This window comes from Rhamphochromis sp. 'chilingali' (assembly GCF_963969265.1).
Source record: "Rhamphochromis sp. 'chilingali' genome assembly, chromosome: 9".
Lineage (NCBI taxonomy): Eukaryota > Metazoa > Chordata > Actinopteri > Cichliformes > Cichlidae > Rhamphochromis > Rhamphochromis sp. 'chilingali'.
In genome coordinates, this window is record NC_137936.1 from 7961172 (window position 1) to 8105350 (window position 144179).

General features: G+C 42.8%; 3 protein-coding genes across 5 annotated transcripts; 2 read left to right on the forward strand and 1 right to left on the reverse strand.

Annotated features, from left to right (window-relative positions):
- Positions 1–320: 320 nt before the first annotated feature.
- On the reverse strand, positions 321–18855 carry gxylt2 (glucoside xylosyltransferase 2). The gene is made up of 7 exons (XM_080890688.1): positions 18219–18855; positions 10009–10207; positions 8901–9032; positions 6413–6664; positions 5961–6084; positions 4968–5140; positions 321–3305 (listed from the first exon to the last, which is right to left on the reverse strand). The coding sequence occupies exons 1-7, from the start codon at positions 18503–18505 to the stop codon at positions 3129–3131; spliced, it is 1344 nt and encodes a 447-aa protein (XP_080746814.1). The 5' UTR covers positions 18506–18855; the 3' UTR covers positions 321–3128.
- Positions 18856–20575: 1720 nt separating this feature from the next.
- On the forward strand, positions 20576–69849 carry shq1 (SHQ1, H/ACA ribonucleoprotein assembly factor). 3 transcript variants are annotated; one of them, XM_080890815.1, is made up of 13 exons: positions 20576–20646; positions 21539–21705; positions 21840–21904; positions 26394–26522; positions 26639–26799; positions 26874–26986; positions 27075–27172; positions 33510–33667; positions 33763–33849; positions 34168–34221; positions 48996–49119; positions 58645–58765; positions 68655–69849. In XM_080890815.1, the coding sequence occupies exons 2-13, from the start codon at positions 21563–21565 to the stop codon at positions 69292–69294; spliced, it is 1893 nt and encodes a 630-aa protein (XP_080746941.1). In that variant the 5' UTR covers positions 20576–20646; positions 21539–21562; the 3' UTR covers positions 69295–69849. The 3 variants fall into 3 exon arrangements, with proteins under 3 accessions (XP_080746941.1, XP_080746943.1, XP_080746942.1); XM_080890816.1 differs by having other exon boundaries at positions 20584–20646; positions 21544–21705; XM_080890817.1 differs by lacking the exon at positions 33763–33849.
- A 28794-nt stretch (positions 69850–98643) lies between these two features.
- rybpb (RING1 and YY1 binding protein b) lies at positions 98644–117484 on the forward strand. Its single transcript, XM_080891769.1, has 5 exons — positions 98644–98800; positions 99412–99537; positions 113373–113678; positions 113767–113865; positions 114198–117484. The coding sequence occupies exons 1-5, from the start codon at positions 98775–98777 to the stop codon at positions 114445–114447; spliced, it is 807 nt and encodes a 268-aa protein (XP_080747895.1). The 5' UTR covers positions 98644–98774; the 3' UTR covers positions 114448–117484.
- Positions 117485–144179: the final 26695 nt, after the last annotated feature.

The following is a 144179-nucleotide window of genomic DNA, read 5'->3' on the forward strand; positions in this document are numbered from 1 at the left end:
ATATTCTGGGAGGTCTTGGATGATTACTGATTCATAAGTCACTGGAAGGTTTGAAACAATACTCTGACTGAGAAAAAGTCCATAATTTAAGAAATCCTTGATAATATTGTTTATTGTCTCATATATTCTTCCTACATCCAATTGGTCTATGCACACAATGGCCTCTGTAAATAATTTTCAACATATTGCTTACCATTATATGATTTATTCAAGAATACCAGTTACCATTTACAAAGTATGGGAGGTAAAGAAATATATCCTCATGTAAAAACAAAATAATCTTTATTTCTTTACATATTTGTTAAGGGCCCAGACATGGCATCTCAACTCTTAAGAGAAACTGCCTTTTAAAAAAGAAAAGAAAAAAGATATTTCATCGTGTAGACGCTTGTTTACATATTCAATATAGCCTTCAAGTGTGAAAAAAGGCACATGATAAGCAACAAATCACAATCTACTTTTTTCAGGTTTCTGGAGCCCTGATAAGTGGGTTAAAAGGTCTCCGGGCCTTGAGTTTGACAGACACGATAGAGAGTTAGGTGAGTGTTAGCTTCACTTTCAAATCGCTAAGATTGGGCTGTATTATCATATTTGGATCAAAATATACTGACATCTGATACTTACTGATCTTGTTGAAACAAATCTTCAGTAACCATCGTCTGTACTCTCTCTGTCACCATTTAAAGAATATAATTCATCCCCGTTTATTGTTTCAAACATATTAAAACACAATTGATTATTATGCAGTCATGGTGAAAACAAACAAACACACACAAAAAAGCAACAACAAACATTTGTATTAGGACATAATTAAAACTATCTGGTCTTTAATAGGTCTTAAAATGAGATGAACAACAACACATGACATATTATTATACCGTGTTATTAACAAAAATAAGGCCAAAATGTAGACGCACTGTATAAAAACTAAGGACACCCTTACTGCTTTCTAGTGGCCAGGTGCTGCTAATGAAATGCATTTGATCATTGATCATCAGCAACCTATATATAAGTTTTGGCAGTTTGCTGGTCTGAGATCAGCAATGTTCTTATAGTAGCAATTGGTGCTCTCCATCAGTCTTGGAAGGGGCCATTTACAAATAATTGTAAGAAAGATTATTTACCAGTGGAAAACATTCATTACAAATACCAGTCTTCCACTGAGTGCACATCCCAAATTCACCCCAAAACAGAATGTGCAATGCTTGGAGGAAGTTAAAAAAACCCAAGCTGTATCTCTACAGGCCTCAGTTAGCATGTTAAATACTAAAGCTCATTGCAGTACAATTAGAAAAAAACACTTGTTTAGTTTTTTTTTTCTAATTTTTCTGCAATGAGTTTGTTTGGAATGATTGGCAGGAGAAAGTCTCCTCTCCATAATAAAAACCCCAAAGAAAAACAAGGCAGCACAGCTGATGTTTGGAAGATTGTATCTGAACAAACTATAAGACTTCTGGAACACTGTCTCTTAGACAGATGAGACCAAAGTGGAGGTTTTTGACCACAAGGTACAGCAAACACCAAACAAAGCACCTAATACCAGCTCTCAAGCATGGTGTTGGAGGGGTGATGATTTGGGGTTGTTTTGAAGTCCCAGTCATTGAGCAGACTGTTAACTCCTCTGCATACCAAAGTATTACAGAGTCAAGACCATCTCCAACAACTGAAGCTTAGCCTAAACTGGATCCTGGAACAGGATCAGAGAATGGCTGAAAGAGAAAATAATCAAGGTGTTTTAAATGCCAAGTCAAAGTTCAGACCTGAAACGTACTGAAATTAACAGAAGTGTGCAAACCTCTGAACTGAAGCAACACTGTAATGAAAACTGGGCCATAAGTCCTCCACAACGATGTCGGAGTCGCACAGGAAGTTATTACTGCTACTCAATTTTTTCCACACACGGCTTCTGCCTTTTGGCTTCATTTTTGTTAAATAAACAACACAGAGTGATATGTCACATGTTCCTGTCCTTACTTTAAGACCTGCTCAGAATTAGATACTTTTTTTTCCTTTTATGATGTTGTGATGTGTAAAAACCTCAGAACTGACAGATGCGGTACGTTCTTTTCACCAAGACTATATGAGCATAAATGAGGCTAAGGTAAACTCAGGACATTGCATTGTTTTATTAAGAAACACACGCTGAGTGTACAGCTATTCAGTTTCCAGGTTGAATGATTTGATACATTTGGCGCTTTATACCCCTTTAAAAGCAACTTTAAAATATACAGCCCATGCGTTCATCATTGATCACATGGTACGTACACCACACATCAGATTACAGGCTCGGAGACTCTCAAACACACAAATCTACAGCACTTATTTTCTTCTGCCAGGAAAGAAAACGTCAGACATGAATATTCATACGGTACATGATCTGCTGTGGTTTGACACCTTTTTTTTTTTTCTTCCTTTTTTTCCAAAATCTAGCACTTTTGGTTTTGATTTCAGTCGAGTCGTGTTGTATCTAATGGAGACATATGTGCAACAACAACAACCTTCCAGTCCTAATGTCAAAGTGCATTGTGACATTCAGTATTCAACACAAAAGTCTACATTTCTTCTGCTGTGCTGTGTGTAATACTGTCAGCGGCATTTGGCAACTGCAAAACAGACCACAAACTCATTTACACAGATTCACACTTCAAGTTATTTGCTGATAAAACATTCACAATTTTAGAGGAGTGGTTTATAAATCTACTACTTCAAGGTAGTAACGCTGTCCAAAGTTGACTCTGTGTAGCACATACACATCTCCCTAATGGTTAGGAGGAGAACTTCAAATGCTTGAGAAGAAAAGTAAAAAAAGACAAGACACCTTTGTACAAATCTTGACAAAAACACGGCTTAAATTTGTCTTACACACTTGAGATGAGCTGATACTTTCTAGTTTTCCAACATTCTTATACGTTACATCACTTGTGATGTCAAAATAAAGACGGTTATAAGGCAAACTTATTCGGCGACGTCACTGACCAGCACTGTATGCATAGGGTGATTACTAATTACCAGAGGCTCATAATGTTCATGAGACCCTTATTCCAGAAAGTGTCATGCGCTGAACACTGCAAATGCAGAGCCACCAGTTTCATCTGAGAATCCACAGGGACACCCACTTTCTCCATCAGTTATTTATGTGGCCTGACGTGGCGGACCACTTTGTCCTCAAACACCTTCCTCATTGTCTTTTCGATCTGCTTGAGGAAGACTTGGGGAATCCGACCACAGAGCGTGTTGACCGTCTCCAGGAACTTGGTCTGGATGGGGTAGAAGAGCGACTGGAACATGTTGTCCTCAAAGGGAAACTGCAGAGACGGAGACATCGGCCCATGTCAGTTCCAAACCCAAAGTTTTGTGCGTTTGCGCAGGTTTTTTTTGTTTGATCTAGAACATATCATAGGCTAAATGATATTTACACATTCGGTTGGCAGGGGTGGGGCGGGCCTCGGTATTAATCATAAATTACGACCCTGCTCGTCTTTAAGAGGCTTATCTCAGCAGAGCGGGGGGGAACCGACTCTGCTGCCGGAGAAAACAAATTCTAATTTTAAACTGACCCAGATTGTTTCATGAGTGCAAGGGGAGAGAATTTGAAATCACAAAATAAATAGTCATAGCTGTTCTTTTTTTCTGAGCTAAACAATGCTGCTACAGAAACAGGTCTACACACACTTATATGTAGAATTGCTCCTTTAGCAGCTTGTTGGGACACATTTTCATTTGCATGACTTCCATTCTGTATTTTAGCAGCTTTATCAGAGCTAAGCAAGTATTCCTCCGATCATGACGCCAAGCTATGCTACAGCTTTCAGGCCTTATTGCAGCACAATGGAAATTTGTACTGAGCAAGTGCATCTACCTGAATGTGTGTTTTGCTCCAATGAATTTGAGGTATTTTCCAACAACTACCCACATGAGCCTGTGGTGGAAGTGCTATGACCTGTCATTGCTTCAGATCAGATTCAGCAACATTATGTGCCCCAAAAATGAGGTCAGCTGATTGCCTGCACATATTGACGGATCATGTGGTTAGCACCGTTGCCTCACAGCAAGAAGGTCCTGAGTTCAATTCCACCATCAGGCCGGGGTGGAGTTTGCATGGGTTCTTTCCTGGTACTCTGGCTTCCTCCCACAGTCCAAAGACATGTAGTTAGTGGGGATAGGTTAATTGGAAAGTGTAAATTGCCCAAAGGTGTAAATGTGAGTGCGAATGGTTGTCTGTGTCTATGTGTTAGCCCTGCGATTCACTATGTCCAGTTACTACTGGACATAGTGTTCCAACAGAGGGCACTGTGCATCACTGCCATACTGAGTCAGTAAAGCTTGATTTATATGTGTGAAATCAACATCCTAACTAATGTAGGAACTGGAAACTCCTTTTAATCCCCACACCACAACCTTCCATGCTATTCAAACCATTGTGGTATGCTGCAACCTGATGTGTAGCTACATTTCTCAGGAGGTGCACGTCAGGTTCCTTCAAAACACCAACATGTCCCAGTCCTACAAGACTGCTAAAAAATTTTTTATTAGTTATCAGTTATTTATTAGTTATTAATCATCTCTGGCTCTCTTCCACAGTGTGTCTTTATTCCATTCCTCCCCTCACCCCAACCGGGCGCGGCAGATGGCCGCTCCTTCCTTAGCCAAATTCTGCTGGAGGTGTCTTCCTGTTAAAAGGGAGTTTTTTCTTCCCACTGTTGCTAAAGCTCTTGCTCACAGGGGGTCATTGTTGTTGTTGTTGATTGTTGTTTTTTATTTTTCTGGTTTTCTTTGTATTATTGTAGGGTGTTTACTGTATAATATAAAGCACCTTGAGGCAACTGCTGTTGCGATTTGGCACTATGTAAATAAAACTGAACTGATAACGTTACGTAAGAGGTTGTGGCGTAGGGATAAATGTAATTTAAGATTTCCCTCAGAAGCATAAGTCACACATAACTTTCAGATCCTCCTGGGATACTCACATCATGGATTGCATCATAGACTACTTTAAACGCTGGCTGCTTGTCATCATGATATACGCCACGGTTGCCATGGAGGATGGACACGCCTTCCTCTTCAGCCCCTTTGCAGTTACTACCGTACATACAGTGGTCAGGTCTGTAGTTCCACTGGCATGGAAAGATGAATAGACGCTCTGGAGGGGGGAAACGATGAAATGGTTTATTTCTTAATCAGGTAATTGCATCAATGTGTTTCTTGAAGGGAAAACTAAATATGCATCCAGACATACCAGAAGATTATAGAATAAACAGAGTTGGGAAAATAGATCGTTTTAATGTCAGCACAAAGAACAAAAAACCTGCTTCTGCTGTAATAGAGGAGCTGATCATTGAATTGCATGATAAAAATCAATAGAAAAAGAAACACAAATATTGATTAACTTATTTGTTCTGAACCCTCAATAGTGGTGCATTAGCTTAAAGAACATGAGGTCCTTGATTGGTATGTACGCTACTACCAGGAGAAAAAGTTTCCTCACCAAGAAAAACACAGATCAGAAAAACGCTGATGGACCAACATGAATATATGAATATACTCAGACAGCAGAGAACACAAAGCGCTTAATATACAAAAACAAGACACTCCATTTGGCTCTGAGCAAATGCGAATGATGCCAGCTCTGCTGACGGCTCTGAGCATTTGATGCCTACATCTGGCGGCTGCAGCTGGATCTCAGTCTGCTTTCGCCTGCAGCCACAGCCTTGGTGTTTACACAGCCAGATTCATGAAGCAGACTTTAGCAAAAGTGAAAATAAGATGCAATTTTTGGAAACATGTTGATGGTGAGAAGCTGTTGTTTGGGCTGTCTGCAGACTGGTATTTCAAAGTGCACTCATATGCATGGATAAGCAGTTTGGATTAGGCCTTAAACATAACGTAACATAGTGCAATTAATGCATTTCTTATGTATACAGACAAACACACACACACACACTTGAAAAAGGAGCTTGTACCTGGGTTGTAGTGGAAGATGATATTGAGGAGGTCCTGATCTCCCCAGGTGATATGGTTCTTGTATTTCTGGTAGAGTGGATGAAGAAGATCCTCCCAAGACAGGCCAGTAGGGATCATACTGTTCTGAAATACAAGGATTAATAAAAAGAACAGCTTAAGAGGAGCATTAAAAAAAATAAATAAAAAAATCATCAAAGGCGGAGCACATTTACATTCCCGCTTCCATGTGCAATCTGCTGCCAGTATTAGAGCTGTTAAATTGAGTTCTGAGGGCAGAAGTCTGTGATGCTGTCATGGTAATCTGGAAAGCTTTAATCACAGCCCACTCATAGCACTCTGCCTGTCACTTGAGCTCAAGGAAACAGCCCTTCAGAATGCAAATAGGAAATTGCAGCCCACTTTAGCTTTCTACCGATCAGAGTGTGGGGAAATAGTACTGTTTTGACCTTACTTTGAACAGCGTGCTGCGGATCCGTGTGAGATTCATCAGCATGACACCAGAGTTGACGCCCGTGACTCCGTAGAAAGGGTGGCGGGCAAACCGGCTGTACCAGCCAATCTTGGGTACCTCGTGCTCTGGGGCCATCGCTGCCAGCTGCGTCCTGTTGAAGGACTTCAGTAGATTCCAGATATCATCCATAGGGCGCAGAAACAGCACATCAGTGTCCACATAGAGTAAAGAGTCCACGTCCTTCAAGATGACCTGGAAGTACAATTTTAGACGTAAATACAATATTTATGCCAGCGGTCCCCAACCTTTTTTGCACCAACGGACCAGTTTATGTTCGACAATATTTTCACGGACCGGCCTTTAAGGTGTCGCGGATAAATACAACAAAATAAAACCGAAAAAAAGATTTATTCATAACACACGGGAAAAGACCCAGGGAAACCGAGTTAACGATAAAAACGACGGAAAATTACAATAAAAACTGATAAAAACCCTGAAAACCATAAATGTCACACCTGAGCCTCAACTCTCGCGGCCCAGTACCAAACGACTCATGGACCAGTGCCAGTCCATGGCCCAGGGGTTGAGGACCGCTGGTTTATGCCACACATTATCAATATGTACTAAAAAAGAATACAGGGAAAATTAACCCCCAAATTCAATTAAATTTTATTTATATAGTACCAAATGCTAACAGCAGTTGCCTCAAAGCACTTTATATTTTAAGTTACAGACCCTACAATAATACAGTTTGTTCGTTTGTCCAGTTGGGCTGGAGGAAAATTACTGTTAGAGCGGTTGCAAAAAGACTTCGGGTCCTTACAGGTACTCCGGTGCAGTGGTTTGTATCATGTATATCTAATAGTCTCCAATTTGTTTATGTAAATGGAGAGTCCTCTTCAAACACTGAAGTTAACTATGGAGTACCACAGGGTTCTGTGCTAGGACCACTTCTGTTTACATTATACAGGCTTCTCTTAGGCAGTATCATCAGACGGCACAGCACATATAAATGAATGTCAGTATTAATGAACCCCAACTATCCCAACCAACACGTGAAGATAGCTATTTCCTTCAAAACATACTGTAGTATCTGCTCTGTAGCAGCAAAACAGACTACTGCTTTATTTTTTCCTGGCTCAGCTGACAGGAAGATGCAGAGGAAGAACGCTAAAGAACAAAGTGGAGGATGCAGTGCACAAGTTTTAGTTCTTCAAGAGGAAATCTGGGTTTCATTACACTGCTACAGGAATGTTGCGAAGTCAAGCAACGTTACTTGGAAAAACAATTAAACCAGCACCAATCCAATCTGTACAAACTAGAGTTTACATGGAAGGATAAATGAAACAAAACACAGAACCTGTAAATATTTTTTTTCCTTTAAATACCTCATCCATTTGGATACTGGTAAAGATATGTAGCTGCTTTGACTGACACGTGCTTAAAGAAGATGCTGTAGTTGTGGTTAGACTTGAACCAGAGCTCTCCACAATGTTTTTTATGTTGCTGCCTTTTGAACCTTTTTGCACGGCGACCCTGAGCGGTCAAACGGACTGCAACTTAAGAAAATGTCCATAAAGAGAAAGATGCTAAAAAACTTCATCTTTTTCTCCCCAACAACATCAGTGAGTCCCCTGCTTATTCTAAGCATGTCACAGTGCCATCCTTCGTATGCCAAAATTGCTTCAATTGTGAGGTTTTTATATTGAACTTCCACTGTGCTTTTGAGTCCTTTTTTGCAGCCTTTTCTATTTGTTTTAATGCATTTGACCTCTCAGGGCCACTGTACATTTGAGCAGAATTAATTGACAAATAGTACAGTTTGCTGTGTGTTCCAGCAAACCCTACTAGAGGATTATACAGTGTTGGTGGGTGAAGTCCAGATATGGCAAGTTACGCCTTAACCCCCCCCAAACCTCCCAAAATACAGGAGACATGATGCGGTTATGTCCATACAGTCTGACTCTAGTAATGAGGGAGTTCTACAGCATTAACTGTAACATATATGGAAATATGTGATAACACTGAATCAAGAGGCATGTTCTATTTAATTCAGATTATTGACGAGGCAATAGAAAGGTGCTCAGTAGGTGTTCCTAATAAAGTGAATAGTGAATGTCTATTGATTGCCTTGCAGCAAGACAAAAAAAAAACACCTATTGATCTGCCACATGTTCATTACATGGTAAGAACGCTGACTGTTACTGCAATGAACCGTGTCAGAAAAAGGAAATCAATAGGCGGCATGAGCCTCACTTGATGGAATTACTGGATTTGTTCTCTGGGGAATTCTTATTTGTTACATAATTGCTGCTGAGAAGGTATGAAATCATCAATAAACAAGCCAGTATCTAGCTGTAATCATCCAGTGAAGAGGGTAATAAGATTGTTTAAGTAGAAAAGAGATGGATTAACATTTTTTCTTAACACCGGCTAATGACATTAAGCATGGTGGGGATATTAGGTGAGATAAGTGTGGCAGGCTTACGGGGAGGAAGAGTCTCTGAGCAGCGCAGGGCTTGAAGAGCTTCTTCCACTCGTCAGCGTTTCCCACCGAGAAGGAGATGGAGTAGATTCTGTACTGGAACTTGGCTGCGACAGAGCGAGGCCACTGGTTCAGCTGAAAGTAAAGCAACATGCGGTGTGTTACGCCAAAAAAAGCGTCTAACTGACTTTGAGTAAGGCAGGCTGCGTGAGAAAGAGTCAGGATAAACAACAATTAGACTGAAAGCTAATCTCCCTTTTGCTTTTTTCACAGACTTGTGCAGGTGGCCATTTCAAACAATGAAGTCACGTCTCCGGCTGCTGATTGGGTCTTTTTGGTACGCGTGCAGCAACCAGCTGCTATTTTATTAAAACGCAATAATCTAAACAAGGGAAGGCACCATCTTAAAGCATGGCGAGGTTTGCTGAAGCTCGCGTTATCTGACCAGTTAGGCGTTAAATCTCTCCATAATCACCAGTTCAACAGTTTGGCCCTGGGAAGAGCGAGAGAGACAGAGAGAGCGCCACAAGCAGGAGGAGCATAAGAGATCAAGGGAGGTGAGACTAACCTTTCCTGTGGCTCCTTTCTGGCATATGTGTCACATTATTACAGGCCTCAGCTACCACGACTCCCCCCTCATGGGAATTTTCAACACATGGCAGTGATTCACCGCATACAGGAACGCTGGCTCACGGGGCTTTTAGGATTAAGATTTAAAGCTGTTTAAAGGTACTTCTGCTGATATTTGTGGCCCATCAATTGAAGCAATGTTAAAAGGCTGTTAGTTACAGTATCAGTGGAACTAATCAAAGTCACGCCAACGCACCTCCGTAAAGGTGACTTTGAGGCGGGGGGAGGCGGAATAACGCAGCGTGTCTCGGTGATATATTACGCCCCGGCCTTGAGATAAAAGGGTACAAGAGTGAGTCTAAGAGAGGCTCCGAGTTACAACTGCTGTGATCTCGGTGTCATCTATTACAAAGAAAGGAGGAGTGTTTAACATGTGCTGTGGTAGCTCAAAAATCAGAGTAAGATCCTGAACAGCAAAGCAGACAGCAAGGTGCATTGAAAATACAGGTTTTTGGCTCAAAACACATTACAGGGTTCTTACCCTTTCTTTAAACTGCAGGGCCAAGGGGTCCTCAGCAAAAATGTGAAACTTGATCTTCTTTAAGCTGAACAGGAGGGCTGACTTTACCATGGTGAGGGTCTCGTTCAGACGGTTCCCACAAGCCACCACGGCCAAATGCATGACGTCCTCCGCCTTGGTGCGCCTGGTTACAGGTCGGGCTACATTACTCCGTGGTTTACTAGAAAAGAGTAAATGTAGAAGATGAAGCACTGGCAGTCTTGTATAAAAGAAAAACAATAACACCTCAGTATAATGAAATTACTATATCGAGATCAAAAGCTGGCAGTAATTGCAACAAAAGATGTGCCGGATGTCGAGTTTTTCCTCCACCTAGCTGTCCGTTTTAGATTTCAATGGGCCAAGGCCACACGTTTGGGCGGGGTGGGGGTGTATGTGCTGACAATCACAAACCTTGTTCCCCTCACTCATCGCCAGCAAATTGGCCTGCAAGCTGCAGAGCCTGTGAAGAGCAATTTGTGCTCAACAGATGGACCACAGCACAGTGGAACCAAAACATACACAGAAAAATGAAATTACTGAAACGGACGCCATAATTTCAGACTTCCACAAGAGCTCCAACCCATATGGTCTTTGGAAAGCTGACACCTATATTTATATTTCTTGTAAGCCAACATAAACTGATGGCTTTTGGTTATAACTACACATATATCCCCATGAACACCATTTATGAAAATACCCCAAAATAATATTATACTTAAGCATGACACTTTTTACTTTTTACTTGGTGGGGAAGCCCATAAGTGAATAAACAGATAATAATTATTAAGATAATTCTACGTTTTTTTAACCTTATAAACCCTACGTAATTGTACTGCTAGAACATAGTTCATCACCAAGACAATTTGATGCTAGGTTTTTGTTCAGCAAGATAATATTCACATTTATGCCTTAAAGCAAACGTTGTTGTGATTTGGTGCTGTATAAATTAAAGTAAAAATGTTAAATTTTCAATGAAATATGCAAATGCCAGAAATAAAATGCTAACCTCGAGCTTTAGCGTCACCTCCACTTAGCTCCAGTGTTTAGCATGAAGGCTGCTTCAGCAGTTTGATTTAGCCACACTGGGCATTTAAAAATGTCCTTTATGTTATAGAAAAAAGCATTTTTTTAAATGTCTAAATATTCAGGGCACAATAGGGTCTGTTAACAACAGAGTGGTTTTCTAATATTTCACAAAGAAGATTTGCAAAACCCGACTTTAAAACAAATTTAAAAAAAACAACAACAACAAAACACTGCATATGTAAAATATCAATCCAATTTGAGATTTTTAGATTCATTCTGTCATTTATTTAGTCAGCGAAAGGTTTTTACTAAAGATATTACCGTTTATTTTCTACCAGACTCAATGGCTACCAAGCTAGCTGCACACAAACCACACCAAAAAAAAAAAAAAACTTGAGAGACCCACAGTCAAGTGAAAAACAGCGTTTTCAAAAGATGTACTGTGTAGTCCTGTTATAAAGAAAACTAAGTATACCCTCACTGCTTACATAGGAGTTGTTTACATTTGATTAGCAGGTGCTGCTAATCAAATACATAGCGCGGTGAGCGCCTCTATAAAAGCACAAGTTTTGACAGTTTGCTGGGAGCAAACATTCAGATGTGTGTTAAAACAATGGCACAACCTTTCCAGGAGTCCACACTTCAGCAAATTCATCCCAGGCTCAGAGAAAATACAAAAAACCCCAACAAAAAAACCCCAAATTCAGACACTAAAGGCCTTGGTTAACATGTTAGCACATTTATCAAAAGACTGAACAAATCAAGGCAAATGTGAGGCCAACTATCTGACAGCTAAAGCTTGACTGAAATTGGGTCATGCAGTAGGCCGGTGACCCCAAGCACAGCAGCAAATCTACAACTGGCTGAAAAAGAAAAGAATCAAAGTGTTGCAATGTCCCAGTTAAAGTCCAGAGCTCAACCTGACAGACCTAGACTTTAAGAGAGCTGTGCATGAATTAATACCCACAAACTGAACTGAATCAATAATCAAAGCTTTAAAAAAGAAGCTAAGCAATAACATCACACCATATAACGTTTAAGCAAGGTTAGGTTCAGGTGAATGATGCAAGCGTATTGAGTAAAAGGTTGTGATTCCACTTTCCCTTCATTACAGCGTGTTTTGTTTCTATTCCTGCTGTTATCTTTTTAAAGTCGGTGCAAATCGTCTGGGTGATACTGGGAATAATTATATCTGTTAAAAAACAAATGCATTCAGCCTTAAGCTCTTTTTGCCACTTGTATGGATGTCAGTATTAATAGTACCGGCTTCTTACTTCAACAACAAAAACATCATTTGGGATTTATATGGATGACAACAGGAGGAAGTGAAGAATTTAAAAAAAAAAACAAGCAGCCATCCTCCTATTGAAATGAAAGGTCAACTATTTTTCTCAGTCATGTTACATGTGCGCCTCAGTATATCATTTAACAAACACCTTCACACACGACTACCTCTGCGACTGGACTTTGCTCTTCCATGTTCAAAGGGAAGGGGGTTCTTTATCGGGTTTAAGCGCTCTCTCTGCAGAGCAGCGCGGCCTAGCCTGCTCTATGATAGGGAAACATTTATGTAATGGGGCAGCCTAAAGTTAAGGTCAACATCATCTATTTTTCTTCTGTGTAAGCACTACATGGGGCCGCTTGTGATAACAATACCTTCAACATGAATGTTGACCTAGCCAAAGAGGAAAAAGTCTGGCACGAATAAAAGAACAAAGAACCTTTTGTTTCAACATATAGCTTTTTTTGCTTGTTTTTTTCTTTGAGGAGGAGAGCTGGGGAAGGCAAAATGGAGAAGACAGTTGTAGAAGACATGCATTTCCTCTGCGTCTGAAACAAGCGGGAGCCTAGCATAAAATGGATAGGAAGGGAGAAGAGTGAAACTCGACAGGTGGGTTGCGGGGCAGTCCTCAAGCGTGACACTTCGTTTTCTGCATGGGTGCGGGACAATGATGAACTGCAGATTAGGATGAACGAGAAGGTGCTGAGAAATCTGTCCGCCACGCTTCAGGGGCTGATGTTCTGTCAAGGTTGTTGAACACACAACCCATTTCCCCACAGAAAAATGCAATCCCTATCCCCTGCAAGGATGCAATCGCGTTGCACTTAGTCATGCAAAATAAATAAAGGCTTTTTTGCATAAACCTGAATGACAAGACAAAAAAAACCCCACATAAAAAATACGTTAATAATGTGTTTGCCACATTAAGCATGGGCTGCTCACATAATGGTTTGTGTCATGGCACCGCTCCTCACATCTGGAAGCAGTCAAAAAGCACAGACGAGGTACAAAAGGACTTGAATTCCTTATCAGCTGCATAGCAGGCACAAGAGGAACCCTTCGCCTACAAAAGCACCACCACCGACCCTTTCAAAGCACGCAAGGAGAGGAAAAAGGCAGCGCCTCTAGAGATAAAAGAAAAATGTACAAGCGATGTCCCAGAGAACACCTTGAAGACATTTAATTAATCCGAATGTAACTCTGTTTGGTGGACTTCTGACCGATGTGTTCGCATTGGTTTGAAGAAGCCCGTCTCAAGTGGTTAAACAGAATTCAGCTGATTAAAGTTGAGACTATACGACAGAGAGTGCCAGAGCTACTTCTCGGGGCTGATCCGCTGGATTCTTTGCTTGAATGTTATTCAGCTGGGGCACAAGAGAAAACAGAAGAAAACCTCAGATCGCATGTGACCACTCATGAACAATCACTGACGCAGCTGCCACAAGAATCTGGTTTTATGTGTTCATTTCAGCTGCCCTCTCAGAACATTTGCATTCATCAGCATGCTGAGCCGAACGTGCTAAAATAAACATGCAACGTGTCAGCGCAGTTCTTAAACGACCAAAACGCGCTGACTCAGGCCGGAGATATTCACTTTCACAAACTCTAAAACCCAGTAAGAGATTCATCAGAGAGGCCGATGCAAAGAAACCTGAACAGAGAGCGGCACGCACGCACTGCTGCCATCATCATATCCTCTTTTCTGTGTCCACCACAAACCTTGACCAAGTTCTCTAAAGTTAAATTGCAAATGCAAATCAAAGTATTATACAGCAGTAGGATGCACTGGTACTAAATATGGACATTTCTAATAGATTAAAAAAAAAGTGGGGACATTGGGACTGTGATGTGATTCCCACACATAGACGGTTAAAAAGAAGGAAACGGCTTCTGGGTCTGAAAACTGAAGCCACCTCACAAATGTCTAATAACCAAAATGGCAAGATGGTTGCAAAAGGTGGTTGAAAAAGGACTTGGGGTCCTCGGATTGATGTCTGTAAACAGTAAGTTGCTTATTTCATGCCATACTGAATCTTCTTCTTCATATTTTATGAACCACGTGTTTGATATAGCTAAGATTTTATGCCAAATGCACTCCATGACACAACCCTCTCCATTTATCTCTGCTTTGGACTGGTACTAAAAGTACACTGCCATTCTGCCTAATCATGTTTTATATACGCACCTACATGCAGGTCAAATGCGTAGAACACCAAAGGCGGAAGAGAGCAGAACTTGTAGGCGTTTGTGTGCATGGAGGCAAGTTTTAATGCAAGCCTGCACCTTCAGACTCAAGATACGAAGGATCATACCAATGGTTTATCATCTGAAAATCAAAATGCAAAGGACAGAAACAACATGGCTGGCATCTGGATAAAACGTCACGCTCTTCCTCCTCACCTCAAGCCTCATCTCCTGAACTGAAGTCGGGGCTCTAACACACGAAAACGACAGTTATTGTCAGCAGATTGGACATGTGACCGTTCCATCTCCGAGCAGCTGACGTTAAGTCGGCTAAATAACAAAAAGCTTGATTACAACTGTTTGATTACATTCTCATACTGTGTGAGTTCTTGAAGTTTCCAAGTCCAGCAATGTTAGACCCACTAACGCCAGCTAACAGCAGCTAACACTGACAAAAACACCAGCGCTTACTGACAGAAAACGTTGAGGATATCCTCAACATCAGTATATCTGTCAGTGCACAGAAGCGAGCTTCGCTGACTCCTCGACTCCTTTTACCTCCTCCAGACTAAAAGGGCTCACTAAAGAGTAATGGTGATCCTACTGTAGCTACGACTACGCTCTGTAATCTATGGACGTCTAATGGTGAGATTTTCCACACTGCACTAAACGTTGGAAATACACATCTTGTCCCTGGCCTATAGCTTCAGGAGATGAGGTGGTAGTGATAGATATGTCATGGGTATGCTGCTGCTTCCTTCAGCAGAGTGATACGGCTGATGGATGTTAGTGGAGAGTTTAGCAAATGAGTGTTTGGTGAGATCTTTACAGCAGGTATCTCCATCTCATATCAGAACATCCCAGATCTTTAAGCATATATGAAATGTTTATTTAACTTTTACCAGTAAGAGAAACCAGTGGTATATAAGAACCAAAAAAGCACCACGCAAACACCTCTTTTACAGTGATAACAACCATCAAACACCAGCATGGTAAGTTCCTATGCCATGACTGCCTGTGTATCATACACCCCTGCAGCTCAAAGACACTTTGGAAATGAAGTGAAAGTGGGAACTACCACAAAAATCCATTTTTCTAACTTTGGCATGTGTAAATGCGATTAACAGCGTAGTCAGTCATGAAAATAAATGCAAATGCGGGGTTGACGTTAAAAGATAAAGGACTTTCTGTGAAAGCTGGAATGTGCACACGAAAACTTCCAAAAATGAGTTGAATACACCAATCACCACCTCCCTGAGCCCAAAGTGACATCTTCAAATAGCTTTATTGAGTTGTGTAAAGGTATAAAAGATTTTTTTCCCTATAATGTCAAGCTGCCAGAAACGAATACAAAGCAAACATCTGGCATCAGAGTCCTACTCATCCCAGTAGATCAAAGTTTTTGCAGCTTGGCTGATCAATGAATCAGCTTAGTGCTCAGTAAATGCTTCTATTATTAATCATTTATTATCTTTATTTTTGTTGTTGCTGTCAAGTTCAAAGCTATGACTTTCAAACCCAGCTCTTTACAGATGAGGGATTTTACCCAGCCCCACGCTATCTTTCTGCCTCAGAATGACTCATTTACTGGCAATTTAAAAGTGAGTTAGCCAAACTAAAAGAGAAGCAAAACTCCCTCCGATGAGGCTCACACAAGCACCCTCTCCAGCCACGTCGGCTGCACAGGCAAGCAGGGAGATTTCAAAAACCACTCCGAGCTGAGTGAGTGCTCAGTCATGCAAGATGACATTTTTATAGCTATGCATAATGCCACCGCGAGGCAGTGACTTCTTTACTGGGAAGAAGGCTGCTTAGCTATATCTGAAGTGACAGGGCAGGGGATTTGTTTCGACACAGAGTATCAACACCAGTCTCACCCTGCAGATTCACGCTTTAACGCAGTGCAACAAAGCATCTGGAACACACGCTGACGGTAATGAAGACGTCAGAGTGACGGAACGGGAAAGTTACAGGTAAGGATCGTAAGTCACAGAGCCTGGACCTAAACCCTAATTCTGTTTTTAATTAAGCTGAGGGTGGGGAGCACATTAACCAATCACGCTCTGTTTAAAAAATCGTAAAAAAAAAAAAGGAAAAACACTTCACATTTTGGGTGTGTGGACCTCGCAAGCGTTGGGCGTTTGAAGTGATAAAGACAACAACGCATTATAGCCTCCAGTACGTGTGGGTTGGGGCGACATAGAGGACGTTCTTCGCTATTTTTGGCCACAGGAAACGGTGTGATGTGTCAAGAGGAAATTATATGATTAAGAAAAAAAAAAGGCATGTTTGTCTAATAAGAAAGCTGCACAGGAAATCTGTTCAGCGGTTCAGACTCGCAAACAAAGGGAGAGATACAAGTTATGAAGCATGGATTGAACAGACAGTTGTAATAAAAGAGAGTGTTAACTTAACTCTCCGTTTGTGTCGTTATGATTCACTATCAGAGCTTTACAGTCTGCAAAGTGTGTCTGCAGACCTGAAAACGACTCCCAATTGTTCCCAGTCCTCTGGTCTGATACTCTCAGCTTGAGCAATGAGACAAAACAAAGTTGTTTTTTTAGAGGTTCTGGCAAAGATGCTCAGTGCTCTTCCCCTAATCGCAGCAGTCAGTCTTGAGCATTTTCCAACCTGTTCGTGTTTGTTTAATGGCCACCGGTGACCCCTTCCACCCCATCTTCCTTATCAGCGTGCAGCACACATGGAGGAGCGTGGTTTCTGCAAAGACGCAAAGGTCCTTTCACGGCGTAACGCCTTGATGGCGTTTATCTGCCGAACAGTGTCCCCAACCTTGAGTACGGCTATGGAGTGGAATACATATTACAGCAGCCTGCCAGCGTGGGTAATCTCCACGGCCACATAGTGGCCATTATGGCACAGCTGGCATGCAAGACAGGAGGAAATGCAAGGCTGAAATTAGAAAGCTGGAAGACAAAATGCCCTCAATCTTAAACACAAATAGCAGCTGCCGATATCTGAGATACTGCCACGGTGCTGATTTATTCAGGTCATCTGTCTTTGTGGCAGCTTCTTTGTAACGAACAAAAATAAAAATCACACCCGATAAGCTTTTCTGTAAATAGTTCTAGCAGACTACTTTCCATAATGTCTGACTCATGTTCAAGTGAAACCAAATGGGAGCCCGAGCTGCTCCGTACACAGTAGCAGCCTTTATGAAGTGCACTTTGTGTCTTTCAAGGTGACCTTTTACCCCCTTTAACACCAACAGAGGACTGAGACCATGCCCTGCTTTCACACATAATAAGGCACAAATGATCGAGATGTTGAGCTCACGTGACAATTCATCACCCTGTTGTGCTTTGTGTTTGATCTCCTCTTTGCAAATACTGACAACACTTCCACCTAACCACATCAGTCAAGCTCTCTGGCCATATTTCAGCCACATACTTGAGAAACTCATGTTTGCAACAGCGAAAAGCAGCCCAGCAGATGCATGATGGGGTGTCCCTTAAAAGATCTGGCTTTTGTGAAGCCTGCGTCCTTGAGCACAACGTAGGCAGTTTGATAGATGAGGATAAGGCTCACTCAAAGCACGATTATAACCCGACACCCTCACTTTGAAACTTCCCAGAGGCTAGGAAAGATGGGGATGAGAAAGCGGAGACGTTCATTTAGGGAGAGCCTTGAGGAAATCGGCTCTTAAACGGAAACACCCCCCACCCCCCTCACTCCTCACCTCTTTGCATTCACGCTGGCCCCTCTACTAATTGGTCTCCCCTGTTTTCGTCCCTTAAGAGGCTCTTCCGGACGCACGCCGACTCCTGCGGGCGATTTCCTCCGAAACTTTGCAACAACGTTGTGCTCGAGCTGGGAGGGCGACTGGGAAGAGCTGCTGTCCTCCTCCGGCTCCTCTCCAACTTCTTTCAACAGCGGATCATCCGCGGCGTTGCCCCCCAAAAAGTACAAAAGTAAGAAAACTCCAAAACACACGGCGATCACAACTACTTTGCAGTGGATCCGCATGGTGAGAGCAACTTGTTGCGGTTGGAAGAGGCGGTCGGGACTGCGCTCATGTCTGCGGCGGAGGGAGGGCAGCGCGAGCTGACATTTTCTTACCGCTCCCCGCTCGCATTTTTCCGCAGATGATGATGGAGAGCGGAGTGCTGCTTCTCATCGTCCATAGAGGATTATACGGCGGAGGCGTGGCTTCCCCAGCCTTGCCGTAATGATTGAAGTAATAGCGCCACACGATAGTTCGACCAGACCGAAAGTATCTGAAATGTTTGTCTGTTTTATTACGCCACAGCTTACCTTCCTAAGGCAATGCTAATGCTTATGCTTAAATCTTAATGAATGCAATAGATTAACGATGGTGTCAGACTAGCTGCTGATTTGGCCATGGGAATGTGGAGAAGACGAAGGAGATTGTTGTGGACTTCAGGAGAATGCACACCCAACATGCTCCTCTGACCATTGACTGTGGAGAGAGTGAGCAGCACCAAGTTCTTGGGTGTGCACATCACAGAGGATCTCTCCTGGACGTACAACACCACAGCACTGGCCAAGAAATCACAGCAGCGTCTCTTCTTTCTCCGCAAACTAAGAAGAGCAGGAGCTCCAGCCCCCATCATGTACACTTTCTACAGAGGCACCATCGAGAGCATCCTGTCGAGCTGCATCACTGTGTGGTTTGGAGCCTGCAATGCGTCCTGCCATAGATCCCTCCAACGCATAGTGAGAGCTGCAGAGAGGATCATTGGTGTCTCTCTCCCCTCCCTCCAGGACATTTACAGCACCCGTCTCACTAAAAAAGCCCTTTGCATAGCGGCTGATCCCACGCACCCAATGCAAAGCTTCTTCAAGCTGCTGCCGTCAGGGAGGAGACTGCGGAGTCTCCAGGCCAGGACCAGCAGACTGAAGGACAGCTTCATCCATCAGGCTGTCAGGAAGCTAAACTCCCTCCCGATTCTGCCCCCCTCTCCCCTCTTCTCCACCACGGTCTCACTGAACTCTGTCACACACACACACACACACTCACTCTCTGACGCACTCACTGGCCTGCTCCAGTCACTTTGTGGAGCATTGGACTGCTTAAGCATTGGACCTCATAAGACTCTGTTGTTACACTATCTCTTACCGTACACTACTAAATCCCCATTTGCACTATTTGCCTATTTTGCACCACTATGCCTTCTTACTTGAATATTGTATATTGTATATTGCATAGCTTTTTTTTGTTATACGTAAAATTGTATTGTATTTATTTAAATTTTTACTTTTTAATTATTTTATTTGCATTTTTCTAATCACTAGGGTTTGAGAGTAACGCAATTTCTATTCTGTGTATGTCCTGTACATGTGGCAGAATTGACAAATAAAGTTGACTTGACTTGACTTGAGTAATTTCATTCAGGGGATGCGAATTTTCAGCGAATTTAACTCGCTGTGCTACACTAGAACTGAGGGTTAAATATTCAATTTAAAGATTCGTGCTGCTCTCTTTCTTGTGTATGATCGGCAGAATCCTTGTCTTTGTGTTCGTTATTTATGTATTTATTTTACATAGACATTTAATGTAAAACCATTAATGAAAGTTAAATCAGCTCTGACTTTGGGTTTCACAGATCCTGTATTTAAAACCACGCTTAGCTAAAAGTGCTTCAGATGACTGGGGATAGAAGAGGACAAACAAAAATGATCTGCTAGAATACTTACAAGTTTGCATTGACAAGGGAGTGTTTCTCTTTGTGTCACACCACCTACAGTGGAGGCTTTCATCATGTCCAAAATTAAGGGAATGAAAAATAGATAAACATGTGCGTCACTTAATAATAATGTAACTGCTTATTATTATTATTTATTTTAATATTTGAAATAATAATATTAATTAAAGTATCAAGAGTGGCTAAATGTCCTCATTGTCCCCAATTTCAGCATATATCTACTAATATATAAGTTATAAGTTATAAATGATTTTAAATAAATTGATTATTATGTCATCTTCTGATAAAACCTTAGATTTTTCATTTCAACTGTTGACAGTAATGATTTTTTAAAATCAGCACTTTTTAACTGCCGTTTTCAACTCTGTATTACGGTAAAAGATGGACGCCACATCAAAGAGCTGCCAGCACTGCTTTTTGGGATAAGTCACAGTATTTGGGGTGAGTGTGGCTGCGTGTTAACTTTTTTTCAACATGCGTTGTATCAGCGATTTACTTGAACGTATTCGCAAGTCAATTTTCAATAAATACAGCAGATTAAAAGTCGTGTTGTAGCGGCTAGTACTGCTGCGTGCTACAGCAGCCCCAGACATGTGTTAGCTTGCTATACAGGCTAGTAGCATGCTAACCACGAGCGGAACTTCGTTTAAAAATTTGTTTGGCATAAAGATTATCAACACCGCACTCGCCTCTTTGACTACCACTTAATGTCGCGTAATTGTTATGGTGTGAGGTTAAATTCGGGCAGTTAGAAAGCTAATAAACAACAAGTTTTTGAATAAAAAAATGTTTATTGTTTATACACTATATGTACATACCCAATTCATAATTTCGCTCTTAGACTGCGGTAATGTCACGTTAATGAATTGCTTACAGATGATTAAGAAATGAATTTCAGCTGTCACACCGGCGACAAGTTTTTCATTCCAGCTTCAAGAACATGATAAGGCAAAATGTAGAGATCTCACGTGTTTGCCAAAAAGCAGTACCAGTTTAAATGTCCAGATTTCTTTAACGTAGTTTGGTGTGATACTGCGTCTAGGCGACCGAAAACATGAAGGAGGACTTAAAAGCTAGCATTAAGCCACCATAAAGACCCCTTTTGTAAGTTACTAAAGATACAAGAAGCTGCCCGTTATGTTTGACGTGACCTGTGTTGACAGTTTTCACCGTCAGTGGGACGTACGTGGTCTGGTCACGTGGTCAGCAACATTTAATAGAGTTATCCACCAGGTGGCATGCTATAATCAGCTGCCCCGTGTTAACACGGTCGGGCATGCATTCCTATACAGTGAAATTGACGCTTATGTCATTTCTGTAATTTATGCTGCAGAGCAGTATTACATCATCATTCAAGATGATAACGCCTGCGTTTGACCTGAGCCAAGAGCCTGACCACCTGATCCTCAGCATCCGTGTGCCCTACACCAGAACGTCAGACTTTGACCTTTACATTGATGGAACAGATTTAAAGTTTTTTGCAAAGCCCTACTTTCTGAGGTGAGTTAAGCAATGTACAGTTAATTGTTTCAAATGGCACCACCTACACCGCGCCTAAATTAATATTCAGAGTGTTTGTTTGTTTTTTTAATCGCAATGTTGAACTTAAAAGGGACGCAATATTTGATTTTCAGGCTAACTCTTCCTGGAAGAATTATAGAGGATGGAAGGGAAAAGGCAAAGTTCGACATAGATAAAGGTAGGTCGCACGGCATTAACAGTATGAGGCAAATCAAAAGCTTGCTTGGGTGTTTTAGCTGCTTTAATTGGGTACCAGAGGACCACCTCCCCCTTTGTAAAGTTCCTGCTTGTGAATGTCTCTCACTCTGCAATGAATAAAATATCAGCACTCGATGAGGCAAGAGGGGGAAAAAGCAACTGTTGTCTTTTCCATTGTTTAAAAAAAAAAGCTTCTTGTTAAAAAAAAAACATGCAACATTTCTTTTCAGTATCAAACATCTAACCTGCTGATATTAACCACTGAATTATACCATAATTTCCAATAATCCAGAAACTGAATAGGAGCTGCGAGGAGGATTCGTAGACTGAATGACGATTCAGACACAAGACCTCTGGTATGAAACACAGTGTCCCTGTGTGGAGGGATACACAGAGTGTTTCAAGTACTTGGGAGAACCTGTCACTGTCCCGTTGCACATATTCACTTGTTATATGGCCCTGTTTTTCTTTTTGTAGGAGCCTGGCTGTGTGTTTGGGTGCTTTGTCAGGCTGCAGATTTTATTTGTGACCAATTAACTGCTTTCCAAGTTTAGCTGGGATAATGTTAGCTCATAACCAGCTGTTGTTGTTTAGCTGGCTTGTTGTCAGCTGTCTGGAGACAGGAGGGTCGCACGTCTAATCTGCTGACAATAAAAAAACAAAAAAAAAACTGCAGTAATATTGGGAATACATAAGCACGGTTTTATGTGTTTCAGCCCGACTTCCGTTCAGGACATGAGGCTTGAGGTGAGGAGGAAGAGGCTGTGGTAGAGATGAATGAGAGAGACATGATGAGAAAGAGATGATGAAAATATGCACAGATAGATGTTAAATGGTCATGTATAGCTTGAAATGGATACTTTTCATTTAAAGATCACAAATAACTTCTGAGTCATACTATGATTGTGGCCGGTGTATAGCTACATACATAAAATGCGATTAAATGGAACGGCGGTGTCCATCCTGCCCACTGTATGCGAGATGTTGGGGCAGCACGTTAGCTTTATGGATTCTTTCTAAGTTTATTAAAAGGCATCAGTTTGCTGGAAGATGTAATAATGCACGAATCAATGTATAAAAAAACCAAGAAAAACTTACTGAACCTTTAAGATATTCACCATGGGGAATGAAATATCAAAGCAAAAATGTGGCAGCAGCATGCTATGAAATGTCTGTTTGAGGTGTCTATGTGAACACAACTTACAAGTGGTACTTTTGGTAAATGCTAAGGTTGTAGACTGTATTATGTATGTACATAGTTTACTACAGCCATGCTTTCTTTGCATTTACTGGCCTTACAGAGCCTTAGACCCTAATCAAGACTTGTGGAAATCTGAAATAAATTGAGGTGCACACATCCTGGTTGTCTGTGTGAGTTTTGCAAAGGGGTCAGACAAAAGTACAGACAGCATGACAGCAGTCTGCATGTTTCTGACAAAGAGGGATTGTAGCCGTAGAATATTTGTAGACACAAGCTATCTGTCTGCCATGGTCACAGAATACATTCAGAACGTCGTGTACAAAAGATAACTTTTAGAAAATGTGTGATGTATCTGAAAGATAACATGGAGACAGAATAAGGCAGTATGGAGCTTTTCATTCAGCAAGGTCAGCTTGACACAGAAGTAGTGGTCTTACGATTTTTTTATTGGAGACATAGTTGGTAACACGACGTCTGTAGTTAATTCAGGATGTGATTTCTTTGTTTCTGCTTCAGAATGTGAGCGCACTTAAGGGGTTTTGACACATTGTTTGACCCTTCTGTCATGTATTTGCTTTACCCCTTTAGTGTGATTGTTTTTTAAGGATAACTCAGAAATTTGAGCAGAAGAAGAGGCTGGATTCAACATATAATCACAGACACAGTTCTAATTTAACATGGAAAACGTGGGAGTGATTGTCTTAATGTTCCCAGGAAAATGTTGTTTTGATTTTATTGCTTGAGCAGTGGTGTTTCATGCATTAGAGCTCAGAAAGCCTCATTTAAACACGTTATGAATATGCAATTTTTCCTGTCAGCTGAGATCTAGATCACTTTTAGAACATGTGATTCTGTGACAATGTGGCACTTCCTGTAGATTTTAAACCGAACCTCTGTGTTCAGCACACGTTACCTTGTTAATCTTTTTAGGTGGAAAAAATGAGATTCACAGTATAAATGTTCTTGCTTTAAACCTGCTGGCTCTTCCTCCCACAGCCCAAAGACATGCATGCTAGTTTAGTCGGTGAGTCTAAAGTGGCTGTAGGTGTGGCCATGAGTCCGCCTCGCTGTGTTAGCCTTGTGATGACTGAGCAGACAGACCTCACATCTTGTGCTGTGACAGCTGGGATAGGCTCTGACCTTCTCCTCTCTGCATCTCCTTTTAATGACTCCAGATTGGGTGAAGAAGGGTGTTAAGTGGATATCAAAAATAACATTTTTTTCATACTTTAGAAAACCAATTTTGTTTATGTTTGATTGTATTTGGACTTCATGGCATATTGTGACAAAATTATTGCTGTGTTTGCTTCACATGATGTTGGTGATGATGTTGCACTGTCACAGTTCCAGTAGCAGTCACCGATTGTACCTCGGGGGCATCTCCCCTTTATGCTTCAGTCATTCGATAAATGGTAAATTAGCCTTAGCTGGTCATGTTATTTTATCCCATTTAAATGGATGCTGGAGCCATGTTTAATGTCATAATGATTACAGAGTGCAGGAAGCTCTGTTGCACTGACTGTGACAGCTCATGTGGGATTTTCTTTAACTCTTTAATGAGCAAATCATAATGCTTATGAGTGTGACGTTGACTACTTCCCATCGCTGTGGTCTGTCTTTGACGTTCCCTTGCCCATAATCAGTCATAATGAAGCCGTCTTTACGCAGACATCTGCCTTATGGACTCTGACACCTCGTTGCCTGTCTGTCAGCATGGCCCCAGTTAACATGCAGCGTCCAAATAAGCCTGTAACATCTGCTAATAAAGCTCCGCTAATGAGTGTCCTTGTTTAGACTTATAATGCGCAATCATTAAGATCCCTCTTCCGGGCTCTCCATTCTGCAAGGCCTGCAACTCGAGCAATTAGTCATCTCCCATTGTAAAGCACTTCAAAGCCCTAACGCTTGGGTGTATTGAAAGTTTATGAGGTCTTTAGGCAACCATCAGATTATCTCTGCGTCGTTGCCAAGCCGTTCAAATCATCAATCATGTGTTGCCTATTTAGTTTTAATAGCGGTTCTGTGAAGCAGCTCCTGGAGTATGAGGCACGGTGCGGACAGATGGCCTGGTTGATCAGCAATGGTTTGTTGTAGAAACATGCATGGAATCATTGACTTCAGTAATCCATGAGTTGAGTTGGATTTGATGCTGTATGGTATCAGGTATTTGTCATGTTGTTATGTAGGACTTAAGATCTTCTCTGATATTTATTGTGGTGTCTCTTTTAAAATGTCTGTGATCTAAATTCTCATCTAAAAGTTACCCCAGCGCAGTGTGAAGTCTAAAAGCAGCTTTGTTTGGCTCATCAGCAGTCGCACACACTCAGTCTAAAATGTTATGAAATGCAGGAAAGCAAGTAAATACTCATTTGAGGAATGCTAATTATCTAGCTTTGCGGGTCAGCTAATCATAGCTACAATTTTAATCATTCCTTATTATGATTTATTTTTTTCCCCAAAGGAAACTGCAGGTTTTGAAAAATCTTAAAAAAACATTGAATTAAGGTACAGAACAGTCTCTCTCAGCCTGGGTAGGGAGTAGTGTCGGTTGGAAAACAGTTTTTGTGTCTGGCTGGAGGCTGTTTAGATGTTGTGTACTTCTTGTGATCTAAAGTATGGAGACATTGGACTGTGTGGGCAGTGGCTGCCTTTCCACTGCAGGGTGGGAAAAACAGTCTGCTTGCTGCGACTGTGGAGCCCTACTCAGTGAGTATTTCAGGCATGCTAACAAGTACATACCCCACAGTAGGTGCTTTTTCCTACAGCGGCGGTTCAAGCAGCTGAAACAAGCTACGTATTTCCTACCCCTTTCACACACTCTGCCAGATGCTGGGGGGGGGGGTCTCTGCTCGCCAGGAGGGTCGTGAGGTCAATGTATGTGCAGGTGCATCTTTGCGTTTTGGGTATTGGGTGGTTCTTGGGTACCTGGAGCCCTTGGACCCTGATCTCTGTTCACACCAGGGAGGGAGGCCCCTAATGGAGTCGGCTGCACATTGCCTCTGGGACTAACACCTCTTGGCGCCCTTTTAGGTCCTCCCTCCTTCTCCTGGTGGGATGGGTGCACAGATATCGCAGAGATGTGTGGTCTTAGGTCTCCAGTCCTCTTGCATCATGGATGGTGCAGTCCTCTCAGATCTATTTCTGTCTGCCTCTGGCTCCTGGGGGGTGTTATTGCTGCTTCCCGCCTTCATTTTCAAGTACATTTCATGACAAAGACACACACAATACATTAAACATGTGATCTCTTACACGTGCTATGTTGCTATAGGTCTTTTCACTCTTTGGGTCCCTAAGGAGACACCGGGAGAGCACTTCGAAGGTCTTCAGATGCTAACAAGTCTCCTCGCCCCAAAGGGCTCCCGTTCAGCCAAACCATTGGTGGAAGAAGTGAGTACTGGTAAGTCATTTATTCATTTGCTTACCTCGCTTGTCCAGACAGTGTTCAGTTTGTGCACACGGGTGGAAAAGATGGCATACAATCTACAATGTGGTGGCTTTTTATCATTTCTAAAGAGTGCAGTGAAAGGGTGGGAGATAATGAAGACGAAGATGAAGAAGACTTTGATTGGCAAGTTGAGCAGGAGATTTACACGGAGAAGTCTGAGGAAGAGCTGAGAGCCCTGCAGAAATACGGCTTTGGCAATCAGAGGTGTGGAGTATTTGCCCGACTGCAGGTAAGATCCATGGATAGATGAAGGTGCGTTACAGATTTGGACTTTAACTCACCCGTGCTGTAAATGTTCTTCAGAAAGAGCTCAGTGACGTGATCGACATCAAGAACCCAGAAGGAACATCAGCAGCAGAGAGGAGGCAGGCTCGGCTGGAGGCAGAAGCATCAGCCTTCTCTACTGACCATTACCTGTAAGTTTAACAAGGCTAAAAACCTCTCAGGTAAAGCATCTTTAATCCTCTTCTGTTTTTACTCAGTTATAGCTGCGTGTAATTGCAGGGCTGATTGGTTTGAGGATGGTGAGATAAAGGGGCTGCTGAAGTTTAGGCCATGGTGGACAAAGCTGAGCCCTTCTTCAGAGCAAGAGGGTGAATCTGGTGAGTTTATGTCATCATCTAAATCTGTTTAATTACTGTTGTTGAGATAAGTCTCTGCTTTGGCTGTTTCTAAAAAGGAGACATAAATTAATAAGATAAACGTGCTGTAATAAGAAGCATTGGGTGACAAAGTACTCATGTCAGCAAGTAAATCTCCTGCCTTTGAATCAAACTAAAGTAAAGGAACACGTGCATTACTCACTAAATGCACTTAAAAGTATTAAAGAAAGATGACTTGCTCTTGAGAACATGGCATGATACTGTTATGGAAAATGTTAAAATGTTCTTACTGATACATAACGATGTGTCAGCAGCGTTTCAGGATTGTAGCTGGATGACACACAGTGTTTTTTGTCTACTGTAGAGAAAGTCCTGCCACACAGATTTGTTTACATTTGTCTTTTTAATGTTAGATTTATTGTAAAATATGACAAAACCAGAGTTTTTAGTTGGATCAGGATCAATAATCCCACTAACAAATCCTGCAGATCTGTTGTGATTGGCCCACATTGGACATTTTTCTGTGATTGGTCCAAAGTCACAAATTTCATTTTTACATGGTGTGAAAGGAAACGAAGTTGGAAAATAAACCAGTAAAAGTCCCAGTTTTGTCACTGTACGGAAGTTTAACTATATATTTAATACTTGAGATATCTTAAGGCAAGGAACAGAGGTGGAGTTTTAACAGTTTCTATCACTCAGCCATACGATGCTGATGGGGTATTGTCATCACCCTGCAGAGCGGGCGGACGCATAAGTTTGTGAATGCGATAACTCAAGAACGAGGAACATAGGAGTTTGAAACTGATACCATAGGTATGTTGACTAAAGGTCACAGACTGGTTTGAATCTCAGTGTGAGACCCCTGCTCTAGGAGATGTAGTAGAGTGGAAAGGTAAAAAAACATTAAACTGAAATACTCTGCATAGTAAAATCTGAGTACTTTAAAACTAAACCTGCATGTGCATTTTAAATAAGTACTGAAAGTATCATGTTAATGTTTTCAGTTACTTTCCATCACTGATCTAGAAACACTCAGACCTGATACCCAATGTTTTGTAGTAGTTTAGTGTGCTGTAATGTGTTTGCAAGGTAATCATGAGCAACTCGCATCTGCATTTTTACATATGCAGTGCATGCTTTACCGCCCTCAGTCTGCATCCTTTATGTCCAATTACTTAAAACAATGTCACACACATTCTGTGACCTGAATGCGGATCATTCATCAAGCTATTGGAACAGCAGCAAAGTAATTACTGAATGCTACCAGGAGGTGGCATGACATTTCAAAAATAAAGAGAGCAATCGTGCATTGTTTATTATATAAGTTTAACCTCTCACTGATCATTTTCCCATTCGCTGTATTTTAAATCGTCTCCCCAGTACTTCTGCGGATTGAATCAGGGCGAAAAAGAGTGTTACTGCTGAGCTTGTCAGACACTGACAGTATATGAAATCCTAAAGGACGCACAAGTCTCTGCAGCGGGCCCTTCTAACAGAAGGACAGACCTCAGCTTGTGCTCCCTGCTAAAAGTGCCGCGGGGCACTTGAACAGGAAAGACACTTGTCATTATGAAGGATTGAACTTGGACTTTCCCTAATCTCTCCATCTGTCTGCTGCCTGCTGACTAATTTAAACTATCATTTTTTTTCTCCTTTCTAAACATTTCCCGTCTGCTTACATTAATAGTCTATGAATTTGGTTTGAGAAGAGTTGCTTGTTGTCCGGAGGGGTCCCGGTTTCCTCTCTTTGTTCAGCCACTTCCACGGGAGTGATAGCTTGTGAACCCTAGCACTCTGAGAGACCGTGTAATTGTGCCATCCAGCCTCACTAACAGTCTGCTAATTCCAGACCTTTCACTGCGGCTCACAGCTACAGCCTGTGTGCAGTGAATGGATGTTGTACGCTTAAGGGAGGATTTAGATTAAACAGATAGCAGCGTTGCTGGAGGGAGTGCTGCCGGCCGTGCTTTTACCAGCGCTGACGAGCAGCCATCAGTCAGCGCGGCAAAAGCCATTAGCCTCATCTTGGAGTTTAGCCTCTGACGAACATTACGGTTCACTGTAGCTCCGCCGGCTCCCTCTCCTCATTCTGCATTCTAAGACAGAGTGGCTCAGTCGGGAGCCTGGGCGTAGATAAATGGGCCAAATTAAACTTAATGGCTTGATTGACAGCTCGAATAGCATTAGCCTCAGCCGAGTGTGAAGAATGGCGTCAGTCAGGAGATTTAAGCAGCTTGCCGTCAAATCTTGAAAGCGTGCTCATGATTTTAACTGTTTGCCATATTTTTCAAACGGAGATCTCCAATTCCTCTATCTGGGTTTACTAGACACCCCCCCCCCCTCGCTTCTGCTAAGCCTGATATATATATATATATATATATATGTCACCTGACAGATGGATGTGGACCCAAGTGCTAATGAAGTAGAAAACAAGAAAACCGGCCCCTTTGTGCTCTCCAGTGTCAGGGCCAGCGCGCTGACAGGCCACAGCTGTCCACTGGAGGCCTGTATTAACGCACTGGTCCAGCTTAAATGCTCCTGACAGCTTGGCCTCTCTCTCTACCTGACACTCTTTGTGTCTTTGTTATGGCTAGATGTAGAAACCGGACCTGTGACCAGCTTAGATGGTCTTCTGCTGATTTAGGCCGCAACACTGCTCACGTCTGAACAGACTGATCATTAAATGTCCCTTTGATTCGATCTTTGACATCATCACAGTGTGAGTGCGCAAAATTAACCGACTCTCGTATGCACGGTCAAACTTTGACCTCTAGCATTTGTGTGATTCTGAGCATTTTCCAGCCCTCAGCAGTATTTTGACCAGGCATATTTGCTCCATGCCATCCGGCCATCTGGACCTGTAGAGAGCAGTGACGAGCCAGGCTTCCGTTCCAACAGGAGGATTTAGGTCAGAAATTAATTTGCAATCAGCAGAGGCCCTCATAGGCTGTGTGCTAATACCCACTAGAATCGACTGGCTCCGTAGTGGAGATGAATGAACGTGGCGGTGGGTAAATCGGGTACGCGGAGTTAATAGAAAATATATCAGCAGCATGAAGCTGCTGGGTCTGTGCTGAAGGAGAGAGAGGCTGCTTTGTTTTTCCTCAAGTGCTCACGCATCCTTGCATTTGCACGCACGCATGTGTTTGAGCGACACAGATGCGCATTCACTTAGATAGCTGTTACTTAAGCTAGTGAGTCACTTTGGTGTTTCATATTTATAGCTTCTCCCCTTATCTCGGTGCCTGTACGGTTACGTTAAAAGCGCACATGCACGCAGATCTTTGTGTCTGAGCTCTCCCTCTGCAGCTACACTGACGAGGGACTCGGGTAGTGTCTGCAGGGAGCTGAAACCTGACGTAATGCAGCAGGAATCTCCTTCGCAGCACAGCCAAGTTCCCACTGCAGCCAAGGAGATCACTCTGAAGCGCTGCCTGTGCGTGTGTGTCTGTGTGTGTTTGTGTGTGTCTGTGTATATCAAATGTGTTTGTGTGTGTGCATTTGCTCCAGCCAGCACACACCTTGCACACCAAGGGCTCGGAGCAGGGACTCTATTTTTCTCATGCAGAGAGAGGGATTGCTTTCAGCTGTTTAATAAGCTGCTTGGTGGGGGGAGTTGGAGTTACAGCATGTTGCCGCAGACATTCAGCATGCCTTTCAATACTGAATGATCGCAGATCGCTTAAAATGGGATTGAAGTCTGTTTGTGTCGCCCCATTAGGCTTGCCACAGATCCCCATTAAGCAGATGTCTCTTTCAAAAGACAACAGTTAGCGAATTTGCAGAGAGAAAGGAAGCTGAGGTTTGGAGATATTTTCATGTTACAGAGCTCCAATTTTTCTTAATGCAAAGCCACTTTGAAACACGCACAGTACTAATAACATCAGCTCTGCTAATTTAGCTTATTTAATATGGGCCTATTTGTCCTATTTTGCTTCTGCTTTTCAACACAGAATCTAATCAACAATCACGCCACAGCCATGGACTGGGCAACAGTCAAAATGTGTGTGTGAGAAAACAGCGTGCAAACCTTCAGTCTGGGTTTCATCCGAAGACACCGTCACAGATGACAGATTCTTTTTCTCTTGTATAACCTGTGCACAGTTATTAGGCATGTCGTATTTTGGGGGATTAATTTGATTATCAGCAACTACAGCGCTCGCGATCAATCCAAAACGTTACATAAAGTCAAACCTGATTATTTAAGACAGTAAAAGTTTTGGCTTTTGTAGAGAATATCTGTGTGTACGTGAATGTTGGGCAGTTATTGGTGTTTAGAATTATTGTGCAACTAAATTACATTTTACAACTACATTCCACAAAGAAAGGACATGAGATTTTGGATATGTTGGATGTGAAATTGTCATATAGCATTGCAATTTTGCGAAAAATGTATCCTCAGAAAATGCATGAGAAAAAAATGAAGTCGACATCAAGCCATCGTGAGCTGGTCCTGATGTTTCCGAAGGAAAAAAGGAAGAAATGGAGATTCTGGATTCATTTATTTGTCGCAAGAAAGCAGCAGCATGGAGAATTTCACCGTTTGATCCAGGAGTCGAAGCTTTCGTGCATATTTCAGGATGTCAGTCTGAGCTCTTGCTGGTAGAGTTGGGACCACATTTGTGGAAGTGGAGAAATGCGTTCGGAGAGAAAGAGATCGACCCGGAGCAGCGTCTAGCCATGTGCTTGAGGTAAAATAGTTATTTTACTGTGAAAAACGTGGTTGGTGTGAACGCCCGCGTTGACTCTAAACTCTAAATTTACAAATAAACATTTAAAACAACATCTGTGACCAGTATAGCACCCCTTTTTTTTCTGTTTTTTTCCAGTCATCAGCCTTCCATTCATAAAGCCTGTCAGTTCTCGATAGGATTTTAGGTGAGGTGAGGCAGGGGACTGTGTCATTATTCTTTCATCTTTTTGCGATGGAGCATTGTCCTCCATAAAAACCACTCTCTTCTTGACAGATTCAGATCTTTTCCTGCACCTGCTTGAAGACGGTGTCTTCTAAAAACTGGCAGTAGTTTGTGAGCTGATTTTGAGGCGATCTTTAATCCAAAAGGTCGATTTTAATGACACCAAGATGTACCAGTACCCTACCTCCACCTTGCTGGCATCTGGCGGAGCTCTGTGCCTGTTACTGATACTGATCTGGCCTTTCAAGAATGATTCTCATTTCTTCAGTCCATAAAACCCTTTACAAAAATCTGTCTTCAGATATTTCTTGGCGCAGTCTTGATATTTTAACTTAACTTGGTCAGTGGTGGGAAGGTTTCAGTCTTGGACATGAACTAGAGCTGACCAATTCACACCACGAGCCACTGCTGTTTATATTGTTAGGATTTGGAAGCTACACATTGAAACTGATGATATAGTCAAAATGCTTACTTGCCTTATAATTGTGCGCACAGCGTTTATGCAACGAGACATAACTGTATATCAGTTTGCGGTAGGAAGACTATGACTTTTCTTGCCCTGACACAGTGGATGTAGTAAGACAGGGAGAGGAAAATCCATTTGATGCAGTCGTTTTGTTGTGTGGATTCTGGGATTTGAGGAGGTGGACAATGGTTCCTGCTTGTTAAGACTATCATTTGCTCTTGCTGTCCGATCTTATTGAGTGGCACACTACACTGTGATTTTTATTTTTATTTTTTTTTTGGTTAATAAAAATGGAAATCTAATCCAGCATCATCTGAATAAGAATAAATAAGACGGGTGTTTTAGTTTTCATTGACATATTCTCACACACAGCTGGACTGTAATCTCCAGTATTTCGGCGACGTGCTATGTCTATCACGGACGTGCGGTAGTGTGTGTATTTTATTTTCTCTTAAAATGCGTCAGGATTGGTCACAAATCTGTCCATATTTAACCCTACCTCACGTCTCATTGTAATTCAAAGGCTCTCTTTTGTGTGTTCAACACGACTACAACACGAGGTTAGCAAAATGGCACGCAGCTCATATTTATCCAGCTTAGTGTGGACATAATCTTAAAGACTTACTGCACTAAACCTATTTTTATTAAGCTGTTTATCCCTGCAGTGAGACTATGTGCCTCACCTCGATGCGTGCTGGTTTCGGTATGTATTTGATGTGAAAAATCGTTAATTTGCGTCTTTGACTTGTGGCCGAGGAGCTTTCTTAAATGATGTGTCTGTTGACTGTTTGTAAAGTCATTTACTGACAGTACGTTGCAGGGAGCTTACCTGTGAGAAGGAGCCTAACCACTGTGACCTCTTCTCACACCCACAGCTGGATTCTTTTTGTCTGCGCATTAAAAACTAGACTGCTTCGTGTGTTTTGACTGTCTAATCTTTGGTCTCGTGCAGCTGTACCGTTCACTGATGATGAGAAAGAGCAGCTGAGGAAATTCACCAACCGCTCCTACCTGCTGGACAAGGCGTCTCGTTACCAAGCGTGGCTAAGCCTCGTGGACATCCTGCTGGCTTACACCTACGAAGTGCGCTCGACGGAGGGGGAACACAATGTGAGTGTGTGTGTGTAGATATGTGTGAAGAGGAAACTCCTCCTGAGCAGCACTTATCCTTGGATAACAAAGCCCTCTATCCTCACATCCTTTAGACCGCCTTCCATTTTGTTCAGAGCCTTAAGAGATTACCAGCAGATCCTAAAGCTCAGTCCAGGTCTCCCTGTGTCACTTCACTAAAGGTAGCTGCTGCAGCAAGGCGAGAGGAACAAATCTGATTGCCTTGTTAAACCATGTGGTAAATATTTGATACAGCCTTAATGTTGAATTAAATCTCAGCTATGAAAACAAAATCTGTCATAGGTGAATATTTTAATTCCACTCGGTATTATAATGTGGAGCCTCCCCCCACTTTATTTCCAATGGTTCGTAGCCTGCTCTTTACAGAACTCTGAGCATCTGCTTCGCTGTGGTGCTTTCACTTTATTTCAGTGGATGTTCTTGTAGCGTTTCCTGTCTGTTATTGCACCGATGACAAGTTTCTCTCTTCTTCCCTGGAGGTGGAAACACCGTGGACTATCAGAAAACTCAGTGGGACTCTGTGCTGGCTGGAGGTGAGTGAATTATAACGCAGCAAGAAGCACTTCAAGAGCGCAAACCTTCACCAAGACAACTCACTCTCTGGCCTGTATTCATTTTTGAGGGAACAGTATTTATTTTGTATGTATTCATTTTATTTTCTTTGTTTGTTTGTTTTCTTTAAATGCACTTTAAGAAGTTTGCAGTGCAGTAAAAACCAGAGCAGGGCTTTTCTTATTTAGCCTGTTGAAACCCATTTCATATATTTGATGAAGTTGGCAGATGTGAAACGTTGAAAATGAGCTCAAAGGTTAATGTGATATGTAGAATCCCCGTATATCATTCTCTATATGCTCTCAATGCAAACAATGGCAGTAGGAATAGCTTTATATAGCTCTATGTAGCGTTATTATCACTTTGACCTTCAGATCACACCTTGACCTTGAAGGAGAGGTCAGAGGTCACGCTCTATATGTTGACGATACCACACCACACTTCTGATTTATAAGGCCTTTTGTCAATTTCCCACCAATAAATCATGAAGTTGACCTTGGAGACCTCGGTTGCTGTAAGCTAAATTTTGTTGGGTTGCTAACATGACTCCACTCTGCACCCCTACAAAGTTGCATCAGAGTTCATTCAAAACCTTTTGAGCTGTCGTGTTCACAGAGAGAACGATTGGTTTTGAGATGTATGCGGTGCAACCTTCAACCGACCGCTGGACTCAACCCCAGTACTTTTTTGTTGTGCTAACCGCTGCGCCTCTATGCTACCCACACCCTCGAGAAGCACCGCATGCATTTGTTACACAACGACTGTCTGTAGCAGTAACAGTTGCTTCAAGGTGCTGTATGTTGTAAGTAAAGACCTGACAATAATACAGAGAAAACCCCAATCATCAGACCACCTAAAATGAGCAAGCACTTGGCGACAGTGGAAAGGAAAAACTCCCTTTTAACAGGAAGACACACTAGCAGAACCAGAAGAGGGGCCTGAAAGCTAAAGGCTCTGACTCCCATTCTACTTTAAAACTCAAGTAAGCCCACAGTCCAAGAACAAAGCGGCAGAAATCATGGCACAACTGTATTTCAGGTTAGGGCTGTTCGATATAACGATATATATATTGGATGACGATATAAAAACGTCTATCGTTTCATTTTACGCTATCGTTTGTTTCGTGGTGTCGCAAAATAAACTGTTTACGGCAATATTTTTTCATCGTTCTGATGGTCACTGTAGTGGCTATATTAATTTCTTAAAGTTCTCTCTTTCTCTTATATTTAATATAACCACACTACGGACGGACAAGCACCTGTTTTTATGCGTTGTCATTAGCAACAACGACGGTAACACCATCGCGTGTCCGCTTGTTTATGTTCCATGTAAACCTTTCACAATAAAGCTCAAGATCCTGTTGAGACTTTTCAAAATAAACTGAATCACGTGAAAGAGCAGATTATTTACGGATGAGAAGTCAAAAAGAGCCGGCAGGTGCTAAAAAATAAACCTTAGACTCAAACGCTAGAACAGGCTTTTCCCCGCAGCACGCCGTGTAATAAATACTCACAAAGAAAACGGCGGCCTTTACAACTTATGTCTTAAAATGTATTGTTTCATGCATCTGTTAAAACACTCGACTCCAGGTACATGACACGCAGCTGGAAACACTTCCCGCAAGTCGAGCTGCCCGAGATTCACAGAATTTACAGAAAACGTTACATTTTTGTGATTTATATCGTTATCGGGACGATAGATGTCTTATATCGGGATATGAGATTTTGGTCATATCGCACAGCCCTATTTCAGCTGCTATTTGTAGCTGTGTCTTTGACCAGCGGTCCCCAACCTGCATTGGGCCATGGACCGGTTTAATGTCAGACAATATTTTCACAGACCGGTCCTTTAAGGTGTCGTGGATAAATACAGCAAAATAAAATGATACGACCAAGACAAAAACTGTGGTATTTTGTAAATATAATAATAAACGTGAATTCACTGTGTAACCGGTCCATGGCACAATAAAGGTTGGGGACCGCTGGTAACTTTTATCAGCAGAGTCCTCCTGAAATGCACCAACCACATTGAGAGTAACATCCTCCTCTCTGCCCCATAATGCTCTCTGGTCGCTATGGTAACGCTATGGTAAGTTAATAATGGCATTGAAGTTTTCTTGCAAACCCTCCTCCTGGAAAGTCAAGTGTTAAGAAAAAAGAAGTGACAGGCCAACCTTGTCTGGCATTTTCTGCAGTCTTTGTAAAACGATTAAATAAATAAATAAAATGCTCTGCCTGTATTGAACCACAGGCTGTTGTTGAAACAACACAATTTGGATATAACTAAGAACGCCATAAATAAATATAAAAGTTTAGCTCCTCTTGTTATCCTCTCAGGCTTGTAGCTCCGCAGCAGCTACTGTCTGGCGGGTAGGCTGGATGTGGTAAAAAGTAATTAGACTCTTGAGGGGAATGTCAAATGCATCTGCGAGTCTGTTGCATATAAAGTTTCACTTTGTGTAAATATATTGATACCCTGGCTGATTTTTCTTTTCTTCTTCTTCTTTTTTTTTGCCTTTTCCGTTACTGATATTTGCACTGAAGTAAACAGAGCGGGCCCAGGCTCCATCTATCTGTCAAACCAGAGGCATTTACTACAGCAGCAACAGGCGCTCCCAGCTGAAATTCTGAGTGTGTGTGATCTGTCTTCTGTCTGCTCTCACAACCTGCCATGAGACCATCGCTTTAGTGTACAGAGGGTGTTTGAACAGCATCAGACACAGGAGTCTAAGTTGTCTAAATTGAAAATCTCCATCCAGTCTGTTGTTTTCTGACAAGTTTGCTCTTCACATTGACACCGCAAAACAGCAGTGAGTGCATGGCAGGGTTTTAATAGCTTTGCAATTTTCATTAGTTTTTATTTTTATTTAGTTTTGACTTCAGATTTTCAATTTTATATCAGTTTTAATTAGTTTTTACCAATTGTTTGCTAGTTTAGTTTGTATTTTTTTTGAAAATCCTTAGTTTCAGTTTAGTTTTGATTAGTTTCAGTTATAGTTTTAGTTGTTTGCAATAATTAAGTGTAACAAAATCCCAGTTTCATCATATCAGTCATTCTCTTCTGCTTATCCTTGGTATGTTGCTATTCCAGCTACCATACCCTGCACCCTGCACAGGTCGCCTGTCTGTCGCAGGGCTAACACGCAGAGACAGACAACTCACATTCCCACCTATGGGTTCTTTAAACAAATAAATAAATAAAGGCAGATGAACAACCATTGATACCAGGCAACTATAAAATGTATATCTTGGCCCCAATGAGACTATTAACTCTTGCAGCACCAGGTGTTTGTAATTTTGGTTCAAGTGAACTGATAAACTTTTTGAAGGCAATTGACTCACACAGTTATGTAGATATCCCCATCCTGTTGTCTCGGGATGCATCACGCTGCCTTGTTAGCGTCTGTTTCTGGGGATGAGGGTTGAGTGTGCTCCCTTACCTTCTCAAGGTAAGCTAGGTTAGCCTTCTTGTGTGAGCTTTTCAAGTGCACTTTAAGGTTTGTGGGATTTTTTTCCCTTTAGAAATGTCCCTCATAATTTGTCTCTTTCCACTACAAGACACTTGCTTTATCCAAAACACAGTCATATTCAAAGTAATCCCAAATTGGACTCTGGCGCTTTCTCCCGACTTTTCCTGACATGATTCTGCGCGTGGACGGAGCAGCAACACAGACGACTCGACTAACGTACTGCCACCTGCTGGCATAATGAGACACGGCAAGAAAAAAAATCTGGAAACTAAACTTCATTTTCACTCTATTGTATGACACGCACACATCAATGAAAACTAAACACATTTTTGCTATAAATTCAGTTAATTTTAGTTAGTTTTGTGAACACTCATTACAGTTTTAGTTAGTTTTGCTTTTTTTTATTTTTTTTATTTCCGTTAACGAAAATGTTTTTTCACTTCTAGTTTTCAGTATTTCGTTAGTTTTCGTTAACGATAATAACCTTGGTGCATGGTCCCTGACAACCCAGCTCGGCCATGTTTGGGCAGAAATTCCATTTGCTGTATTTTGCGTCATGCAGTTACACCACAGTTAGTTATGTTGCTTTCTGGGCTACATTATCATATAAAGTATTTCTGTGAAATTGTGCAAATTCTAGATGTCTTTGTCTGTGTGCAGTTTAGACTTCACAAGTATGATATAGTACAATACTCTGTTAACCACTGATTCTTGATCAGACTGATAAAGTCATTAGAGAAATGCAAAATGGTTTTGACTCATTTGGCTTGTTTAAAGGAACCGGTTCACTGAGAAGTGTGCATAGATTTGCTGAGTAAATCCTGACCTGAAACAGATATGCTTGCTTCAGAGCTTTCACATTTTACTCAGCACTGTTATCCAGATTACACATTAACGCCGCTTCTTGGAACAAGATCAAGTATTTTGTTGTGCAATATATTGTCAAATGGGAAGAGGTGGAAGTGACCAAAAAGCCTCTTCTGTGAGGAGTCATTTTGAAGGTATAGTTATGGGTGCACACAAGTTAGTGTACTCCTAGTGCCTGGATAAATAGGGGAGGTTGTTTCAGGAACGGCATTTGGTGTGAGATCTTTGCTGAATCAAGCATGTGGATCATCTGAAACGAGATTTCAATACCGGATTGGTTGAGGCTTGGTAGGTGCTGCTGGAAACTGTGCTACTGGATGTGGCTGAAGGCAGCCAAGAGGAAGAGGAAATGGGGAAGGCACAGCTAGTTTGGCTTTGACACCTTTTCATAAGTGACCCGCTTTTTCGAAATTTTAAGAAATGAAAGTCAAAAAGCATTTCAGGTCATATTAATAAACTGCTAGTACATACGCCTCCCATGATTATAGGACCAGTTTCTTGTCTGTGTGTTGAACTAGCTTTAGATTAGACACCAGTGCCACGTGAAGGAAGGCGCTTAACAATGACACAGAGAGACTGTGGACATACTTATATTGCTGCATGCAGCTACCTTGTTTCACCTCATCTCATTACTCAACGTGAGACTATTCCTTTGCAGTTTCAGTGATAGGTTTATTCATTCACTGAAATGCAAAGAAACCATTGTGCTGAGATGGCAGAGATCATTCCACGGAAAAGGGAAGTCTACTTACTCTTTTTTTCAGCGCACTTAACATTAGTGTGACTGCAAACAGGCGGCAAATCGTGGTTGTTTGGCTTAGATGTGGGCCGTGCTGAAGTTCATTTGTTTATTACAACATTATTACAACATCGCTAACACAAACCTTGAACTGGCTTCTTATTAACAACCAGCAACTATTTTACTAGTAGAGCCCGTTCAAGGAGACACTAACCAGTGTCTTTGCAGCTGCAGATATGCTTTAAATGCAGATACTCATAACATTACTGTGTTCCAAAGGGGACGTCTAGAAGGATGCACTGCTGTTTCTGAGACTGTTCCTGTTTAAAACATGGCTGTTGTGCATAACGAGAAGATTGCGGGTTGCAGCTTTCTTGCAACAGTTCTTCCAAATAACAGTGACTGAAGTCACTCGCCACAGGAAACTAGAGACAAAAAAAAAAGTACAATGGAAACCTGTTCCGTTGACTTTACAAGAACCAGTTTGAATTTTTAGATCATCACAGCGATCAAGTTTTTGGAAAAAGTTGGAATTTTTTTTTTTTTTTTTTTTTTTTTTTTTTTTGCATCCGTTTAGGTGTGTTGTTTCAAACTTTGTATGGCTCAAAGTAGGGTTGGGTTTAAACGTTGTTATATGGGGGCGAGAGCTTCATCAGTCAGTGCCCTCAGAAACACCAGAATCTCAGGTTAAACTCACAAAAAGACATAAAAATGGACACAAAAAGCCCCACGGCATGTACATGGACATGCCGTCAGGGCTGAAAGGTTGTCTCTCTCCAACCAAAATTGACTGAACCAGCAGCAAAAGAAAATCAAAACTGTGCTTCACATTCGAGAAACATCTTCATTAGTTCCCTCTTACTTTTGCTGTTTTGTTTCCACCATGATAAAATCACACTTCCTGCACAGCTCTCTCGCTCTCTCTGTACGTCAAGAGCAGTTTCTAATCAAAAATCTGTTTTCTGCATTATTTGCTTATTACGCACCAGTCTACCGTTGTGTGCAGCTATGTTGGCCGCACCATTTTGTTTTTTTACAAAATTACTCCTTAAAAGAGAACAATTTCTGCTGTTCAATACTGAAGAAATTTAAACTTTTTAAAATTCTGCCAAATTACAAAACACTTGGCTGTGTCTCTAATAAACCTTTGTAACTTTGCTCTGCTCCATTTCAGCAGCATCAGGTAATGTTGATTCATGGTTTTTGATCTACTGCAGAATATTTTTAAGGTGGTTATCTGCTATAAAAAGCCAGGCCAGGAAAATCTCCTTCATGTTTTATCCTCAGTTACTTTGACACAAAGACATCTGCTGTGATGCTCACACCTCTGATGAAGTCTCACAGTGTCAGCTTTGTTTTTATACATAGATATAAAAATATGGATATGTAGTGAGAAATGATCAGAATTATTATATTTCTGACTGTCTGAGTCAAAACTGAAACGAATCAAATCGGGACCTTGTGAATCAGAATTGAGTTTTAGAAATCGGTGGTAATATCCAGCCTTACTAAATACCCACAAGCCACTTCTTATTGTTGCCACAGAGAGTAAATTTAAAAGTTTGTCATTACATTTGAGAACAAAACAACAACACCAAAGAGGTATATAATATAAGTTCTACACAGCCAGGTTTTCTTTGCATTAGCTGGTTTGACAAATCCTAAAACCCCAGGTGGAGATAAATGGTACCACAACAGTGGCTATCAATGTTAAGTCTGGCTCCTTGGTTCTGGCTCTGTGTGCACTCACATAAAAAAATAACTCTTCCTCTATATAAAAATGGTCCCTATAATTGCAGCCCACTCAGACAAGTTATGATGATGTATGATCATATGACAATGATAAGAAAATGGTGATTGAAAATCTCTAAAGAATGTAAAAAGTATAATGGAAAAATACACTGCAGTTCCAGCAGATTAGAGTACGTTTATGCTGTCCCACAACAATGTGACACTTCACTCAGTATTTTTTAGTAAGATATGGCTTAACAGCTTGCACATATAAAACACATTCCCCCTGCAGATAATCTGTAACACACTTAAAACCTGCTGTAAATAAAAGAATCAGTGACAACGGGATACTTTTAAGACGGTTTTAACTAAAACTCAGAACATAACCTGGTCCCGACCTGGTTATATCCTCACCGTGGTGATTTAACCAGATGAATAGAGAGCCATTCTATTAAAAGACTCAGCGTAGCTCACAAAAAACTTAATCTGACCTCACAGTACACCCCTCAGGGCAAAGTGAATAGCATATTTTAGTTTCTGTCCACCATTAACAGGACACATGACTAGATTTAAAGACGGAACTCTGTTTCTTGCTGAAACGTTGTTGAAGTCCACTCTAAATTGTAGTTGGTTTGTACTTTGGATTAGAGGTGGGCGATATATCAAAAATACTCGATGTATCACAGGTTTTTCCACATATGATGGTCAAAATGGCTTTACCGTAACCATCGAGTATAAATTGCCATGGCAGTATTAAGTAGAGATGGACCGATCCGATATTACGTATCGGTATCGGTCCGATACTGACCTAAATTACTGGATCGGATATCGGAGAAAAATAAAAAATGTAATCCGATCCATTAAATATCACGAAAGCACCTCACAAAACTTGCAACACGCCGTAACTCACCTCAGAACGTTAGCATGTCGGAGCAGTATGCATCACGTGATAGAGCGGCTGTGGCATGCGGGACCTGTCGGTGGTCTGGATAGCTTCGCTAGCAGCCCGGCATTTCATCTCCGACAAAGTTATCCCGAGAGAAGTAAAGCCAGTGTGTAAGTCCATCTCTGAATGTTTGTAAAGCATTCCTGCGTTAAGCTTACCAAACGATATATGGAGCGACTGCCTCTTCTGGCTGCTACTTCAATCATGAAACTGCTTAAATGATCAGCTGATCGGCTTTTCTGTCGCGAGTCCGTCTGTCTGGTTTGTTTTTGGCCCACTTTGCACCAGAAAGAGGAAACCAGGGGCTGAACAACAGCAGCACGTTTAAGCTTGATCAGCTGTTGTTAGAATTTATTTAATATTACTTTCTACACCAGGATCTTTTTCTACGTAGCTGACGCTGGTAACTGTGCAGGGGCGGATCTAGCAAAGTTTAGCCAGGGGGGCCGATAGGGCATTAACAGGGAAAAGGGGGCACAAAGACATACTTTTCTTTCTTATTCTCATTTAAAATGTCTAGCTTTTAATAAATAATTATATATAGTAACTATTAAGTCTAATATACCCTAGTAAGCTATAGTACTTTTTCCTTTGGGAAGGTACCATCTGTGCAGTCTGCAATTTTGTTGAAGAAAGATGTTGAATCTATTTAATATTTCTTGAAAAAGAATTGATTTCTGTGCATTTTTTTTTCACACTGCATCAAATTAAGGTTGATTACGTTGATTAAGCATCATGAGGTGGAGTGTGAGGGGTGGTTCCCTATTTTTTATTTATTTATTTTTGTTGTTGCTGGGAGTTGGAACCCTATTAGTTAGGTTGCTTAATATTTACGCTAAGTACTCTTTAAAATACCAGAATAGGGAGGATGGTGTAGGTTTAAGTTTATTAGATTGATCAGTATTGCTGAACTATGAAACATTTTTTTTTGCATACAGGTATAACAGAATAGCTTTAGTGTAGTTGTTGTTTTAAACTTGAGTATGAACTTATACAAAATGCAGCAAGATATTTAAAAAAAAACAGTTTTGTTGATTAAAAAAACATTATATCGGATTCATATCGGTATCGGCAGATATCCAAATTTATGGTATCGGTATCGGACATAAAAAAAAGTGGTATCAGCTGTCTCCATGTAATTCACTGTGAGGTTTTATTTTCTCCCACATTAATGCATCATTAATCACCCCCTCCCAACTGGAAAATTTCTACCTGGCACACTGCGCTGAGCATCTGTGTGTGTGTGTATGTATGTGTGTGTGTATATATATATATATATATATATATATATATATATATATATATATATATATATATATATATATATATATATATATATATATATATATATATATATATATATATAAAACACCCAGCACGCCCCTGCGGGCGGTTTATCCTTCAAGCTCGGGTCCTCTACCAGAGGCCTGGGAGCTTGAGGGTCCTGCGCAGTATCTTAGCTGTTCCCAGGACTGCGCTCTTCTGGACAGAGATCTCCGATGTTATTCCCGGGATCTGCTGGAGCCACTCGCCTAGCTTGGGAGTCACCGCACCTAGTGCTCCGATTACCACGGGGACCACCGTTACCTTCACCCTCCACATCCTCTCGAGCTCTTCTCTGAGCCCTTGGTATTTCTCCAGCTTCTCGTGTTCCTTCTTCCTGATATTGCTGTCATTCGGAACCGCTACATCGATCACTACGGCCGTCTTCTTCTGTTTGTCTACCACCACTATGTCCGGTTGGTTAGCCACCACCATTTTGTCCGTCTGTATCTGGAAGTCCCACAGGATCTTAGCTCGGTCATTCTCCACCACCCTTGGGGGCATCTCCCATTTTGACCTCGGGACTTCTAGGTTATACTCGGCACAGATGTTCCTGTACACTATGCCGGCCACTTGGTTATGGCGTTCCATGTATGCCTTGCCTGCTAGCATCTTGCACCCTGCTGTTATGTGCTGGATTGTCTCTGGGGCATCTTTACACAGCCTGCACCTGGGGTCTTGCCTGGTGTGATAGACCCCAGCCTCTATGGATCTTGTACTCAGAGCTTGTTCTTGTGCTGCCATGATTAGTGCCTCTGTGCTGTCTTTCAGTCCAGCTTTGTCCAGCCACTGGTAGGATTTCTGGATATCAGCCACCTCCTCTATCTGCCGGTGGTACATACCATGCAGGGGCCTGTCCTTCCATGATGGTTCCTCGTCTCCCTCCTCTTTCTTGGGTTTCTGCTGCCTGAGGTATTCACTGAGCACTCGGTCAGTTGGGGCCATCTTCCCAATGTATTCTTGGATGTTCCTTGTCTCATCCTGGACTGTGGTGCTGACACTCACCAGTCCCCGGCCCCCTTCCTTCCGCTTAGCGTACAGCCTCAGGGTGCTGGACTTGGGGTGAAACCCTCCATGCATGGTCAGGAGCTTTCTTGTCTTTATGTCAGTGGCTTCTATCTCCTCCTTTGGCCAGCCTATTACCCCAGCAGGGTATCTGATCACGGGCAGGGCGTATGTGTTGATGGCCCGGATCTTGTTCTTACCATTCAGCTGACTCCTCAGGACTTGCCTGACCCTCTGCAGGTACTTGGTGGTTGCAGCCTTTCTAGCGGCCTCTTCATGGTTCCCATTTGCCTGCGGGATCCCCAGGTACTTGTAACTGTCCTCTATGTCTGCAATGTTGCCTTCTGGTAGTTCAATCCCCTCAGTTCTGACTACCTTCCCTCTCTTTGATACCATCCGACTACACTTCTCCAGTCCGAACGACATTCCAATGTCATTGCTGTATAGCCTGGTAGTGTGGATCAGTGAATCGATGTCTCGTTCACTCTTGGCATACAGCTTGATGTCATCCATGTACAGGAGGTGGCTGACAACTGCTCCGTTCCGTAGTCGGTATCCGTAGCCAGTCTTGTTAATGATCTCACTGAGGGGGTTCAGGCCTATGCAGAACAGCAGTGGGGACAGAGCATCTCCTTGGTAGATCCCGCACTTGATGGTAACTTGTGCTATGGGCTTGGAGTTGGCCTCTAGTGTTGTACGCCACATCCCCATTGAGTTCCTGATGAAGGCTCTTAGGGTCCCATTGATCTTGTACAATTCTAGGCATTCCAGTATCCAGCTGTGGGGCATTGAGTCATAGGCCTTCTTGTAATCAATCCAGGCAGTGCACAGGTTGGTCAGTCTGGTCTTGCAGTCTCGGCTGATTGTTCTGTCTACCAGTAGCTGGTGTTTTGCACCTCTGGTATTCTTGCCAATTCCTTTCTGTGTCCCGCTCATGTATTGACCCATGTGCCTGTTCATCTTAGCCGATATGATGCCTGACAGGAGCTTCCATGTAGTACTGAGGCAGGTTATTGGTCGGTAGTTGGAGGGGACCGCTCCCTTCTTGGGGTCCTTGGGGATCAGGACCGTCCGACCTTCGGTTAGCCATTCCGGGTGTCTCTCGTTAACTAGCAGCTGGTTCATTTGTGCTGCCAGACGCTCGTGGAGTGCAGTCAGCTTCTTCAGCCAGTAGGCGTGAACCATGTCGGGCCCTGGTGCTGTCCAACTCTTCATACTGGAGACCCTTTCTTGGATATCTGCCACTGTGATGGTTACTGGACCCTGTTCAGGGAGGTCGCTGTGGTCTGCCCTCAGATCCACTAGCCACTGAGCATTGCCGTTATGGGTTGCATCCTTCTCCCATATGCTCTTCCAGTATTGCTCCGTCTCCAGCCTTGGTGGTGCTGTTCTCTTATTGTTCCCTTGCCACTGAGAGTACACCTTTGCTGGTTCTGTGGAGAACAGCTGGTTTATTCTCCTGCCTTCTATCTCTCTGGTGTACCTCCTCAAGCGGCTGGCCAAGGCTGTGAGTCTTTGCTTGGCAGTTTCCAAGGCCTCAGGTATGGACAGCTTGCTGTATTTCTTAGGCACCTTATTTGTCGCACCTTTCTGCAACTCTGTTAGTTGGCTAACCTCCCTCCGTGCTACTTTGATCTTGCCCTCTAGCCTCCTTCTCCATGGAGGGTACTGCCCCTTGTGGCTGTTCAACTTGTAGCCAAGCATCTCACTGATCACTGCTGCCGTATTGTAGATCAGCTTGTTAGTGTCGGTAATCGTGGTTGTAGGTATTGCCCGTAGTGCTGCATTAACATCATCTAGCAGACCTTCTGAGGGTACTTCACGTAATCTTGTGTTGTACCTCGTCAATCTCTAGCTGTGAGAGCAGTCCCTTCTTTCGAATGTTGGAACACTGAGCTACTAGTTGTTTCGCTGTCATTGTGGATGTTGGGTATCGAAGAATCCATAGGTCCCTCATCCTATTCATGTAGCCCCTTCCGCCGGGGTTACTTGCGTAGTAGCATTCCAACAACGCCCTGTTTTCGTCCCTTGCCCACCGATGCCTTCTTGTTCCAGTAGCCCACTTTTCGTCAGGGTGCCCTGGTTCCTCAACACCTGACGCGGACCTTGTTGATCCGGGCGACGTCCGAGCCGGCATGCCTTCATATTTATCTGTCTCGCTCATGTCTGCGGTAGGCTTGCTTAGCATAGGGGGTCTAGCCTTAGGACCCTTACTGGATACAGACGCCCCAGGCAGGAATCGAACTTGCGATCCTCTGTTCCAAAGGCGTGTAGTTTAACCACTACGCTATCCAGCTGCTATATATATATATATATATATATATATATATATATATATATATATATATATATATATATATATATATATATATATATATATATATATATATATATATATATATATATATATATATATATATACACACACACACACACACACACACACACACACACACACACACACACACACACACACACACACACACACGCGACCAGATTGGGAGGTTATTTAAACATATTGTGATATATTTCGTGTATCGCGATATAGCCAAAAAAATATCATCATATTAGATTTTCCTCATATCGTCCAGCTGCTCTTTGGATTATTTTCTTTTGAGCTCTTAAAATTTTTCCACCACTAATCAACAATCAGAACTCCTAAATTGTCACTTACATTGCCAATGGAGGGAAGAAAAATGCAACTTTATTTTAAAGTTACAGAGTGGAAGGATGTTATCTCAGTTGTCCAACACTACAGAGATAAAGTCACATTTTTGAGGAGGTGCACATCTGCTCCACTGTTATCCCTTCACACACAGCTATAAATCAAGCTTAAACCTCGACTGACAGTTGCTGCTACACACCCCGAGAGCTGCTCAGTCATTGTTATTGCGCATAGGGCCTGTGGGTTGTTCTTGCCAGTTGTCTCGCACTTAGGGCAACATGCTTCTATCCTACATCTGCCAAAACAGATGATGCACTTGAATATACGATCCTTCATTAACGCTAGGGACACACTACACTGCACATGTGGTTAAAGGGTCCCAGAGGGCATTTGACTGTTTAGTGAGTGACGGGATCCCAGAGCGTCCTCATTAGGCTTCAGGCACGCACACATGATTACCACTTGTGATCAAAATGCAGTTCTAAACAAGTCTTGTGGGGGTTCTTGGAGGCGTTTGGGAGCCTAGACCTAGACCATGGTTTGAGAGGAAGTAGTTTCCCTGTTGTGCTGACAGGGAAGCACAGAACAGTCTTCACCTGCACGACAGCCCTTTGCTGCTCGTCAGTCAGTCAGTAGAGCTGTCAGCTCCCATTGAGGGGCCACCTCACTCAGTCTCCCCCTCCTCCACCACTTCCTCGCTCTGTTCTGCTCTACAATGGATTCCTCTCCGTCTCTGACTGCCTGTCTATCTGTGTGTCACTGCTGATACAGCTCTGCTGCCTCACTCCATTCTGCTGTCTGCTATCTTTTTTTTAATGCTCTGACTTGACTCGCTCTCTCTTTCCTCGCTTATGCCAAACATTCCTCTTTCCCTGCCACCTTATCCCACCTCCCCACCCCCCATCTGCTGCCTGTTTATTTGTCCTCAGTCGACTGTGCTGGTGTGACTGTGAGTCCCCCCCCCCCGCGGCTGCAGCAGACCTTATTTACACTCTTGCTAAACAAGCCCAAGGGAAAGCATGATCCCCAATGACATGCACTTGCAAGCTTGCAATACATCCTTAACAAGCCACAAAGAAAAAAACGAGGGAATTTGAGGGTGGGGGGGGGTGGTGATAAAAATCTCTCGTTCTGTCTCCAGGCCATGTCCATTAGTGCAGAGGACATCAGAGAGTGATAGCAGTGATTAAAGAGAGGCAGCAATTAACAGTCCAGGGCTGTGGAGGTGTTTAAGAGTTGCAAACCTCTATTTTGCCAGCTCTATAAATGAGTAGTTGTTAGGAGTAATTACAGAACCATCAACTGCAGTTCTCACCAACAAGGGCCAGTGTTCAGTCTAAGAATAAGAGGGGATGGAAAAACCTCAAGCCCTTTCAGCCAATTGCATCTTTGTTTCCCTTTCTGTGCTCTGGCTCTGTGCAGGATACTCTTACAAATGTCTTGTTCAGGGGTGCTCACACTTTTTCCGCATGTGAGCTACTTATAAAATGACCAAGTCAAAATGATCTACCCACTACAAAAATCCAAAACATATACTTATTTATAAATATATTGAGGATTCTTTATATCTACAATGTATATACATGCATAACCGCAATATCCAATATTTCACAACACAATTAACTATGTAAATTTTTTGTCATTACCTGAGTTTACTCTGATGACTTGCACTGAATTGAATCAGCCAGGGATGCATAGTCCGGACAGTAGCTGCTGACGGCCAGGTTTAAGAGAAAAAACCGAGAGCTAAAAATTGGAGTTAACTCGCTGACTAGCTTGTCAGTTTTACTACACTTCGCGCCGCTGTTTGCGCATGCGCAGCGACCTAAGCGTCAGAAAAAATCTGCTGTCATCTGACTGGCTTCCCTGTATCAATCAAGTGACGGGATGGATGATAGGCTGGCATCTATTTTTTTAATGCCATGCGATCTACCAATACTACCTTTGCGATCGACTGGTCGATCGCGATCGACGTATTGAGCACCCCTGGTCTTGTTCTCTTTCCTGCAGACTTACAGCTCCCTGCAAGAGGTCCTGGTGTCATTTGGACGGAGGGTTTTGTGCTACCCGCTCTACAGACACTTTTCGTTGGTCTCTCTTGCGATTCATGACACGGCTAAAATTCTGCATTCAGGTGAGACACGCTTACCAGACCTACACCGGCAACACGCACACATATGCACAAAAGCTCATAAAGACCATTATTACCTCTGCAGACTGGTAGTGACCCTTTGACATCTGCCACATGATCTGCAGTGTTCTTTGTGGGTTTTGTGGTTTTGAGTTAAAACTAGAAGCTAAATCAACTCTAATTTCTTTCCACTGTGAACACGGGATCTTGGCTAATTAGTGTTAATTGATTCTGCCCACCCCGTGGTTTCTGCAGAGCAGCGCTTTCATATGTAAATGAGTTTTGGCGTGTGCAGTCAGAGTCTGCTGCGCGTCCGTAGCCTGTAGGATGCTGCTCGATCGAGAGTGCGTGCTGCTGAAAAGGCAGCCTGATAGCCAGCGTGCTTTGCATGGAGTATTGTTTAGCAGAAGCAGCCTGCCACTGATGGAAAGTAGCCCATGAGAAGACAGCAGCGAGTGTTTGAAAATGATATTCCTCCAGCTACGCGAGAGAGCGAGAGTGGCCGGGCTCCCACCCCCTCAGGGAGCGAAATGTGGATTAGAGGAAAACGGACTGTTGACTTTGATATCTCAAAGCTGCACGTAATCTTTAAATCAAAAGCCCCCGCAGACAGCTGAGAGTCAGCAGTGTAAACATACTCAGGATGTGTGAGGGCTAAGATTATCCAGCTTGTGATGATTTTAACACTAGCAAACGACAGAAAATTAAAGGCCTTTTAAGCCCCAGATTAGCATTTCCTCGCCTCATTAAGTAGGAAGATGAGTTGATCAGGAGAGCCAAGGAAACAGCAGTTAGACTCGCTCTTTCCTTTCTGTCTTTTACCTCAGAGCAGAGATTTCTCTTGTTGAGCCCAAACCTGGAAATTGTTCCATCTCCTTACACCTCAAAGAACATCTTATTCCAACTCCACTCTGTGCATAATAAGAAGCCAAAGCGTCTGTTTATTTGTTTAAATTTAGAGGGGGGAGGGATGGGACTTAATTTTTTAATATGCAATAATGTTCCCTCCCGGCTCATAACCTTCATTATTTACAAGAATTATGAAGAATAAGTAAAAGGGCTTCTCCTTAATCAACTGTAACACTACAGTAATTCGTTCTGTTGCATGTGTGAGGCTGCCTTTCCTCCCAGCATTACTTTAGACACTAATTAATTTGTCAGGATAAGGCGAATGGAAATGCACGTTCCATTTTCGAGGTACTTCATTTAACTGTCTGTACAAGCAAACATTCATATTAGCAAAACAAACCCATTAATGGCAGCGAGCAGATTAAGGCCTCAGAGGAAGTGTTATCCAGGGGTAAATATTTAAACAACCTTCTGGCAGTTTGGTGAGCATTCTCAAGGAGCTCCTCCACCTGCTTCCTAAGAGGCTGTAACTAAAGAGCCACCGGGCAGGTATAGAAGAGCAGAAAGCCAGTCGGAGTTAGGAAGTGTCGAGGTGGGCACCACTGTCGTGCTGCTGTCGTGATCAAACAGAAAGGGCGGTACAGGAAATGTCAGATGTGTCCTTCGATAAAGGTCCGCCATGTTCCTGTGTTGTTCATTCACAACAGCACCTTTACAGCCAACGTTTCTTTGGAATTTCTTGGGAAAGTTTTACATTTGTGGAAGTCAAGTTTTAGGTCGAGTAAGGCGCTCTGGTCTGAGTAATGAAATTTTACATTCAGGCCAGGGTGATATTTTATTGGATGAGATTCAGGCTATGTCCACACCAACGCATTGTTTTCTCTCCGTTTTGGCCTCCCGTCCACACTGAGACGGCGTTTTCCCCAAGGAAACACGCAGCGTTTTGAAAACGCTCTCAAAAACGAATACATTTCAAAACGGAGCTGTTCCATTGCAGTGCGGACACTCGAAAACGCAGACTTGCTAAAACGATGACGCATTTTAGTCATGTGATGCAGTCATGTGACCAAATAAACAAAGATAGCGGAGTGCAATATACAGCAGTTGTTTTGATTGCTCTCAATTTTGATGAATATCCGTTTGTACATGCTCCAGATAGCTTTTCTTCAAATTCTTTAATTCTCACTCGCTTTTGCGCACGGATGTTTCAATGTGGACGCACAACTCTGTAAAACCGACTGAAAACGCCAGTGTGGACACGGAGCGTAGTGTGGACGTAGCCACAAGAAGTGGATATCCACATGTGTCTGTGGGGGTGGGAGGAAAAGTGCCATCAGGGATGAATTGTCCCAGCACATTAGACCTGCCACAGGATGAAGCCTTTCAAGCATATCATCATTAGTGGTAAATCTGACAAAGGCAGAATGCTTCCGGCTGCTTTTGCTGCTTTTCCTGTTGCCTCTGCTCTTACTCTGAAAAGTTAAAAGCAAAAAAGATATAATTTAAATGTTATTGATATGAGCTAAAGAACCTTTAGTAGATTTCCTTTTCCCCAAGTTACTCATGATGGCAGGTCTGTCAAACAGAGAAAGTATTTACCCCCTTCCTCATCATCATTATTATTATTTATTTATTTATCTTGTCACACTTGCATTTTTCATATAATTAAACAAATTTTCATATCTGACAAAGATTCCCTGAGTAATTACAAATGCAGTGTTTAAATGTTGACTTGATTCAGGGAAAAATTATTTGAACCCCTGCTGATTCTGTAAGTTTGCCCACTGACAAAGAAATGGTCATTCTATCATTTTAATGGTTGGTTTATTTGAACATTGAGAGACAGAACAATAACAAAAAAATCCAGAAAAATGCATTTCAGAAAGTTATAAATGAATTCGCATTTTCATCAATCAGTAGGACTTCTAGCCCCCAGGTCTATCTTATACAGGCAACGAGCTGCGATTGGGAGCCTTCACAACTTGTTATGCGTATAAAAGAATGCTGCCCATTGGAGCAATTAATTTCTCCACCATGGCCAAGACCAAAGAGTTTTCCAAGGATATGAGGGACAAGATTGTGGACCTACACAAGGCTGGAATGGGCTACAAGACCATCACCAAGCAGCTGGGTGAGAAGGTGACAACAGTTGGTGAAATTTCTTTCATGAAAATGTGACTTAATTTATAACTTTCTGAAATGCGTTTTTCAGGATTTTTTTGTTATTGTTCTGTCTCTCACTGTTCAAACCCAAAAAACTTAAGCAAGTGTTAAAATGATTTTTTTCCTCTGACTGTATAAAGGGAAACCTATGTCCAAATCTACCTGGCTCTATTTAGGGAGCAAGTAATTACCTCCCTTGTTAAGTCATTTTACTTTTTCACAGCACAGTAAAATATCCACCTGCATAAGGGACCACTGGATGGCTTTTTAGTGTGAAAATTGCTGAGAAGGAGGGAATACTTGTTGGACTTTCCCAGCGGAAAATACACTGGGAACCATTGTGTTGCAAAGTTAAAATGTTTAATGTAATGAGTGTTTGTTCCAAGCCACAGGTCTGAGTCTTTCGACACAGTCTAGTTTTTCAACTTTCGTACTGGCTATGACATCCTCTGTAGCTGCCATACGACACCAGAGTAAGGTGGTTAAGCTAAGGTGCTGCACCAATTTGCCACTGACTTTTGACATTAGTGCTTCTTTATAATGCAAAAAAACAAAACAAAACTGAGACATGGTGCTGAAATTGCACTCATTTTCCTTTAGATATGAAGCTGCTTTGTTTTTAGTTGAAGACAAGGTGGCGAGGACCATTTTTAGATTATCATGCAGTGGTTTTACTGGTCTTTGTGAAGTTTTACTCAACATGTTTTAAGCAATAAATTAAAAAAAATGCTGTGGGCTGTCAGTGTCCTTCAAGATATTTGAAAATAAGAATACTTTAAATTCCTCATCAGAAAAGGCTGTGACAAAGATGGCTGAGGTTGTGTTTCTCACATACATCATTAAGTGTTTATGTAAAAAACATAAAAACTGTTTAAAAAAAAAAAGATTACTTTGCTGCTGCAGTGTCTAGAAAACACAGCAGGCTTTTGTTTTTGGTCCACTTCACACCCACCACCACACTGCATGCCTGCCCAGTCTGCAGCCATGAAGGAATTACTGCTCTACGTTTTGAATGCGTCCCCCTCCCCACTCATTGGATAACCCAATGATACCTAATTGAAATGCCTCGCTCACTTGTGCTAAACCCTTCACCAACAATCAGAATGTTAAACTCAACCTTTGCTCCAGTTTTCTCCAAACAACTTAGAAAGCTTCTCTCTGGAAAAAAAAAAATCAAATCTTGGAAGCAAGACCTTTTTTTTTTTTGCTTCACACAATCCAAGCCTTGATTTTTTTTTTTTTCTTTAAAAAAGAAAAAAAAAATTCTTTTATGTTTTTTCCTTAGGCCACAGTTCCCTGTATACAATGCCATGCTTTAAATGAGGACCAAATGTTTGTTCAAGGTTTTCCTCGCTGTGAGTACGCTGTTTATTTTGATTGGTCTGGAATGTCTCTGGACAACGCCAACAAGCTCTCTGGAGGTGGAGAGGAGCATTTTCTCTTGCCCTCAGCGGATTGTTGGCCACATCATATGGCTATTTATATGCCTGATTGAAGGATAAGTGCTGCAGCACTAGCTATGTGCTTCAGGAGAAAATTCCTTTCAGAATAACACACGTATTCAGTGTATCGTCTTGATGCATGCTCAATCATGCAGGTAATTAAATCCAAAAATTTGGTTCTGTTCATCTGGACGTTTTCAGTGGGAGAAACATTTCGTCACTCGTCCGTGCAACTTCTTCAGTCTCAGCTGACTGCAGGTTTCCCCAACCTTATAAACAGTATCTTTGCACAATGACTGAAACCAGTCCACTGAATAAACAATGGGCTGTGAGGTCAGGATCCAGGAGAGAAGGACAACTGCTGCCTAAGCGAAAACCCTTAGTGATTCCCTATGTGTCAGGAGTATCGGAACAGTTGAGACGCATTTTCTCCAAAGACTGCGTGGCTTTCAAACGCCAAAACACACTCCGCCAAAAATGGTCCATGCCAATGATCCCTTGACACAAACAGAGCAATGTAGGTACTGTTAAGTGCCAGGAGGATTGCCATGACTTATACATTGGGGAAACCAAACAACGTCTGGACACATCCTGGACAGGGAGGAACGCTGGTTTGAGCGGGGAGTCAAGGAGGCCATTTACGTGAAAAGGGAAAGACCGTCTCTGAATCGAGGAGGGGGCCTAAAGGTACGTCTTTTTCTATCAGCTCACTGTGGATGGTACTCATGGTCTTTGATCAGTGGTTGTTAATCAACGGCCATGGCAATTTGCAAAATAAGGAAGGAATCAAGGAACTGACCTCACATCCCATTGTTCCTTCAGTGGTGCTAGTTTCAGTCATTATGCAATGGACTGTTTGTAAGGTTGGGGAAACCTGCAGTCAGCTGAGACTGAAGAAGTCACTTGTTAGAGTGACGAAACGTTTCTCCCACTGAAAACTCTACGTCCAGATGAACCACTGTGGTTCTGTGTGTGATGCAGTTGGGGTGTTGAAAGAGGAAACGGTTTTTCTAAAACAATTTCAAAACACACTGTCAAAAATGTCAATAAGGACTGAACGTACAGATTCTTTAGTAGATAGTTTGACAGTAGACATTTTCTGTCACCATCTGTATGTTTTATCATTTGCATTAAATAAAGCACATGGTATCCTATTGGCTTAACATTAACAAATGAACACTTAAAAAGTTTATATTAAATTTAAATAACACGTTTAATGTGTTGTGGCAATAGTTATACAGTTAAGTGTATGAAGGCAAATAAAGAGCTATGAGGTGCTGCTATTCTTAGACATCAACTGCATATTGGGACTTTGCAGCTTACACAGCTCTGGGGCCCGTTCTTCGTACGTCGCTTACTACATCCAAGATCAAATGACACATCCAAGATCAAATCATCGCGCTAACCGTGAGCGCGCTAATCCGGTTCCCCGAACACACCTGCTGTTGACGATTAGTACAGCTGGACGCAGTAATGTGACATCACTGGGTGTCATAAAAGGGGCTACGCATCGATAGTAGAAACATTGATCGGCAACCCTCTGATTGGTCGGCGAAAATGTCGAAGGAGCGCGCTCGGCTCGGTATTTTTCGGCAGCAGAGCAAGAACTCCTGAGTGAGGGATTTCAGGAGTTTCAGAGTTTAATCAGAACGCAAGGGAACACTGCAAAGGCTGCAAAAGCAAGGAGAGAGGGCTGGCAGGAAGCTGCTGACAAATTAAACTCGTAAGTAATTTAATAATAATAATAATAATATATTGGATTTATATAGCGCTTTTCAAGGCACCCAAAGTGTTTTACAATGCCACTATTCATTCACTCTCACATTCACACACTGGTGGAGGCAGCTACGGTTGTAGCCACAGCTGCCCTGGGGCAGACTGACAGAAGCCAGGCTGCCATATTGCGCCATCGGCCCCTCTGGCCAACACCAGTAGGCGGTAGGGTAGATTTATTATATTACACTATATTATCCAATATTATATTACATTATATTATATTGTTATATTATATCCTCTTTCACATTAGAGCCACAACAGGACCCACTAGAACATGGGAACAAGTAAAAGTGAAATATAAGAATATTCTACAGAATGGTAATATTTATCACTTATATTGCTTGTCGTCTCTTGGAAAGAGACCCTGGAATAATCTGTTTGTTTATAACAGCAACCAAGAAAAGGGCAGAGCAAAAAAAGACAGGTGGTGGTCCTGCACCCCCTCGTCAACAAGTTGGTTAAGTAAATAATATCCTCACGGGAAAATCGATATCTCTCAATGAGCACACTGTCGCGCTGAGCTAAAGGATCCTGTCTGTCCCGCAATATACGCTGAATTCTGAGGACTCTCCTTATCAATCTTGCACCTTCCGCAATGGGTTGCTCGCGTAAACGGACAGGACATGGCTGCGACAGACTTCCCAAATCCACCTTCGCTTTTATAGCCGTGGTCTCTCATCTTGATTACACGAAGTAATTTACAATTACTACTCTGAAATATGAATTACATCTGTAATAATCACATACATGTAATAGAATGTTAATAGTACATTTCCCTTTTTTAGGAAATGACCTGTATGTATCTGTGTGACATCAATAAAAGGATCAAGTGCTGCATTATCTTCAGTTACATTGATGTTATTTATTTATCGCTGTTGCTTTCGTATAAATGAAGCGGACATACCTGCGTGGCCGCGATCTAATCCTGTTTACATAAAGTAAACCTGCTCCCGAGCAGGTTTACGCTTACGGCTCTGTTGCTATGACAGCAAGTCCCGGATGAGCTTCGGGGAACCGACTGATCCAGGATCACGCGAAATCGTCAACAATCTAATCCGGCTAACCTACTTAGCGAGGTACGAAGAACGGGCCCCTGGTGGCTTCCTGGTGGATATTTCTGGTGGCTGTAAACATACATCTTCTGTGCTCTTGCTTTGATAGATGAGAGCAAACATTTTTCCAAAGCAGCCTCTTGGGATGAACTCTGCAGTCATAATGACACACAGTCCTTCTCTCCAACATTAAATCAATCACTTAAATCTCTCTCCTTGTTGCTGATTGGCTTATTGTTTGTGGGTACCTCAATCCAGTCACCTCCTCTTCTGTCTCCTCTCAAAATAAACCAAGAATATAAAAATCAGTATATTTACGCACAGAGAACAGCCACAATATTAAACTTTTTTACTGTGTGTTGCGGTGTCTGACCACATTAAACCATTAAAAATGCAGAGTTTGTGAAGTCGGCATGTTGCCCTGGATTCATGAACAGTGACCAAGATGGACTTTTATATATGTGGCTAGAGACCGGTCACATCCGTAATACATCAAAGGTGGAAAAGAAGAAAGTTAGGAGCCATTCACATGCTGTGGAGACGTGTTTTAATTTGTCTCTTCACCTTTAGACTGAAAACATGCCTTTTGTTATATCATCTGATTAGGGCTCCCCTTCACAAAGGCAAAAGGGCCAACACGACCGGCATCTGGATAAAACATCATGCTCTTCCTCACATCGAGCTTCATCTCCTAAACTGAAGTCAGAGCTCTAACTGTACAAAAACATACATAAACATTGTTGTTTATTAACAGTATTGTGACAGTTATTGTCAGCAGACTGGACGTGCGACCCTCCATCTCCGGACAGTTGACAGTGGCCAAATAACAATAACAGCTGGTTATAAGCTAACATTATGGCAGCTGATGAGATTTTTTTTCCCCCCCCTCAAATAACGAGAACATATGAGAGCTTATTAGCACTAAGCATCAGAGTCCAACAATATTAGGTCCACTTTTAAGACAGTTCTGCTTACAGCGGCTAACACGGGCAAAAACAACAGTTCATTCATCCTCACCAACTCACCTTTCATCAGACAGGAGCGAGCTTCACTGATTTATCGATGCATATTGGACTCCTTTTACAGAGTAAATAGACGTGGACACCAGCTGAGATAAACAGCGCACTGGCAGCCTACACTCATTACAGATGAACGGCGTTTAGAGTTGTTTGTGCAATAACGACCACCATAGCTGGGATTACGGACTTGCATCTGGAATCTACTGGCATCACTGCAACTTTAATGTTGTTGCCGCTCAGTGTTAATGAAAGCACCACAAGTCATTAGTGCAAATAAATTATTTTTGTGCCTAATTTTAAAATCTAATTAAGCATAAGCTTTAGTGTCATATCTGTTTTTCAGTGACATTTCTAAAGTTTTGCAAAGACAGATTTTTATGAAAGAAATTAGGAGAGAAAAATAAGAAACAAACAGGATTAGAAGGAAATGAACGACCACATCTGCTGTGTGCATGAAGAGCTGCATAGACGCGACTCCAGTGTCTCCCCCTGCAACCCCGCCTCCCCCCAGGCCCTCGGGCTTGTTGTAGTTTTCAGTATGAGAAATGTCAGTTTTGGAAGTTATAGCATTTCTAAGGTTAGAAATGTAAATTAAACCAAATGTACTGCCAACTGCCAAAGAAAGACTTTGAGAAAGTGATCCTCCTCCTTTAGGACCAGGCAGGATTTCTTGGAAAGAAATAGTTTTTCGAGCGCTGTGGAGGAAAAAAGGGAGGAAAAATCAACAAGATGCAGATTTCTAAAAAATTCAGCTTTTACATGCTACGTCTAATTAATTGATGTAACATCAAATCAGAAGCAAAATGGATACAGATAAGGATGCAGCGCAGTAGCAGAACAGGCAGGCTTAAGATTTATGTCAAGTGGAAAATCATCAGAAACATTCAGAGCTATTTTTGATAAATCAAGGCAAAGCAGTGTTTGACAGAGTTTGAGCAGAAACACTATTAATTTGACAGACTCCAGAAATAGAGTTGTCATCTTTGTCTCAGATGAACCACTTCTTTTTCCTAAAAAACAAAAAACCCATATGGATGAAATTACTCTGCTGCTCGCTGGGATTTCCCTCTGATCCTGTATCTTGGCTTTTATGTATGGAACAATAACTGCAAGCCTTAAGACACATGCTGCATCTGCCAGCAGCTGGAGTGCATTGTCATCCTTAATAGTGAGCACGAATAACACTGTTTTTCCATTTGCCTACCCCGGCTGTGTTGCCGTGCCCAGGGAAAGCCTGCGTCCTCAAATGCCTGCTGGATATTCACAGAGTCTTCAGAGAGAACGAGCCGGCATACATATTGAACGATCTGTACATCACAGACTACTGCATCTGGATCCAGAGAGTCAAGTAAGTCCACCAGCACACACAAATCCATTCACACACACATGCAGACACCTCAGAGGCCTCAATCTAGATAGAATTGCCTTCAGAGCCATGCACTGTGCCATTCAGACTGCCCCCTCCCGCGATGCTTCAGTGTCATTTTGTCACAGCAGGGCCAATTGCACGACCAAGCCTGCGAAAGATGCAGTTTATGTGGTCAAAGTACCATCAGTGGGTGTTAAAAGAGCCAGCTGCACTCAGCGGATTCACTCTGTACGAAACCTTTAGGAGCTCATGCGCGTCTGCGTGGGCTTCTCCAATCTATGGCGGATGCGACCTTTTCCTAGAACTGCAAGCCCAAAGATGCCAGATCTGCACTTTCTTCCCAAATGCCACAGGTCTGATGGCTCTCTCCTCCTCCTCCCCTCCCCCCGCCTAGTTCATATTTAACAATTAGTCACATTTTAAATGCGAGCCTGCGAGCACATTACAGAGTAATGAGCTCAGTTTTACTCCTGGCCAAGGTTCAGCAAAGTGGTGTGCTCGTCTGGAAAAAGCCCAGTTGAAAAATGCACGCCTGATGTTGTAGGCTCAGTGCCCAGATGCAGACACGATAAAAGGTCTGCAGGGATTTAGCGGTCTCTACCTCCCTTCCTCGCATTCTCATTTCTGCATTTTTCCAGCACAAGTCTTGAATGCTGCTCTTTTAAAGAAATAGAAAATGCAGCGGATGCTGCGTTCGTAAAGGGTGGGAGGAATAAGGAGTCGGGTTCAGGGCTGTTTGAGACACAGAGCAGAGAGAAGACGCGCACTCGATCTTAGTCTGTAAGCGCACGGAGCTTCTGAAGCTCTTGTCAACTCACAGAGAAAGTCGATCAGTCTCTTCCGAGGCACACCGGAGCACTGCTCCTCCTCCCTTCCCTCCCTGCTCTACTTTGGAACTAAATGTCAGCTTGGCCAAACGTGCTGGCTGCCACTGCACCCTTCATCGATCATTAAACGGATTGGCCCCGTGATCTCTTAGCACTGACCTGTGATTGAATCATTACATTTCTCTTGTCTAAATAAAAGTGTACAGTATTTATTTTTTTTGTCATGATGTGAAAAAGACAGTAGAAGCACTTCTATCACCTCCTGCCACTTGAGAGAGCAACCAAGCGTGAACAGATTTTTGTTGTTGTCGTTCTTTATGTATGAGCGCGCTGGCTCACACTCAATAGAAACCTCATACAGTCTTCTCTCGCGGTTTATGAAACTATGTTCCCATGTTTGCAGTGTAATATTAAAAGGAGCCTGCAGTCAGAATGCAAAGCAGCAGCGCAGGAGAGCGAGGCGGCAGCGGTGATTTCCACAGACCAACCTCCTCTATCATACATGCGGTTTGTTGTGGCGGCCCACTTTGTATCATCTGACAGGTTTGATGACAGATCGTGTAGGCATTGTTTTCCCACAGTGCGAGATATTCCCCCGCGCAGGATTTGTCATCCTCCGCTAAGTGAGTCGTCTCTGGGAGCCCAGGCGGTTAGATGAGATGCAATCTATATACCCCCCACCCCCCGGTGCAATCCCCGTATCCTGTCGCTCCCTCTCCGCTGCTGCTGCCGGGGCATATGCGATCAGCTATACGTGATGGACACGGCGATTAATGGATGTTTGCTGGCTGCAGGGGGGGTGGTTGATTTATTTAATCTCCTCACTGTGTCCCACATGCGTTTCTACTCCTAAAGTTCATCTGACTGCTGAGACATCGGTCTCAGATTTACAACCTCGTAAAGACTTCATCATGATTTAAGCCACGGGGCAGGCGCTCTCCTCTACGCTCTCAGACACTCGGAGCAGAACCCCTTTGCGCTGAGATCAAGCGTGCAACCTCAAAGCAAATTGCGCTTCCCGTTGTTTCATTAATGAGGAACTTTTTTTGTTTTGTTTTGGGCTATATTTTTTTTCCCCTCACTGGAGCGGTCACCATTTCACACAAACACACACAAACATCCTTTTGTTGGGTATGGTTTTTAATCCGCCCTCACACATCCGTCCAATCCTAATTATCTCTGAATTGTTAGCAGACAGTATTATTTCAAATGGAGCAGCAGCCTCTCCAGTCCATTAGTTTCACTGTATGCTTTTGAAGGTCTTCAGCTGCCAAAACCCCCGCAGAGTTGCTGGACTGCACAGGAAAAAAAAGAGGGGGGAAATAAGCGAGTCGCCTCACTTTCTTTCTCTTTGTTTTGCCTGCCTTTATCAAAAAGCTTGGAGACAGGCCAACACAGATCCACGGCAGCCAGCGCACACGAAGCTTTATAAGCCTGTTGTTGTGTTACAGTACCTCAGAGAATCAGAAGGGCCGCAGCTTCCTTTTACCACACAGGTTTCTCTCGCAGCCACCCACCCACCCTTATTAATTGGGTCAATTATAGTCTATAGCAGGACAAAAAAAAAGAAAAACGCGGAGAATACAGAATACAAGCGCTTCAGGGTTAGTCTGAGGAGAGGATGAAGTGATTAGCAAGAAAATTTAGTCTTTTTCTTTTGTGGAGCAAATGTGTGAATTGCCTCTGAGATGTGTGAAATGGACATTGACACATTGCTGCAAAAACTGGAAAATTGACAAGAAGCGGCTTAAGGATGGGCCGAGCCTCGCACCACAGCAGCTGAATGGACAGACTCAAATAATTGTGAATGGTAGGTGTGAAGTGAGCAGTCCTCAGAGACACAATGGGTGTTGTTTTCAACTGTAGAAAAGAGAGTGCATCACAGAAAAGCATGAAAAGCAACAACGGGCAACTGTCGAAAAATAAAGTTGTAGGCATTCTCTTTCCTCAGACCAGTCTTTTGTTTTTAGACAGCGGAGCAGCCCCTCGCTGGCTCTACGCGCTCGCAATGCCTCCCTCGCCCTGCCTCCCTCACCTTGTTCAACCTCAGCGTTGTGTCCTCGGCGGCGGCCGTCGGGGAGATTTGTCAGCAGCTCTGACAAAAGCTCCCCCGCGGGTGGGGTGGGGGAGTTTCTGGAGCTCTAACAACTGCAAGTGTCTCAGGGCAAGGAGGTCAAGCGTGGGGTCAGTGTGTCAGCTGAGGCGTGTGGGTCAAACACCTTGAAAGTGCCCTTGTGCTCAGTGTCAACACTTTCTCCCCACGCTGCCTAGGACGACTGGTGGTTTTTACCTCAGCGTAACTCTGTGTTATTGTAACACACAAGTCAAATACTACCCAGGTTTCCCCTTCAGCCTTTGACCCTTACAGATGTTTTTGTTTCACTTGTGCTCAAAGCTTTTCTGTTCACATTAACACAGCTCACGTGTCAATCTCCCAGCTGATCTGACACCCAAATGTTTGTTGGGAAGGGACTTCCAGCAGACAGCACCACACAACTGTCAAACAGCTGTCCTGAAAGCTTTGAAACAGATAATGGAGCTGCTCTATCTGCCGTTAGCCGCATCACTGAACGAGATCCTTAGAGGCCCCACCGGGCAGAACAAAGACACCAATGTCTCCCAGCTAACAGGGATAAGTAGTACAGATTTCCTCTCAGCAGGAGTCCACTCCAGATTTTTGTCTTGAACACACAGCTCATCATAAACACAGAGTACTGTGTTTGCATAATTTCCTAAACCCTCGTGTGGAGTGTTCACTCCAGTTAATTCAATTGATTATTGTATTTTTTTTTTCTACAGGCGTATCAGAAAAGGATGGCTAACACTGAATTGTGTCACATTGTGAGATACTAGAAAGAGATGTTAGCAGTGGGATATGAAGCAGACAGGCTGGAGAAGTAGAGGACTTGAACGTTTTTTGTGATTACACAAGTCAGATGGTAAGTGAGGAGACAGTAAAAGCAGAGAAAAAGTAAAGAGCTGAGCATTTGTAGTAAAGATCCCATAATCCCAAAAGTAGAGAGTAAATCCAACTGGAACATTCTGACAAAAAGTTTCAAAGTCAATCCTGAGGTCTTTAACTTCTTTGAGCTCAGACCAAACTAAAGCCTGCAATACTTGGAGCTTTTTAAAAAAATCCTCCTTTTAAACCTAAGTGATGATGTAGGAATAGAAACTTGTCACTTGAGACGCTTCTTTTTATCTGCCACCAAATCCACAAAGGACTAAGAAAGAGTAAGAGAATGCTTTTTCTAAATCTGCATCTTGTGATAGATTAATTCTTGAGATTTGGGAACATGACAACCCAGTGAGAATCCTTATGGATTCTAACTGGTTCCGCTTTAAGAGTCACCACCATCTCTAAGCAGTAGATCACAGACAAATTAATTACATCCTGTGCGGTCTAATGTTTGTGCATGTTGATGCTATTTAACCTTTTCGTTGTGATCAGTTTTGGTGTCATTACTCAAAAAAAGTAATATTTAACACCATTTAACATGAGGCTACAGTCCGACACACCAACACAAATCCCTACCCAAGTGAGGACACACGATCTTTCCTTTAGTATCCTGAACACAAAGCCAACAGTACAAGCAAAGATGCAAACCAGCACAAAGACTATTTAAAGTGATCGTCAGGGCGATTTCGACTTTAGAAACATGAACAGGCAGAAATGGAGGCTGCAGCCTGACTGTTACTCAGTTTGTTACCTGTTGAAGTTCAGGCTCTGGCTGCTGGATTTGGTCAGCATTCAGTCCACTTTGATGTCACTCTTGGGTCTTGGCTAGCTTAGCGTTAGCACGCTGTCCATCCAGGTGCTTGCAAAGAGCTGAAGTTTCTTTAGTAGTGTATTGTTTCTGCATCCTGTTCCTGGATGCAGTTTCTACTTTACCATTGTGCTGTCATCTTCTTGTGGAATAAAAATAGATGTAATGTCCATATCAGATTAAATCAGCTGATAGTAGTACAAGTGGAGCCAATAAGCTGGATTGATAGGTTAGCAGGCCAACAACTCCAAGGAATTCAACTACTGGGAACTGGTTCTCGATTGCCATCCCTAATGACAACCCCCAAAACCTTCACAAAATAGTTTCATCATTGGCTGATCTCCCTTTCAAGATGGAGTCTTTGTGCAGTACTACACCACTCCCAACGATCCTGCGTTTTTTGTTTTTTCGTTTTTTCGTTTTTTTTAAATCCCTTCCTGTGCTCTTGACCAAGTGGTCAGAACAGGAAATAATTTTCCAGCTGGATTTAGAACAGGATAGAATCTTTCCCACCTATCACGAATGTGTCAAACCAATGATTTTCCAATATGAATTTCAGTTTTGGGAACATGATGTAAATGGATTATTTGCACAGAATCTTCATTGATGTTGGAAAAGAAACTACAAGCATGCTTCTGATCACACTCGTGACCTGAGGGATGTGATGCACCACCTTCGGGCTCGGACGCTGGGGGCTCTCCCACTAATCGACTGATGTTTGGTCTCAGACTGTGACATGGAGACCAACCCTCGCAACCACGGTCGGTTAGAGGAAAAATGCGTATACCCTGACCAGCTGTTGAGTGGTTGCTGACTCACACTTGGTGAAATTGCCTCCTCTGTGACACCAACCATCAATACTTTCACATTCCTGGCAAGCATTCCTATTGTCCTCCTTGTGATTGCTTTAGTTGTTAGCAGATTGCTACAGTTGGCTGTAATTTGCATGGAAGATGCCAGCATGACTCTTGATGAGTAACATCTGAAAGACACAAACCAGAAACGGAGACCGCAAGTCAAAGTTCTGTCTTACCACTGACACCAACATGTTTCAGAAGGTGCAACTTTTACTTTGAAGGCAAACAGTCTCTTTTTCTGGTTTTTGCAGAAACGTTGGTGACTTTCCTACCAACTATGGGCAACTGTGGCAATCACAAAAGGGTTTTCAGGGCAGCAACTTATACCTGTTTGCAAGCAATTTGACATAGCAACCACAAGCAAGCAACCACTCGCCAACCAGCCATGAAATGCAGTGGAATAGTTACCAGGCAGTTGCAACCAGTGTTTAGGGTTGAAATTTTCTGTTCCCAGTTGATACAATTCGGTGGAACCTTTTTATGATGTCAGCATCTGTTGCTCTGCTCTTCTCACATCCTTACAGTAAATATGTTGTCTTCATAAGCATTTTAAGCCATTATATGACCAAAGAGAAAGAAAAAGGCAAAAATAAAAATTAGAAAAAGTTCCTCCACACCTGTCTCAATTGTGTGAACCATCTACCAGTGTTTCAAGGGTCCTCAGGCAGCTGTAATTGGGGTCTCAAACACTGGTTCCCCGGATAAATACATCTGTGTTTCTCGTTTCTGGAACGGGAGAGGCTACAGCGCCTCGGACCGTTTCAGCATTCAGTCACACTGACGGATCGCGTCTCCCAGCGTCGGCTTTTATCCCCCCCTTCAGCCGGTGAATGATGCGTTTGCGAGTTACTCTGAGGAAATCTGGTGCTTATATTACCGTACACAGATTTCTGCGTCTGAGGACAAGCTTTATCTGAGATGTTTTCAAGAGCACAGACACGCTGAATGAGCTGCTCTTTCACTGAACACAAGCCTGATGAAAGAAATGTCAGATTGTAATTTAGCTCGGCTCTTTCACAGACAACGCACAGACACACACACACTCTCTCTCCCTTCACGTTCTCATCTAAAGACTTTGGCAGATGGAGGCGTCTTTGTCTCGCCAGAAGTTTTCCAACCTTGAAAAAAGGCGCCCCTCCTCAGTTTTAATGAAGGCAAGCCACAACAGCAGTATAGTAATGACTGGATTGTGTACAACATTATCCCTCCCCCCTCCTGGACAGGGCCTTTGTGTTCACTGCAGGCCGAGCTTCTCCCACCACAGAGCAAGGGAGGGGAGAGAAAACAAGCGCGCCTCTCCAACGCTAACGCAATAATGACTTCCCACGGGGGAAAGAGAATACAGGGCAGTCTTTGAAGTGGCTGTGCTGCAGGAGGCTTCTCTGCCACAGTCTCACTACAGGAAGCGCTCACGTGGGTTTTGCAGAACCTGGGACCCTGAACAGGCTCCATCATCATCATCATCATCATAATTATATGAGGTTACATTAAGTTATTTGTGATTGTTTAAAACAAAAACAGTTACTTTTAAACTCGGCTTTCCAAAGAATGCAGTGGTTGTCTGTGTTCACACATAAGTGACAGCTTCAGACAGCGTATACTTAGAGTGAGCAGTGCCCACAACAAACAGTTTCTGGTGCTCGTCTTGATTTTTTTTTCAATTTTCTAAACGCTTGCATGTATTTAGAAGCTCTTCTCGTGTGGTGCGTTTATGTGCTACTGCCCAAACTGGAAAATCATCTTCAATTGCATTAACCAGACTTCAGTCAGACGCTTCACATTTGAAGTAATTTATTAGTTACAGCAGAAGAATACAGTTAAAGTTTGGCATGTTGGCTCCTAGCTCGTCACTTTTCTACGTGTCTGTGTCTGTAGATGGCAGCTTTAGTGAGTTAGACCCAATCAGCCTTGAAAGTTTGTTAAAATGGGTACTGAAGCATTTAATATGTTACAGGTGACATTTGTTTAGTAGGATCACTTCCTAGCTGGGGTTTTCTTTTCATGCAGCTTTCTTGACAGTGAAGATCATCACGCAGCTGTCTTGCGCTCGAGTTGCAATATCCGCATCCACAAGTGTTTTAGGTCTGAGTGACGGATTTCATCATCATCGGAGGGTGAACGTGAGGCTGTGTGTGGATGTCTGTAAACTCCAACTACACATGCTAACTCCAAGACGACAGGTGGTCATCCATGGTTTCCTTAAGCAATTTTTTTTTTAATTGCACCTGGATCTTGAAATTCCGGGGACTTTTATTAATGAACTAAAAAGACCCTTCTGATAGTTTGCCTGCGGCTCCTCGGTGCTGTGAAGATGAGGCGAGTTGAGACTACACAAAAACAAAACGATGGCATTACATCTGCCGTCTTGTCTCTCTGCTCTCTGTGGCAGAGCTGTGGGTCCGTGTGTCTGTCTGGTGGGTGGAGCTGAGACACATCTGGCAATGTGGTGCCTTCTCACAGAGATGTGGGGTGGTGTGGCTGTGTTTATTTGTGATTTGTGGATCTGAAATGACACTTATTGCCAACACCACTTCTATTCTTAAGCAGCCAAGTTCTGTTTATGAGAAGAGTCTCTCAGCATACGTTGGCAAACTGATTTTTGCGAGGTATTGCAGAGATGACCGTGAGACGAGCTGAAATGTTCAACCAGACTGTCACCTGGCGAAAGCCCCACTCGAATGTTCCTGAACTTTGACATTTGCCAACATGCTGGCACCAGCTGGGCATAATTGCTGGGCTCAAAGTTGGAGCCACTGACATTAATGACTCTGGGATGGGCTTCTGCAAGAAATCCACCAATGATCACAGCCCTCAGAGTCTGTCCACCATGATTTTCACTCCATTGAAATTAGAACAACTTCTGTTTTTAAACAATCAGTTTAAACGTTACCTAAGTGTGGACTGGGAAGGTGCAGCTGAGAACAAGTGGATCACTTATCCCACCAATCTGCAGTTGATTCTCTTCTGGCTGTCGTGGTGCCGAGAACGGGTGTCCTCATGCTACAGCACAACTATGAGATCTGTTAACATAGTTCCTCCTGAGGTCCTAAATGAATGCAAAGCCCCTACATGCTGCTTCCATAAACACTTTACTCACCAGAATGGGGAGCTCATTAGGAGTGCACGGTAATGAGGAGCCATCCTGGTGCTCAGCAGTGGGTTAATTGGGCCAGAGAGAGCAACAGCAGCCGTGTGTGAGAAAAAGAGTAGCCCCTCTAAACATACACACACACATGGTTTCTCCCACCCTGAATGGACATAGTCTGAATCGCAGTAACCCGCAGAGGTCAGCTCGTAATCACCATGGCAATGAGAGGAGGGACAGGGGATGGGGGCACACACGCCCTAACTGCACCGGGGAGCCCAATGGCAACCACTTAAGTTTTTGGCAGCATGGCATGCTTTCCCAGCGTGAATAATGTGCAGGCTGGGGCCTCCACACAATCGTATGCCTTTACACAAACGGGGCCTTGTAGGAGGACATTCATCAGCAATAAAAACGCGTCTTTCTTCAAGCAGTCGCAACTATAAAACTAAAGCGGCGGGATGGGAACTCTGTTAAATGTACTGCTTTATGAGGGCATTCTCTTCATCTTAATCTTTGGCGACATTTAGCTGTTTGGGCCTCAGCCTGCGCGCTCTCTCTATCCACGCTTTTATTGACTGTATTGCAGTGTGACTGGGAGCACAACTCCACCGTCTTTAGCCTCTTAGGGCTGATTTGCTTCCGCACAATGCACAAAGCGCTCGTGTTTATTCTGGTTTGTTCCAGCTGCAGCATTATTATTGGATGTTTCGGGGGGGGGTTTTGTTGTTGTTTTTTCCTTTTCCTCTCCAGCATCGAAACACTCAGGATATATTGACCTCATCTCGACTAATCGTGCCATACGCAGCGGTTGACTTAGCCATTTCATATTTATAGGTGGAAGTGTGCATGTGATTTTTTTGCATGCACGGACTGAGGTAGAGAAGGAGGAATAGGAGGGGTCTGCCTCCCTCTGTAATCCCTCTCGGTCTCTTATCACCTCTTGCAGAGAGCGCAGCAGTTGGGGGAGGGAGGAGAAGATCCCAAGGCTCGTGTATCAGCAGCGCTCATCTTCCTACATTATTAAACATCCATATTTCCATATTTCATTGAGCCCCCGTCGCCTCTGCAAATCGCGGTCTACTTAGCATTCATATGAGAATGGGCTTTGGTTAATGGGTATTAGATTTGTAGATGGTTATCCTGTGGCTATGTCTTTAGTACGCAGAGCCAGTCGATCAGTCAGTTGTCATGCCGCTCTCTCTCCCAGGTACCACTGATGAAGTGGTAGTTGGATCTCTCTCTTTTTTCCGTTCCCTTCCCTGTGTGTAAGTGTCGTATTGAGTTGAAACTTTCTGCCTTCCTAATTACTTTTTTTCCTCATCTTCACAGGTCCAAGAAGGTGGCAGACTTGGCAGCAACGTTGGAAAAAGCAACCCTGCAAAAAACCGACTTGGAGCTGGAAATCGACGAGTTAGAGGACGCTGCGAGGATCGTGGCGGTCGAAGAGGAGCAGCAAGCTTCCAAGAGGGCTCCCGTATCCAGCGACGACAGCAGCAGCTCTTCTGACAGCAGCAGCACTTCCAGTGACAGCAGCAGCGAGTCGTCTAGTGAGAGCGAGGAATCTGAGGCTGAAGAAGACTGCACCGAATCCAAGGAGGGAGGAGGAGGAGAGATGTTCAAGGACAACCCTCCAGAACCCCAACCCTCCGCCTCCGTCTCTCCCACCCCCCAGGCACCCACGAGCTTTTCAGCAGAAAAAAGGAGAGAGGATGCCCTTCCCTCAGCCTCAGAAGGCTTCAGACAGCTGATTCAGGTGCTGGGAGAACGGGTGGCGGAGGAGCTGAGAATCTCTCCAGACTCCAGCCACAAAGGAGCGAGACAGCCGAGCAGCGCTGCGACAGAGACTGAAGGCACGTCTGGGAGGAGCAGCGGCGGGACTTTGTTAGAGCCGAGTCCTTGTAGAAACCCTCTGCTCATTGTCCAAACACAGCAAGATCCCGATGATCTTGAAGGGGACTCTATCAGCTGATGGAAAGGAATTTGAAAGTTCCAGGATTTCATTTTAAACTCCTTGTCAGATGATTTCAGGAAGTGTTTTTGCTTTTAAGGATTTCTTTTCTGTTTTTGAAATTACTGCGTGTTGTTTTTGTCGTGTAATTTTAGGGTCTTAACCCTCTTAAAGGAATATTTTTGTACAGTGTTTGTTTTTTGTTAATGATAAAACTGCAAAGTCTCAATTCTTCTTTAACGCTGCAAACGTGCAAAATAATCTTGTTTTATTAGGATAGTTGCAGGCAGCCGAACCTACTTTTTATTTTGTTTGTTTTTTTGTTTTTGGCCTGTTATCTGTCTACTATCCAAGCGGCACACTTGCTATACAAATACATTCGTGCTCTCTGAACATAGTGTGTGATTTTATATGAATAATTTCTGCTTCTTTTTAATTATTCATTAAATTTAACAGCGTCTGCGAGCTCAATTCAGTGCGCTGACATCTGCTAACAGTGGTCTCTATTAACCATGTATATTTACATATTTACACAGTCAATCTGCATATTCCTGTCGGGCTTGAATAAACAAAACACTGCAGGAAACTGACAAACTTTGTGTGTGTGTGTGTGTGTGTGTCAGTCAGCCAGAGCTGCTTTTTGAGATCTTTTCTTTTCCTAACAAATAGCAGGAAAAGCGCTAACCTCTTCCTAAACCCTCGGCATTGATTGAAGTGGAAAAGACTCTGCCTGCACTAAACAGGGCAGCGGAGCACGCCGGAGTGATTGATTCATCTGGTGTGAACGGAAGAGTGCCGTCGACACAGCTCAATATCATCGGCCGCGTCTAACAGGCGAGACAAAACAAACAGGGAAGCACATGTCATGCAGATAGATGAGGTCTGCGAGCGGGGCTGCGGCACAGGAGCTGTTTGTTTGAGAGATAACAGCACCCTGGGGCCAGAGGGAGCTGCAAGATAGAGGGGCAGAGGGCCAGCGGAGACTAACTGACGCTCCGGACTCTTAGCCCTGAAGATGTCCGCATGCGGTGTCCTCTCTGCTTTAGCGCTCTTTGTGTGGAAATAAATTTCCCTCGAGTGGGACTTGATTAGTTTAATTGCGGAAGAAAAAATGCAGGAATGACCCACGTTAGCAGAATTCATCAGGCTTTGTGATCCTTTCGGATTATAACTGAGCAGAGTGACTGATGTGGCACAGCTGCAGCGTTGCCCGAGGCGATTTCATGAGGAATCTCATCCAGTGTGATTGGAGGCAACTCTAGAGCCACCGGTGCTGGTGGCTCCTTTGGTTGGAGCTGTCTGTAGTATTATGTTACAGAGATGGATGCTGTTGTTAAGCACCTCCCAAGACGGCATCGCCTCCCTCGCAACCACCCCCTTGGGGACGAGCGCCATCATCACTGCGACTGAGATGAGTTACGGTGTGAAATTGGGCCCATTTTAAACACCCCATATCATTCTGGGGACATGAGACCTGGGACCGCGTGGCCCCTGCAGGCGGTGGTTTCCTTCTCCCCACTGGCTTTTTCATATTGATTAAGTGACACGGGGCTCTGTTGCCATTTTTCATCTTAAAGTGGCCTCCGTATTCCTCCATTAGTGCCGCCGTTCTGGAGCCTGACTGAGAGACCTGCGGCTGAGCTCGCAACTTCAGTTGGTTCTTTTTGCAATTAATACTCTCGGCCGACAGACATTTTTCAAGAGGCTAGGCCGCGGTTAAGTGAATGGATCTGATTAATTAAACAAGGCAATAATTAATGTGACACGTGTGCTTTATTTTGACTTGAATTTGATGAATCAGCCACTTACCAGTGTAGTAAGTGTGGCCCTTTGACTTGCAGGGCTCTAAAAAAACCTGCAAGACTAATTAGGATGGTCTATGTAGAGCCAATTAGTAACATCCGATGACTAATAGTGAAGGTAACTCTATTAAAGCTAGTAGTATAAGTTTAAGTAAGAGGATCTTGCACAAGCACCATTTCTCATGCCCTTATCACTCGACTTATCTTTTTAAGTAAAAAAAAAAAATCATCTGTTCACAGTCCAGACCTGCTAGGCTTTAAATTATTATCCCAACATGAACATGAGCAGTAAATGGGAGTGGGAGCTGATTCTAACGCACAGATGTAGTCTTGAAGGAAGAGGTTGCTATTTCTGTTTATTCACTCTGTTTCTGAGCTTTAGAGGGTCACACTGACCTGTCCAGTGCTTCCCATCCAGTGATTGCGTTCATTGAGCCATCAATGAAAAGATTGAATGTCTTACTCGAGTACACCCTTCCTGTGCAATCATTGGGAATGACTCGTCCTTCACGTAGTCTAAGACGGATGGCAGATAACATCACGTTCCAGATACCTCAGGTGTTGGAACTTGGGAATAATAACACTCTGGTGTTAAATCCATCATCTTCTGGAGCCGGCTGCCTGGATTCACTTAGCTGGAGGTGTCAGGGGTGAGGCCTAGACTAGGAAGTATTTTCTGATTGCAAAACTCATGTAGCAGGGGCAAATATCAGTGTCTTCTTGCTGCAGCCTTCAGCAGGGGCAGGTACAGATGGAGCTTCCCAAAACCTCCATCTGATCTCCTGTTCCCAAGCTCATGGACTTTCCTCCCAGTAATCAAGTGCCTGTCTTAACTTTAACTTAAAAACATGCCTGCCTTTTTGACACACTCATCAGCTTAGTAGTTGTTCTCCCTGCTTCTAGTCTTTATGCTTAACCATCTCCTGGCGTTATATTTGGGGTAGCGTTATATTTAGTGGGCAGATATGATGTTGGACTGATCTTTCCAAGAGCAAGAAAGGAAATTGAAAGTTCTTCTCCAGAATACCCCTTAAGGATGAAGTCGCAAAGGTAGGTTTGGAGCTTAACTCCGATATATGTGGAACTTAAATGCACCATCGTGTACCTTAGTTCCTGCTCACATTGACATCATGCCTTGACATTTCATGAAAAGTGACGCAAAGGCTAACAGTAAGTGTGAGAACCCTAGGTGCCCTCTGTAGAAGACTAGAGCTAACACGTGAATTAATTTGCAGTTTAATCTGTGAAGATTAAACTAACCATGTGGCATTTTATATAAAGAAGCTCTAGAGCAGCTGGTCGTCAGTGACCCTGCTTGGCCTTACTGTGAATACAGATATAAAAATAATCTCACTAATGTGGTAGGGATTCCTTCCCTGCTTTTTGTTTTATGTGGGAAAGGCAGCGCCAAGGACAGTGTTGTCACTGGCCCCCCTCTCCCCGTGACACACTGCCTCTGGTTGATTGTAATAGAAAACTCAATCTCCACTCCTGCTCCTGAGAGGCAAAGCGATTCTGGTGCTTGAAAAGATTAATAGCCCTCTAGAAGAAATGAATCAGGTGCTCCTCAGGGTATGAATCCTCCAGTGGGCGTGCAAATAGAAACCCCTTTTGTGTACCGTCTCCTTTCTGTCTCGCCCGGCCCACCGCAGCTCTCCCGTTTGTGGCCTTCCATACTGACTGGTGTCGCTCCGAGGCTTGGCAGGCGACGAGAACGGGAACGGCGGTCGGACACTACCGCAAGAGAAGCATTTCCCCTTCGGCTGAGTCTTCCCGCTTTGTGCTCGGTCCTCTTAAAATGACTGGCGTATGGTAATGAGGGAATGAGTTCATGGGATGTGTCTCTCAGGCTGACAGTGCTGACAGGGAGGGATTATCTAAATGGGCTATTTTCATGCTCTTAATCACAAAAGAAACATTGAAACACCCCCTTTCCGCAGTGTGTGGGAGCGTACGTGTGTGTGTGGCTGTGTGTTGACAGCGCCGGCATCCACTTGTCGTCAGTAGCGTTGCCTGGCTGATTCACTCTAATTGGTGTGAGCAATGTCCGTTAAATCACTCCCTAACTCTCAGTGGACATGTGCTATCAGGCAGCTTAATGCTGCAAATTGCCTCTACCACGCCAGAGCCGTGTTTGTGTATGTGTGTGTGTGAGAGAGAGCGAGAAAGCCTCTCATCGTTGTACCACCTTGTTAAGTGCGTTGGGGTTGCAGGGATGTTGTTAAGGTGTTAAGGTAGAGGAGAGTTATCTGGAAGAGTAGCCAGGCACGAGGCTCGACTCCGACCCGCTGATACGCGAACATAAACGCTCGACTCCTCCGCTTATTGCATTACAATGCTCCCCCCAAGGACATGACAGCTGAGAGACAGTACAGCTTGTCATAATTTCACACTTGTAAACAACAGCACATTCCTAATGAGGCTGCTTCCACATTGTGCTGTCTCGAGCCTGCTCCTTCTTTTGTCCACAACAGTTGTTCCTTATCTGAGCCAGTCCACGCTCGTGCATATGTCTCTGCGCTTTCCAAAAAAAACAAGCTTCGGTCTTGTGTTTGTTTTCGGAGCTAAAACAGCTGTCAAACACGATTAATATTTCAGCGAGAGACTGTGCCTGAGGGAAAGTCTAAGTGCTAGGGGAGCTGGAAACAACAAACCAACACTGTTGCTTTCTGGTCTTCTCCCGCTTTGTCTGCTGTATGCGTTCGCCTTCGACCCCCTCCTCGGTTCGGCTTTCATGGAGTTGAGCAAGTCTTTCGTGACTCCCCGAAACGAAGAAGTGATGTGAAATCAGAATAAGCCAGGTGTATCACTTCATACGCTGTCGATTGAACGATCACAGGTGGAGGGTCTTTGATATTTCCTTCCAGAGATGAGGTAAAAAGAACTTCTGAGCTGAACCCCACCCCCACCGTCGAAACCCCTTCCACAAGACGGTGTTTGCTCTGTTCACAGGACGTGCCCTTTGGCCTCTCTGTGATGTCCGTGTTTCTTCCCCGTCCCGCTTTAGAGCGGAGCGAGCTAACAATGCCTCACGGATATAAGAACGCTGACAAACAGACGAGGAACAAAGATTTCTCATGATTGTACTCCGAGACAAGCTCCCCTGCTATTGCCTGCAACAACATCTTGACACAGATAAAAGCTTCTGCTTACATGTAAACACAGAAACACACTCAGGTACTTTTTTTAAAAAGAAATTCCCCGTTGGTTCCAGTGCCTCTGCTAGCATGCACCAAGCGAACACGTGCATAGACTGTTTGGCCTGAAAAATGAATGATTCACAGTTCAGAATAATTGAATATTTAATATTGATCAAAATCTGATTTTTTTTGTTCACTCTACAAATAAAATTTGACAGCAAACACACTCTAGTGTGAACCCTCAAAGCGGCCTGCATGCGCAAAAGAAGATGTCACACACAACGCGCTCTGTTTAGATCCAGACCAAACACTATTGTTTGACTGATGGCCCTTAATATAAAGACTTGTTTCAGACTTCACGTTTCCCAATTTTGCTTTAAGTTATAAAGTTATTTTGTTCTTTGCATATGGCCTAATAATGATCCTTATTGCTGTTTTAGAGGAGCGGTGCTTCAAAGGATAGTTACAGATTTCTGTCACAATCTGCAGATTATACAGTACAAATAAAATGTTCACATTCCTCCAACGTTGTCTTCCCAACAGTTTCACTAAAATCTACACTGGATGGCCAGGAAGCGTTCGCAATGTCTTCTCGGGCGCTGATAATTGGCGTCTGTCTTGTGTCAGTGACGTAAAAGACGGATTTAATGCGACATGACCGTTCAAACAGCAGTCGCTTTCTAAAACATCAGATATGTATCAGATTCGGTACCACATACGAAAGTGACCCGGGTCGGATTTGAAAATACCAGATTTGCGCTGTTCACACTGTCATAGCATGATCGGATATATATGGAAGCCCGTTTCCGCCACTAAAAAAAAAAAAAAAGGATCCATAACTCAAAATTTCGAGTTATTTTCTCGAAATTTCGAGTTATTATCTCGAAATTTTGAGTTTTTTTCTCGAAATTTCGAGTTATTATCTCGAAATTTCGACATATTAACTCAAAATTTTGAGAAAAGCAACTCGAAATTTCGAGTTAGCGCTGCCAATCAGTAATCTACGTGAATGACGTCATTTCCATGTTACCCGGAAGCTGAAGCCCTCAGCTACAAATGCTACAGCTAAGCTACCGGTATTACATCCAGTCGTGAATGCACAGATTGCTGAGTGTTTTCAGCCTGGCTTCACAAATGATGAAATCCCTGTGTTATTAGCTGAATCACATGGTGTTACTATCAGCAAACATACTTTAATTTGTTGGGATCCGTTTTTGAGTGCGCGGTCCTGCGCCATATGCTTCCGGGTAACAAGAAAGCGACCTCATTCACGTATATTTTTGATTGGCAGAGCTAACTCGAAATTTTGAGAAAAGTAACTCGAAATTTCGAGTTATATTTCTCGAAATTTCGAGATAATAACTCGAAATTTCGAGAAAATAACTCGAAATTTCGAGTTATGGATACTAGCTTTTTTTTTTTTTTAGTGGCGGAAACGGGCTTCCATAGATATAGGTCGCACAGGGTCAAAAAAGTCGAATTTGATGCGCTTTCGCCTGCAGTGTGAAGCTGCTTTGACTTCTCTTTAAGTCCCTCCCACTGCGCGGTGGACGGGGCTTAAATTAGGAGTTCTCTCTCTAAACCCATCCCACTTCGTGGTGGGAGGGGCTTCTGGACTGACAGTTCACGTTGTGTAATCACTGCGTTAAGGACAGCGCCTCCTATTGACATCACACAGATGCAAGACAAGAAAAAAAAACTCCCTAAAGCCAAGTGACATTACCCGCACATGAATTTGACCCAAACTGTGACGTGTGATCCATTTGAGCAGGAATAAAATAGCAAACAGGAATGAGCTGGCCGACCTCCCAGAATCCACACAGCAAGCACGATACACTGTCAGCTTTTGCCATAGGCTCCATGGCAGGTGGGTGTGGATGTCAGCAGAGACTCTCAAGTCAAGTCATATGACATCTACTTGCTTCACTGCTGAAAGTTACACAGTGAAATGGACCGTCACAGAAAAAGAGACCATAGCGAAAGAGAGACTAAGGGTGTTTTCACGCCGGCTATGTTTAGTCCGTTTAAATCAAACTCATTTTCCACTCTGGTACGCATTGCAAGTTCGAGATAAACACCTTCCTGGTTTAAACACATATGCTTTGTATTCTGGGATGCTGCAGGGTACCGTAGATGTGCAAAGGTCAGTACAGACTAGCAACGAGCCGTGAAATAAGCGTAAATGTTCTCCATGTTCTTCAGTAGTCCAGAACACAGTGCCTTCTTCCTATTTATATTTTTTGCTCCAGCCCAAGACTGGCCAATGAGCGGACTGGGCATTCTCACATGGTTTGTAGTGACGCACTTTGGTTTGCTTGGTGTTCACTTGGATTTTTCTCTTTGTGAAAAGCAACCAAACCACAGGATAAAACTCCAGACTTACAAAGCCTGAGTCAGTAACGGTAGTTAAAACAAGATGCTTATCTCCACTACAATGATGTTGCATATGTTCGCTTCAATTAAAATGTTTTTGTGAAGTTGCTTTTTCTTTAGGCTTCTGCTTCATGCTCAGTCATGCTCATTTAAGCTTTGTGTGTCTTGTAGGCTATCCATGTTAGTCTAATAACTAATAAACAAAGTTTTTTTCCAGGTTCAACTACGGACTGGCGACCTTTCCAGCGTGTACCCTGGATGGATCAATAGCTAAAGCATACCTTGAAAATTCAGCATTCGTATAGGTTTCTTGGTCAGTCAAATTATTGTTTTATCATCAGGATAAGTTTCTTCTTACAAAACATTGCAGACAAAAGTATAGGTAGTCTTGCATCAACCTCAAGATTTTTTATATAACTACACATAACCATTGTTAGAGAAATGTGTTAAATCACTAAACATCTGTAACAGCCTTACAAATATTATATTAGCCATGCTCTATTAACTAGTGAAGATTAGTGATTGATATTTCACAGTATAATACAGCTGTTTCCTATGGCGACACAATGCATAGATTTAGTTCTACTGAATTACCAGTCAGACTGGCTTTGCGTGGACTGCTTGAATTCCTGTTGCAGGTCCCTTCCCAGAGGGTTAACATTACCGTTTCCAATTTTTAATTATCATGAACACTGTGTTCAATTATTGCGCTTTTAATAACTTGCGGTAAACACTACCCTAAGAGCTTGTCAGTAATATAAACTGAAGCCTTCATTGTTCCCGGCTCATAAAAACAGAACATCTCGGTCTGCTGCTGTATGCCTTAGCTGTCTGCAGGCTCTGCTCCCCCGTTAGCGCATCATAACACATTACGTAGTTTAGTCATTCTAACAGTATATTTTGTTCATTAAAAACTGGCGGTCTCAATTCAATTGGTTGCAAAAGTGTTTCACGCAGATAAACACGGCAGACTCCGGAACAAGACCCCTGTTAATATTGATTATATTAAATGTGCAGGGGATTATTTCATGTACTTAAATCCAGCCCATTAGGAGAAACAGAAAAGACTTGTAGTATATGTTTGTTTTCTATGATTGTCTCAAAACACTCATGTATCTAATACCACGATTCACTCATAAAAGTAGGCCCTCTTGCATTTTTCTCACTATAGCTGAAATGTGATGGACTTCATCTCTGCCTATGGCCTCCTTACTTATCCTCTCCCATCTTAAATTCGCTCTCGTTCCAAATATCTGTAACACTGATGTCAGGCGAAGCATGTGCAGTCCCACCCAGTTGTGCAGCACCTCTTCCTTTCACCGCTATCGCAATGACTTGGCCTCCCCCGGGATGTGTCGCATGAAAGCAGATACCCACATGTGCTGCTGTGCCGATCCTGTCAGCATGTCACGGATCGGCAGCCCGCCGCGTTTCTCTGGCACGGAGAGGTGTAGATTACATCGTCGTGGTATCGAGCCGTGCCTCCCAGTTGACACGCGGCATCAACGTAGGAAAAAAAGTGGGGGCTTAGGTGGGGGGGAAATCACTGTCGGGGTTGCACGCTTTAAAAAAGACATTCTTGCCTGCACTTTTCTTGGAGAGAAATTTTGCTGCTTCTCACAAACGATTTGATTTGAGGCTAAAACATTTCAGAAAGCATGTTAACAAAGAGCAGAGCATCACTAAAGTGTCATTAGGTTTGCAGACTGTGGCGCTTTGGCCCTGACGAGATTTCTACACTTGTGTGAGTGGCAGCTTGCTGGACTGTCCTGCGGTTGAGCTACAGAATATGCGTGTTGCACGTTAATGCTGTGTCAACTCTGGGAACAGCGTCTGATCAGATAAGAAATGATAATGTGGTTAAAATGACCTACAGGCTGAGTGATTCAGCACTTAAAAAAAGATAAAGGCTCCATTTACTTGGATCCATTTACTTGTACACTAGGAGGCTGTTGACCTTTGCACCCCGGCAGAGTGTCTGCTGTAAATGACCTTTAGCTAGTCCAAATGGCGTGGGATGATTATAGAGTACCTGTGTGTGTGCTGAGTGGGGACTTTGATCTCTCTGAAAGTGTGCTGAAAGATTTGATCTGATAGCAGCTGAGTGTTTTGCATTGGTTTTGTGGGAGTTTGAAATGAAGAATTATCTCCGTCTTTATTTTAAGAATTTCTAACAAAGAATATAAAAGCTAAGGTGATAGTATAAAACAATCGCTATCATGTTGGAAATCTTTAACTACATGCTCCAGCTGAAATTGCCCTCATTTCTTTCCAACGTTGGAATTAATGTTGAGATTGTGTGCGCCTGTTGAAGTGAAAAAGTAACCAGTAGTTGAGCTTCTCTGAAAAGCTCGTGTGTTTGATTCTTCACATTTTGTCACCTTTCGCCTGCACCCCCGAGGAGCAGCAGCACGAGGAATGGCTGAAAGTGTTCGAATGACTGCTTTGCCTCCATGGACGTATTAAAGAGAAGCAGAAACCAATTATGCTGTAATTTCTAATTCATTCAAATGGCTTGCTCGTGGGCACATACCCTAGAGTTTACAAAGCTTCCTACACGAGGCGCCTAGATGTTCAACACGCTTTGCAAATTTGGGCCGTAAAGCTCAAGCCCATGCATGACCAAGTCTGGCTGACTTCCCATTGGCTTCTTGCACACATGGATGGACTGGTATCAAATATCCATAAACGGTGTCATCATAAGGTTCTGAAAGACTCAAAACCTCCCTGATTTCAACTTGTCCAATGTTGCTCGGTGTTTCCCTTTTAAGATCATCTTCTCTCGCACCTCTAGACTGTTCCCAGTGCTGCTTGAAGACTGTTCTTTACTCTTCTTCATCACTGCAGACCTTAAACCTGTGAAGAAAACCGGTTTTGTGTCACACTGACCTGGTTTCCAGTTTCCAAGTTTCCAGTTGAATGTTCCAGATGTTTGTGGGGGCAGAGTTTACGGTTGTACCTCCGATGGCTCGTCTTCACTTCTCATTAAACTGTGGGGTTTACAGAGCTCAGAGAAATGCTCAGAGAAATGGATTCACCAGCTACACCTTCTTCTTCTATAAGTAATGAATGCAGATATAGATATAGTAACATGTTTTGGCCCATATGTTAATGCTACCACACAACCCTGCACTTTTTCTAATACCTCTATATACTGTTTGTTTTTTATTCTCATCTTTCTGCCTTTTCCACCATTTTTTCTTTTCTTTTTTTATTAGTCAGTCAGTATTTTCAGTTTATTTGCCTTTTACTGTTCATTATGTATCTCTGTCAGTTGTCTCTGGAAATCAAACTTGTTGCAATCAAGTTATCCAGTCACTAACTCAGTTTGAGTCCTTGTTATTTTCCTAGTTTATACCCTCAGTTTGTTCCTCACTCTCTTCTGACGATAACTTTTTGATGCGTTTTGCTAATCTGGACTTTTGGACAGTTTCTGGTTTTTGCCTCTTTGGCTGCCACGTTTGCCTCGCCGACTGTGTTTGATTGTGCCTTTGGCCAATAAAGTTTTTGATTTTGTATTTAATCTCCCTCTGGTGTGTTGTGTTTGGGGTCTCCTCTTTGAACCACTGCACACCTATCTGTGATGTTGAGCTCTTTGCACCACGTTCAAATGTGGGCATGTGGAGCAGCTACAAAACATGCATGTCTTTGATGAGACTACATACAAACGTACGCTTTTGAAGCATAATGAATGTCATACAGATGCACTGCCTCACATGCCAGAATTCTGCTTCAAAAGCAACATCATATTTTGTGTAAACCAAATTCTAACTGAAATTTCCACAGCAGCTGCACAATCTAGTTTACCCCCTTGTTTTTACTCCATTTTTATTATCATGGCAAAAGAGTGAATGAGAAAGCAAATGCAGCGAACATTAGTTTTCAGTAAGAACCAGACCAAAAGTTTCATGTCCCATTTGAAAACAGTATACAGTCTTCCAGGTTAACAGTGGGGTTCATTGAGATGGTGCAAGTGGCTTTGCGTTACCCAGTCATCCATAACATCTATAGAAACCATGGCATATTAACAGGGCATTGACGACCAGGAAGCGCAAGCTGTTTAGATTCAACATGCGAAGCGTGTTAAACACACCACCATTCCTGTTTAGAAAAAAACTACTTACTAGGGCTCAGCGTAGGTCTAGTAAGGAAGAACTCCACGACCTAATTATTCACAACCACCATAAAACAACATCCATGCAAGACAGAGTTAGAACTTTTCCCCATATATGATTTTACTGGCTGGTGCTCATCGGCTTTTCAATGACCATTTGCTAAATGAAGGTCATAAAATGAAAGGTCTGAACACTGCTAAGTAAAAGTGTAGTGTCCTAAGTAGCTGTGATAATATCTGTTTTGCACCCAAACAGGATGCGACTTGTTCAGCCAGCTTGCTACTCGTATCCAAATGTTATCACTTGAGAGTTCAAAAAACACCATGGCCATGTCAGTAACAATGAAAGTCCAGAAACCAGTGGGTGACATGACAACCAGCACTGGGGTTATTACCCAAAATAAGTATTTATTGCCTATATACTCCATGGGAAAGTAATTTATTACACTACTTGTCATATTACTTTATTGCCTAATATGACCTGAAATGCACTGTGACATAATTGCCAATTGGCAATATAAACCCTGAGCTTCATAGTTTAAAAATAAGTTAAATTTTTTTATCATAATGAGGACACACACAGATTTTTCTGTAAGTGTTTCAGTTTGAACACAAAGCCAACAACAACAACAACAACAACAACAACAACAACAACAACAACAACAACAACAACAACAACAACAACAACAACAACAACAACAACACAAAGTAAACAAATCAGCCCAAGGAAACAATCAACAGTACGATTCTACTGGAGAAACATTTACAGAAGAAATGGAGGCAACAGTGTTGCAAACCTGACTGCCTTTGTTACCTGTTGAAGTTCAGGCTCTGGCTGCCGTGCTGCGGTCAGCATACACTCTGCTTTATCTTCACTCAAAGCTGCTTTGTGTTAGCATGCTGTCTGTGCAGATGTTTGCAATTAACCAGTATTGTGTTAGCAGTATAATGCTGTTATCTCTTTCCTGGACAAAGTTGACACTTGACATGTTTAAAGTTTTTTCCCCTTTTTAATTGTCTAATTTCTCATTTCTTTCATAGTTGTAACCATAATGTGGCAACTGAATTGATTATTTGTTTACTTACTTGGATTAGAAAAAATGTAATGTGGTTAAGGGAATGTATTATTTTATGCAGTGTTACATCCAACATATATATATACATATACAGTGGATGAGATCATGTCTATGTTTGTTTAACCTATTTTGTTACATTTACTCTTTGCAAAGGCCAGAGAGAACGCATCATGCCCAAAGGATCTCATTTTAAATGAGACACATGAGAATTCAACCCACATTTTCTAACATTAGCATTCACTATTTGATCAAAAGACTTCAAAAGTATATTTTTGGTAATCCATCTACTTGCAGCCTGGTCCAACCAGCCTCTGATGTCAGTGAACAGAGAGGAAGGCTGATGGGCGTGCAGGATTCAAACTAAAAGTATATGCCTTTTTTAATGCACCCCAGCCCTCGTGTGTAACGCTAACCTGCACTAATCTTACCAACAGAAAAATCAATGAGACACCCGCCCACCATTCATCCCCGCTGTCAGCTCAGGAGACTCCAGCCTTCACGTATTGTGGGATGTTAGCGTCACTCGTGGATTTACTAGGATGCCAACAAACCATGCACTTTCATTCACACACCTCTCCCGAGCCTGGGGGTAATATCAGGACACACTGCATACTCTGCTGTGAATCTTATCAGAAGACAACAGGACCTCCCTCAAGAGCCCACAAATATGAGATAATATGTCACTTCCCCAAGTGGAACTAACGACAAATGCTGATTATTTAGAGCAAACCGCTGCTCTCTCTCATCCATGCAAATGCGTAGTGCGGCAGGGCGACCTTTTCTGCTATTGAGCAGAAGTAAAGGCACCGTGCGCTGCCAACTCCATGGCAGTAAAAACCAGCAAAATCACCACAACATAATGACTTATGCAAATGAAATCATTAAGCTGATGAATGACCTACTGATGAGCTAATATTACCTTGTCAACATACTTATCCTCATTTAATGGGTGAGGAATGGTTTGACACACGCTTGTTTTTATTGCTTTTCAGCGTTAGAGCCAGGAGGGCTGGAACAGCTAGCCTGGCTTGCTTGCACCAAAGGTGTTTCTCAGAGGACGATACCCTTTAAGTGTTACTAAAACCGAAATTTCTCCCATCCACACTATTTTGGATCTTAAGACCTGTGTGACGTTCCTCTCTGTACATGCGGGGGAGTTCGATAAGTGCTCAGCGTTGAACTCGACCAGAAGCATTCCTTCACTCTGAAGGGTCAAGAGGCTGCGGTGAATAAACACGGGAGTGGATGATTCTCAGTATTTATCTGAGGGAAGGAAGGAGAAAGGTGGAGAACAACATATAGTGGGGAATCTACTGCTAGCACGATCGTTCTTGGAAACGTACGTCTTGACAAATTTATCCAGTATGCTGGAGGTTTCAGGATTGTGACAGAAGGCATCGTGACAGCCTCTAACTGAGAACAGACCCTGATTTTGGACAGTTTTGAGTGGAAAAAGAAAAAACGTCTTTTCGTCATTCAAACTGTGAGATTTCTATTTAGAGGCTGTTGGAGAAAGTGCGCTGTACTCGTGTCAGCTTGTTAGTGTTTGTTCAGCACGATTATTATCAGAAAGCAGGTAGGCTGCTTGGCTTGTGGGCACTTCTTTATGAGCATATCGTGTGGCCACTGTGTTGGAGGTTCATTTCTCCTGACAGCATCACTTAGCAACAATATCGAGAAAAGCTGTTTCCTTTATGACTTGGCCATTTTAAAATTATGACTCAACCGTGTCAGCAGCGTGCAGTAAAACATAACACTCTCTGCAGACTTTGAATGGATGGTTTCTTCACCCATCCATCACTTTGATTTTATGTTTAGATGAAGTTGTTTAGCTGAAACTTGGTACATGATTAAAGGATTTCAGGGCACCAACAGGAGCTTGTCAGAGGCAACCAAGTCTGCAAAGGACATGTTTAAACAAGCCAATAGCCATCTAGAGCGGTTTGTAGGCACTGCGATACACTGAGCATGCCACAGTGTCACTGCAGTGTGTTCACCACCTGTTTGTTTGCTAACTTGCACTAAACACAATGCAAAGCTGATCTTACGTGTGGCAAACCATCAACCAGAACAACACATTCTCACTTATCTGTGAGAACGCTTCATAACCCCCTTTTTTCATGTTTTATTATACTTATTTCTTTCAGGTTAGTAAACCTTTAGCGTCACCTTTTGAAGATGTCAAATACCAACAGAGATGTCAGTGCAGATAGAACAACAACATGAACTCCCGCTGCTATTTTTACGCGTCCATTCTACTTCCATTTTTACTTTTGACTTGTCTGTTACTGTTTAGGCATCAGAAGCACACGGTTAGGCTCAACAAGTACTTGTTTTAGGCTCGGGCAAAAACAAAAAAGAGCACTACCTCACACCTTTAACCACGTGTTATAAGTTGAACATCTCTCATCTGCGACAAGCATCTTTGCCATTTCCTTGATTGTCAAAATTCTGTGACAGTGACAACAGCAGCAGTGCACTTTAGCTTACACTGTTAACATTGTATTATTGTATTACATTGTGAATCCTAACCAGGCATCAGTGTGTGACAGGTTTGTAGTGAGAACAGGCTGACCGTAGCTCAGTAGATCAAGTGAAAGTTAAGTTAAGTGAAAGCTTTGACCCATTTGTAACACTGGAGTAAAAGTCAAAGGATCAACATGTACATTTTATTTCATCCTCTGGACAGGAAGGATGTCAGAAGCACAGAATCTAAAACCTCATCCCAGTTGCATCATTCAGTTTTAGAAAGTGGGAGCATAGTGTCCGTACCTCTCTTTCTGTGCTGTAACACATGCAGCTCTCCTATTTGATAGAGCTTACAATGGATTTGTTGATAAGAAAGTCATCCTGCCAGATTGTAATCTTCACCCTAATGAACTCTAACCTGACATAAAGCCCTACTGGTGGATGCCTTCAGAGTAGTTGCTAGGAGATGTCTGATTTAACTTACATCAGTAAGGCAGTATATATATCTGTGCTTTCAAATGATCAAATGATTTTTCCTCATGTCATTGCATACTTTGCATCCAAATGACGATTGTGTCGTCTGCGGGACGAGCCACGCTTCGTGTGCTCGGCACAAGCTTCGCGGCGATAACGCAGAGATCTCGTTCCACCGTGAGACTGCGATTACATCTCAGCCACATGAGCCTCCACGCTTTACACTTACTCACAGGGCAGAAAAGTAGAAGCACCGTGGAGGATTTTATGTGTTACAGTCACATGGATGAGTGGAGCACACGCAGCATGCCCTGGGCCTGTTTCCACTGTGCTAACACTCGCTTCAGTGGACAAGGACAAGCTGCAACCTTCTCGTACACGAAAGCAGCGGGCAGCGTAAAAGTCTGATCTGACACAGCTGCTTGAATCTTAATGGTGCATTTCACATCGCGACAGCCCTTCACACAATGTTATGACCACAAATTGTTCGTGTTATGTGAGACCATTAGAGGGATGCACACATACTGTATGTGGAATTACCACAATGACCTCTCTGGTGATAAGCTATATGTTTTGTGCTATGTACAGAAATGTGCAAAAAGCTTATGGATGTCTTTCCCCTTGAAACAAAACTCGAGAATCTATTCTGTGTGGGAATCCTTGTAGTCCAGTCTTTGATCTGGATGATGGAGGTTTTCTAGACTGTGAAGGTCCCATAAGATAGATTCTATCACCTTATCTCTATCATCAATATGAGGCTGGCATTGATTGTGTTTGATTGTTGAGTGGAAAACCACTGAAATTCATCACTGGCTTTTTGTCCGTAGCCAAATGTTAAGCTACGATTAAGACACAGAAGGTTTAAAAGAAGGTATAAAAAGAAAAAAGTGGGAACTACTTTGAAACAGAGGACACCTCTTGTGACTGATGCTAGTCGTCAGCAATAAGCATACTCTGAATAACTCTCCTCTCTGACTCTACCAAGGACCATAATTTACAAAATGTATGTCATTTTTTCTTCATTATAACCTGGAGCAAGCAGTCAAAGCCATAAACTTATTAGGAAAATGTCTACAGCGGTCACAGTACAAGGGCGCCAAGGGCTGTTTTCCCAAAGGCTTCCATATAACCAGAAGTCTTGTTGCAATGTGGTGGTACTGGTTAGCTAGCTTGCTACTCTGAGCCTGTAAATTTAACATTTCTCATTTTCTTCCCCCCAAAATGAACTTCTCTAATAAAAACAAAACAAACAGAAGAAGAACAGAAGAAAAGTTATTTAGGTTTGACGTAAATCTGTGACAAAGCCAATAACGCAAAGCTTCCTCTCACCGAGTCATTTCTTGTGTGATTTCAGGAGTCAAAATGTCAAGAAGCTGCCTCAGAAACCGAGTTACCAGTTTTGGTTTTTGGCCTTACAGTTTAGCTTTTTTAAAGGGTGTTCAGACTTCTCAAGTCTACTGCAAGTTGTCAACACTGGACGTTGACAACATGAAGCAATAACTCGAGAAAGAACAGCGAATCGAAGCTGAGCTGCCCAGTTCTTCAGTGAGGCTTCATCCAGTCATAACTTCCTTGGTCACAGGAGGTTTATGCCAACGGGAGACGTGTAGGCATGTGGATCCCACAGAGTAACTGAACAATGAGCCTTACTTGTTTAGAACGTAGTGAACACATGCTACATGGACAAATATACTGGTAAACACCACACCTTGTTATCTTTTAATTCAGTTTCTCTCAGTCCCATAGCCACAAGTGTAGAAAATCAAGCACCTAGCCATGAAATGTGACTTTATGAACATTTGTGAAAGATTGAATCGATCTTTAGAGCTTTGAATTCGAGCGTGGTAGTGTAATAGGATGAAATTTGTTGTAAAAAGTCAGTTATTCGACAATCCGCTGGAAGTTGTATTATTACAAAGTAGAAACATTTAGGAACTCAGATAAGAAGGCAGACCACGTAAAGTTACAGACTGTAAAAGAAGCCAATGCTCTGCTGACTCAAGTTTGTTCCAAACTGCCTTATTAAAATCAGCACATAAAACTGTGGACCAGAGACTTCACAGCACGGGTATCCACGGCTGAGAAGATCTTGTAGACGTCAAGTGTAGGTGGCCCAGTATTTCTGTCTTGATCAGTTCTCTGAAACTGATTTAAAGTGCTTCTACTGTTGTTGTCAAAGAGATTGTTGAGCTAAAACTCCTAAAATGTGTATTATCTTGTAGTTTTTTATTAGTATTACCAATAAATACACCGGCAAGCGATTCAGAATAGCTTATAGTAGGCAAACAATTGAGTCGTTGAAGTAGTTGAAGAGGTCTGCTGCACGGCAGTGAACAGGTTTGTTTTAGCCTGGATTTGGTAAAATCGTATCATTTATTTAATGACTGTGCACACATAAAGAAACGTGTATCAGTTCACATCAAACATTACTGTAAGATAGTTATTAGTTATTTTAATCTACAGCTAATATTAGTCTGACAAGGCAGAGCCAATTCCTAAAGGGCGGATAAGAACACGCAACCTCCGATGGGGATTGAAGCACTACAATCTTCTCTATATTGATTTGTTTTTGCCACTTGGCTTGTTAATGCCGTTAGTTTTATTTACATGCACGATTAACTCAAGCGCAGAGTGTTATCAGCAGCCTTTTAATTGAATCAAATCCACAGTAGCCACGTGGTGCACTCTCGACTACCTCTCACCCCTGGCAGACAGCAAAGGGCAAACTGTCACCCTGGGCAAGGAAATCAGGTGTATTAACAAGTCAATGAGAAATTCATGTGTGTATAATTTCACAGTGAGCACATCTGACCTTTGTTAATGATGCCACTCAAAGCTGCAGGTGGTGTTTTTCAAATGAAGTCTCAGGGGAGCGGCGTGCACGGCTGCCGCACTAAAGCGGCTCATTGCTCCTGACTGGTAGGAAGGGATGGAGGAACACGCAGTCAATCAAAGGACAAAAAGTGAAACTATAGGGAAAGCACGGTCCAAATCATTTTACATCAAAACTCAGCGGGTGCTCCCTATTGATTTTTTTTGTTTGCGCCATCAAAATGGAGACCATGTCACCGAATTCCTGCGTGGCATGATAACATGTTTTCATTGGAGAGCGCTCATCTGTGCATATACCCCCACCAGCAGCACCACCTCCCACCAGCAGTAAAGACAGCTGAGAGGGGGAGGGGTGTGACTATACTTACCCTTTCATAGGCTGGCTTTCTTCTCCACCAGCTAGTGCGGAAACAGAGAAAGAGAGCGCCGGGCTTTTACACTCACAGTTGAAATCACTCATGTGCTTCCACTGTGATGTATCACTCTTGAGATCCCCCCCCCCCCCCCCCCCCCCCCCCTCTGAAAATTACCCTTATATTGTGTCTACTCCACGTGGAGTACTGTTGGTTTTTGAGGTAGCGCTCTTATTCAGGGGGGTTAGAAAGTCCTTGAAAAGCAATTTATCCTCTTCCGTTCACAGCCACCTTCCTACCTGCTCGCTCTCGCAGCTATTTTCAACCATCTCCTCCTCTCATCTCCTGGAGTCCTGTTACTCCATCTTAATTTTCTGCTCCTTTCATCACCTGCTGACTCACCCTTTCCACCTTACAATCCTTACCCTCCCCACCTTCTGTGCCTCCTATATTGCTCTTTCTCTCTTTCGCTGCATCGCACACTTATCACATCCAGTATCATAAGAATCAAATGTGAAGGCCGGCCACGCTTTTCCTGCTTAAATCTCCCCATAATGGAGCCCAAGGGTATCTGAAATTGAGTGTGAAGACTGCATCAAGGTCATTTACTCCACCCTATAACATAGTGATGGATGTCTTGTCTCATTGCTCGATTTGGCTGCCCTACTTGACGAAGGGAGAGCGTATCCCATTGCACTCTGGAGAGAGTGTTGCTTTTGCGTGGAAAAGTGGCTGAAAAGTCGTTCCAAAGAGGTGAGGAAAGAAAATCAAAGATGAAAAAAGGTGAGAGAGATGGAAGAGGTGTAACAGGAGGATGCAGGTACTGTAAACATCCAATAGGAGGCTGATGAGACAGATGTTCAGTGTCCAGATTCTTGAGAAAACAATTGAAGGGATTAAAATAAAACATATTGATTGCTGGATGGATGGCTCACCATCTGTCAATACACTAATCTGCCAAATTGACTTCACCTCCCAGAGCACTGTGCGCTTCCAAACAGCTGGAGTCAGTCATAGAAAACCATAAACACCAGCCATAGTCAGCTGAAACCTTTCCCAGGCGCCTGTGATTTATAATCCCTTGGATCATGCGTATGTGCACACTTGTGGGAATTACCATAGCCCGTGGTTGAACATGTAGGGCTCAACCCATGTGCTTGTATTGTAGGGGTATAAAGGGTCGTACACTCTGATAAGCTTGGTCAGAGAGTGGACTCAGTCATGTCTCTGCAATTTTTCTTGCTCCATCTACTTTCTCAAAGGCTGCACAGCAAAGCTAGAAGAAATGACCCATGAAGACCTTTTTATCCGATCAGTCATTTGTCAATTGTCGCCATCTTTTTGCATGACAATTATGAAGTCTTTTTCATTTGATTTACTTTTAATAGACTGCTGAATGGCATTTGGCTTTCAATCCTGAGTGTGTGGTGGCACATTTCAGGTTTAAAGTCTGTTTTTTTTTTACGGGCATATAAACAGTTTGTGAGGCAGCGCGGTGGAGCAGTGATTGGCGCCGTCGCCTCACAGCAGGAAACTTCCTGGTTCAAATCTGCCGGCCAGCTTGGTTGTTTCTGTGTAGAGTTTGCATGTTCTCCCAAAGACGTGCATGTGAGGTTAACTGGTAATTCTAAATTGGCCACAGTGAGCTTGCTGTGCTGCAGGCATCAGTGATTGTCTGAATCTCTGTAATTAACTGGTGACCTGCCCAGGGAGTTCCTAGCCTCTTGCCCAAAGCTCAAAAACTTCTTTGACTCTGAATTTGATTGGAATTTGGATGGATGGATGGATGGATGGATGGATGGATGAATGAAAATTCCTCAGATATCTAGCTCCTGCTTCTAGGTACTTCACCAGCTCCTGTGCTGATTCAGGTTTATATACAAAATACAAAGAATCAATAAAGCAAGACGTGTTATTATTGTTTAAGACTGGATTCACCAGGGAAAATTACAGAAAGTAATTAAAATTGTCCCCAAAGGCAGCTGCAGCATTAACGCTCATCCTTCCAACATATTTAACATGCAAGGACTGCAGTCCCCGGGGACACTAAGAATTAGCTACTGAAAAAAACACACAGCAAATAAAACTATATGCACACAGTAATAATCTGTTATTCTAAATACTTAAAATATCTTTAAAATGACAAAACACAGACTGCGAGTTAACATGTCACTTGTCAAATAAATACATTAGTAAAACAGAATAATAATATTTAATATATACCTTTATTTTCTTGCAGAAGCCCAATACATTACTAATTTTTAAGTTTATATTCAGTATTTTTTCTTTCAATCTAATTTGAAAAACAAATGTGAGGAGAAGGTTAAAATAGTGTAATAATTTAGAAGCTTTATCCTCAATGATAATTTCCATGTTGCTTTTACACATTTAGAAAAGCATTTCTTTAACCAAAAACTAGCACACAGGTGAAATTTCCCCGGTGAGCATTTCAAACTGCTGGAACAAAACAGCCAATCAGAAAGTACCCACTGCAGCTCTGATTGCACACTCTGAGGCAAGCAAGATGAAGTTACAGCAGACACGTCAAGGCAAAAGGACGGGGGGCATAGTTATTCTTTAATAGATAACTTCTTTATGAAAGATAATGTCTGCAAGTTAAGCACAAATCTTTTTCAGCCTTTAGTTATCAGAAGACTGAGACATGAACGCAATGCTGTAAAACTCATAAAAAGCTTTCAAGGGGATGCAGCGCAGCCGCCAGACGCCGTGTCCTCCAGTCTGAGGTGTTGAGCTGTCAGATTTTTAATCAACAGGCAGGTAATTGACAAGTGAGGTGTGACTGTCTTAGTCTTTATTCAGTGTTATGTTTGAGAGTTAACAAAGCGTGAGATTGGGCCGTGCCTCCACGCTGCACATTCTCAGCTTGCAGGCCTTTTGTTCTGCAGCCCTTTGTGGAGACTGCCCCGGATTCATTGAAACTCTCCACTGCTGAGTGAGCTGAAGGAGCTGGAGCTTTTTTTTTTTGTCACACTCTCATTCTCTCCTCTACACACACACACACACACACACACACACACACACACACACACACACACACACACACACACACACACACACACACACACACACACACACACACACACACACACAAAGGCTGAAGCTCTGCCAGCATTTCGTGGGATAATCTACCTTCCTGAACGTTTGCTAAAGCACCCCTGCTTCCCTCCCTCCCTTCCCATCACAACCCCACTTCTTCTCTTCCTCCCCTCTTCTCTCCTTCTCCTCCTCCTCCTTATCGGCCCCAGTGTAAGCAGCATGTGGTTTCCTGCCAACTTCTGGGAGCTGTGAGCAGCCTCTCCAAACAGGAACATGAAGACATTCCACCACTGAAGGAAACAGTGTCCTCAACCGCAGCTCCCCTCTCACTCCCCTTTTTTCCCAGCCCCTCCCAACCAAGAGTCTTCCACACAACCCACACAGCCCCGCCGGGGCTTGACCATCGGACAATCAGCACACATAAACACACACAAACAAGCACAAAAACCACAAGAGCGGGCACAGACTACAACCATTCAGCACAGGCATGGAGATGGAAATGAAGAGGGCTGCAAGTCTGGGTGTGTGCATGCATCTGTGTGTGTGTGTGTGTGTGAGAGAGATAAACAGAAATTGTGGGAGACAGAGTATGTGCATAACTATGCATGAGAGGGGTGGGAGAGAGTATGTGCATGGGAATGTATGAGAAAGAGAGAGCATTAACCAGAAGGATTGAAGATTAATGTTGTAAAGAAATCTGTGATAAGCTTATTCCACATGATTTATCACCATGTGCTCACACATCAATTTTTTGGCTTGAGAGCAGGAGTCTCAACTTTTCTTTAGTGTGCTCATTCACCCCACTTGCGTGTAAGATGTTGGAGAGGTTCTTCCACTGTATGTGTTTTTCAAAATTTATTTCTTTTTTATTAGTAGTCCATGAAAGCGCTCGCAGAAAAGCAAGCATTACACTGAAGAGCGCTGAGAGAGCTGTTGGAGGGCTGTTATGCACCTGTTACAAGAGTAAATTTGTTTAACATCGCACGAGCGCTCTTTAAAACCAGACGGCAGATCTGGGTAAAAGCAGTAATAACAACGGCCGTGCTGCCGGTAATTTTGATAAATGGGGCGAGTTAAAGAGAGAACAATACAGAAGCAGAAACAAGACTCACCTGGGAACTGCCTGCAGGTGATGGGTCAACTACATGCAATCGTGGTAACATAGTGGAAATGGAACAGACACAACAGGAGTCCAAAAGCTGTTATGGCAAAGTGGGAAGAGGACTTGTGGTGATATCCATTAAGGAATCTGCACTAAAGGGAGGTGGGGAGAAGAAAGAAGGCTTTAAATCACTTAAATGATTATGTACTAGTGCAGAGCCTGTTTGGAGAGTTTACGTCTGCTTAATTTAGTATAGCCACAATTTACAGGTGCGCCCTAAACGCATCACGTGCAAAAAACGTGAAGTTAGTTTTTTGAAAAGAATACCGCCAGAAGCATACACTCACTGCATGCATGTTTGTACTTTTTCTAAGTGCGATCGTGCAGGAGATTGTGAACTGCAGGTTTCTCAAGAGCCTCTCGTCCAAACTTCATGACTGAACTAGAAAGTTGATTCTGGTCATCTGGATGTTCACAGGGAGCAAAGTTTCGTCACTCAGCTAAGTGGTTTCTTCAGTGTCGGACTGAGACTGGACTTTTTTCTTCTTCAGTTGCTTTGAAACGCTACGTCCAGATTACCAGAATCAATTTCCTGGGATTTCCTTCTCTTGAGCATGCATCGAGACTTTTAGCAGAGGAAACCAAGGATAAAAACAATTAAGCACAATCTAATAAAAACCTATATGTATTTTCTAAACCTATATTTTCACACCTCTTCAAAGACCCGTTTAAATGCTAAAACTGGCCACTCACTCTTTGCACCCTTGGCTCAATTTCCTCTTTTAAAAGGCTTAACGCAGCTTAAAAGTCATCCCGGTCAGACGGGTATAATTTTTATGTTTTGTGTCATTTGGCTCAGTTTGTGTGGTTCCACTCTGCTTTTTGGCATTGGCTGGTATTTGTTGTAAAACACTTTGTGACTTCCTTCCCCTTCAGAAGTGCTATGTAAAGAACCTCATTACTAAAGCTTGTATTTGATGTTATGAAATTAGAATTAGGTTTAGTTTAGGTTTAAAGAAAAGACAAAAGGCTTGAACTTCATTTAAGTGAACATCCTGCGATAGCTGAACACGTATGTGTGTATGTGGGCCCCTCCCCCACACAGAGAGTGGATCAGGCAGCAGTCACTGGTAACAGAGAACAACTTTTAGATAAAATTTCTTGAATTATGAGTAAAATAAAGTTCTCTTCAGGGATGCAAGGTGTGGATGACTGAAGGAATGTTAGTAGGGAATTCTGTGATAGATGATCATTAGTCACTTTTCTCCTCTATGTGAATGGAACAGTGCCAAAGCGAGAAAGAGAAGAGGTGTCCTTAATCTGCAGTCCCATGGCCTTTTTTTTTATCAGCCATTTCTCCCACTTTGTCCCTCTATCTCAATCTTATCTTTTCTCCCACTTTCAAAATGTTCTCAAGGAATGAGTAAACAGAGTGAAATGGCCCATACAGAGATTTTCAGAAACTGATTTCTGGTGTGTTTTCCTGTGTGGCTGTGCTCACCAGCGTGCACGTCTTTCTGTGTGCCCACACATAAACGGTTCAGTGGCATATTGAAATTGCACAGTGGGCTCCTGTGGTGAAATTGGAGAGGAGTTTCTGATCCTCGATGCAAACCGAAGTGCTTGAGACAAAAGAAGGTTTATTTTTCACTAAGTGCAATTGCAGTTGTTGTGCGATGGTGTTTTACTGCTACTCAAGCTTTGGGCAGGTTTCCTGGAGACATCTGATTTGTTTTTGTCCTGTTAATAAAGGTGTAATCTTTCAGCTTAAATACACCGTGACACGCAGGATAGTCTAAGGATTCAGTGAACAGGACTTCATCTCCAATATTTCTTTTACAAGTGAGAACTTGTTCTGTTTTTCTCTCGTGCACTGATATCTTGTCCAGCCTTGAATTGACATGCAGAGCTCCAACCATTACATCATAGTACACATTCACCTTCACCCTAACGGTACCACTAACACACTTTGCAAAGCTGTGGATTACATTCGATTTCAACATGTTTTACTGCAGCCATGCCAGTTTGTTTTTTTATTCTCTCTATATGCAGTATCTGGCCACAGCAGCTACTATTTGGTGTCCCGTAGGCTTTCCTCTTGTGTTTGTTGGATAGCGGAACATCTGAGATCCCTGACCCCCGTTTTGGTGTTTGAACTGAAGCGTTTTTCACTTTTCAAATATCCAAATGGGCAGAATATTGTGAATGCCTATGAGGAGAAAAACCTTCTGACAGTTTATGCTTTTATCCCCGTTTAAATGCATATCATGTCTCACCACTCTCTCTGACAGCAGGGTTTTCACCCTGTTTTTGACTGTGAGCCATTTGGAACAGCTATAAACATCTTTTTCTTAAGATGCGGTCGGATGACACACTGTACAAAGTAGTTCACTTCAAACATGGAGAGACCTTTAGGGTTAAAGGAAAACTGTTGCATGATGATTAGATTAGAGCTAGGCAATCACAACACCGGGTTAAGGTCTGACTGTGGCGAGGGGAAAAAAAAGGACAAACGAGAACAGCAGGTTTGTGCAAACTAGAGTTTTCTGGATGAGTGTGTTTGGCAGTATGCTTCACGTGAGTGATGGCTGGTTGGACGAATAGCTTCTAAACCACACTCAAATCCACATTTTCAACAAGTCGGTTGGCTGCTATCTGATAGGTGAGAAAAGAGCCAGGATTCAGAGCTTTTTCCTTTTTTTTTGGTCATAATTGACACAACTGTTTCTTTCTTTTTCCATTTTTACAACCTCTTACACTGCTGTGAACAGCACAAGAGACATCTACTAAACAGAAGGTTGGTGGTTTGCTCCCTGGCTGCTCCAGTCTGCATGCCAAAGCATCCTTGAAGATACTGAACCCCAAGTTGCTCTCCGATGCTTTTGCTGGAGTGTGAATGCGTGTGAATGTTAGAAAGAAAGCACTTAGGTGTAGATAAAAGTGCTTGGGTGAATGAGGTGAATGAGTGAGTTGTATAAAATACTCTTGAGTGCTCAGGTGGAAAAGTGCTATATAAGAACCAGTCCATTTGCCCTTTGGATGGTCCAAAAATGTGCCCATTATCCATCCATCCGTTTTCTTAACCATTTATCCAGTTTAGGATCCTAGCAGGGCTCAAGCCTATCCAAGCTGTTATAGTGTAAAAGAGCGGGTACACCGTGGACAGGTCACTGCACTGTTAACCCTCTATCCCATGTCCTCATCTTTCTATCGTGGCTATTCAGTCCACTTTAAGGATGAGTATTTGCATCAAAAAAGTAGAACATCAAATCTTACAAGTGACTTTTTCATAACCTATCATTCCACCTTTTTACATAGAGAATACATTGATTTCAGCCATGGCAAGAACTCTTAGTGTTAGAGGTAAACAAAGAGGTGTGGAATTCTTCAATATGGACATCGTTGTTTGGGGGTTTGGGCGTGTATGTGTCTTTGTGTATTGTGTCACAGAGCAATGATTTTTGATGAGCATGTTGGCTGCTGCAGAGACTGAACCCGTGATTCCTCCAAACACCCGACATTACTCAGATTTTACACATTCATGCCTAGAAGCAGTACAACCCCAATCTTTTACTCTCAGACGCTCTGCAGCTCTCTGGAGTTATTGGAATTCAAGGCTGCTTCACGCTTCAAACAAAGTGCTTGTTTGAGATGAGGGATGCAGTCAGATCGAGTCTCAACAGTTCTGAGTTGCAGGTAAACCAACAATCTGACAGCGATTCGCACTTCCTTCGAGCCTGGTGGAATTAGATTTCTTGCAGTTTTGCACCGGCGTGATTGGCATGACTGTCATCCTCCTCGGCATCATAAAATGCCTTCAAAGTTCTTTCTGCGTAGCTCACCCCTGATTTGTTTCACCACCTTAATGCCATGCTGTTCAAACTCGGCTCCTCACCTCTCATAAATAATGGATGAGGGCTAACTGTTTGTTTTGTGAAATCGTCTGCGAGTAATGCAAGCGCCTTGCTTAAGGTTGCAGTTGATGAGGGAAATTCAAATTCAAATTCAAATTCAAATTTTATTTGTCACGTACACAGTCATACACAGTACGATATGTAGTGAAATGCTTGGACAACTGCTCGTGACCTAAAGAAAACAAAAAAAGGAAAGGCTATGAATAAGATAGGAAATAAATATGCAAAATTAAAAAGGGTAAATTTAACTAGGAAGGAATAAAATATAAATTAAGGTTAAAAATGAAATAACTGTACAACACAAATTAGAATGAAGGGTAAATTTAACTGGGAGAATAAGATAAAATATATAAATTAAAGTTGAAAATAAAATAACTGTACAACAAAATACACAATATAGAACTATATAAGAATGTATGAAGAAATCTAAATATAAATAAATATATACACAATAACAGCAGCTGTACAAGTATTAACTGGAAATGAAGAATATAGTGACCAGTGTTGTGCAAAAACAATGTCCAGAAAGTCCAGTGTGTGTGTAAGAACTGTATGTGTGGGTCAGTACTGTGTGGTGGTGTGATTGAGAGACCGTATCGCCTGCGGGAAGAAGCTCCTCCTCAGTCTCTCTGTGTTGGTCTTCAGGGAGCGGAATCGCTTTCCTGACCTCAACAGAGAGAACAGTCTGTTGTTGGGATGGCTGAGGTCCTTCACGATCTTCCTGGCCTTGGTCCAGCACCGCCTGCTGTAGATTGAGTGCAGGTCAGGGAGCTCGGAGCGGATGGTGCGCTCAGCTGACCGCACAACCCTCTGTAGAGCTCGTCTGTCCTGCATGGTGCTGTTCCCGAACCAGGTTAAGATGTTTCCCGCCAGGATGCTCTCTATGGTGCACGAGTAAAAGTTCCTGAGCACCTTGGAGGGCAGTTGGAAGTCTCTCAAGCGTCTGAGGTGGTAGAGACGCTGTCGGGCCTTTTTCACCACGGTGTTGATGTGACAGGACCATGACAGGTCCTGCGTGATGTGAACTCCGAGGTATTTGAAGCTGTCCACTCTCTCCACTGGGCACTCGTTGATGACGGGGGTCTGGTAGTTCCTCTCCTGCTTAGTGCTGAAGTCCACTATCAGCTCCTTTGTCTTACTGACGTTTAGAAGGAGGTTGTTCCTCTGGCACCAGTTCTCCAGATTCCTAATCTCCTTCAGGTAGGGAGGGAAGAATCTGCATCATAAGAGCACTTCTCTCACCTTCAGGCCAGATGTTCTGTTCCTAAACACCTCCTTTAATATGCTCTTCATCTGTGTTGTATCAATAAATTAGCTGGGCCTGCACAAATGTTGTGGTCTTTCCCCCCCAAAAAAAGAAAAACGTTGCTCCAAGGAATCATACAGTGAATACAAATGAACTCAACTCACTACACTCTGTGCGAGTGAGCGGTGTATAACTTGCAAGTTAAAACAAACAAACAAAAAAACCCCAGTTTTTTTCCAGGAACTCATTACAGAAGCAGCGAGGCAATGCGTAATGTTGTTTTGACTGAATTGTAGTTATCAGTAGGCCACCGTGATGAAGCTCAATTAGAGCAGCATGCTATGAGCTAAGCAGAGGTAATCACTGGGCGGAGGGCAAACTAACGTGGAGGAATGGATATTCACTCCAAACAGAAAAGGCGAGGGATTCACAATAGGACCTGGAGTCGTGGAGAGCAGCTAATGAGCCTACATGATTCACGCTTGGCCTCCCCCACAGAGAGCCTTGTCCTGGGCAGAGTGGAGGCGCGCAAGAGGTGCACTGCTTGCTCCAGCACATTCCAGGATGCAGCCTGTTAGAGCCGGGAGGGTACAGTGGATAAAAGTTTCTCTTGTATAAGGATTCTGTGTCTTTGTATAGTTTAGAATCAGTCAGGAGACCCAGAGAGTTACTTGTGCCTGCATGAGTAAACAGTAACTTTCCCACTTAGGCATTTTCTGATGAGGAGTAATACGGTCCATGAGACTGAATGATCAAATGTGGCTATTCACAGTGGATGTATTTTAAATGCAAGAGCATTGCTTTTTGTGACAAACAGTGCACATTTAAGTGGACATAATGTATGTGAAAACACTTTTTATAGAGTTTAAGTGTAGGGCTTAATTACGTGATGATGTTTGCGTGCCCATGGAGATTCACCTGCACGTACCTGGGCTTCTTCATTCAGATAACAGCAAGCAGTCCTGGTGAAGGTGAAAACTGATTGAAATGGAGCAAATATCAAATTGTTGACATGATTAAAGAAAAGAAAAAAGAAAAAACACACATTTGTCTATTTGGCAAACCTATGTCGTGTATATATATGTTTTTTTCTGTGAATAGCTTCAGTGTAACGTTTCTTTCCGTTTCTTTATTGTTTCCCTGTATTGTTTCTTTCCTCATTTAACTTCTGAAGCGCTTTTAATGCGCTTTACAAGTTCTGTGTATGTTTGTTTAATCACAAGAGTTGCAAGCTGTATCAGCGCTGCAACGCTGCAATCTGTAGATATGTATGTGTGTGGGTAAAGGAGCGGTCTGTCAAATATCTGTAGTAGTTATTAAAATAGCTACTAAATATCCAAGCCAGACTTTTAAACCCATGGAAGATGTGATTGGCTGTTTGCTGGTCACGTGCTGAAGTGCAGTCAGTCGCTGTGCCGTGCCTCGAGCCAGCACTGAGTGGAGACTGTCTGCCAACAGCTTCAACAGCGGCTCTACCAGGACCATACTACACTCACTGACAATTAAAGGAGGCCCTTTTTCTTCTTATTTTCGAGGACTGTTCTTCACCATGGGTGACAAAAAGAGCCCTACCAGGTAATGCGACCGCTCGCTGTCGATTTCGACTTGTTTTGAGCGTTTTGAGCTCGATATTTGGATGCGTTTCTCTCACACGGGGATCGTTTCTCCCTTTTTCAGTTGGTATGCCACAGCTAGCTAGAATAGTGCAGTCACTATGGCGGCTACTCGCTGCTTTACAGCCCAGTCAGTTAACAGACAAAGGGAATTTTTTCCGAGGATACGCCTGGCATTCCCTGAAACGCTCTTGCGTCTCGACGAAGCCTTTTGCAGGGTCAATGTCGAAATGGGCATTATTTGATATTGGTTTTGTTAGCCGACATGCTAAGCTTCGATGCCGAAATTTTTAGCAGTGCTTGCCTGCCCGCTAGCCTAGCTGGCGATTCAATCGGACGTTGTGGATAGTCGCTCGCTCCGCCGCTGTGGAGATTTATGAACCAAGGAGCTCTAACTGCCGGGACTCGAACCCAATATTAATGACAACACCACCATGCCCCGGGCTTTGCTGAGGAGCTCGTTTATTACACAACGCGCTCTGTTTGTCACAATCCCCTTTCTTGTTTATTCGTGAATTATATCTGTGGTATTTCAGAAACTAACTTGACCTTAACATTTGTGTCGTTTGTAAGGCCAAAAAGACAAGCCAAACAAACCGCTGATGACGGCTACTGGGACTGTAGCGTCTGTACCTTCAGGAACACCGCCGAGGCTTTCAAATGCAGCATCTGCGATGTGAGGAAGGGCACATCCACAAGGTAACGTAGCTCTCGTTCTCCCTCGCTCTCCCACTCGTCTGAGCGTCTCGTCTCCCCCTCCTCCCCCCCTTGCCTTGCCTTGCCTTGCCTGGCTGCAGCAGCATTGCATCGCAATTTATGGGAATGACAACTTTGATCGACAGCCTATTTGTCCGTGAGTGAATGGGGACTTGTTGATGGACAGTCTTTGCAAACACATCCCGCTGCTGTCTGGATTATCTGTAGTTTCTCGTCTTATGCGTGCTAAACATTGTATTTCGCGTTTTTTTTTTTTAATGCATCCGTCTAGGTAGGCTGCGTGCTTCACTAGCCAAAGGGGGTGGGGTGGGGAAGAGGGACCGTCCTTGATGATAGCTGTACAGCTACGATGCATCCACAACATCGAAGGAGCTGTATTTTGTTTTTTTCCCTTGTTAACCCCCCATCGAGTCAAACAAGGTGAATGTGTCTGCGCGCCTTTCACCTACCTGTAGGATTGCAGATTGTCATTTAACACTCATACAGTTGGATTTATTGAGCCTGAGACTGATGGGAAGTTTATTTTTGTGGTTATGATTGGCGTTTGGATGCAAACTAAACATGAATTTTTGGCATTTCAAAAGTCTTAACAGACTTTTTTTACTGCCTGTGCCAAGTAGTTTAAGGCACTCTGATTTCAAAGCATGGCCTTGTGTCTTGAAAATCATATTTGTCAGTCTAAAACATGTAAATTATTAACCAGAAGTCAAACTTGTTTTATTTCTCCTTAATCTGCTCTCAGATATTGCTCTAGATGAATGTCAACATTTATAGTAACGGGTTTGTGTGACTGTTCCAGACATTTCCCCTAAGTTTAACTCAGAATAAAATCTGTGATGTCAGCAGAAGGCATTGTTTTATGGGAAACTGAGATGAAATCATTGTGTAACTTGAATTTCTTGACGGGATTCCCTTTCGTTTTTGTGTATACTCACGCCTACTCTTTCTGTTCTGGGGAATGTTTTTGATGATAAGTTGCGTGTGCCGTGACCTGTGTTTGTGTGCTAATGTCACCAGTCGCATGGTGGTAATGGAGAGACAGATGAGTCATTTGTGGGTTTGTTGACAAGTTCCCTCGCATTCTAACCTTTACAGCTGTGGTTTACCATAAGCGGCTTGTCTGACACTCCTGGCACATATGGGGAGAAAACACTAGACTGGTTTGCTGAGAATCCAAAAGATTGAGCCCGATCTTAATTGTAAGTCTCCCCTCCCCCCTGATCTTTTTTTTCCCAGCAGCGTGTAGTTTAAGACCACAGCTGATGATGTAGGCTGAGCACGCTGTATGAAAGCAGGAAGCGGAGACGAGTGTGTCATAGCCTTCCTGTTCCATCCCCATTTACCAAGCTTTGGCAACAGTCCAGTTTTCTCTATTTGGTAAAGCGCATGACATCATCGGTGTGGTTGTCACACATTCCTGTTTGATCTGAATAGTTAACCTTTGATTAATGCAGCTGTGTAGTTGTGGGGCTGCCTCTTATTCTAATGAGTACTAATTAGCCATCTTTTTCTTCACTGTTTGATGTATTCCGGCAAAGCTCGGGATGAAGCAAAATGCTCTCAGCTAAATGATTTACACTTAAGGCTGTGTGTGGATGTTTGTCTTGCTGCTTTTATCTGGGGCTCTACTTTGGATGTGTGTTTATGCATGAGGACACACGTGTTTGCTAATTAGAGCTCCTCGCTGCTGAAGTTTGATTTGGATCGCCGGTTTGTGTTTGCTACAAGATGAGCGAAGCTGGGTATTGATTTATTCAGTCAGTGTGACATGATTGTGTTTTAAAGCAAGTTTGAAAAAGCTTGTTCTGCGCAGGGTGATTGTGCATAAGCTGGTTCTTTTCACTCCTTCCACGATATAGAGTTCCTTTTCTGTGTCCTGGCCATCAACATCTGGTCAGTCACAAAACTCTCTGTTATTGAATATGTTTGGGTACAACAGGTAGTAACCAGCTAACAAAGTATCTATTTCCTAGTTACGTATTGAGTCTGGGGGGTCTGGGAATCCAGTATCAGAAAAATTCATTCTGTTGAATTTGATGCATCCTATCCTCACAGTGTGCACGAAGCCAGACACCAGAGGGCTGTACTACAAAGCAGTATCGATGTTGGGAGTTTTCAGTGTCATGCACGTGTTTCTCCTTTTGCCTGCTTAGATCACCATAGCAACTTATGCTGAGCATGCAACCTGGTCCAATGCAGGTTATATTCAGAGTTTCAGTGTAAAATTCAGAGATAATATATGTGTTTACGTAGATTTTTAATTTGCTGCCAAGTCCATTTTACACTGCAGGAATTACAGCTCATAAAACACAGATTAGAAATTAATCAGTTTGTTTATAGGCTATTTATCAGCAGGATTTATAAATCACTTTAAATTATTTAGCTACGATCTGGCAAAAAAAAAAACCTTAGTGATTTCTACATCTCTTAACATTCAGCTATAAGACCGTGTTAGAGCTGAATGCACTGATGTTTAAATGTGTCAGTTTGAAAGTGTCAGAGCTCTAATGTGCAGCTGTCAAATCACAAATTAAAATCCAGCACTGACAGTGCACTGAGTGAAGATATAAATATATTTACGTATTAATATTTTTTTCTGCTCTGTTGCCTTCTTTCCTTACTTGCAGTACCAGTGTTGGCTTGGCTTTTGCCATTTTTTTTGGGGGGGGGTGTAGGCTATTCATTATAAATCTGTTAAATACGCATAGTTGATCCATTTTGTGTTACTTCTGTGGACGAGTAAATGACGCATAAGACAGCCCCATTAATGTGAGCACCCACAGACAGTGAAGAAGAGTGCCTGGGTTAACAAAGTTATTAGTCACTGTTGTGATACATGTTATTGCACATGTGGTTTTACGGTTTCGTTGAACCGGCTAATACAAAAAATCCTGGCCGTGTCAATCATGTTTCGTTATACACCCCTCTGGTGTTGATGGGAGACACACAAGTGACATGGGTCTTGCAGATTTGGAGATGGTGACCTGAATCACACTTTGTCCCCTGACAGCGAAAGGAAACGTAGTTAGCTGTGAGATATTCACCTGTGATTCATGCTAATGGAGACAAAAATGTGCATTAACAAGAGCAAGACTGTGGCATCAGCATGCAGGGAGAGGCCCCGTCTTCCCCAGTCGAGTACTCGAACCTGTTGAAACATGATACCCAAGTAGGCTAAATGTACCCTCTGCCACTCTTGACTCTTAAACAAAAAGCACCCCTGCTTTTGCACCTGACCTTCTGCTAATCTACAAGTCCAAACAGCCCGGGTGTTCAGCCTCTGCATTCAGTGCCCGCTCCTTTGGTAATTGGAGTAGGTCTTGCATTAGCATCCCTTGTGGTGGCCGCTATCATATTTAAATGTTTCTGGCATCTGAACCTGATCACTGTGTGAATGTGACACTGTGTTGCTGTGCATCAGTTTGCTTTGTGGTTGTGTTTGGTATGAACCTCTGGCAGCCCCGGGGCCTAGAGAGAAACCATTAGGAGCCCTCTAAAGTTGATTGATGGTGGAGATCACAGGAAGTCTTGAGGTACCTCAGTCTCTGACTGCTGCGCTGTTATCTCCACTCTGTAGTCAACCATTTCAAGCAGCTTTCATCTCTGCTTTGTATAAAACAGGATAAATGGGTGTCTCTGACACGTAAGCAAAATGCAGTACTGCGTTTTGGTTTAAAAAAGCTTAAATGCAAATGTGCAGCTTATTTGATGCGTAGACTCAAGCAAGGCGGCAGAACCTGAACCTTTAAAAGTAGTTTTCAAAGGTCTTACAAGTTAATTCTCAAACTCTAATGAATCATTTTAAAAGAAAATATTCAACTTGGGTTAAGTCTAGTTAAAACGCAGCGACTGCAGATGGACAAGTTAAAGCATGAAAGTAAAGAAAGTATAGCACTGTAATTAAAAATTTCATCCTTTGTGATGCGTTCCAAGTAAAACATATCTTTGAGTCTAGTAGCCAGGTATTTAGCCTAAAATGTAAACTCTTTTGAACACTCCTGTTTTCTTTTAATTTGATTTAGCTAAAAATATGACACACCCCCACACACACATTTACAAGTGAGGCTCTAAGTGAAAACAAGCTAATTCTCTCCAGTCAGCTGCATTTCATGTTACCTCGTCTTGTGTCTTATGACTGTTGCAAACATGCTGCATTTAAGTCAAATGTTCTCAGTTATTGTCCTCAAGGAGATTCAGAGTGGCTGGAATATAAATGATATCTAGCTCTAAAATCTTAATATAGGGTTAAAAAATGAGGAAAGTCCATCAGTGTTTGTATATGTATATGTTATACACACATAGTATAATTATGTCAGTGCGTTTGCATGTGTCTCTGTGTGTGTTTTGTCTGTCTTATGCTATGACGAAATGGTTATTATAAAGCGTGGATTTTCGCACTGTCACATTAAGGCAGATTGTCTGGAATAATGGAATTACATAAGAGGGCGCTCAATTTATATCCGCACTCCCTCGCACAAGCCCCCACTGCAGCCCCCACTCAGAGGAAACTGCTTTTGCTTATCCAGCATTATCAGCATCTGCACCAAAGCCCTGAGCATGAGCGGGTAGCCCTAATCTTTACATGTTAATTGCCGGATTTAAAAGTTCTTAATTACTTCATGGGATTTGGCAGTGTGAGTGATTAAATACAATAGCCAATTTGGCAATCTGACAAAACGGAGAAATGTTGAGAGAGCTGTTGAATCCAGGGGCTCCTCCCATTCAGGAAAAAGACGAGGCACGCAAATGACTGTGACAGTGAGGGAGCGAGGAGTCCTCTGAAAATACAGGAATGAAAGCATGTGAGGACAAAGAGAGGGGGAGTTGTTAAGTGTAAGTAAGGAGAAGGAGAGGACAGGAGAGAAATGGACCAGTAAAGGGACAGAAGGGGAGCGTTTTGTCTGGACATTTATGTGTGTGTATTAAGAGAGAGGGGGTTTGGCTGTAAGGGGGATGTGCTCACTGAGCCAAGAGTGTCCGGGGGATAAAGTAGAGTGAAGCGCATCATTACCCAGGGAGGGAAAGACTGGACAGCCTATTCCATTTCCACTAGCACCACTATTCATCCATGGGAAGAGAACAGCAAAATTTTACGAGTTTGAGAGCGAATTAGGAATCGACTGCCTTACTAGTGGTTTGATCTTGTTGATTGTTTGGTCTTGCCAAGCCACGGGTTATAGTGCATAATAAATCCTGCAGAAAGAGTCCTGGCTGCCGTGCTTGGCAGAACCTTTGCCCTCTTGATGTCGGGTTTCCCTCACATCTTGTTTTTGTTTGCTTGATAACTGTTGTTCCCTTTGTAGAACACAAGGAGAACACAAGCCTGCTGTGAAGGTGTTGTGTCCCCTTTGGCAGCGCAGTGATTTTTTTTTTCCTCAGGAAATTCCAAACCAGGCTGTGTTTTCTCTAAAGTGAATGGGTAAGAATATGATAGGACAGCAGTAATGATACAGTGATCCAGTTGACGGGTAACAGTCGTGGCAAAGCAACAGAAGAGAGGTGAGGTGAGGAAGAGACGTAGTTAAAGGCTGCAGGATTTATAGAGGATGGGAGGGGGATAATGGACGAGGAGAAAGTGACGAGGAAGTGGGGAAAAGAGCAAAGAGAGAATGATTGAGAGGTGGTGGAGAGGAAAACAAATGAGTGATACAGGGTAATGTGACAGTGCTGCTGATGGAGGAAGCTCATATGTGCTCAGTGCTTTTGTAATGTCTTGCTGTCAGTCTGCTTGATGCCTCGCTGTTCATAGCCTGAAAGGTCAGTCATGGAAAGGCTAGTTAAAGTGAAGATAAAGCATTATTTGCACATATTAGACTTCTGTGCTTTAAATTTGTCCATTATATTATCTTTTAAAACACACATAAAGGTATACAGACTCTCTTTGGGCTGTTGGGAGAAGCAGAAATGCATGCCCACAGCAGTCAGCATGGTGCAAAACACTTGTTGGAGAAAAGTTGAGACATCTTGGAGTGATTTCAGTGAATTCTTCTCAGAATGTCATTTCTTGTTGTTGTATGAGGATGAAGGTGTCAGTGCTTTCAAGAAACCCAATGTCTATATAGAACACCTAATAAAATTAGATAGAAACACAGTGGCAAATCCACAGAGGACCATGAGTAGATTATTTTTTTAATTCATAGAAACTAGGGGGGTAATGTCTGTGGTTCTGAAACTGAGACCAGACCCACAATAAAAGCATTCTTTGTTTCACTGTGTGTACACATATATATGTGTGTATATACACAGAAAACAGCAAATCTTCAGGTATTTATAGCAAAAGAAAATACAGGACACTTTTAAAGTTTTCAGTAAGGTGAGAAATCTGATTTTAATTTAAGCTATAGATTAAATTTAAAAGAAACTAGAAAAAAAACGCTGATCTGTTGCTCTGATTTTCCAAGTAACAGATTTTCTTCTTCTGCAAAGCTCTTTTGATTTTTTCCTTGTTATAAATCAAGTGCATGCCTTTCCTTCACAGAGGTGTACTTTGCCCCCTACTTAAAAGCCTAAACGTACTCTATTTACAGCTTGAGTCAGGCTGACTGAAAGTTAACAAGATGAGTCTAGAGGAAGTAAAACTCTCAGGGTTTCGTAGCTGAACCCGAGGAAGGATTTGTAGCTGCCTGCAGCTGTCTTTGTGTCTGGATCGCTCAGGGTCTCTCATGCAGTCCAGTTTAAGCGGTGCGCAGCAGTTGGCTGCCGGCTCATCTCTTTCTCTTGCCCCATGGCTACAGTGCAGGTCTCCTGAGGAACACAAGCCTTTTGTAGCCTGGGATTCTCATCATTCTGTCTTTACCCTCAAGACTCCCCATAACAGAAGCAGATCGGGTGGGATAGGCAGTTGCCCTTAGGAGATGCTCTTTACTGTCAAAAAGACCTGCTAATCCAGGACTAAAGCTCTCTGCAACCATAATCCATTCATTTACTTTTCATTTTAATTATATTTAGAGAATTGTTTAAACATCAGTAACTGCCTGAATTTTAAGTTTATGAAAAATTGTGCTATATCATACCATTTATGTTTTTTTGCCAAAAACAGGCAGCCTTATTCTTAATGCATGTCTAATTGGGCTTTTGTGCTAATTTATCTCCTAGTTGTGAATCAGAGGCTTTTAAAATTTAGATTAATGGGTTGTGTAGAATTTGTTTGCAAAGTCTGTATGTTCCAGCTTAACTATCAATAATTAACATTTCATATCTACTGCTCTTCGTGTAATTTCAGATTGTAGCTGCAGGCTGTAAAATATCATTGCGCTAGCTAAATAATGTTGGGCAGTTCTTTGTGTGTTCATGTTATTAACAGTTATCACAGTGTTCTGCAGGAACGTTTTATTCCTCCCTTTTTATTGTCTTCTCTGTGTTTATTTTTCTAATATAATCAAACAAAACTAGTTATGCTTTATGTGCCAACACAAAGTGTGAAATTTAAAAGTAGTTGAACTGAAAAGTAGTTTTAAGTAAACTGAATAAAAACAGGTATTCACTGTATTCAGTCATGTTCAAATCTGAACACTTGCTTGTGTATACACACACACAAGCTAGAGTCAAGTCAAAGCTGACTGAAAAACAAGTGGGTTGTTGAATCAGAGTTCCTTGTGATTGTTTGCAGCCTGTAGTTTAACTGACATGATATGGCATTATATGGTAGCTACCACTGGGGAAAAATACTATTTCTGGCTGCTTGCTTTTTCTTAAGATGTTTGTGGTAGAGACAAGAAGTGAAGAAGTGATTCGAACATTAAGCCCTCAAAATCCTGAGTGGAAGGAGCAGATGAAGGGCTGAATGCTTAATGCTTCTGGTGGGCAGTGAGAATGATTTGAGAAGTGCTATAGCCCCAGGCTCTTCTTGAGGTGCTTCGGCCTCTGCAGCACACTCACTTACACACATTACTTTACCCATGGATGGCTGGAGGTGACAGCACTGCTCCAGTCTCTTCAGGTGCAAAATTTCATCACTGGGAGCCTAAGCTCTGCACTTCAGTGGAATTTGTATATGTAATTTCTCAATTTAAATTCACATTAAATAAGGTACGTACTGTATTTGGGTCAGTTAAGGCCAGTGTTTCTCACACATTCTTTACCATGGTGGGCTATGAAGCTATATTAAAAGGAATCAAATTATATTCAGTGTCCCACTTTCACATATTTATGCAAGAGTGTCGTGAGCCGAAGGCATTATTTTTCAGGTTGCTGATCATTCTTGTCAATGCAATATCTCAGAAACGCCTTGAGAGAGGTGTTCTTGGCACCAAGGTTCACTTGTACTCGCAGGCAGGGAGGTGCCGCCCACTTCCAGTTTCTGCTGATAAATGATACTGTCATGTTTTTGATAAATCTGTAAGGTCAAAAGTCACGTTCTTTGTGAAACTTCACTGGAATAGCCTTCCAGGGATGCGTGATCCAACAGTTGGATTTACTACAGCAACTAAGGAAAACTACATATTTTGCAATTGGTGACAGATCTTGTGATTATTTAGACTGAAAATGCCATTTTTAGTGATTGCATAGATTTTCTGATCAGTGTTTAGTCAGCTGCCTCTTCAGTCGGTCTCCGTCTGGTTACTGAAAACTTCACTGCTTCAGAACCTCTGAAAGATTTGCTGTGAGTTGCAGTTCCCGTCTTAACCTGTAGCAGGTTGGGTTCTGGTTCATGTGGTACCATGCAGTGCTCAATGGGGGCAGCTGTGCGGAACAAGAACACTATAAAGCATGAGGTGACTTTAATAAGTGCTAAGCAGTGAACGTCTTTGGGTTTTGTTCTGACATCTGAAGCTGTTGCCCTGTACTTTTACTTATTTATTACACATTTTTGTAAATGTTTTTTTTTTTCTTTTTTGCCTGAAGGAATTATTTGCTAGTTAAAGTAAATTCTTTCCAGCCAAACAAAGTGACAGTTCATTAAAATAAAAAAAATCTTGCTGATAGATTTTATGTTTGAATTTGCTTTAACTTTCCTTAAATATAATGGTGGGATGTGCTATAGATGAATAACATGCAATCCACAGGAATTATGACTTTTTTTCACCTTATCACCTTAGACATGAAGATACCACTTTACGCATCATTTCAGAGAAAATCTTATTAGCAGTTAGACCAAACAGTTTAGTAGGCAGGTCCCATGAGCTGCTTGTCATAGAAAGTCTAGAGAGACTGACGAGCATTAAACAACAGACTGAGAAACTGTGCAGACAAATCACCATCTTATAGTAACCACATTCATGGCAGCACTGTCACCTCTTGGCCTGTGCTTACTCTAGTCAGGGGTGGCAAACACTGAGTCTACAGAAAGATCCAAGCATAAAGGAACTGCTGAGAAATATGTGTGCATGTAGAGCATCAGTAGGGCTATAATTTCCAGGTCTTGGGGTTGATTACTTGGCAGTATGCTGTCATAAGCTGTTATTAGTCAGACAGTTGTCCTTCTCATTTTCACAAGAATAAAATGGATGGAGCCTTGCAGGATGATTGTGTTACTTTTCATTTTGGGAGGAGCACAAGATTTTTTTTTTTCCTGTCAGTGTGGCTGCATTTTGTTAAAAGGGGTTGTCTAAAAAAAAAAATAAACTAATGAATAAAACTTTGCAAGCAATTTGCATGCTACAGTCATATCATCAGAAACCTGTATACTAACTCATCTACTTTGAGTGTGAACATCCTGTAATTTGCATATTTGAATATGCTTTGGCTGCAGCAGCTATCCTCAAACCATACTAGTTCGAAGCCTCCTCTCCCATCAAAACGCGAAGGTGATGTCACAGGATGATTATTGGAATTTGTTGCTCAGGACATGAAGCCTGTTGGTTATTACTCTGTGGTTATAGTGCTGGGATAACCAGTTGATGTAGTTTTTATTTTTATAAAAGCACATAAAGATGTGCATTCGACATCTTGTTAGTTCTGGGTCTATTATCATTTATGTATAAAATAACTAGAATAATATGATTTAACGTGTAGCAAATATCAGCCTCTTAATTGTGTTTGTGAATCATTTAGAATAATGAGGTTAACAGAGTGGGACAATCGATTACTTAAAAATAAGGTGTGATTTCCATTGATCGAGATGTTAAAAGCCCGTGACATTCTCAGATGCAGGATCTGAAACATGTGCTCCAGGCTGAGGCTCTCTAGTCTTTCAGCTGTGAGTGGAGAAACTCAGGTTGGCCATGAATGTATGCAGGATTCAAGTTGCAGAACAACTTTGTAGATCACTGAAGAAAAGGAAGCCCCCATTGTTGCTGCGCTGATATCTGAATGAGGGAGTGGGTGACGTTTAATAGCCTGGCTCTTTAGCGGGCTGGCCTTGGCCAAAGAACTCTGTTGTCTCTTAGTTGTCTCACTCTCTCTCTCCTCTTCGCTCAGCTGTCTGCCGCTGCTTTCACTCAGTTTGGCAGGAAATAATTGCTTGTCCTCCACAGCACTTCAAATAAAAGAGCTGTGTTAATGAGGGCTTTCCTCCTTCTCTCTCTCACTCTCTGTGTCCGTCTGTATATCGCACTCTCCATCGCTCATTCCCTCTCTTCATTAGTCTCTCTCTGTGAAGTGCTCAGGCTCATTGTTTTTAGTTTCTGTAGAAAGAGTTGCCTCTGAAATAGCAGCCTCAGCTTTTGCTCCTGGCTGGCAAGTATCGGCTGCTTCTGACCAGTGAGAGCACCAGCTGAGCAGAGGTGTGTCTGCCTCTGTGACAGTTCAGGCTGAGTGGAGCAGTCTAACTATGGGTGTCAGTCTGACTGAATTAGGAGCTTTTAAGCATGATGATAGTTATTTCAGGGCATCCCGTAGAGGGAGGCTCCCCATTCCTCCCTCCCCCCCGGTCTGTGGAATTTGGAGGCAAGCATGGGAGGAGCTGTCAATCACAGCCTATTGTTGTGTGAAGGGGAGGTAATATGCTGTAAGCCCTCACAGTGGGAAATGATTCAACAGCAGGCTTTACACACTTGACACCTACGCGCGCGCACACACACACACACACACACACACACACACACACACACACACACACACACACACACACACACACACACACACTTTACCAGGAATATATTGGCAGCAGTGGGAGGTTGGAGCAATTTCTGCAATTGGACCCTGGGGTTTACTTTTGGTCCTACTCCCAGTATCCATTTTCCTTTGTGCTATATAGATGCTTCTTATTTGATTTGGATATTCACTTGTAAAAGTAATTTTAGCGGTGTTGTAGTTTAATTAGTACACTCCCATGTTCAACAATGTGGAATAATTCAGTAATGAACCGTAATGGTTTTTAAGCAGGAGACTTTTTCAGGGCCTCTATTATTTCATGAAATCCAGTAGCACACACCGTAGTGTCATGCAGAGCGGCGTGTTAATGAGCCACAGAGCAGCAGTGTGCAAAGTCACGATGTATGGTCAGTGAATAAATAATGGGGTAAAGAGAGCAGTGGCTCTGTCATGCCAGCAACAGCTCATGGCTGACTTACAGCTGGCACTGAATCACCGGCTAACCAGCAGGACGGCTTCTGCTGCCACCAGTGCTGTCGACACAAATCTCAAGCTCTGACCAGGGCATCAATTCTGCAATGGGCTTATCAGTCACTCACTCATTCACCACCTCCTTGACTCACAGCACTGGCTGCCACAAAGAATGATATCTGGTCCTGTTGGATCCTGTCTGTTTACTCGTGGCGGTGGGTTAAAGAAGTAGATTTAAAACCTTCAATACGTTCTCATATTTTGTTAGCTGTGCATATTTCCAGCATGATGATGATACTGAATGAGGTCCAGAGATCTGTTGAATTCCCATAGAGAGAACCATCGAGACAGGACAAGGAAAATCCTATGTCAGGAATTCATGTTAATGTCATCGAACATTACGCTTTATCTCCTTGGAGATGTGACACACAACATCCAGTCCATTACTGTAGTTACTAAATTCATCACTTTGTATTTAAAAGCTTTGCTGAGTTTAGTTTGGCTTTTCCAATTAGGACCTCTCATACTCAGCACAGGAAGTAATTACTCCAAATTAAAGTGGAATTGGGATCTCTTTGATGGGAATAGGATAGGGTTGGCAATTATAAAGATGAGATTTCTCCCAGCTTTAATTTTCACCCACAGAACACTCCCAAAACAAGGCCACACACAGGGGCAGCAGGTAGGAGGGGAAAGAAAACGGGCTCCAGAGAACCACAGCAGCTAATGGATCCTGGATCAACAGCCCAGGGCTCATCAGCATTCAGCACAGCTGCTGTATTGATTGAAATGTAGTGCAAGCATTACAACATGATGCTCTATTATACCCCAATTGATTGTCTTCTGATCAGCTGCGGGTCCCCACCCTCTCCTTCTCACTCTGTAATAGTTCACAGCAGGAGGAGAATAAACGAGCTTGATGGAGCAGTTGAGGATTGGGAGCGAATCAGCAGAAAAAAAACAGAAAAGATGGACACAGCTCTGAGTTTATAAGCAGCGGGCCACTAAAAGGTTGGGAGACTTGGAGAGCGGAGATTCAATTGTGAAAGATGTGCGAGGATTTAAGTGCAGAAACAAGAGTAACAGGAGTGGCAATATGATGTTGCTAAATTGAAACACTGAGGCCTGCCACTTAAGCTGCTGTCTGAAAACCACTCTCTACTGCAAGCCACTTAAAACAGTCTGACACACTACAGCTTCATTTTCCAGCAGTAACCCTTGTTTGTCTGGACTGATACTTGGACCAGCAGAGTTTCTACAACTTTCAAGCCTCACTCCGTGACCACAGGTTTACTAAAGCAGTCAGAGGTCAAGGGATGAGGGCTGCCTTCTGCTCTGCTGGAGTATTGTTGCAAAAAAAGAAGAAAGAAAGAAAGAAACTTCCTGCCAAGATTAGAAATGGTTTTGGAAAGGTTGGGTATACACATCTAACTAGTAGAACTTGTTCCTGTTGAAAGGGCCCCTGAGCAGCCATTAAGCTGTGCCCGGCTGTTTGTTTGCACGCTAAGCTTTTCGAGTGCATGTTTGTGTGTGTGTGATCGTACTTGTGGTTTACTCCTCACCACGCTTGCCCAGTGCTGGCTTGTGATTATGCATGTTGCTGGCTGCGGTTTGGTCTCTGCTGAGTCTCTGGAAGACTACAGGCATCTTTCCCTCTCCCCCGAGTGCCCCCCCCCCCCCCCCCCCCCCCCAGATGCTGTCAGCTGATGTTCATCATGCAGCAGGTGTGTGTTTTGGCTCAGTCCCTCCGACTTTGGGTTACCTCACAACTTCCCTATTCAGCAGTTCTGTGGCGTGAGACCACAGAAAAGATGTTTTCAGGAACAAATTGTTTTATGTGAACCTCCCTCTCTGGTTAATTAGAAGTTGCTTGTGACATTTATCTTCCTTGTGTTTATTGTCTCTGCTGAATAAGAATGCTCAGTCAGATTGCGGTTTGTGATTATTTGTGTTTTCAAATGAGTTATAAAAAAAGGGCTCTGTGGTTGCTGGTGAGCTCACTGAGAGGGAGCAGCAATACCACGTCCAGCTGAATCTCAATCTGTGACAAATTGGGCCAACCCTACAGTAATCAGATTAGAGGACCTAAGTGACGTGCTGCAAATGTCCCACCTTGTGATCCTGTGCATTCATTTTATTATGACCGTGAGCTAATGAGATTAGTCCTAAAATAGAGCTGCTCCGCCAGGAAGCGGCTGCACAAACCTGCCTGTGCAGCAGCTGGGAGCAACAAGCCTTCCCCCCCGCTGACCTCCACGTTCAGTCGCTTCTCTTCGTCAGCTGTAGCATGACCATGTTGGTCTGTGGCCAAAGTCAGTTCACAGCTCTACTACAAGGCTAATCCATGTTTGTGCCTTGGATCTCCTCCACAGGAAACCCCGGATCAACTCCCAGCTGGTTGCCCAGCAGGTGGCTCAGCAATACCCGATGCCTCCCCCACCCAAGAAGGAGCGGAGAGAGAGGAGCGAGCGCATAGACAAGGAGCGCCCGGAGGGTGAAGGAGAGCGAGCCAACGGAGAAGGACGCCCACAGGTCGAACGTCCAGAGAGAGTGAGGCCAGAGGGAGACACTCCTGAGAAGGAAAAGAGCGACAAGGAGCAGCCAATCAAAGACAAACCCGACAGAGAGAAGGAGATCAGCCCAGCTCTGACGAAGAAGCCCAGCAGCAAAAAGACCAGGTCAGCGTACGAATCACAGCGCATGTTTCTGCATGCCTGCAGTGGTGCTGATATCAATCCTCACTTGTGTGCGTTTGTTTTCCTCCAGACCCAAATCTGACAGCCATCAGAGTTCACCCAGTGACAAACACAGCATACAGTCTGGCAAATCAGCAACCAAGACCAACAAGAACTCTCACATTTCCAGGTGCGTAGCCCACTCCCCTGCTCTGCATGTGTTTCACAGAGCACGTGGTTTAACTTGTATGACTATGCAGTAGTTCTGGTCAGAGAAACTCATCTAGCACAAGGTTAGTGGGAAAGCTCAGCTGATTCACAAATGATCTTTTACACTAAACGCCCACTCTTACTTTTGATGCACTTGTTCTGACTGTGCATGTGTCACCCGATGAATTGAGCAATTTAGTGTAACCACCCCCACAGTGCTGGAAGCCTCCCATTGTTGTTGCTGAGATGCACATGTTGTAGTTGGCAATTGTGACTACTAATATTTAGTTTTTCTCCTTCTCTTCTCCTCAGGCCCAAACTGAAGAACATTGACCGGAGTACTGCCCAGCAGTTGGCTATCACCGTAGGAAACGTCACGGTGATCATAACAGACTTTAAGGAGAAGACCCGCTCCTCCTCCACATCTTCATCCACCGTCACATCCAGCGCGGGCTCCGAACAGCAGCACCAGAGCTCCGGTTCCGAGAGCATGGACAAGGGCTCGTCACGCGCCTCCACCCCAAAAGGGGATCTCTCTGTGGGGCATGACGAATCGTTCTGAGGTCCCGCTGCCATCCTCCACCACCTATGACCCACCCTTGCACCGCTCCCCCCTTTCCCCATGTTTCTGGACACTATGGATCCCACAGGGGGAGGGATTTCACCTTTTCCCATCGCCGACCCGCCTTCATTCCACGATCTCCCCTGGATGCTAAGAGGAACAGTGAGGTGCCATCTTTTACGGAAAACAAGCGCCCCCCGCTTGGCGAATATCCCTCGTGGTTACACCTGTGGCACAGGCGAGGAGAGGTGGCCTACACGGAATAACACCCTCATTCCTTCCCCTCAGCCCCCTCCCCAGTAGCATCCAGACACTTGTATGTATTGTTTTATATTTGTACGTGGATGTGAGGCCAAGTCAACTTTTTTTTGTTTGTTTGTTTTGTTTTGTTTTTGTAAAGAAGAATTCTCCGCTGGGCACAATAACCACCACTTTTTTTAATAACTTTAAAACTATTATTACCTTTATTTATTACCTGTTGCACCTGTATACTTTGATATTCTCCTTTTTATGTTGAAGCTTTGCTGTGTAGCTCTGCAGATCGATCGTTCCTTCAGTGTTTTTACTACAGTCTGAAAACAATAGGACAACACACACACACACACGTCAGATACAACACACATATACACTCACACACATACACACACTGGTGCTAGATACACTGTGAAGCGGTTTTGCAGATCTGGGATTGCCCATTCGCTCAATGTGACAAAGTGCTGATGAATCAAATTCTCATTCACTTTTCTCAACAACACTGTCTCGCTGAACACTGTCGGGACCTCCAGGTCCGTCTACTTTTTCTGTACAGGTCATTGTGCATCAGAAGAAGGTCACCTAAAGTTCAGACACCTGACTTTTTCAACTAGATTGTCTATGATTTAGTATGCTATAGCAGATCTCTTATACAGTATCTTATGTCTTTAACTGTACAGTGTAGGCTGTTGTGTAAAACACTAAAAGCTGTCAATATTTTTCTGCATTTGGTACTTAAATATTGAGTTTTCTGGCTGCAGGCAGAGCTGTCCTCTCAGCTGGTGAGGAGCCAGAGCATTTTCTGTTGTGACTGAATGATGGTTAAAAGCAGTTCCACTTGGTAAAACCATATCGAGCTGTAAAAATAGACCTGTTGTGTCAAGCTGTTGTGAGTCGATTTTATTTTATTTTTCCTCCTCCACCTTCTTTCTTTTCTTTTTTTGTGGTCCTGAAGTCCACCCAGAAAACAGAGTGCAGAGACGAGAACAATTTACAAAGACTGACAATTCAATTGACTTGTTTTTATTTGTATTAATTTAAGACTCCTGTCATTGAAGGCAAAACAATATTGCAGTAGTTAAATAGAAGACAATTGTTCTTTCAATTTTAATGCAGCAAGGCTTATTTAAGGGTTTTAATTCACGTTCACCTTAGCTGATACTAGACCAACATAATTTCCTTTTAACTGTATGAAATTGTATAAAGAATAAATGTGTATATGATATCTTAGTTTTATTTATTGAAGGACCAAAGGAATTTCATAATGACATGATACATAGACAGATGAATAACAATTTGAAATGCAATTATCTAATGTGTGAGATGAATAACAGTTTAAATAAAGACTAATATAATCCATGTAAATGGTGTTCTTATTGTCCACTCATCTTTGTGCGTGGCTAAATTGGGGCAGAGGTCATCATGCTGTGAGCGGAGTCGAGGGAAAACCACAGCTCCACACGCAGTGGTGGATGTTGCCTCGTCGTGCACACAGTGAGAAGCAGTGTGGGCGTGGGAAGAGCTCTGGGTCTTAAGACTTTGGCCTTAGCGAGCCCCTCTTCGCTCTGCTGGACTACCATTGTACATGCAGCTCCCCTAACGGAGGCCCCAGCTCACAAATTGAGCCGCTCCCAGAGCAACTAAAAGCCAGGTTACGAGAGGTAACCGTCCCCTCCTTTACCCCCCCCTCCACCCCAAAACTAAAAAACCCTCCTAGGAAGTGAGGGGCAGGATTTGATCTGTGTACACTCAAACGCTTTCCAGAGTCACACGTAGGGATGATAATCATGTGTGTTGTCAGTCCAGGAGATGTGTTTATTTTTTTCTGCTTCTGAGCGATGGTTAATATGTAATTACCGGTATGTACTTTATTGCATTCAAATATGGAATCAGTGTTCAAAGTGAGGAAAAGCAATGTGAATAGAACTTTAAAAAAAAAGTGGGACTGCTGGTCAGAGGGGAAATGTTTTGTCCAATTTTTACAGAGAATGAAACCCTGCTTTGTAATGCAATCGGTTAGAAATGGGCCTAAAAAGCCATCTTTTCACCTGCCTTATCTGCAACCACATTCACTTTGACTGAGTACTCCCAACAGAAAGGATTCATGGTTAAATTATTGACAAATGGGCCATTTGCTGAGTATATGAATTATTGCTTGTATATAGAATTTTAAAAAGGTGCAAAAGCAAACACTATGAATACTGGCATTGGAGCTGAAGTCTTTTTTTTGTTTGTTTCCTGTTTCCTTCCCGCGCAAGCAGTTCTGTTCTTGTGTGCGACCAGTAACCTTAATTTACTGTGTAAAGATGGTTACATTTTTTAGCTTTGTTTGTCAGACCCAAATATAGAATGCTTGTTTACTGACTGTATAAGCTTAACCGTGAATTCCACTTACGTGTATTATACAAACTCATTTCTTCCTATAACGATGTCTTGTACAATGCTTTTAAAGTTATTGCTCTGTTTAAAAGAAAAATTAAAAAAAAAAAAGTAGGGAGAGAACAATAATCCATTCTTTGTTTAATCCAGTTTTAGTTTTTTCTTTCTTCTTTTCTTTCTTTCTTTTCTTTTTTTTTTAAACTTATAGCTGATGTGTCATTGTTTTCCCTTGTGAAATGGTCACATTATGTTCCTGGTGTGGAAATGTACTCAGCATTTTCAGCAGATCACAGCTCCTTGTCTAGCTTATAATGTTGAACTAATACATGTTTCTGGCATGTGCACGACTTTGCGCTTATAGGCTAACCCGATCATTTTCCTCTGCTTCAAATAGAAATGTCTATTTATGAATTTTGCTTGTAGTTTTTCACAAATAAAATTGTTAAAGTTATCTATTTTCTGGCTGTTCTGTGTCCTTTGTATAGTGTTCGGGGTTACAAAGCATTGTAGTCACGTTGCAGTGCTTATGTTACAGCAAATGCACGACATTGCTTTTCCTTAAGTCAGTAATCAGATTTCATTACATTACTTACTGATCTAGTGATTATTCAGTTTTTTTTACTTACTGGACATTAAAAAAAAACCTTTCATGCAAGTTTGAGCAAACGTCAGCAGATCTTAGTTTGTTCACGTGACGGGAACAAAGCACTCTACAAACTCTGAAGAGTGGCAATATCGAGTTGATTGGAATTTCTTGAGAAAGGACAAAAAAAAAATGTTGGCTCTTTGAACACATTTTTAAATGTGAGAAAAGCCTAAAAGTCATTAACCATACCAAACTTAAACATTGGCCAGTCTGCCATTAAAGATCATCGTTTTCAGTGCTGGTGCTATCTTTAGATGTGCCTGTGGAAAGCCAGCGTCTTCCTTGTTAACTTGTTCCTCTGCACTGTGTCGCCTCCGTTGCCTCAGAATCCTCCAGCTTCCTTTTATCTTCAAGAAGCAGACAAAGTTGCAGGGAGGCAAATCTGGCAAGTCCAGCAGGAGGAGAGCGAACGTAGCAGTGGTGTGGCCAAGAAACTCCAATGCACTCACACACTGCCTCAATGACGCGCACCCCATGTTCTTCCTTAAATGCTTCAGGACATTACAGCAGAAATCTGCTTGATAGTCTTGGCCTGAGGGATGATTTCATACAACACATACACGCAAATATTCTCCTGGTCTCCATCCTCACGTGATGGTGCTGCCTTCTGGCTTGGAAACTGAAAACTGCTCATGCGTAACTGGAGACCAGCGCTTCCATGAACTCCACATGAAACTCGAGTGGGTTTTAAGCACACACCTTATATTCCCTCTCTGTACAAGTTTGCAGTTTGTGGTGGTAAAACGGTTCTTCCAGGAAAAGACCTAAAAATAGCAGCGGTGCTGGAATTCGTCTGGACGTGCCCATGAAGGTGACCCTGACTGTGAGACCGGGCCGATATATTTCAGTCTAGGTTCTTGATTTTTATGAAGATGATCCTAAAACGTTTTGATCGCACCTACTGCTTTGTCAAAAACATCAAATGATGTGATATTTGAAAAATAAAATACACCCTTGGCTTCAGAAGCTTGTAACTCTGCCCCAGTTCACAGCAGTAACTTGTAGGTGCCTCCCTACCAGTTGCGATATGTCTGACGATTTTCAAGCATGCACCGCTGTTTTCACTTCAAATCTGTTTTTTTTCTCAGTTTCTTTTCTGTGTTTTCTTTTTTAAGCGCACCTCTCATGTGGTTGAACTCTGTAAAAATATCTTTGTGACTGTAGATGAATCACCACCAAGATCAGCTGTAGGAGTTATCTGCAGATGCTCTAATGAGATTCTGGGATTGTTGCAGACTTCTTTTTATAGTCTGCGATTGGGCTAAATTTGTTGCGGCAACCAACCAGTCCTGAAAACGGTCACGCTTGTGAAATCTTGACCTCTAGTAGTTCCTTAAAGTTATTTATTTCAAAATATTCTGAGATCTTATAAAATCTCATGGGCATTTGCAGCCTTTTCTGAGGGCCTTAGAGAGCTCTTTGGATCTTGGCATGATCAGTATCTGCAGTGGATGTGAGAAGAATCCCGCTGAGTGTGAATATGAGCAAACCTGCTGGGCATGAAAACATCTCTGGCTGTGTACTAAAAACATGTGCCGATCAGCTAGCTGATGCTATTGCCGGCATCTCACCTGCTTCCAGGCAGTCACCATTATCCCTATACCTGGAAAGTCTGCAGTGTCTTGTCTAAATGAATACTGCACTGTGGCAATCACCTCAATTCGGATGAGTTGTTTTGACTGGCATCCCAGCCAGCCTGGACCCTCATCGCTTTGCATTTATAAACAATCGATCCGCAGAGGATCCAACTCCCGCTGCCCTCAAATCTATAATCCCGCGCTTTGAAAATAACACCTATTTCTGAATACAGTGATTTGAGCCCAACATTCAATAGAATCTCCCTGAAGAAACTAATTGGCAAACTGAGTGCCACACTTCCTGGTGTGACAGTTGGCAGTCACACCTCCCCCACTGTGGTGCTCAAAACTGGAGCTCCCCAGTGTTGTGTGCTCAGTCCCCTCCTGTTCATGCTGCACACCAATCACCGCATCCACAGACATAGCGAGAACATCACAGTGATTTTTGCAACTGGATTGCAAACAGCGGTGAGAGCTCCTGGGAAAGAACAGTCTTGCTGAGGAAAACTTGCTGCTAAACGTGGAGAAAAGATAAGGAGCTGGTGGCTGATTTTGAGCAGGTGTACAACAAATTCCAAGCAGTCAGTATGACACAGAACATCTCATGGTTGTCACACTTCTTCGTAACGGCACAGCCACATGGCATTTCCACTTGATTGATCTAAACAGCCAAAAAGTCTTTCAAAAACAGCGTAGACATTTGTGCAGCTGTCTCGGGATCACCTGGGAGCGTTACTATCAGTTATAGCCTACAGAACAATTTCAGGATCTGGCAACAGGGGACTATGGGCATCCAGCCTGGTCATCTTCTCTAAGCACCGTTTTTTAAGGCCTAACCTTAAACAGAGACTTTAGAAACTAACTCCAACCTGACAGCTTATCCTAACCACTAACCACAGGATCTCAACGCCTAATCTTAACGGTGGACATTTGGAGGACTACACCTGAGCATGTGGGTTCATTTGTTGACCCTCCCAGCATGACCTGTGGGCCTGCCCCAGGACAGTTATTATCCAGTGCTGAGGTTCGACCAGACAAATGCATTTAAACTGAAACGAGGATGAGTTTTAGTTATTTTACTTTACCAGGACAGCTTAGTTTAGACCGAGTTGAAGAGGAACGTTCATGCCTTTATCTCTCATGCAGGCCATGATTGACACGTGCTGGTCTGTGAATTATCTTTGGCCCTCTACTCGAAACCAGTATCAGTTGATGAACTGGATTGCAGAGGGTCTTCCTGACAGTCTAAGCCTAAACTCTGTTATTTTTGGAAACTACAGCTCAGTTATGATGCTGCCAAATGTGGGTTTTATGGCAAATGCTACATAGGCCTGATATCACCCTAAATGCCATAACACCCCTGACATCTGGCCTACATTATGTAGATCTGTGGCAGAGTTGAGGCATCCAGACTCTGAGCCAGCGCTGACAGTCATGGCCAGATGTGACCCATAGATAACTGCAGATGTCAGCCTCGTTCGCTGCCAATGTTGCTATCTGGTCTGATTCTAATTTCAGAGGTTTGGAGATGTTATTCGGGGATATTGCTGCTTCTTTTTTCGTGACGTACATCAGCTCTGTTTTATGTATTGAGAATTTGACTACTCTGTATTGTTTGTTTGACTATATCAATATTTATATGTAGACACTGTTCAGAGATGTCAAACAGTTTCTATGGGATGTACTTACCTGCTCACATGACTGCATTGTTTCATTGTTTGGACAGGGATTTCTGCTGACGTGTGGGTACCTGCATGTCGCAAATGCAGGGCAGAGTGTGCTAACAGAATACTGCATAAAGTAATACACACCTTTTTAAAAAAAAAAAAAAAAACTGCCCTGTGTTTACAGGTGCTTCTTAGTCCACGTCTTTAGTTGCGCTCTCTGCCAGATAATGGGACGTGTATATGGATCAGAGTTGGCTACTATTGATTGAGATGTCGCAGGGAGTGTGTGTTTGTAAGAGAGGAAGCAGCTCCCACTGTGTAGCGACACATGACTTGAGGGAGCCCTCATACTGACAACAGCTTTCAATCTCCATCTCCCTCCAGGGGCAGGTTAGCAGGCGTCTAATGTAGCATTTAAAAGCTCCAGCCCACGACTGCTTTCCTCTGTCACTGCTGGTGATCTGTACAGATAAGAAAGTCAGCTGAAGTGAATAGCTCACGTTTGTTTTAAGGGTAGATTCACTTTGGTGATGAGATTACCCATGAAGGGAACATGGCTCATTCCCTCTGGGTAATGCAGAGCAATGTTTGTCCAAAATCTCTTATTATTTTGTTATTACAATTTTTTGGGTTCCTTAATATTTCTTTGTTTAAAAAAAAAAGTTACATTCAAAAACTTAATTTTCTCTTCATGAAATTTCATTTTTTATTACAATAGTTTGTTTTCATATAATACAAAAAATCTCTAGTGTTTCTACTGCTGTCCTGGGGTCAAATTGAATGTTCTGTTTGAGGGCTTACTGATCTGCATTATGCTGCAGTCACACTGGTGAAAACAATGGTTGGAGACTGCAATATGGAAAAAATGATTGCAACTGTTTCCCGTGAACTTACGATCTCATTGCCTTTGAAATGGTTGCTTCAAAGATGGGGCCCAGGTCTGGAACCATGCAGTCAGTTATCGTCTCCGAACAGTCTTTGGTGTGTGAAGACAGCAGTTAGCCAGAGCCAATCAGCTATCAGCTTACAATTAAATGGGATCACGTTGGCATCTCACATGTAGCGATGTAGTTGCTGAAAAACTGCGATTAACCTGCCACATGACATAAATGCTCTGAAATCGTGATGTTTATGGGAATATAACTAGAACACAACCAGTTGAGCAAAGTGAAGCGTTGCAGATGAGTTGCCCTCGTTAGTGTTGAATGGCTCAGTTTGAGTGCAACATGGTGGCAATCTGTCTGCACTTATAATTCACATGGCAGTTATTTACAGACTCCCTCAGTCTGTGGTTGAAAGTGGTTGTTCAGAGGCTGACGGTTTTGCATGCTCAACCTCGGAGCGATCACTTGGTTGCTACTGCTATTTGCAACAGTTTTGCCTAAAGTGAAAAAATGCAATACAGTCACCAGGCAACCACTGATTTCTTCTGCTCGCTGTCCTGCTATTACTCCAGTGTTATTAGGCAATGTTTAAAATGATTATATAATAAAGTGTTATCTAAGAAATCGTTAAGAACAACATGATGATACTAACACCCTCTCATTCTTTTTTTAAATTTAAATTTTTTACTTTCTTTGTTTTTTAATAATTGGACACCTCATTATAATAGACATGTTTCAGCTGCAGGCAGTTCAAATGAACAATGAAATTAGCAGCTGGTAAGTGTAATGGCACCCACAGACAAATAGAGCCAGTTACTGCATGCAGCAACAAATACCATAAATCATCGAGAGGCATCGTAGAGTAACGTGACATTAGCAGATTTGAGAATCACAGTTTTCATGTGCTCCTGTCCCTTTAATCAAGACCACTTAAATTCTGAATATTATAACCTTTGTATGTAAAATCATCCTCGAGCCCCAGTGCCTAAAGAGAGCTGTTTCTTCCTCACTAGTTTCTATGTTTCCAGTTTGTATGAAAATACTCCATTAGAAAGATTTTCTTAACAGAAAACCTCATTTTTGAAATATGCAGTCTGGACTAACAAGGGTGTTTCTTCTTTTAGGGTTTTTTGGACCTTTTTCCACAGAGCCACAAAAACAACTTCTCTCTTTGATCTTCCCATGAGCTATCATTCATACTGAGCTGTTTTCTCCACCTGTATCTCAGGCATTGTTTATCAGAAATTTGTTTATGCAGTAGTGGCATTTATTACTACACAGAGTGGAGAAGAGCTCAGTTAATGATGGAAGGTCTCCTGGGAGACCATGGCAACATAAATAAGGTGCGTGGTTCAGGATAACCTAATCCAACCGTAACTATAACCCAAAATGTAAAAGTACAGAGGGTGTTTAAGGCCAGACTGGAAGCTGGATGCACCAGGAGAAGTAGCTAGATAGCTTTTTATGACCTGATATTTTTTTAGTACCTCCTTCATGACCTGCTTTTTTCAGCCTTTTCATGACAGTAAATTTCATGACATAAAATGTGATTAGAGTGTCAGTTCTTCAGCCAAGGCAGGATAGATTTTTGGTATTCTTTCCAATACCAAAAAGCTATATATACGAGCTACATGTGCTCATCTATCCTTGAGCCTTGAGTCTTAACCTACCTGCTCCAGCGATGCTTAGGAAACAAGACTCCCTTGAGGGATAAATGGAGTATTTAATAAAAACATTGCTCTGAGGTCACTTCCCAAGCAGCAAGGGCAAAAAGTGAACATGGGATGTGCTTTATTTTGATGTTGCTTCAGAAGATTTTTCCCTCACATATTGCAAAATGTATCCAAACAGAGCAGACAGGATATTAATAATCCATTTGTGTATTCTCTGGAAAGCAAAAGAAGAAATATGAGGTGGCGAAATCTAGGTCTTAATTTTTTGGCTCTTATTTATCCCCCTCTGTCTTTCTTTCTTTCTTTCTTTCTTTCTTTCTTTCTTTCTTTCTTTCTTTCTTTCTTTCTTTCTTTCTTTCTTTCTTTCTTCTTTGCTTCAGATCAAAGACCTTCTTTCAAACTGTTTCCATTCAGGTCAAGGTCCAAGCAGACTTAAACCGGCTGCCAGCTCAAACTGCCATACTGTGACTAGATCCATATGTTGAGGAAGGGTTAAACATCTGCAGATAAGCAAACCACTTTTATGTGAAAAGGAAATCAAGACGCCTGGTGCAGAACACTGGCAATGTGTGAACCAGAAGGTGAAGCGAGCCATGTTTCCTCTCACACCACAGAATCTGAGATGTTTACAGTGGTTTCTGCGCTCACGCGCCGGAAATACTCAGGAAAATAGACGATGTAAATAACTGTGCAACATCATCGACGACTTCAGTGCACTGCTGTTTATTCTTATTGAGCCGCAGTCGGGAAGAGGAAAATTTGAATGACTCATTCAACCCACTTCTTACTCACTACGCTACTCTAGCTGTACACCACTGAACTGATATTGAAAAATTTCAAGAATCAGGTGTGGTACGGTTCTAGTTGTGCATTACACGGGAAAATTCGAACTACAATATTTCCAGGAAGATGGTAACCAGCACCAACAGCTGTCAAAGCTTGTGCTGGTGCATTTTTGTCAGGCAACACTAAGAAAGAGAAAAACGCGCAGTTCTGATCTTTGCTGCACTTTCATCTTTCAACCAAGCTGAACGAACAAATCAATATTTCCTGTGTTGAACTGTCAAAATCATCTGAGGAACAGCTGACAAAGCACCCATAAACTGTATATAAAAGATGGACATAATCACTGTGGCATGAGCTACTAGATTCAGGACTCCACAATTTAAAGCATCGACAGTGACATGTTGGCATTTCTTAAACCAGAAGTCACACTAGATGTACGGTTATCACATTTAGGCCAACAAGATTAGTAAACACGCTGCATATATAAACTGTATGGATGCCTGTTTTTAGTAAAAACTTACAAGCTAATACAGTACTTGAATTTCACTCACCGAAACTGGAGCAGAGACGCCTTGGATGGTCTGTACTGCACAGAAACTTGTGTTATTTTTCAAGTAATAACACTGTAGCCTAGCAGACAGCGATCAGCTACAGCTGCCTGTGGATGCACGTCCAAAATGTCCTCGCTACATGTGTTACAAATGGATAATTAGCTACAAAGACCCTAAAGATAAACCAGACTCTAAGTGCGTTATTTTCATAGCTGAAGTGGAAGTGGGGATTTACGGCATTGTACAGCAGCTGTTTTGTTTACTCTCAATTTTGATGGCGCTATTAAAGATTAATATCCATTTGTAAATGCTCCAGATAGCTCCAAATAAACTCGGCGCTTTTCCTTAACATTTTGCTGCGACGTTTCAAAGAGCCGGAAAGTAAATAAACGGCAGCTGGAAATGACGCAGGTCGAATGGTCTTACGTTTCATGCATGCGCAGTACAGGAACGTAGAGTTTTCAGCGTGGATGAAAACAATTGAAAACGACAGAGCATTTTTAGACATTTTCAGATGTATCCGGATGGCTAACGCAGCAATGCAGAGTCAAATGAGAGCTTTAGCTAAGTTCCTATAAAATGTGCCGCACCTCCTTGTTCTTAGTCTGTGTTCTTTTTCTTCCACTGTATTCTGCGTTCACCTGCCTCTGTCATCATATTCAGTGTTAGTCTACTCGTGTCTGTTATTTCTTGCTGATTTAAATCGAACATTAGTGTTTTTCTATGTATTGTTTTGGTTTTACTCTTAGACTTTCTATCCCGCCCTCACTCTTTCACCTGTGGTTCATTGTTTCCAGCTGAACCAACTGTTTTGAACACTTCAGGGACTTCTCATTTGTGACACTTTGAAAGTTGAGCTTTACTACTGGTTCTAATCTCAGCTCCACTTGTTCACTTCTCCCAGTACTTTAGAAAACGTTAAACAGTCCTCGCACAGGTCCAGTCTGGGTTTGCTGGCAGATTGGCAAGATGTGACATTTATTGACGGAGGCTACGGAAACCTTGGCAACAAGTGGTGGTAAAAATGATGGTCGCTCTGTGGGCAGAGCCCTGTTCATGCAAATTTGCATGCACGTGGATAACCAGTCAGCGTGTGCGTTTTCAACACTGCAGGGTGTACCCTTGTGAAAGGGCAGCACTGACCCCTTTTTGTCAAAGCAAAACTAAACCAAAAAAGAAAGAAATAAAAATGATAAAGCAGCTCACCTTGCTGTTTTTAGGCTTTTTTCCGATGCTGAAAGGAAAGGTTCCCTATCATTTACGCCGTCCGCGCCTTCCTTATCAGCGAGGTCCAGCTGTCCAGAAGTGCCACAGCAGATCCACCACTTACAGTCAAACAAAAGAGATCTATGTTAGTGATGAAGAAACGAATGATTCACTGCTGACACAGTGGAGTCTTCAAAAGTTTCAAATCTCCCGGTAAAATTTGTGTAAAGATATCGTGAAGTGGACACCGCTGCCCTGCCTCTGAGGGCAACGCTAACTTCTGAGTGGATGCTTTGGGTGTTGCCACAGCGTGTTTGTCAAGTAACCGCTGTTGTGCCTGATACTGAAGCATCTTAGCTGTATGCTTGCTCACAGTTATGAAATACAAACACCCCAGGAATACTGTTAGGTAACAAAAACATTTGCAGACTTCTGTTGTGTTCCTTCTGTTGTTGAAATTGATTTTTCTTTCCTTTTTTGGGGGGATATTTCAGCAGGTAGCACCAGCCAGCCTGGCACTTCTCTCCTCTTTAAGTGCAATAAGTGTAGTAGTTTCTAAATAAAGCAGGGATGGGAAATAAACTAGTATTTTAAAAAGCCACATTAAAAGTTGGATTTTTGTTCTATTTCACATAAACTAAACTTAAAGTTTAAGGACTTTGAATGTGCCATGGTTGTTGGTGCCAGTCAGGTTGGTCTGAGTATTTCAGAAACTACTGATCTACTGAGATTTTCCCCATACAATCATCTCTACAGTATCCGGAGAATGGTTCAAAGAAGTGAAAATTTCCTGTGAGCAGCAGTTCTCTGAGTGAAAGTGCCTTGTTGATGTCAGAGATCAACAGGATAATAGCCATACTGCTTCAAGCTTACAGGAAGGCAACAGTAACTCAAATAACCGCTTTTTACAAGCAGAGTATGCAGAAGAGCATCTCTGAGCACACAACACACGGAACATTGAAGCAGATGTGCTGCAGCAGCGGAAGACCTCACCTGGTGCCAGTGCTGTCAGCTAAGGCAAGGAAACTGAGGCTGCAGTTCACACAGACTAACTAGAATTAGATGATAAAAGACTGAAAAGGCAGAAGTGGACAAAACAACACATCCAGCCTTGTATCAACAGTCCAGGCTGCTCCTGGTGGTATGGGGGATTTAATTGTTACAAACTATCTGAATGTTGTTACATCTCCATCCCTTTATGCCCACCATGCACCATCTTCTAATGGTGGCTGTAGGATAACCGGCTCTGTCACAAAGCTCAAATCATCGGTTAATAATAGTTTTTTTTTTTTGCCTTCACTCCTCAGTGGATGTGGTGGAACGGGAGATTCACAATCTGGATGAAGCTAACAAATCTGCCGCACTGTCTGATGCTGTCGTGTTAATATAGACCAAATTCTCGGGGGAATGTTTACAGCTCCATGTTAGATTTGTGCAATGAAGAGGACCCAAATGCTGTGGAAGTACTAGCAAGGTGAATGTATTCATGTGTTGGGAATCTTTTGCAATTAACGTGAGCATAGATGATGATTCAAATAGGCACCCAAAGGCACTAAAGGGTGGCTTACTTGCAGATGGACTCTGATGCAGGTAAAGAGCAAAAAAGGATGACACTTGGAGATCACATCCATAATCACAGGTTATATATAATGGCTATATAAAATGGCTTTTCAAAAAGTACCTAAATTCATAACAATGATGGTTTGAAAGTGTTGATATCAGCTGGCTACTCCAGAAGCACCAATATCAGCCATTGTGCCCAGAGGAGCATCAGCAGACTTGCAGATGGGTTCCCAGATTAGTTATTCATAAACCCACTACTGAGTTTGTTCATACTACAGCAGACTTTTATTAAACAGGATATTACTTATTAGCAGCTGGGATGTGACCATATTTTCCTCTACCCTCGCAGCATCTGGCAGGTGTAAGTATATACTGAAAGCGAGGAACTCACTTGTGACGTGAAACCCATTTTTATTTGATAACGTGCACTCATTTAGCAGACACTCGGGTACCAGTCTAGGTCTAAACCTATGAAAAACTCAACACTTTGTACACATTAAAGCCTGCCCACAGCCAACCCACCCACCTCCATAAGAGGGCCAGACCAAAACAAGCTAAAACATGTACTACTTTCCCCTCTCCCACTGCCAATCTTTTAATGTTTTATGATAAAAATAATAATAATAAAAGGTGGAGGAGCAGTGGATTCTTCATGTGAGGTGGCTATTGTGACCAGCAGCTTGTTTGACAAGCTTTATATGGTACTTAAAGGTCACATCAGTGTGTTTAAACCATTGAAATCAGCCCTTCTTTCTGTCATTGAGGATCAATGTTGTGATAAGCAGATTCCCAATAAAGATAAGCTGTAAAGATCACACATATAATCACTGCCATTGTTACCAGGCTCACACGAACCAGCTGATATAAAAAAGTGCATTGTGAGACATAAACCTCAGCTGTCCCTGTTTAACCTTTACAGCTGTAAACAATAGAGGGAAACACTTATTTGGCGTTCATCAATCAACGTGACATCGACCTTCATTCTGAGGGAACGGATCTCTCATTGCAAACAGCGCTGTGCAATTGTGGCTGAGCAGTGATGATAGCTCATCCCCGAGATGTCTATTTATGGGCAGACGTCTGACTAAAGAGCTCCGTGGTGTAATTCTATTGACGTTGTTATGACAAAGCCCGTGAACATGTCTCAATCAGTGACACACCGTGCCGCGCACCGGAGTCCAGGCGTTAAGTCGTGCGCTCACGGGGGTCCACGGGGAAGCTCCAGCTTCAGCCGTGATTGCTCACCGCATGAGTGAGCATCGCTCAGCCGTGAGTGTTAACCACACCGACACGATCAGAGTGGGCTGCCATGTACGATCGTGCGCCAGTACGCGCGCGAACGACGCAGTAGCAGAACAAAGAGAACAAAGTCAGACTTTTTTTGTCTGCTGAGATCAAATCTCACAATAAAAAGTGGACGATAAAGGATTTATTGAGCGGCAGCCCGATGCTCATAAAGTGGGACAGTAAATCTCCGCTGAAGAACTTTCCCTCTTGTGTTTTCCCCTTCAGCCTGTCCACGGGTGGACATCCCCCCCCCCTTTTTTTTTTTTTTACAGCTGCTACATATTTTCTTGCTGTTTAATGCCAAGAGCAAAACAGAAATGCTCATTGCAGGCAACTGTGCACATGAGGGAGTATTCAATATACCACCACCACACACACGCACAGGGACACACACCCCGCAAGCTTCACTGTAAACGCTCACAAGAGCGATCGGCCTGTTTGTTATTATCTGCGGTTTGTCAAGATGATACAAGATAATGAGGATCATTTTATAACCTCAGACCGATATTTATATGTGCGTATCCATAAGCGTCTGCGCGCACATATTGAAAGTGTGTGTGTGTGTGTGTGTGTGTGTGTGTGTGTGTGTGTGTGTGTGTGTGTGTGTGTGTGTGTGTGTGTGAGAGAGAGAGAGAGAGAGAGAGAGAGAGAGAGAGAGAGAGAGAGGGAGAGCACATAATGAGCACGCTTAAGGATAGTGTTAACATGACCGGCGGTGCAGTAAATTATTGATGAACCCCGGAGCTTTGGGAGGCTGGTAGAGACGCTTCACCTGGAGGTCAGAAATTCAGCTTCTGATATGTCACAGCTCGCCCTCAGGGCCTGCTCGCTGCTCTCTGACACCGTTTAGACATGATACTGAGGCGGGAAATACATTAAACATGACCGCTGTGAGTTTTATTTGGATTTGACTGTAGGGTTTGTTTTTCTTCCTAAGATCACATGACAAACTATGTATGCATCTGAGTGGAGTACGCTCAGATTTAAGCAAATAAACCCTTAAGCTGCACGGGCTGTTGTGGGTTCCTGTGCTTTTTTCCCCTTCTCCTGGATGCTCGATCTTCTCTCCCTTAATGGGGCTATATTACTTTATCATTTAGGCTAATTACTGCTGAACAAATGATTTCTCGCTGCCTGTCAGCCTGCAGTGTGTAATCATTCTTGACCTACTCACTGAACTCTATGTTTTAAGTATGCGAACTGTATAATATTCGCCCTGCTTAATTATTAATAGGATCAAACAGCGTGGGATGCGCCATCCATTTAATCTGTGCTCCTAATAACTGCAGTTGCACAGCCCAGTGAATTCATGGGAGAGAGAGAGGGGGGGGGGGGGGGGGGGGGGGTGAATTGGAGCCAGGATGACGGAGAGCTGATCCAAGCAGGCTTCTGTAATGAAATATGATAGACAGAAACACACGGGCCAATGCAAAACAGTATGGAAAAAGAAACTCATTTCTGGTGGAGCATCTAGGTTTTCCACAAATAAAGGGACATTTTTATTCCTACCTGCAGTAAAAGGTCACATGCGGACAGGTTTCCAAACACCAGAGTGCTTCAGGAGAGCTTATAGGGAGTTCACCCCCACAAGTTTGTTGCCATATGCACGAAGAGTGGGGACGGCCATGTGGAAAATGTTCAGTATCACAAAAATGAAAACTACATGTTAGCTTAAGAGTGCAGAATTTATCTGCAGGAAATTAGGAATGTGGCCAGAAGGAGTTGCTTTAAACTGGGAATATTATCTGAATCAAATGTATGCTAAAAGTGATGCTTAATTGAGGTCTGATCAGAAAGTTCTGGGAGCACATCTCGAAAAACACAGTTTCAAATTTCTCATCTCCAATTCAAGGTAATCTTCTCAGGCATATCCAGGCAAAGTCCAGCATGCTCACTGTTTCTGCGTCACAAGTGTGTTTCTGTTTCAAGCTGGAGAGCTGGGCCTCCAGTTGTTTTAAAGAAGCCACTGGTTCCGAGCCCAAAAGGCAGCACATCAGCTAAGGAGCAGCCAGTGTCTGATTTTTCCAGGCTTCATTTAGCTGTTCACAGAGAATTATTCCCCCCGGGGTGAGACTGATTTCGTGGACTTCTGGGGAGTCCTGAGGAGTCTGGAGAGAACATTGAGCCAAAACAGGGTGAACTGTGGTGTGCAGCAAAGTCCTTTCAGGTGCCAGCTCAGGGGCTTTTGAAAATTCTTTGCTCACCACCTGGACCACATGCCTGATTTGCCTCCCTGCCACTTCTTCCACTTCTTGAAAATGAAATTCAAGTTGAAGGATAAGTGTTTTGCCTCATACAGCAGAGGCACGAGTCCGAAGGGACATAAATGGAATGATACAGAGGGACCTAAAAATAGCAGTGATGCTGAAAACACACCAGAGGCGAACAAGAATATGACCTTGAACTTGAGATCAGCCAAACTCATATCAGCTATGATGTTTGTTGGAAACAGTTCCAACATTCAAATAAAAAATAATATATAAACATCAAAATATTGATGAGTATTTCCCTGTAGATCTCATAAATGTGGAACAGCTGCCTGGGCCCTGGACTTACGCTTTCATAGGAATTCTGAACATTTTGTGGGATAAACATTTTTTTCTCTGGGATTTTTCATGATCTTGCAAATAAAACTGTATGTTCTATTTTTGGATTTTTATGTGTTTTGAATATAGTAAAAATACCTCTCTGTAAGTATTAGGGACTCACAGAAACAGCACGTTGCTGTGAATGTGCCATTTTGATTTCACGCATTAAATGAGCAGTTGTTGAGAGTTTGTAGCAGCAGCACCCTGGGAGCCACAGCCAGCTGCTGCTTATTCACACGCACGTTTCCACTGTGATTTAAATAGTAGCACTTTACATTGTTAGCTTCTATTAGGTTTTAACATATATAGTTGCTGCATTCAAATTGAGCACAATGAAGTTCATGTCAGAAATCCTTAACGGGCCACTCTTTCTCAACAGACTCTGTAAGAAAAAGAAGTTATTTAATATTGACAAGACTCACTGATGCACATGGGGAGTGAAGGCTGGCCTGTGTGGTCCGACCCATGCCAAAAAAGTTCATGCTGGTTCTGATAGAAAGGTGTCAGTGCATCACAGTTTGTTTTGGACTGCATGGCTGCAGACCAGCCAGGGCGCCCATGACTGGTGTCCTCCAATGGGCACATCATCCAAACTTAAACATGGAGCAATGGAAGAAGGTGGCCTGGTTTAATGAATTGTGTTTTCTTTGCATCATGTACTCTGTGTGTGTGTCCGTCACTTACCTTGGGATCACCTGGCTTTAGGATGCACTATGGGGAGAAGGCAACTCAGAGGGGGACAGTGGAAGGTTTTGGGTAATGTTCTGCTGTGAACCCTTAGATCCTGTCATCCATGTGGATCTTACTTTGACGTATAGCACCTACCTAAGCACTGTTGCAGACCACAAGACTCTTACATGGAAACAGTATTCCCTGATGGCTTTGGCCTCTTTGAGCAGGATAATGCTCCCTGCCGCAAAGCAAAAATGGTTCAGGAATGGTTTCAGGAGCACAGCAACGAGGTGTTGACTTTGCCTCCAAATTTCCCAGATCTCAATCCAATTGAGCATCTGTCGGATGTGCTGGACTTCTGCCAGATTCCTGTACAAGATTAATTACCAGTTTATACAACTGCTTTTATCTGGATGGGTCATAATCTGTAGACACATATAAGCATGCCCATAGAAATAACAAAGGTTTGTCCTTGTTAAACTTTAACATCGCCACCCAAAAGTGTTTGTGGTTTACAGACTAATGAGACAACACTTTCATGCGATTCAAGGCAATGTTATGAACCCATTGTTGTCAAGAACCGTAGTTCTAACACGCAAGCTGGACCCAGAAGCAAAACACAATACGCAGGAATGCACGCAAAATAAACGTTATTTTTTAACTAAAGGTAACCTGGAATAACCAAAGAAAACACGCTATTTTAGTGTTACAAGAAGAGACCGGGAGATAAAGGATTCGGGGACGCTGTGATCAGGACCGTGGGAGGCTGCAGCAGAAAAGGGAGAGAATTACCGGGGAGCAGGGAGATAACAGCATACAACGGGGGTAGAGCTATTCTGAGAAACCATCCTACTCTGACAAAACATCCTACCCGTATTATAATTTGACGGTGACTTGCGACTAAACCTAACCCTACCCCCAACCTTACCCCTAACCATAACCCTAACCATAACTTTAACCTCTTAAGCCCCAAGCCTAACTGATCTCCTGCCTTTTGCCCCCGTATCAGGGGGAGTTGGGGCTTAAGAGGTTAAGAAGTATTCCGGATGGGTGAGAGAAAAAGTAGTTAATTTGGCGTTGGTGTTGTGCACATGCGCCGCATCTGCGCAGAAACATTGGGTAGGATGTTTTTCCAGGTAGGATGGATTCCCAGAACACCGGATCGTGGGAACAGGAGGGAGGGGTGAGTGTCCGCGGGAGAGGATTCCAGGGAGACGGAGAGGATGATGACGGGTGGTTTCTCTGAACTCCAGGCGGTAGTGATGTGTCCGTCGCGAACGAATCGGCTCTTAGAGCCGGGTCTTTGACGTGAACGACGCGAGCCGACTCCTCATTGCAAGCTGTGGGTTTGTTTTGTTTTCTTTCTCTCACCCTCTCTCTCTCGCACCTTTTTCCGCTTCACTCTGCATGAGAGCCTTGTGCTTTACGCTGGGATGAGGGGAAACGGGCGGTAGTTACACTCAGTAGCACAGGAACAGAGCGGGAGGGAGAGACAGAGAAAGAGAGCCAGGGACAACAACGTCACATTAGAAAGGTCTAGTAATCATCCACAACTATTTTCAGTATTTTCAATAGTCCCCCTGATGATCGCCTGGGATGGGATGCAGGTGTGAAGACGACAGCCACACCGAAGGCGTGGGCATCCCAACCGCTCCTCAGACACCGAGCCGCAGACCATGACAGCTGTGATGGTTTTGTTTCCCCTTTTTTGTTCTCCACACAGTTTTTTTCTGCACGTAGCCAGAGCCTGCTACAAGTGGACTTGGAGTACAAGTGGACTAAAAACAGGAATATGAAAGTTTCTGGTACCCAAAGACTGGTTCCTTGCCCAAACTTATCTGCAGCTTTAGTTTCACAGATCTGTTTTCATTGGTTACCCACTCGCTGTGCCTCAAAACCATTAGAATTCTCTCCAATTTTCTTTTTAAAGGGAAAATATATCTTCAATTGGTTCCCACAGATAGATGTGTTAATATCAGGAAATCACTTTTTGACACATCACTGCACACTGAGGTTTCACTTGTGTTTGGTGGTTTGTTTTCATATGTGAGTTAAGACTGCGGCTTCCTTTCTGCATAGTGATGCGCACGAGTGAAGATTTGTGTCTGTAAATGTCTGGATTGCATGATTGGACGATAAGATACATGTTCGGTTTTTGCAAATTAACCCAGACACAAGTATCACCACATGTAACTGGTATGCTCAGCACACCCAAAGCATGCTAGAAAACAAAGAAGCTTTTACACATCTGTGAAAACCTGCTGGAGCTCACACCAGTTGCCTCAATATTTGCTGCTTTGTGCAACTCCTTATTTTCTGGATTGGAGAAGCTCAGAGCAAAGTTAGCATGATCCATAGAACCAATGTTCCCTCTAATTTTTCATGTGTCTGAGCGAACACACAAACTCCCTGAGCGGTCCCTTGGACCACTGTGAGCAACAGCAGACGTGTGCACTGTGGTCACGCCAGCATCGAATCCATCCAAGTTACATGGTTTATTAAAGTAATCAAATTACAGCATTTATGTTAGACTACTTTTAATTAACCGCTTTAGCCCACTTACAATGAAAATTAAAAAAAAATCTTGTTCATGACCTGTGTAGCATGTTAACACTATTGGAAGTAAAAAATAACTTGAACTCCAATTTTGAAAACACAACTTTATTTATTTATTTATTGCTCTGACTTGTATTATGAGTCTGTGGTCTGTGAGAGAGTCTGTAACTCTCTGTCTGCAAAATACAGTAAATAATGACCAATGTTGGGCAAGTAATCATATAGTTACTTCTTCAAAAAAGTAACTGAGTTTTGCAAACAACAAAGTTTTTTGCAGCTGTTTATCTAAAAATGCAGCCAAGGTGTTTTTTTAAATAAACATTTCAAACTATTTACAGAACAATCAGCTGTTCTGCATCAAATCTGATGCCACACAGATTATTTGTGCCACTCCAAAAATAATTTCTGTCCACTATGAGATAAAGGAGAACACAGCCTGATACCTGCAGGCCTGACAACAGGTGATGTGTCACTCCTGTAACACCTGTAACATTCAGCAGTTGCCTCATTGTTCTGACACACACAACAAAACTATTGACTACACTACACACTAACTACACAAGATTTGTGCTAAATGTCGCAAATCTCTCACATCTTAAAACACCGCAGTCACTCCTAAAACTTCCCTCTTCCTAAACAACTAAATGCCATGTTGCCATGTCATTTTTTGATTGCTCCACATAGTACATTTTTCCACCAACAGGAAAGGCTGGGGGGCAGAGGTTTGCTCAGCGGAGAGCACTTTCGAGCGTTTTCCTTACAAAACGCCGTTTTTACCGTTTCTCCCGCAGTAAATATAAACAACGATAGTATTCAGGAAAAAAAAAAAACATTGCAGATATTTTTTATCATAAGTCTGGTTGATAGGCCATACATGGCCTATCAACACAATTTAAAAACTAAATTGTATAAAACTGAATTAAAATTGTATTTTTTATGTAGAAAATTGTATACTTTTTTTTATACAATAAAAACTGTATAAAAACTGTTATAGTTTTTAAATTGTGGTATAAAGTCCACACTTTTTCCGTCAATTGTTCCGTCTGTCCTGCTCACATCTCCAATGATTGGACACGTTGTCATTAACGTGGCTTCACTCCACATCAGCCACGCTGCTTTGCTCGCTAAAACACCGGTGTCGACACATAAGGACGCTGTCATAGCCTGTCAACGACGTCGATCAGCTGCGTATATACGAATGTGAATCGCATTACTGGCTGGACTATGGGATAAGGTGGCATCGTTCCAATCCCATACTGGAGCAGCCAGTCACTTACTGACAAACACTGCAAAACAGTGTAATGTATTTAACGTATTTATTTTAATTTCAATTCAGGTTAGGTTTTTTTTTGTGCGCAACACAGATTTTCTGTGCGCAGACACCGTGCCAGCAGTGCACAATTGTGCACGCGCGCAGCTTAGAGGGAACTTTGCATAGAACCACAATAACCACATGAAATAAACCAGAACTGTCCTTTTAAATCTGCCGCAGTTCAGTTTCAACTGCCTGGCTGAAACACACCTGCATCATCTATTATGCACCTGTCAGGAGAATGCTTTAAGTGTGAGGCAGGCATTTAACAAAAATATCTGCAAACTCACTTATGTTCTCCTATTGTGCGTTTGTGACACATTTGAATGAGTGTTTGTGTGCGATCGGGCTGCTCTGAGTGATTAGTGCTTTCCTCATTTGAACACAAACTTTGTTCCACAGACAGCCCCCTCAGGGCCGCTCTACCCAAGCAGCCGACCATCATTCACGCTGCTGCTCATGCACCGGGCTGACAGTTTGGCATGACTCCAAACTTGTGTTTCCATTTGGGAGCCATCCAAACAAAACCTTGAGTGCTCAGCCAAGCTCCTAATGAGCGATCCAGGGAACTAGAGTTAGGCTAACATGAACTCATTCACTCGGGGCGTCCCTGGGCTTTGGTAGGTCTTTTTGCTTTTTTTTCCTGCTGGAATTCAAACATCACAGCAGAGGAAAAGAAATTCACTCTGAGGTCAAACTAGTTCCCCCAAAATGCATTCACATCACAGGATTGCTTAGCCCCGAAGAACACAGTTTGACAGCTTTGCCATTTGTGTTTGAGGTAGAGATGGAATAATGAAGCGCTCAACTCTCAAATCCTCCTCCAACTGGGGGAACCCTTTGCTGACAGTCTACATTTGCAACTACATCTTTGCTGCTACTGCTCTTACACCTGTCAAATTAAATGCTTACAAACACCTAAAGTCTTCCTCCTTTACAGTAGTATCCCAGATTTCCCCAGTCACGATAAGAACAAGCTAACAGTGCAGAAGATTGTACGCTTAATGTGCAGAAAGCTGAGGTTGTTTACAGGAGCAGCTATCACAGACTGACACATGAAGAGACCACTTCAAAAAAAAAAGAAAAAACACCACCTGATGTGCTGAAAAGAAGAGCACCCTTATCACCTCACAGATAACATAATCTGCAGCTTTGGCTGGTGGGGTTTACAGGGATTTCACCTGTCAGCGCCTGCAAAGTTGCTTGCGAAACTCTGATGTTTATCTGAGTTCTAGGTAGTGATTTCGGAGACTTGTGATCTTCTGATCTTCGCGACGGCGAACGCAGCAGAGGTGGCAGCAGCAAGCGCCACAGCTGCTGCCTGCGCTGCTGCAGCTGCGCTGACTGATAATGAAGAAGATGCAGGAGAAGAAGAAGAAGGAGAGGAATGAGAAGAGTTGGAGGAGGGGGATTAGAAATCTCGGGGGGGGGGGGCAAAATAAAGGGGCTTCTGCTGAGACATTTAATTCACAAGTGAGAGGTTGTCGTGTTCCGGGGTGATTGAAAAGTGCCTTAGCTGCTGCCTGATTATTTTCCGAGGCTTATGTGTAGCTGTGAAAAGCCCTCTTCTCTGCAGCAGAGAGCATAATGAGATGTTGAGAGGAGATAGAGCACAATATGTATGAGCCCCAGTCTTATTTCAGGCTCCGGTGAGGATGTCGTCTGGATTCAGGAACGGGGTGGAAGAATGAGGGGGGGAGGGGGGGCATATGGGATGCTACAATCCTGTTGAAGATGTCAGTACCTACAAGGGCTGCGAGCGGTGCCAGCCGACGGCTCCCCGTTGCCAACTGGCACGACCAGCGCTGCATATTGAGCGTCTCTCCTGCAGCGCCCACAGAGCATCGTGGGCCCCTCGGAGTCAGCGAGCCAGTGAATCATTTATGTTCTCGCTTCAACTTGCCAACGCTTGTATGACACACTTTTTGGGGGGAGGGGGGAGGATGTACTGTAAAGGGAATTTAGGTGTAAAACAAATATAACAGGAGAGAGGAAAAGCTGTGGCTCAGCTTTGTTTGCAGCAGTCATGAATCGCATTGGTTGTTTACACCCGTCTCGCTGTTCCCTCGCAGCCTCAGTCAGACTGATGTTTTCACAGTCTGATTGAGATGCAGGGGGACTACAGGCAGAAAAAAAAAAAGGAAAAATCAACCCACTCTCTCCACATCACCTCGCTAAACCTCACCACACCACCCCAACCAGCCAAGGCAGAATGAAGTGAAGGAGGTGTCTGTTGGCTTTAAGATAGAAATTGCCTCTGCTCCTCTCATATATTTCATCAGCATTGGAACTCACCTCCATTCTTAGGAATTAATGGCGAGGATTTCTATGAATGTGAAAGCAGGCTGCTGTGCCGTTATGCACCTCTGCTGCTTCATGTGCTGCCGTGGAAACAGGGAGGTAGCCAGCCAGCCACAGCAAATAGACCCTAACCAAAAATCATTAATGCGCTCCGTATTGTCTTAGTGAATCCAGAGTCACTCAATAATGCTTTATGTTGTTTACATTTACGGGTGCTCCTATACAATGAGCGTTCAATAGAGACGTGAAGTCTGTGTAGTGAGTTTTTTCCTCGTCTCCATGCTCCACAGACGCTGTTTATCAAAGCCCAGGGCTCTTTGTGTTAGACACTGGCTAAATGTTTACTTATCAACAGGTACCAGCATCATTTTCTTATCAGGACAAAGTGGGACGCTCTCTCCTGGGTGAACTCCAGCCGCTCAAGATTAGACGTAGTTGAGAATCAACCCGACGACGGCCGCTCTAGAGCTGTGACATTGTGTGTTACAGCTGAGCGGCGGCAGATTTTGATTTAACGTCAGGTTTTGATGAATCCTCTCTCTGCGTAGGAAATAATTACCAGTTAACATTAAAGAAATGAAGTTAATGCTCTGGTTTTGCCAGTCGTCATAGTGATCATGCTGCTGTTATGCTACAGATTCAGTAACTCTGAGGAAGGACCACAAACCGCTGAAGGCAACAAACCAGGATTCATTGATTATTGGTGAGTTAATAACCACTGACAGACAAGTCTAGCTGCACATGTTATGATAGCAGGCAGCATGAAGGATCTGAATCACAGATACTGCCTCAATGCATTAATTCAAACAACCATGTTCATCTGCAGGAACGTGCAGAAAGCACTTGATGATCACAGGCAATGACGATCCAGTGGTTTCTGCAGTATTATACTTTCACTTCATTGTAAAGTCATTAATCATCGATCATTGCAATGACTGCTAGTCATGAAGACATAACCTCATTAAAACTGCATGCACAGAATCACAATCAAAGCAGCATCTCTTTGAGGTCCTCCTGCACCTGCTCCTTCCTGCCGCCACACACGTTAAAGTGTTTTGAGCCTCAAGTGCGCTCTTGCATCAGAGCAACAAGACAATGACACTGATATGCTTCCAGGTTTAGACATTATGAGACAGATTCGTTTTTAGTAAAAGGAAGGGGAAGGATGTCAGTGTCACACAGCTGCTTTATTTCTGTGTTGGGATTTTCCCATAGATTTATACTCAGGAGGGGTTGATATAATAGTGCTAATGACGATGTAGTCATGTCATTACTTATTATACTTACTATATTTATATGTTACTATTATCTCAATAGCCGTACCTAAATTCTCATAGAAATGCGTTCTTCAGCTTTTCCACACTTTCCACAATGTGTCTTTTGTCTTGTTTCCCTGCCCTCAGCCTCCCCTCAACAGGTGGCGGCAGATGGACGCCCCTCCCCGAGACTGGTTTTGCTGGAGGTTTCTTCCTGTTAAAAGGGAGTTTTTCCTTCCCACTGTTGCTAAGCGCTTGCTCATAGGGGGTCATCTGATTGTTGGAGTTTTCTCTGTGTTAATTGTAGGGTCTTTACCTTATAATAAAGCACTTTGAGGTGACTGTGATTTGGTGCCATATGAATAAAACTGAATTGAACTAAATCCTATAGTAAGTGCTAGGATGAAGTTTAAAGAGGCAACCTGGTCATAACCCAGCTGGGAGAGTCAACATTTCTATTGGGATTTTCCTCTCCTGGCAGGTCTTGAAGCAATAACTTCAAAGGGTGACCTCTGAGGTGCCAGAACTCAGCAGCCAGTATAGCTATCCAGTGGCCAGTCCACATAAGCGCCCACATAGGTCTAATGTTATGCCTCTGAATGCGACACCAACAACCAATCACTGTTTTGTCAATACCAAAAGCTTGTGAACATTCAGTATGTCAAGGCAAAAACTAGGTCAAAGGTACCCTACAGTATCAATTATTAATGCCTAACAAGCCATTTTACAGTAACTATCCCCCAATCTCTTACCTAACCTGCACAGTCCCAACTTGTCATACTGTAACTTATATAAAAATTATATAATAATTGGTTTGATCCCAGAAAGCACAACAACACAACAGAACAGAAATGAGTCGATTTCATGGTTCCTTATATCATCAAAAATTATTTTCTTTCCTCTAACTTTCAGATAAAATCTGAAGCTTGGATTTTCTCTATCAGCACTTTGTAATGTTTTTCAAGGAGGCTTCAAGGAGTACAAAAAGTGCCGTCATTAAGGCAAAGAAATGTTCTGAAAATGTTCGTCCTGATTTTTATGTGTAATAATCTTTTAGCATAAGTAGAAAAAAAGCTTCAATTATTCTTGTATTTATATCAGGCTTAAATATAAACTGGGAAAACTGGTTTCAGTTCAGTGATTCACTGGTGCCTGTAAGCGCCTTTGTGTCTGCGATTTGGCCATTATTAAAGAGATGAACGTCTGCACACCCAAATACAATACCTGGCAGATGGTTTTCCTTGAACACGACTTCATTGGCAGGTCTCTTCCCATCAAGCTTCTAAGGAGGAAGCGAGGATGCGAAGAAAGGGCTCAGTCGATTAGATACCTTGTGTCTGTTCCACTGCCAGCTAGTGGAAATCCAGGCTCTTTCTGCACTGCTCAGCAGGAGATCTGGAAAACACACACTTAGGCGTAGTCTGCAATCAGAGCCAGACTGTCTAAGCATCAGTAAACAACACATTTAGATATATTAACAAAATGATTGCAGGTATTGTTTTTTCTAAGCCCTGAGACTGAGCTGATGCATGGATCTGACCTGTACTGCTGATTGCAGTGTAGATCTGCTGATCCTATAAACATCTACGGGTTTTAAAGTGTCATCTCTTCACTCTGCAGAGATTCATGTATGAAGAACTTTACGCTCTGAGATAAAACAAAGGTTACGAAACACCTCTGAAGAAAAGAGTGAGCAGCCTGGTATTTTTTTGAGTAGTCCGACTGTGCCATCTTGTGGTTGACATTGGGTTTTTTCCTTTAAGAAACTCCCCAAAACAAACCAAAAGAAAAAAGAGTTCTGGGGCTTTAAACCATTTCTGACTCTAAGAATAAATCAGCGGCCGACTATTCCCTGAGCGCTGGAACCTGTTGTGACAGCAGCCCTGGTCCCAGTCAATTAGGCCATTGATTGAGTTGTCAGGGGCGGAGGGGGAGCGATGATATGATGTGATCAGCGGTGACACCATGTGGTAATGTGTCGCTCCTGGTGCTTGATGCTCCATCCAGCTCATTTGGCCCCTGCGTCTCCCTCCACTTAATCAGATATGACAAGCTCCCCGGGTCTCCACTTACGCAACGATCACAGGCTACCCTTCTCACCCGAGACCGTCCTCTCGTTCAACGCTGGCCGTTAAGGAGGGGGTGATGCGCGCCTCTTAGCTCATTTGATCTCTCCTCTTCATTGTAAACACATTATTCTCAAGACAGCCTTGGAAACACAGCAGATGTCTAATTGGTGTGTTAATTATCATCATGCGCCACTTATGAGTCTGTCGACAGAACTCTGGCTTTAAACCGGAGCTGCCGTCAGATGGCATGTGAGCTTTTCCAGCACCAATTTCTGAGGCTGCCTAAACTCACTGATTAGATCCATAACTCATCATCAAAATATCATATCAAACAGGGGGCGAATATTCAAGAGTCTCCAGAGGGGAACTAGGGGTCTGTCTGGCTGTCATGGAGCAGCGCGTTAGGAGTCATGTCTCTGCTTTGGCACCAGCTGACCTGAATATTCACTCCACTCTGCAGGGCAGGGATGCAGAGCAGGCGTGTTGGTGGCAGGCCCTTCAGGCTCCTGTCTTTCCTTTCTTCCACCAGTAGAGGAAGTGTCATTTCACCTTCTCGCTCTTTGGGGCTTCTGTGAAATGGGCTTGCAGCAAACAAGCATAGCAGGACCCTCCCTGCTTTAGAAACGTTCCCAGTCTCAATCTTTCCACCCTGCCTTCGTTTACATATGCAGAGCTTCTCATTTTGCTGCGTGGAGCTTTGTTCGCCCACATGATATTCATTTATTTAATCACTTGATGATGGTGGAGGAGAGGACAATCTAACACCTCACTTGAATCTCACATCCTCTAAGTGTTCAGCTACTGATGTGAGCGTGAAGGCCGTTTAAAACGCCTCACATCATTTTCACACCTCTTTCCAGCGCATTCGCTCCGCAGTGCCGTTATCACCAGTGAACATTAGCACAGTTCAAACCCTGTCCACTTTATTTTAAAGTTCCTAGAGATTCCAAAGTTTGTGATATCAAGGAGGATTCCTTAAAGCTGACAAAATGGCAAAGCTTTTATTTTAATTGGACCAAAGCAGCCTGTGTTTAAAACTGATCTCGTGCCTCACAATATCAACGAGTTCCTTTGCTTTTTATGTGAGTTCATCAAACGTGACGTCTTTCACATGTCACTGCTGCCATCTTTCAGTTGTCTTGTTTATTGTATAGTGCTGCTTGCTTTTGTCTTTCACTATGTGTCGTGATATTTTTGGCACTTTTTGATCTGTTCTGTGTGACATTCATGTTCTGCTCTGTGTTTAGTCCACCCCCCTAAGTAATCTGCTTTTCACTGTCTTACAAATCATATTGTAAACTTGTTGTTAATAGTGCTATAAACCCATCCATCCATCCATCTTCTTATCCTATTCAGGTTTGCAGTTGGGATAAATTAAGTTTAATAATAACTTCCATCCATCCATCTTTCACTTATCCAATTCAGGGTCACTCTCAAAAGATGAGAAGCAGGGTATATCCTGGACAGGTCGTCAATATGTTGCAGGACTAATAGATGCCATAAAAATAAGGTTTATTAAAATTAATAATGTTAAAAAGTCTTTTCATTGTTCTTCTTGAGGTCTGTAGAGTATTGCCTCAGTAACTGGCTGCAGGCATGACATTTAGTACACACATGGTCCCTTCAGCATGGATTGTGTCGGCATGCTAACACGCTGAGCTGAGCTAACCAGCATGGCAAACATAAACCATAGCTGCTTAACTTCATGAAGTTAGACGCATCAGACTGAGCGTGCCAACATGCCATCGTTAGCTTTGGGCTAACATTCGCTGGTGTATTTATAGAGTGGTGTAAAAGTTGCCTGCTTTTTGTAGCTTTGTAACGCTTTTCATTGCATCGGTCCTCTTTTAAAATTCACTGAATTAATACACTATGGCCTTTCTAAAAATAACAGAGGAAAGCCTCTACTGTTTTAGCCTTAGATTTCCTAACTTAAATGCACTGAATTTTAAATGCAGGCTCTCAAAAAAACATTAGCTCTTGCAACAGATTAAAGACTGTAATTTCTTTCCTCCAACATGAAACAGTGGGTCTCTTCGGTCCGTGCGGCGCTCTTAAGACCCTCTGATGGGTATCTCCCCCTTTTAACAGACTGATATTTATAGGATAGCCATCTGAATAATTCATCTTGAGTTTGAAGGAGCAGGCCTCCGAAACTGCGTCACGAGGGCACAGAAAAAAAGCCCAATAGCGGCTCCGGATGGAGTTAGTGAAGCAGAAGTTTCTGACAAAGACGGACGAGGGAGAGCTGCACCGCTCCACTCTTTGCTCTTGAGCTGACATCTATTTGGAGCTGGTGGTTGGCGCCTTTCACTCTTCATTCTGCTCCTCTGTGTTTGCTAAAGGAAGCCGCTCGCTGTTCTGGAGCCTAATTTCATTTAACTGCATTATAACAAATGTTTTGAACTCTGCCACATCAGTATAAATTTGCATACATTTGCACATATTAAACTGATGCAGGGGGAATTCACACTGTAGAAAATGCAAACATGCAACTGTAGAGCGGG

Coding starts and splice junctions, on each gene's coding strand:
- shq1 (XM_080890815.1), top strand. CDS start 21,563: ATGATAACGCCTGCGTTTGACCTGAGCCAAGAGCCTGACCACCTGATC. Junction 27,173..33,509: donor AGAGCAAGAGGGTGAATCTG/GTGAGTTTATGT, acceptor GGTCTCGTGCAG/CTGTACCGTTCACTGATGAT. Junction 33,850..34,167: donor CCTGTGTCACTTCACTAAAG/GTAGCTGCTGCA, acceptor TCTTCCCTGGAG/GTGGAAACACCGTGGACTAT.
- rybpb (XM_080891769.1), top strand. CDS start 98,775: ATGGGTGACAAAAAGAGCCCTACCAG. Junction 113,679..113,766: donor CCCAGCAGCAAAAAGACCAG/GTCAGCGTACGA, acceptor GTTTTCCTCCAG/ACCCAAATCTGACAGCCATC. Junction 113,866..114,197: donor AAGAACTCTCACATTTCCAG/GTGCGTAGCCCA, acceptor TCTTCTCCTCAG/GCCCAAACTGAAGAACATTG.
- gxylt2 (XM_080890688.1), bottom strand. CDS start 18,505: ATGCGGATCCACTGCAAAGTAGTTGTGATCGCCGTGTGTTTTGGAGTT. Junction 6,085..6,412: donor TCCGCAGCACGCTGTTCAAA/GTAAGGTCAAAA, acceptor CTTGTATTTCAG/AACAGTATGATCCCTACTGG. Junction 5,141..5,960: donor CATCTTCCACTACAACCCAG/GTACAAGCTCCT, acceptor TCCCCCCTCCAG/AGCGTCTATTCATCTTTCCA.